This window comes from Pyrgilauda ruficollis, unplaced genomic scaffold (genome assembly GCF_017590135.1).
Source record: "Pyrgilauda ruficollis isolate IOZ18807 unplaced genomic scaffold, ASM1759013v1 scaffold40, whole genome shotgun sequence".
Taxonomy (NCBI): Eukaryota; Metazoa; Chordata; class Aves; order Passeriformes; family Passeridae; genus Pyrgilauda; species Pyrgilauda ruficollis.
In genome coordinates, this window is record NW_024525490.1 from 9502021 (window position 1) to 9646199 (window position 144179).

A 144179-nucleotide genomic window follows, 5' to 3' on the forward strand; every position below is an offset into this window, starting at 1 on the left:
AGCAGCTGTGATGTGTCACAGCCTCACGTGATCATAGATGCTTAAAGAGAGATAGATGTCTCTCAATCCACATTTAACTTTACATTCTTTTCTCCATCTCTTCTATGCAGTCTTACTGCACCACCTCACTGCCTTGTCCTCATGATTGCCAACTTCCTCTGTCATGGATTCTGGCCTTCCTGAAGCCTCAATATTGGACTTCACCTGAAGGTATGGGAACAGCTGGGTGCAGGCAGGAGCAGGCAGTCCTACCCAGCTGGCACACCCAGCTTTGGGAGAGGGGGTATGTGCTACATGGCCATGGGCTTCTATTGCAAAAAAGCCAGTGTGCACAGACAAGAGAAATTCAGCCATGTGTGAGTAAATACAAAGAGCAGCCTCCTTCACAACAGACACTGGGAATGGCATTCAATATCTTTGATTTTTTACTGTTTCCATTTTAATTTATGCTGACTGTTAACTATAAAGCTTTCCAGACACTTCCTTCACATTTTATTTAAACCACCTCAACTCAGTTGTCCTCAGTATTGTTATTTCTTTGTTACTTTCCTCTCCTCTGGCCTACTTCCTCATCTTTTTTTCCCTATATTTATCTCTCTGTCCATTTCAAAAGGTCACCCTCAGGAACTGAAACATCCTTCCATTTACTTCATGGAAAAGAAATTGAAAATTGTGGAAATAGCAGGGTATTTTCACAGCTTTCCTTTGCTTGTAGGATGACCTCAAATGATGTCTCTCTCTCTCTCTCTTGACTATTTTGTTTGTAAAGACTTAAGAAAATAGGAGTTTTTCCTAAGGTGTTTTGCATGGTGATGACATTTGGTGACCAAAGACCATCCAGAGTGGCCTATCATGCTCTTCCTGTTGTTGTTTTTCAACAATGCAATGCTTAGAATACAAAGATTATCCTAGAGATAACTAAAGGCCTGTCATAGACACTACTCCACTTAAAAGGTGACGAAGGTGTGAATAGAGTCCAGCTCATTGCTTACCAGGGTGGGATAGAAACTTTTAGCCACCTGATGATCACGGAATGCATTACTCATAAATACATGGTATGTGATAAGGTAATTGTTTAATGCATGTTGATGCCTTTCATAACGTGTGATCAAGTAATTTAGAGGATGCAAGTAGATGTTGAAAAGGGCAAAGAAAATGTGGATACTGACACTGAACACCTGTACATTTTCTGTTAATTGGTGAAGGTAGAATTTCCAACAGCTTTCATTAGCAGTGTTCCTCCAAGCTTCATTGTTGCTTTCCTTATTTCAGTTTCCATGCGGCTCAGAAAGAAAGAATTATCCATCAATAGCAATAAATTAAATAAAACAATAAGAATGGATAAGATCTTTCCTTATTGAACAAATGACCATCAAATGATTTAGTGAAAGGACATCTGATATAAGAATTCTGTCCACTTCCTCCAGGGCTGAGCAAAACAGTCACTTTTTCTCTTCCATCTCCACACACTGTTTCACAGATAACATAACAGCCACACTCCTGGTGGGCTTCAAATTGCTTATTGGGTGCAGATTTACAAGGGAAAAAGCAAGAAAAAAAGCACAGTTACCACAGGCTGCAGAATACACAGCGCAGCTGTAGATGAACATTTTAAGGGAAGCCATGGAGTAAAAGCCAGCTGCTGCAGGGTGCAGATGGCAAAGCCCAAGCCAGAGTCCAGGTTGCCTTTGTGGCAGCTGTCACACAACACTCTGCAGCTGCTTCCTACTTCTCAGATTACCACTGAATGCATAGCCCAGCTGATAAATATCTTTAGTATTATGGAGGAAAAGTAATAATTTTTTTACAAGATAAGACATGCTTGCCAAGTTTGTATTCGGTAAATTATGAAGTCTGTTTTGTCATACTCTGGTTTTGTGGTTGCAAGTAAGTTTTGGTAGCTAAAGTGTTGCAAAACAGTGTCATTAAGCAATCCTGAATTCAGAATGTACAAATACAGACCAATTCCTGTTTAGTTTTAGGTAAGTACATGCAGTGAAAGAATAGCAGTGGCTGAAATTTTCATGCTGTTGCATATGTCATAAGTTCATGGGAAAAATGGGTCACTACTTCTGCCGTGCAAGAAAACGTGGCAAATAGTTCATACAGTGCTCACTTGTTTTATGAAATAATTTCATGCTCAGATCTGCTGTAGAGCCAGAAATCCTAGCCTGTACTAATTGCCTGGCTGGTAGAGCGTACTCTGACCTGGGATACTCTAACATACTGATATTCCCTTTCAGTACAGAAGCAGCGTGGTTTGCCCTCCTCTCTTCTTCCGTGCCTGCAGCTTTTGGCGAGGTCATTTTAGGGATAAGGGAGGTAGGAGGTGCACCTCAAGGTGCTAGTTTTTAGGTTGTTCACAACAGGGACCTTATTTGGGAATTCCATTGCTCTCTTCTGGATCTTGGAGCTCAGTTTCCTCAGGAAAAATGAGGTTTTCCATGAGTGTGTAAAGAATGGGTGAGATAAGGGAAGGTGTGGTGAATAACGAGATCTCATGCTGACATGGAGGTGACCCTTGAGGATCAGATGTGGGTGGAGTTCACAAGGCTGAAAATATCCCCAAGCTCCTCAGGACGGACAGAACCCTGACTTGCTCTTAGAGTTTCAGTGTATCCTAGGCATGGCACCACTCTGTTTTCAGTGCTGTATCAGTCCTATGGATAAAATCCTGGTTTTACTGAAACCTGTTAACTCCTGCAGTCCTCAGCAGGACTAGAGTTTTAGCCATTATTGTTTTTTCTCTTAAATGCATATACGTGTGTATACAAGAGAAAAAATGAGAGATATTGCTATTCTATGTCTATCAAGTCACTGAACATATATAATGAGTTTGCTTCCCTCTACTCAAACCAAGAAGTGAGGCCAAGTGTTCCTTTTTATATAAACTGAATACTGTGACTTTCATGAAAAATTAAAATGTGGGATTTTTTCATAATAAATTGGTATTAGGTTTTTGAAAAATACATTGTACAATCAAAACTCTATATTCAGAATTACTTACCATTACTTCTTTCTGAATATCAGTATTTGTGTCCCGGGTGGGGAAGAGAACCATCACAGAAGCAAATAGAAAATGTAATATGAACAGTACATTTGCTGTGCTTGAAATCTTTCAGAGTGAGTAGATGCATAAATGTGTTTGGAGAAGGACCTCACCATGGTATGTTGAGTATATTCACTAATTATAAATGTCTGTTACCAGATTCCTAAGAATCCATCTGAGTTTCAACCCCCCTCCTTTTTTCTACCTCTCCCAGTGTTCCTTGTACTTTACCTGAATGGGAAAGTGAATACATTACTGTTTTCACAGATGACAACAGTGAAATACATTTATTATTCCTCATCTTTATTCCCATAATCTGTCCCTTTAATTAACCAGATGAAGTTACACTTAGTTCAGAAATTCTAAAAAGCCCTGAATTTTAGCTTTATTTTTTAAAGTAGAAAGTCAAGTCTATTGTGAAAAATATATTATAGACCTCTGAAAGTAATTTCTTCCCATTTTAAAATAAATATTGAATTAATTTTTAAACCTTAAATAATAAATAATTTTAAAAATTAAGAAATATGTTGTATTTTAATAGTCCTGATTCTAACTTCTGATTTCCTTCCACTCATTTTAAATCTTATAAAATACAGAATTTTTTAAAAGTCAAGTGCTTAATTTACATAGTAAGGAAATAGTGTATCAATATTATAAAATCCATATACTGTATCCTTCTGAAGTCAATGCTTTTCCAGTGCTTGTTTCACTATGTTTCACTATGCACTAGTAATGCCATAAAACATTAACTTGATAATAGCTGCAAATATGCTATAAAATTTAGACTATAAAATATGACTGTGTATTACTAAAAAATTAACAAAAAGTCCTTTACACCTAACCTTGTAAGAAATTCAACAATGTGATGTAGACTCCATTTACCCTGCAGGTTATTGGAAGACTGCATTTAATGCCTTTGCTGTCTCAAATAGAGCTTGATACCTGTTCAATCCAGTCTGCCTTTCAGGCATTTCTAGAGATATTTAAAATCTCTGCACATATGTAATGCTTTCTGGCTGAAAATGAAACCATTAGCACGCTGAGTTTTCAAAACTACTGAAGTTTTAGGCATTCATGTGGCCTGCAGTTCTTTGAGGAATAGTCATACTAGTTGTGAACAGCTCAAGAGGCTTTTTGTGAGCACTGAGACACACAAAATGTACACATCTGTATACTCAAAGCATGGAAGTACATGGAAGATAGACTACAGTCCATATGCTAGTTCCTCTTTGTTTATATTGCATATAATTGTATTTAGGATTTTTTGTTAGTAGCACTGCACTCAACTTATAAAATCTTAAAATCAGTGTGATGAGACAGCACAGCCTTATCCTGTGTGGAAACCACACACACATAGACAAACTCAGGGCCTCCTAATCTCTTAGTTTATTGGAAGCATAAAGGAGCTGACCTTTTAAATTCACAAAGTAAAAAGATCTTCAGAGTATGTCAGAAATTCTGATTTTTATGTTTTTCTGAAAACCACCCATCAAACCTTAAAATGTGAGGTACTGGTATTGCTGTTATATTGTATTCTTTCTAAATTACCATAATCACTCATAGTTTTGCTATTAAAACAATTTTTTTCCTTTAAGTACAATATTATTTTTTTAAAAACATAACTGAGGGAGTTTTAGGTTCAAATCTCCTTTTTATTACTGTTTTTGCACAGTGTAATATTCATACATACAGGATCTGTCCTGAAGATTGCCAACCAGTCAACTCTTGCTGGATCCTCTTTTAGCTTCCCAATTCAGTTACACTTTATAGCTTTCTTTATTATACCAATATTTTACATGCACAACTCATGGCACTGATATTTTCCTCCTTTCCTTTAAGGTGGGATATCTCATGATGCTGTTGTTATACCATAGTGGTCATCCATTGGAGCTGTACTCCTCTTACCTTTGGTAGAATATTTCTCCCTGGTTTTGGAATTGAGATTTGGCTGGCACTCCAGATGCCACATAATATCTTTCAGGAATGTTTAGGACATTATGTGACTGGTCAGGGAAAATTCATGCCAAGCACTGCCATGCATACTAATTTCCGACAAACACAACCTGGTATCTGTCAGCTCATTGCAAGCCTTGAGAATTCACTAGAAAGAAGGAGCCCCTGTTGACTGCAGACTTGAACTTTGGAGCCCGCGCAAAGTGTGGAGGAAAATATTTGTTTTCATACTGAGATGGATGTTCATGTAAATCACAAGGTAAACAGGGAAAAACTGAAAAATGGCTGGTTTATTGGAAGAGACTTGGAGTCATTTCCCGCTATTACCAAACTTGTTCTCTGTGAAGCTGGTATTTATAGTCTTGGTGCTGGCAATCATAGCAGCTTGTTAGGAGGTTTGAAAGATCTGTTGCCTTGTTTGCTCATATACCATAATATGTTTTGGACAGATGATTCCCACAGGTTTAATCCATTTTTCTCACTCAAAGGAAGGGTGGGATTACCTGCTTGAACCAAAAAGGATACTCAGCCCAGAGATGTTAGAAAACAAATTATTATTGTGCTGATGATCCTGTTACTGCTGTAATGAAGTTGGCATTATAGTTTTTACCTAAGCCAAGAAGTTGAGATCATTTTCCATAAACTGAGATGAGAAAATTCACAGCACATTTATGTTCCAAAAAAGAAATTTTTTCCCCCAAGTTTTCTTGTTAAGGGTCTAATTTCTAAGTTTATCCACAATAATGAGAGATTGATTAATCTCTGTAATAAATTCTGAGACAGTGGGTCTGGGAGCTAGATTTCTTGAAATTGCTGATCAAATTTTTACAGAATTTGTAGCTGAAATTTTGAGCATGCCTTATGCAGAGGTAAATTACCATTTTATTTGGCAGTGTATTGAAATAAAACTGCTACATAGAGAAACCTGTCTTCTCATTTAAATAATTATAGACCTACTTTTTTTTTTTTTTTAGTGAACCTGATGCCAACAACTGCACACTGTCAGTAACACAAGGCTATCTTTCTGCATAAATTGACTGGCTGCATTTTAATCAAGAAATTAAAAGAGTTCAGAGGAAAGTGACAAAAGTAATTAGACTCAACAAAAGACTTCCATGTGAATAAGAATTGAAAAGTTTGAGGTTTAATGGACATGAATAAGAAGAGACATGAAGAAGTAGACTTTTAAGGATAGGATATTTGCCAACTGCAAGCTGTGGGGGTTCTCCCACCTTCCTTACTCTTAAAGATCTTTGTAGGACCCCAGAAACTTCAAAAAATATTCACTCACTTGCCTAACTCTGCTTCGTCAGTCCGAAATTTGCCTAAGTCTCTTTAACTTAAAATGCATACACAGTCTGCACCTTTTACCCCACATGAACTGGAAGCACCTTTTTACCCCCTTCATAAACATTTTCTGTGTTTTGGAAGTTCATCATTATAGTTAGGGAGAACCACTGAGACCCCTCAGAAGTGTCTGGCAGAGCCCACAGCCTACATCTAACCTGCCTGAGAAGTGACCACAGCCTTGTAAAAGCTGCTCTCCCCTCCTTCTCCTTCAACTGCACCTGAAGGTGATGCCATTGAGAAAACAGAAGCAGAGAAAGGGAGAAGTGAATCCCAGCTTACCCAATGTGGAAGGAGCCCAAGGACCTCTCTTCCTGACACGTTGGCATGGCCACTGCTCCCTCTGCCAGGGAAAATCCCCCATTGTTAGGCTCCAGTTGCTGCAGAGTTAAGTGGCACGTGGCTTGTAGGCATGAGAGAAAGCATATTGACCTTACTTATAGGATTTCATGGTGGATATGGCTAGGGATGACTGATGATGGATGCCCCTTAGCTAAGGGTTTCTGCACCACATTTCAAGTCTCTTGTTCTCCTTAAGAGACTATTTTCTATTTTTTACTGTTAATATAATACTTGCATGCAGTCAGTTGTTATTTTCTGAACTTGCACAAGTCCTCTTTCACTTGGAATATATGAGTGACCTTTAAGGATATATTCTACGCAAAAAACTGAGGCAATAACATTAGAACACTCTTTTAATGTACTATAAAAGTCAAAAAAAATGAGCTTTGTTACTCCAAGAAAAAAGACCTTTCTGGCCTGAAGTGTTATTTTAGAAATGCTTCAATGTGGGTGTTCCAGTTCAATCATTATATTGGTGCAAACAAAGTACAGAAACCTTTTTATATCACCATTTTTCTTATCTCTTTAAAATACTATGTTCTGTGCAAGACACTGTTTGAGAAAATACAACACAGAAAAGCAGGTGTACAAAGATACGTGTATGAAGGAGGTGAGCACAACTTCTCATCCCTACACCACCAGCATTTTTAGTTCTTCCACAATGTCCACACTTCCTCTGTCTCTATCAGGCTACCAGGCCACACCACATCATGCACAAATGCATGCACAAGAATAGGTGTGGCTGCATGGGTGTGCAGGAAGCAGCCAGTGTGAAGTAGGACAGTTGTGTCGATAGCAGTGGCAGGTTTGTGTGGGTGAAAGCAGACACATTTAGAAATTTAGGACAACAGGAAACAATGGCTCACTAAAGCCATAGGTAAGAACAGGCAGCTCATCTATCAAGTCATGATTCATTCATGTGACAGAGCCCCATATCAAAACTCAGAATAATTACTGTTGAGTCATGCAGACAAGGAGACCAGCTCGGAGCTGGCACAGGAATTGTCAAGAAATGACACAGCAGCAATCACCTGGGGTGGGGAGAAGGGAGGTGCCACTTCAAAATCTTGGGCAAGGCCAAAGGCCACAAAATCAGATCAAACTACCAGTGTTTATTTTAAAAGAAAACATATTAATTTCTGTCTGGATGTGAAGAAAACATAAAAAATATTACAGGCTACCTGCTTTTTGCTGTGCAGCCTGATGTGTTAGCTTCATTAGGAATAAGCTGACCTGCTATGTCTCTCTCTGATACTTGCTTCCAGCTAAAGAGGGAACATGTACTGTGGGAATAAGCAGAAGCAGAAGTGAGAAGGTCAGACACAGTTTCATGTAAAGCTTGGCCTTTCTCTGGCTCTGGAGAGTCCCTGTCCATTCTGGGTGTGGCAATCTTCCTGCAAAAACCTATCTGCTCACATTTTCTTTCTCTCCTTTGCATGGTGACTTTGCAACACTATGAAAAGATGATTTATGCATGACATACAAGAGGGCTATGAGTCACACTGAAAATGCACAAGTTCATTCAATGGAATGTTCCACACTACACTAGTTATTATTTGGATTCACTGCCTTGGTTGAAAATTCCTCCCCTGCTTTGCACAACAAACAAATAAAGCACAGAGTTAACTAAGCTACCTCAGTTAGCTGGGAACACAGCCACGTGTCTTTGGGAGACTTGTCCTGACACAGTGAGGGATGAAATGAACTGTGCTTTGGGGAGCTGGTAGCCCTCGGGAGAGTGCAGGAAGTCAAAATGTTCTGTCAGCACTGCCTGATGAATGAAGTGTTCCCAGGCGTGCCCTGTGCAGCAGAGGCTCAAAGCTGATGCTGTTGCGAGGGAGGGAAGTCTCATTCCCAGGCTGGAGGGTGCTGCGCTTCCTCCTTGGCCTGGTGCTGCTCTTGTAAAGCTCCTGTGTGCCAGGATGGAGTCTGTCACTGCAGACCAGATTTTTGTGGATCTTTGGCATCTGTTACTTTCTCTCAGGAGTGAGACATTCCTGCTGGCTATTTAAACCAAGACTGACAGGCAGCCAGGTTCCTCCTACGTACATTTGTCGTGAGGGCTCCCCATTTTCCTCTTTAAAATGCATGGAATTCATAGAAATGCATACACCTTGACACAATCATTTAAGTAAAAAAATGTAATACTCACCAAATATATAACATATTGGAAATAGAAAAGGTTTAGTAAGATTTTTTTTGTCTTGTTAGTATCTAAGTGATTAAATATGTTTTTGGGGTAATAGACTTCCATTATTATGCTGAAAGATAAATGAAATTTTTCAGTCATTAGCTAAAATAATACTGGTATTTGCAATCTTTGCTTAGGGAGTACTGATTCGAGATTTTGAGAATGTGGAAATGAAAAAAATGCAAAATAAAACAATTCATTAAGAAGTCCTTATGATTAGCATTCCTTACCCTTCCGTAGAAAGTTTATGCTGCTGATGATGGCTTAGCAAATGAGTCTGTTCTTAGAGGAGCATAAAAAATCTTGATCTCACATGGAGACAGGGAGCTAAAAGCTGTAAATCTGAGGGTAGGACAGAAATCCTTTTATTGGCCACTCTAGACTTCTAATCTCTTTTTCCCTTAATAAATAGAAAAGTCTAATTTGAACATATCAGAAATACCTGAAAATATGTGTAGAAGGACTGTGGAAAGATAGATCATCTTTGCTATATTACAGACAGTTGATGCAATTTATTAACTGTATATTGTTTTTCATCTGTGTATATTATTTTTCATCTGTCTATATTATCTATGAAAGTGGTAGCTAAGAGCAGTTTTGAGGATAAATTTTTCAATAAACCCTCTCCATTTAAACTGTATTCAAAACAGTAACTTTTTTATATTTTCAGTGTTTGAAATGTGTTTCAAATAAATCTAAATAGCATTGGTCATGAAAATTTTTCATCTCAGTGAAGAGTTTCTGACTTTTAAGTAGCTATTCAAGAATGCATTCTCTTGTTTCCATAATCTTTTTTTCTGTTGGAAAAGTGGGAGTCATGTGAGTCATTTCTTTTTGAGTTGCATAAGCCAAAGACTTGTGTATGACAGCCAGCCAAATTTACTTCCCAATTAATATAAATAACACATATAGCTACTTTCCTTAGTTTAAAAAACCACCTTGCTATACAGTACATAATATGCATTCAGATAATAAGGGTACAAAAAAATTGGTACCTAGATTGTGGTAAAATACACAGGATTTCACATGTAATCTGAAAAGAGATATACTATCTCAAACATCTGAATAAATAAGGTTTTCATCCAAGAAAGAGAAGACAAATTATACAAACAACCTTGGCAGAAAATTTGGAATGGTCAATGCTTGTTTCGAGATGAAAGCATTCAAAATGTTACCAGCAGGAAGAAAGTTTCCAGTAAGAAGAAACTTCAATGACCTTTAAAAAATGCAAAATTGGTGCAATGAAATGGAAAATTGGTGCATGGTCCTGAGAGCAGTAATGGGCTTGGCTGTCCCTGCCCATCCCTGCCCACCTCCCTGGCTGTCCCTACCCAGCACCCCATGCCACCCTCCTGGGGTCACCGTTCCCTGCTCCGGTGCTGCAGTGGCAGGGCTGCTCTGCAGCCCCCAGCCCTGCCTGGCCATGGGCCCTGCTGAGCCGGGCCCCACGTCCCGGCCTGGCCAAGCCCATCCCCACGGAGCTGCCCGGGGCTGGGGCTGCCTCAGCTCCCTACTGCTCCTGGCAGGGACAGGGGGGTGGTCCTGGCTGCCAGACCCTCCCTGCCAGCCCCCTGGGGACTCCCTGCCCTCCATCCCCAGAGTACTGCCCCAGGTGCCGGAATAGGATGGCTGCATCACAGGGCTGCTTTCAGTTCTGCAAAAACATACACCTACATTCCTTAGACAGATTTCTTCACAGTGCTTTTTTTATTTTTTTTTTTCCAATCAACAAAACTCTGTTTAAAACACAAACACATTAGAAAGCCTGTCTTTCTGAGGTAAAGAGTACATACATTCCAGTGCTGGAAAGGCAGAGATTTTCCATCCTTCCTCTCAATCAGAGAGCAGCTGTCAGATTTTTGAGCAGTATCTCAACAGCAGCTGTCAGATTTTGTGGACAATTTCCTGACTATTTCCAATATCAGGCACCTTCATAATCTGTGGTTATTAATGTGTTTCTAACTTCCAACAGAAACGTCTAGTAGGTACGTCAAATGAATCACAATGTTCAAGGCTTGCCTAGTGCTTTTAACACAGATTAGAAAGAACTACAGGGAAAAGCTGAAGCAAGTAAAAACTGCAAAACACAGCAACACCCAGTGCCCAGAAGCAGCCTCAGGAGTGGAAGAATGCCCTCCCACAGTTGCTCTCCATGCTCTGGCCAGTGCCACACAGCAGATCTTCATCCCATAGGTTAACTTCTGACTCCACCTCAACCTCCTCTCAGTGAAGTTCCCTTCTGCAAACCTATTTTCCACTCAGTCAGTGTCCCAGTTGCAAGACTGCACAATATTTTCACATCCCGGGTGCAAGACACTGCATTTATTTTTGGTGAGCTTCATGAGGTTTCTCTTTATGAGAAACATTCCTTTTCAAGGCAGCCCTGTCCTTCAGCACACAGACTGTTCCTCCCACTTTGGTCCTGTCTGCCAACTTGTTGAGGGTGTGTTCCACCCTATCATCCCGGTCATCAATAGACATCAAAGTAGAACAGTTTTGACTCCAGTATCAGTCCCTGGGAAACACCATTAATTACTAGACACCAGTGTTACTACAAACACCATGAGCTCATTTCTGCACCCATGTTACAGTCTGCCTGTCTGGAAGAAACCTCCTCAGTTTGTCTGTTAAGATGCTATCAGAGAATGTGGCAAAAATCTTGCAAAAGTCAAGGTCAATGACATCTATTGCTCTCCCGTTGTTCACAAGGCCAGTCATTTCATCACAGAAGATGCTCATGCTAATCAGGCATGGTTTGCTGTTCCTGAATACATTATGGCCATTCACAGTCCCTTTCTGGGCCTTGACGCACTTGGAAATGGCTTCCAAGTTAATTTGCTTCATAAACTTTCCCAGGAACTGACTTGGGGCCAAGTATCCTGTAGTTGTCCTGTAGATAGAGCTTCCTTTGTGCAGTTATGAAAGTGACTTTTTCTTGTCACTGGGAAACTCCCCAACCATCACTGTTTCCAAAGTTGATGGAGCCTGGTTCTGCAATACAGTCTGCCAGTTCCCTCAGCATGCAGTTTGCACCTATGGGTATCTTTACATCCAAAGTGCCTAAGTATGGTAGTGAGCTCTCCCTCAAACTCAGTTAGTCAGCAGAGACCCAGAGATGTCTGAGGAAATAACTGCTTAGTAAAGACTGAGGTGAAGAAGATTCTTATTTGTGGTTTTCATGTTCTTTTTCAGCCACCCTGTTCAGCAGTTAGTCTTGCTGACAAGGTACCTACAGAAAATGGTTTTTTACATTTCTCACCAAGTTTAAATCCAGCTGAGCTTTGACTTTTCCCTGCATGCCTGCGCAATGCCTCTGCACTCCTCCCATGTAACCTAGCCCCACTACCGCCTCATGTACACTTTAGCCTCAGTGATGTGTTCTGCTTTCAACCAAGCTGGCTCGCAGTTGTGCTGGCTAGATTCCCTGCTTAAACATATGCAGGAGTTTTGGACAAAAACAAACTATAAACTTATTATATACAAGCTTTTTTTTTTTTTTTTTTTTTTTTTAATAAAACATATATATATGAGCAAAAGCTATTTGGAATAGCTTTGACGTGCACAAGCCAAGAATACATCTTCTCTGTCTTCCAGATTCATCAATAACAATAATTCTAAAAAAAAAAATGAAAATACCTGTCTACAATTTTTCTTCTTCCTAAAGTTCTCATATTTATTTCTCACAACTGAGTATCTAAGACTCTTTCCTGCTTCCTTTGTGTACAGATGTATAGATAAAGTAACATCCCATCAGCCTGTGTAAATAAAAGATGGTAAATCATCCAACAAGTAACACACCTCTACAATAGTCATCTTAACTACTTTATTGACTATTAGAAATTCAAATTACTTAACTGTTTTATCTCCATTAGCCATCTATTTAATTTTATTCTTGTAAGTCTTTTATTCTAATACATCTTGTATTATAATACACCTAATGTGTTCTTATATAGCTAATATGTTCTAATTCACCATAGTACAGATACAAGAGTTGTGCTCATAAAAGCTATTGAGTCACTGATTGGCAGAATCATGCACATTTTTATGATTCATTACAACATCATAAGTCAAACACAAATGACATCCTTTCATTTACTGCTTTTGACTGCTGTGTAAAACGAAAAAATAATGAAGAAACTTACACCCCCCCAAAAAAAAAAATTCACAAGTATTTTCTTACAAGGATTGGAAAAATCTATAGAAACCAAATCAAATGAATCATGAGATAACACATAATTATCTTTCAGCTCTCTTATTGTCTGTGTTTATGGCATGAAGGTTTTTCACCCTATGAGCTGTAAATCTCTTTAACCATGCGTTCTGCCTTCCATCGCCTCCCCACATCTCACAGACTGAGCAGCAGGAGGATGTGCCACTGTGAAAGCTACACAGGTAGCATTAAAGTAAGGACAGCAATTGAGAGGATTAATTTTTCATAAGTGATGTGTGGTGACTCAGTGCTTCTGTTTGGAACTACTCCACCTTTGAGATGAGAGCATGACATGAAACTGTCTCTCCCATCCAAGTGCCCATGGCCAGACTTGCATTTTGGCTCTGCTGTGTCAAATTGACCCTAACCCCAGCAATCCTGCAGGTGTAAAGGAAGCATTTCAGCCTGACTACCCCGCTCCCAAGACTGACAGCAATTTATGAATGTGTCAGATGTAATTTCTTTGAAAGATACATAGCATAAGTGGGTTGCAAAATGTTACAAAATCCAGATACTTTCACAATGTAAGCTTGTAGCTGCGAGTCAAGTCTGTACCTGAGCTAAAAGACACACGGATGCAGCAGTCAGTCTTCTGAATCCCCTATGCTCAAGTCAAGGCAGGGTCACTGCCAGTCAGCCTAGAGATGCCTCATTGCAGGTCTTAAGGCATAAATGTAAACTGTTTAGTTAATTGGTAAGTCCAGTCTTTCACCCCTGGATGTGCTTTGGTAAAGGTCAAGACGTATAAAACACAGAAGTAGAAACTGATTATCATCAGATGCATTAACATCTGAGTCTTTGAAATTAAAATCTCAAAAAAGAAAATGTATATGTTTGTCAGATGCAGTGGGTATCTGAGACTGACCAACAAGGACAAGATTTTTCCTATATGCTCTTAAGAAATGTATGGAGTGATTATTTATTATATGGAGTGTTAGGTACATATTTTATTTATGATTACTGAGGCTACTGAAACTATAAGGTATGTTCCCTCACATCTTTTTCTACTTTCTCATACTGATGCATCCCAGATGTCATCACTCACTATGCACAGAACTGGGGGACACCAGCCCAAGCTGCAGATTCTCCTGGAGGAGCCAAAGACATGGAGGCTCAATGCAATGCTACAACTATTTTCCAGAAATTATGATCCTAAATAATGTCAAAGTGCACATACACTTTTGGGAGCAGAGGGTGGATCTGCAGTCATGTTATGAAACTCAGGACAAATATTCATGTATATATGGTCCAGCAGGAATCTGGATTCCCTGAAGATGCGTGAGGTAAAAGTAAGGTGGATTTCTAGTCTCTTTGTCCTCTTTGCAGGATTAATATTCCACTTCTTCTTCCAGGTATTAAAGTGAGAGTCCTATATCCATAACTTCCCAGGACAGAGCTTATGCTAGTTGCTCACTGGAGGTTGACAATGGGACATTGTCACCATGTGCACGTCACCTGGGCAGGAGGTGGTGCAGATGAGAAGCAGACACCAGGATGTCACATGAAGCCCAGGTGCCTGAACCCTCAGAACCCTCAGCCTGCACCAGCATACATTGGGTATTTGGTTCTCTGCTGCTACTCTGAAGTGGGACAATCCTTGCTTCCTAAAACCCTCATCTGTTTTTCACCTTGGACTCCGTGTGCTTCACTTTGCTCAGAAAGCCAGACATTTCCAGGGAAGGCTGATCCTGCTGTGTCTGTGCAGGACCAAGAACATGCACAAACAGTAAAGCTGCTGATTCCAGGAAGTGCCAGAATGATGATATGCTCAGTTAGCTCATCCAGCTCAAAGAGTGAGGATGGTGTGGAGCATCTTGGCTGGGATGGTGCTGTGCCCTATGGCAGTAGAGCCAAGGGCCAAGTTTACCTTGCAGACTGACTTGCACACTGACTGAGACATAATCTTGATACTCATCAATTATTCATCAGGAAATAAATTTATAAATTATTTCATAAAATTACATTCTTCACTATACAAATCAATTATTGAACAAAATAAGAATGTAAGAATAACCCCAGATCTCTGGCTATTGTTGTTAGGGTGCTGCATAGAGCACTTAAAAGTCTGCTGTAGTTTTCACACTGGCCATTCACTAGCACTGTCAAGGTATAGAGGAGGTCACAGCCAGTCTGAACCCAATGATGACAGTGACCAGCAGTATTTTCTGTAATTCAGACTGTTTAAGCAAGTTATGAACCCAAAACCTGCCCAAAAATTTTGAAAGGTTTTGCTAGGATTTAAATTCTCTTGTTTGGAGAATTAAAATCAAGGTATAGCTAATCCCCACCAATGCTTTTATTTGTCCTAAAGTCTTTAGGCATGTCTGTTTTTACCAGAACAATTCTTGGGGCACCTAGAGTTGTTATATTTTGTGGACTAAAGTGGGCTTCTCATTACCTAAAACCGTTTGCATCCACCTGCTAGCAGTCTTTCCATCCAAGTCTCAGTCCAGAGTGCAGGTACAGAAGATGTTTACTAGGATCATGTCTTTACCTTACATCAAATATTATTAAAAGTTGCATTATTAAAAGTTCTGTGGCTCTGAGCTCTGATTCTCAGACCTCAGTGGTTTTCTTGTCCAGACTATGCTTTTTTTAAATATTAGAAAAATGTGGTTTTGTCATGTTCTTAGTCATTATTTTCTTGCATAATTTGGCTTCCAGAGAGCAACTGGCAACTAGAAAGCATGTTTCGAGTATAAATATTTATTATAAAATTATGTTCTTTCTTCATTGTTTCTTTCCCTTTTACACCCTTCAGATTCATTATTTTCCCCCTCTTCTTGATTTTCCTTTAAATGCATTTTCCTGAAAACATGGCAGTACTGCCAAGGGAATCTTTGCTTTTCTTGACATTGCACTGTACCTCTGATTTGAGCTATTCTCATAAAACAGAGAGAATATTTGTGCTGAAGGCAGAGACCAACATGAATATCAGAACTGGGAATAGAAATATCACCAGAAATCAAATCTTCCTTTAAATGCTGTCGGTATGAGGAACAACACACTGAATGAGGAGAAAAATTCCTATTGTCTAACCATGCTGCAGACTTCCACAAAGGCTTTATTAAGTTTATTTTTGCCCCCACATCCAAGCTGTTTCAGTTTAGCTTTAAAAACTGAACGTGCTTTCTTTCATATCTACATGACTGCAGTGCTTAGTTTAGGTCTCAGCTGCAGGCAGATGAGCAATTCCAATGCTACAAGGACAACAAACATGTATGCAGGCAGAGAAGGTTAAAATTAGATGGGCTGTTTGCTACTTGTCACATGCTGGTTTAGATTGCATCGGCAGCTCCATGCATGCTATACTATAAAAAGATTAGTCAAAGCCAATGAAAGGAAAACATTGAAATTGTAACACACTGGAAAGGAAAAAGAAAAACAACTGTGTACCATTAACAGTCCAAATATTTACCTTCAAGAAATTTTTAAATCTTTTTATTGGTGTTTTGCCCACTTTATAAAAATTACGAAGTTACAGTATTTAATTGTAGGCAAAAAAAAATATTACAGTACAATATATTGTACTGTAATTGTATCGATTAATTACAGTACAGTGCTTCCATAGAAAGGATAAATAGTTAAAATTAGCATGTGTAATCATCCATGTGATCATTCAAACCTATGTTTGAATCACTGATTCTAATAAAAGAGCAAGAAAAACCACGGTGACACATGGCTACATGGACACATTGAACAGACACAGTAAATCTCTCACAGCACCAGTAGTTTGTAACTCAGAGAATTGAAAGGGATTGGGGCAGAATCTTGACCTGAGAGAATTCTAGCTGCTTGATGAGGTTGATTCAGTTATAAAATAATTCCAAACATTAGGGAAAATATTTCACATTCCCATCCTGTATGTAAAAAATAAAGCAAACAAAAAAGTGTTTTGAGATGATAGTTTTATCTAATTTTCTATCTTTCCTGAATTAGAAAGTTTAGTATTATATTGTGACTCTTGCAATATGTGGATTTTATCAACATTGATAAACACATGAAAAAATAAAGAGTAACTTCTTTGATTATAGGATGATATTTCAGAAATCAAATCTTAAATTATCTGTGATAATTACTTATAAGATTTTTTTAATTATTAATTTTCCCTACTGCAGGAAAAAATGATCAAATATTTTCATGAAAAGTTTTTGCCAAAAGGAAAGTGTTTTTTTGATGTAAAAAAACCCAAGTAGTTAATTCAGAAATACAGAATCACTTTGCATTAGCTTTTTAAAATTACTTAATATCTTGCTAACTCTTAATTTTCAAAACCATTCTTTCTTTAAGAAAGAATTTTCTGTATTTTTCTTTCAACCAGGATTAATCGGTTATTTTAAAAAACTATATTTTAGTACATTTAATAATGAGTTACATGTAAACTTTATTTATGCATTTAATTCTGGCTTTTTGTAGTAGGTGGAAATAGCCAAATATTTTTGTAATGTTCACATTTAATCAGAATGTATAGTCAAAAGAAAGGTCCACTGTACTCAGTGTAGTGAAAATTCAATTTCAAAATTGAATCAGTTCATATTTGAGTAAGTGAACAGATAAATAAATTAGTTGCTTGTCAAAACAAAACAAAACTAATAAAGCAGGCTAGGAATTCATTATTGGCTGCACCAAATCCCTGGTAAAGAGTTTTCCATGAATAAAAGTTGTAGGTCTTGCCTGAACAGTTAGAGTCTTTAAGGACAAGACAGAAAAGGAGTCACAGTGAGAAGAAGAAATTGTAAAAGGTCAGATCAGAATTGTTTTGAAGAAAAAGAGTTTACTGAATTTGCATCATTTGACAGAAGAGACATGTTTTTTTCTACGATGTTCAGACAGTGCAGGAAAATGGTAGAGGATATTACAGGTTGTTCCCACTACCCTTTTTATATGCTATGAAGCCAGATCCTTACTCATGGGGACTCTTTGGAGGCTCAGAGGGAAGGTGGGGTCTAAAGGTGAATAAGGATATCTAACACAGACTTCAAAGTGAGCTCCTTACATGCTTACTGGTTACTACTACCTAAATGGGCAATGAAAATAGTCTGAAAACATACTCTAAGCCATAAATACATACAGCATTTTTAAAATTGAAAGTAATAAACTGTTAAAGGGATTAGAATAATAAACAGAGGAATTGTTACTCTGTTTACCAGGGTACAGTGTACTCTTTCTAAAACATCCTGTCTTGAATAGCAAACAGAAGTTTCAAAACTACCTAAATAAGAAATGGGGAATCTCCAAGATTTAGAAAGGGAAAATGGTAAGAAATTACTTAAGTAGTTATTGACCAACAAACTGATAACACAGTCTTCAACTGCATATATCAGATTCCCTATTTACAATTCCATTGTATAATCTAATCAACATATCTTAAAATATGTGCATGGTCAAGATTAGCAGATGGCCATCTTTCTGTGCTCAAAACTGTCTTCAAAAGCTGGTCTCTGAATAGCAGTTGGCAGGAAAAATATGCAGATGGCTGAAGTAACTTTAATATACATCCATTACTGATACTGAATTAAATGGAATCTGTAATTACACATCATAATCACTGATGATTAATTACAAACAACAGACATAAAATATATATGTTCTTCAAGTGGACTGTGAAGAAAGCTGGGCATTGAATAAAAGGATTAAAACCCAAAATAGATATGCTGTTGGCAAAAACAAAACCAAGGGAAAAATCCATAACTAGTCAATAAAACAGATATGTCTTGCACTGTAGCCTGAAGGTCAGTCATCTGTGACTCTGATGGTATGTCAAGAAGAGTGATTTGCTTCAGCTGAAAAGAAGTCTGACCATAACTGAAATATAGCCAGTCTGCATTAAATTTCGATCTCTTTTTTTCCCTCAGAAAACCAGGAGACAATCTGTATTGTTTACCCACAGGCTTAATAAAGAACACAACAATTGAGCATGCATTAGAGAGCTTTAGGCAATAATTAGCAATAGCTTTAGGCTACCTATGGTTGGATTACAAAGATACAGCAGTGGTTCCTAAAACCATTCAAAACAGTCATGGCCATCATTAAATTACAAGTTGCATTCTGGACTGGTGTATCATCTATAGCACTGTGTCAGCACTGCAGATCAAATAGATGTCTATCCTTTACCTTGGCCTACTGGCCTCCACACCAACACTACCTAAAGCCAACATCACACGTGGCCTTTCAGGTCCTCTGAATACTCCTTCAGGATGTCATTAGTGGTGCCAGAATTTGTGTGTCCCTTTAATGTAATGGAATTCTTCCCCAAAATTGCTGAATCTACACATTGATCAAACACAGCATCAGCATTGAGGTGACGTCTCAACTAAAATAATTTCCTGTTTTGATGAGAGGCTCATACTGTATTACCTACATCCTTACTGAAATACACGTTAATAGAGAACAAGGGAAAACATGGGGATTAAAACAACCAATGTCTTTCACTAAACTTTTACTACAGAAAGTTTCAAAAGAATATGCCACATTTCCTTTTTCGGTAAGGATGTTCCCCTTTCCCTTTAACAAGCAAACATCAATTATACTCATCAAAAAGGGATCTAATGTGTCTGCACTACCTTGTTTATTGTTCCGTTTTTCTGTGGCATAGTAATTACTGTAGCATCTGAGCACAGCATCAGCAATGACAGCTTTACCCCAGTGTGATGAACAGCATATTGATCACCCACATGAACCTCAGCCTAAGTCTATTTCAAATGTTTACTCACATCTTCCTGGTCACCAGCCTCAATTATTAATTCCACTTTTGTCACAACAAAAGTGATGTCCTGTAGGCACTGAATATTTTCAACAAATAACCCTATCCTGGTCCCATAGGATTCCCGAGTCTGAGTTTGTGATTATTTTTTCAGTTAAAACTCTGAAAAGGTAGAGGAGTGGATTAAGATAGTACACACAGGACCTGCCAGAAGGAAAAGATGGCTGGGTACAAAGAGCCATGGTACTTACCTGTCTACTGACAACATATTTTTCCTATGGGAAAATCAAGTTTCAGTAATTGTAACCAAACTGTAATTGTATCAAACTGTTCTAAAGAGTATTAAAGGTGAAGACTACGCCCTGCGTCAGGTTTAATCATGTTTTGGTTTTGTTTAACTGTAGTTTCTAGGCATACCTATTTTGAAATTATGTGTTTTTAAAGTATTTGGAAAACAGTGAAATATCTTCACTTTCTCAATTTAGCGTGTTTCACAGCCTTTTTTTTTTCTATTGTTGTTTTCCATTCCCCATCAGTCCACTCAGACTTAGAATAAAATTTCCTTGGGAAACTTCCCTTGTGAAACATCAGGAAGATTGAACGTACCCAGCTACTCAAGAGAGTAAGATTAAACCATCTCCACTAAACTGGTGCAGCTGTAGTTGAGAAGTTCATAATTTCACAACCAGGTGTCTTATTGAACAATTTTTCTCTAAAATGCTGAATTAATGAGTTTGATATATGATTTCAGTGACTAACTGGACCCATGGCTTATAGCAATATTGCATAAGAGTAATTGGACATGGATGGCACATTTTTCTGATGTACTTTTGTAGTATTCCAATTTATTAAACTGCCAGATGATAGAAAAATAAAACTGGGGATATGGAGAGGAGAAACTGAAAAGGATAGCTAAATCCCTTGGACTGTATTATCATTCTGACATTTTAAGACAATGTATAATTGTGAAATCTGAATTTCATGATTCAAGAGTTTTGCAACTTAATTTAATCTTTATAATAGGTGAAGGCAAGGCATGCTACCAAATATTTTTAGTTGCCAATAATTTATATTTTGTGACTTCTCTACATGAAGGAGAGATAAAAATTGTGTTTATGGACCTGAAACAAATATTGCTGTATTTGTCGTGAAAATAAAATATACTTGAGGCTATTTAACATCTAGACTTGTTTAAAATGGCTCTGCATATTATCCCTTTTGTATTACACCATTATGTAAATTTACCTCTGAAATTCATAATACATACAAATTTCTGTTAAAAGTTTTATTTAAAAAGTAGGATAATCTTTGTGATGGATAGCCAGTTTCACTGGCTATTCACTTTTACGTTAAAAGTATTAATGATTTTCTTCAGAAACAGATAGCAGCGATCAAGTGTAATTTTTAAAAAATGTAATTAAATCATTAGGAGTTAACCTTAGCCATGCAGAATTTTGAAGCAAGAACTCCATTAGGGAAGTGCATTGATTTAATTGAACTTTTTATACTCTTAGTCAAAATGTCAAAGGTATGCTCTGAATTGTATATTATCTGATGGCTTGATTACTTGCTTGTTAATAATTGTATCACTCATCTGGAAACACTCTTCTGACATTTAGCTTTACTCTGTTTACTTTTTAAAATGAGATGTGATTTAGCTGAGGCAAAGAAAAGAACATGAAGTAGGAAGCATATGGAATTAATTACTTACTGTGTAAATCTACATTTACATTTAACTGTGTTAGACAGATCAGCAGGGGTTTTTAAACTCCTACCAGCTATGGATGTGGATGATGCCCTTTTAGGATTCATCTGCCCTCTGCACTTGCTCCCACTGCTGCTGATCCACCAAGGGGCCTCCTCTCATTTAGAAGTTCCAGCTCAGCAGTGATGATTTGGATAGCCAGGCTAACAGTTCAGTCACCGCATTGTCCGGACCAATAAAAAGATGCAGTGCTAATAACATATTACTGAAGCTAAGACTGCAGTGCATGCAGAGCTGAGAGCACATGCAGACTGCAGTGCAGTACAGAAGCTAAGACTGCAGTACAAGACATGCCATTGCAGATGAGAAGTCCTCACAGGAGCTATTGCTGCAGAGCATGGCAATGCCTTACACAGAGGCTTTGGAAAGGATACATACCCACAGCTAAACTTTTATGCAGTCTTCAGGATTTAGTGTGGGCAGGTCATAATCTGGCTAAATTACACCTTTCAGTGATGATGTTCCCATCAGACATAAAATGCTTTGGTCACACAAACCCTGACAGTGTTGTGCAAGATCTAGGTGGGAGCTAGCTCTCAATAGAGCAGAGCACAAATCCTAACATGCTCCAAGTTCTGCACTGAATGGCTAACCATGCTGGATCTAAGTTAGTATCTGCTTTGAGCTGTCTAAGCTTGTTCAGCAAACAGAGAAACTGGCCTGCAGGCCTGCTGACAGCACAAAGGAAATTTCAAAGCTGGATTTGGTTGCAACGAGCCCTTTGTTTGGGGTAATATCTTCAACACAATAACCAGTCTGGAGAAGACAAGGGTCTAGGAGATCTTATAGAAGCCTTCCAGTACTTAAAGAGGGTCTAAAAGAGAACTAAAGAGGGACTTTGCACAAGGACATGTAATGTAATCACTTTAAATTGAAAGACAGTAGGTTTAAATTAGATATTAGGGGGAAATTCTTTACTGCGAGGGTGGTGAGGCACTGGGACAGGTTGCCCAGAGAAGTTGTGGATGCCCCATCCCTGGAAGTGTTCAAGGCCAGGTTGAATAGGGCTTTAAGCAGCCTGGTCCAGTGGAAGGTGTCCCTGACCACAGCAAGGGGCTTGGAAGTTGGTGATCTTTAAGGTCCTTTCCAACCCCCAAAATGCTGTGCTTCTATAATAATGCAGCTCCATTTTGTACTACAAAGTGGACTTTCAGCAGTTATTATTGGGCACGGATAGACAATTTTCCAAAACAATTTCCTATCAGGTTACAAACAGACTGCATTTTATTAATTTCACTGTTTAGTGGTTAATATTAGCAAATAGTATCTATTTCCTAGGCAATTAGGGGGGAAAAAGTGATTGAAACATCATGTTTCCTGTCACTGCTATTTGTTCCTCCATGGATGGACGAGATAGAGGAGAAACATTACACTCATGTCCTTAAAAATATTACGCCTAATATATTATGTAGAAAATCATAAAAATTAATAAATTGTACCAAATAAGTAAATTGAGAGTCTTCCAGCTGTTTAAGTCTTACCTCACTTCCCATAAGATCTTAGTAGATCAGGGGTTCAAGTTTCACTGTGCTGCATGCCAAGTCCAAGCAGAGAGCTTGGAATTGCCACTGCAGAGCTCCTCACCACAGCACTGTTGCCCCATGATCTGAGAGGTGCAGAACTAATGAGCTGTTTTCCAGTAATATTTAGACACATCACAGTAAATTATTGCAATTTAAATATTTGTTACTGTTATACTGAACAGTATGTCAAGCAGACAACAGATGTGCTGATTCTTCTTCTCCAGCAAGCTGAATTAACATTCATCCCTCTCCCATTGCAAGAGACTGGTGCTGCATTACCACAGCCTATTTGAACACTGTAGATAATTTAAATGCAGTCAGAGCCAAGATAAGATAAGAAAATGGGCAGAGTCATGTTTCCAGTTGCTGCTTTGCAAATCATGAAGCAGAATCTCTCATTCAAAAGGAAAAAAAAAAAAAAAAAAAAAAAAAAAAAAAAAAAAAAAAAAGGAAAAAAAACCCCGAAGTAAAAAACAACAAAGCAATTAAAATGAAAAGGGAAAGTAGAACAGGAACTGCCACATCCCAGAATTAGTTAGTGTGTCTGTCTGAGTTCAAATGTCAAATTTGCTACTTGAATGGTGTCTCAAAGGTGCTGTATATCACCTAGTAATTTCTGCACTGCTTTCTCCTGCCACCTTCTACCAAGAGCACGTGTCAGAAAATTAAGCCCAAGGTTTTATTTTGATAAATACAGGAGGATGTGTATTAGACTGATGACAGACATAATTCAATATATTGCTCCGTCTTTTCATCTATACTTAATGCACCAAAGTTATTGTTAAAGAACTTGAATTAAACTTATCCAACATGGGTAAAATTTGTTGCCAGTACAGTGATGCTTGAGGATTTTAAAATATATTTTAGTTGCTGAAAATTCATGTACTTTTTAATGCATAAAATAAACTTTTCCTGTTAATGGACACTAACCTCCATAGCAGAAGCAATTAAAAATACACTGTGATCATGATCCATGAGAAAACAAATACAACAACTGAAATAACCCATGAAAAGTGAGAAATTAAGTGGAGATGTTAATTTCTATATGTTTTATATAGAGTTTAACATACCCCCCTCCAAGTAATAATACAAAATGTTCGGAAGACCTTTATACATATTAAAAGAAAACTATATTATTGGAAATTATATCCTATAAAATACAGAGCCATAGAGTCACAGAATGACTTTAGGTTGGAAGAACCTTAAACATTGTCTAGTTCCAACTCTTACTGAACTGGTAACAGAGGTAGGAGAGAGGGAACACCTTGCAGAAGAATTAAATCTCTGGAAATTATTGCAGGCCATATATATTCAGGTGACTGCTCTCCTTTATTTCGCAAACCTTGTGTTCTTGGTCACCTCACTCCAAAGTGAAGAGGACCTTACACAGTAGGACACAGAGGGGGCATCAGCTCTGAAGAGAAAGTAACTGATAATGTTCTCCCACTCCCTTCCCCTCCTTCCCTCCTTTCTCCCTTTCTTCCTCAGAAGACATTTTTGTGCTGTATCTGAGTGAGGCTCTGATAACTGGCCTCTCCCTCAGAACTCCATCGATAATGCATGCTAAAAGTTATTTAGTACTAATTGCAGATTATTTAGGGCATAGAGGCCTGATCCACTGCAGAAGCATCACATCATTAATGTAAGTGCAGCGATTGAAATCTGCACTCTGTATCTGCATTTGGCTGTAACAAGCAATTCAGCTAAGACAATGCATGTTCTCTAACCCTTGGTATCATCGCTCACTGCTCTGTGGAACGCTCTCAGCCAATGTATAGCAAACATTAAAATATGAAACAGTCTAACACTTGGAAACATTTCCCAGCACAACTCAAGCTGACATGGCAGGGAAGGCACACTTAAGGTCTGTATTCTTTCCTATTTCACTCCTTTCTTTCAGAAATACCACAGTGAAAATGGGATACAAGCAGCAGTAGGGTCATGAAATTTCTGCCGTGAAAGCTTTGGGGGGTTTAACCATTGTGTCATGACTGCTCAGAACTGTGCTGTTTTTGCTCTGGAGCTTGGCAAAACAGAATGAAAAGAATTGGCCAAGAGTGTTGGCAATTCAACCGTTGGCCCAGCAGTCACAGATGTTTTCAAGGCAGCTCATGTTGTGCTGTTCACCAGCGTAGTCAAAACTAGAAATATTCCCCAAACAGTTGTCTTTAATTGGGTTTAAATGGATGGGTTATGGACTGAATGCGTATGTATCACCAGATATGAAACTAGCAAGCATAAAAATAGAAAAACCTTTCAGAAACTTGGGGGTTACTGTTCTGTATGAAGGGATTAATGGAATACAGGATGCCTTCAACAGCCAGAGATCTGTTATTAGGTTCATGCCAATGCTTTGTTCTCTGCAGCATCATAAATGATGTGTCATGCCAACCCTGATTTTAGGAAACCCAAAGAACCATCTGCTGCCTTGATTGCAGATGCCTTGTCCTGACATGTGCCAGCAGGACAAGTGGCAGCATAACAGTGCTCAGAGTACCGTGCGGGAATGTGATCCTGGACGACTGACAACAAACTGGGTCTGTTTGCTTTCTTATTTGGACACTGGGCATGATTTCCCCTTCACAATATCTTTGTGAACAAAGAAAGAGCTTTGCAGCCACCAATACTTAAAGCTGTCAAAGGTGCATCGTCTGTCTCAGCAAAGATGATAAGGAACACCTGTATTTTAATTCCCCACCTTATCAGTAACATGTTGAAACACATTCAATGATCTTAAAATTCACTGATGCGCTTGCCTTGTATTTAAATACAAAATTTTTGCAGGCATCCAATGTGAGTGAATTAGCAGTCTGACTGTGGGGAAAAATGAAAATGTTGCATATAACTTTGTCACATCCTGATTGTGCATTATTTTGACCGTATTCTTAGAAGAATATCACTAGCATTGAAGGAATAAATCCTGTTGCACATGAACCTGATAGGGGAAAATAGGGTTTTGTAAAGTATAATGTAATTCCCTGCAAGCAGTGCACAGCCATAACTGAGAAGTAATGACTTTTATCTAAAAAAGGAATCCATTGTGCTAGCTGAATCTCTGAGACAGTCAGCTTCTGCATATAGTAAAATTCTGGAATAGAATTGTTTTCCACAGGAAAGAAACTGGAAAGTTGATTATTAATTATCTGTACATTACCTTTCAAAAATATATATGGATGTAAGGACAGGATCCCAGCAGGAAGAGCAGTGCTTTAAATCCTTTTCAATTGGCTAATTATAAATACTGTGATGTTCAGACATAAGCATTGAGAAAAGATCTTCCTGAAGAAAGGAAGCCAACCACCTGTGCAAGCAGAACATTCCCGTCTCTTGTCATATATTACATTCAACCACTGCTGCTAGGCTGAAGGGTTTTCCCATCACTGCAGGCAGAATAATAGCATGAGCAAAGAATAAAGGCTGAGCAGAACCAGCCTGTAGCATGGGAAAAACATCCTCTGAGCACTGCTGCAGAAGCAAGGGATTGTACAACAAAACCCACTTATAAATGTCCCATTCTTTGTGCAAAAGAAATACAGGCAAACCAATCATACCCCATGCTAATGATCATTTTCCTCTTCTCCCTCAAACTCACTTTCATCCTTCCTTGTCCAAAGTGAGGAAAAGGTAATTTGAACTAAGAATGATCTGATCAGCCAGTATGAGGGGTTGCATGAAAGGGACTGGCATGTGATGTACCCCTGCACACATGCCATTTTGAACACGTACCCATCGTTACGTGAGGCTCGTTGCTCACAGCGCAGTAGAGCCTGTGGCCCGAGCCAGGTTGCCAAGGCTCTGTGGGGTTTCTAAAGGCAGATCTATTGGCAGCAGTCCTGAGGGTGACACCTTCATGTTGACTCAGAGCTCAGTGCATTAGTCCCATCAATACTAGCTCACAGCTCTCTGCATCACCACAGCAGCAAGTAGTAGCATCCTCTTTACCCAATACTTGCACTCATGTCTAGCTATCTCAACACCATGATAAGTCCCTCAGTGTGTAGGCTGAATACTGGACAATTCAGTGTTGCACTTTGAAGAATTAAACAGTTTTCTTTTTTGCTGTTGTCCAAAGTTGTATCTCAGCGTCATTTTGCATCTAAGTAGTTGCATGGTATCAGTCCTGGCTTCCTATACCAGCGCAGAGGATGGATGTGCAACAATTTGTGTAAAACACCATTTTCATCTGACTTTATCAACAGTTAATTTGATTTAGCAGTGATAGGATAAGCTCCTTTGGTGTTTGGTTTGTGTACACAATGGTAAAGTATCTTCACAGGCATTCAGGAAAAGCTCTGTTAATGCAGGCTATTCTCAGACGTGTTAATGGCAGCTTGCTTTGGATTTGTACCAGCAGTAAAGACAGACACCTGCTTCTGCCTCTGTTGCTCTGGATAAGGAGTGGGATGGGGAGAGCCAAGTTACTGCCCATTTCAGCTCAACCTGCTATGATGAAAATATAAAGATTAGACCCAATGTACAGGAAACCACAAACAGACAGAAAACCAATTACTCTTACTGTCTTGACCAGACAGTAGTAAAAGCCATTATCTTGACTGGAACTCTTTTGTTTACCTGAAAAAAGATACTTTATATTATATATAAATTTATTTTTATGTATATGGTTTTTTTCCATAGCAACACTTCAATAATCCAAATGATCTGGCAGTTAAAAAAACCTGAATAAATGGATAAGTTTCACTTGCTTTGTAGCTGCCTCAGCTTCTGTGTCCCCTGTTTTCCAGCCTACTTTTATAAGTCTAAGAGCAGCAATGCAGCATTTCAAATCCCAGACAAAGTAAGACTTATAATAAAATAATAAGAAAAAAAAATGATAGCAGACATGGTAGATGACGAGGACTTTTCTTTCATTTTATTAGTGAGTTGCAAAATTTATTTTGCGCCAGAACTGGCTGAAGTAATACAGTAGCATCAAATTGAACAATAACCTGAAAAACATTTTTTTTTTCTGTTAGTGGTAGTATTTGTATGATTTTTGGTTTTGAGTAGAATTTGTGATGCTTTCGCTCATCCTTCTTTATAAAAAGAGTATTACATCTTTCCACTTTGGCAGACACCTGAACCAGCTCATATGTGAGGTAGCTGAAGAGAAAAATAAATAGAAGTTCTTCTGTTGGAGATACAAAGCGGCCTACCCTAGACATATCATCTCACTTTTCTCCAGGGCAATAAAAACCTAAAACACTTTCAGATTCAGTGGAATTGAGATGGCTTCAATGGTTAGTGAAATTTGGAAGCAGACTGACCGTAGCAATAATGAAAGCATTTGCCTTCAGATGCAACTTTCTTTTCACCTTGGAATGACATTTAATGCTATACAAGGGCCAGAAACCTTCAGAATATTATTTCTCATGTATTAACTCAGAAAACCATAGTATTTTATTGCAAAAGCCCTTTATTTCCACTGAGTCTGTTCAAATGTTTGCCCAATATTAGAAAAACAAGATGTCTCTTCAGACTTTGCTGTTTCAGAATGGCATTTCACCTGTGCATTTCCATTTTCATACCTTTCAAATTATTATGATCATTAGGATCTTAAAATCTCAGCATTTCAGAAGTTCCTATCTAAGCAATTGTTTCTCTTTCAAGACAGCATTTTTTAATCCAAAATATAGGTACAGCTGTGGTCGATTTAAATAAATGATCTGACAGTACTGAAATTGTGCAATATGGTTTAAACTTTGCAAAGATGCATTTTTTTAACATTTGAGGTTGTAAACTTAACAGAAGCTTTGGGAAGAATCAATGAAAGACCATCAGGATATCTTCATGATTTTCAAGTTCTAACTTAATATAAAATACCACAGTTTTAATAAAAAATAACACACAGATGTTGGTATTACTACTAACCTCCTACTAATATAAGCAAAACCAAAATCATAGATTTGAGATTATTTACATTACATACTTTTTGTACTCCCATGCTTTAGAAGTCAATGTTGACTGACACCAGAGGTGTACACAAAGTGATGTACACAATGTTTTAAAACATTTCTGCTAACAGATGTGCATTTTTAGGAAATCGAGTAAATAAATGAGACTTATGCTTTAATTCACCTTCAAATCTCAACAAAGCCTTTTTTTTCCTCTATTCTTCTTGGGTTTTCTTTGGGTTTTTTTAGGTTGGTATTTTTGGGTTTTTTGGGTTGTTTTTTTGGTTTTTTGTTTGTTTTTAAATGTGATTGCAATCACAATGGTGGGTATCTCTTGTGCCAGTCCTATAACAAGCCAGTACAGGACTCATGCTCTTTAAGCTTTGGCCTCAGGGCATACATGACTGTTTATGTCCTTGACAAACATAAAAGAGCAAAGGAGTGAGCAAAACAAGGTTGAATCCCAAAAGGTTTTTTTTTCTCTTTCCTTCCATCTTGTCACACCACACTTCTCTGTCTCTAGCCTCTTTTCAAGCTTATTATGAGAGCTGAGTGCTCATTTGAACCATCAGTCACATGCTGTAGAATAAATCCATATGGATTTATTGTATTGCTGTGCTTCCCAGCTTTCAGAAGGATATACTCATTTTAAAAAGTACGGTATATTTTATACTACATAATCAAACAGAAGATTGGGAAAGACACTTTAGATGAAAGACAGCGGTAAGCAGCAACATAGAAAGTGGAGGAAAATCAATTAGTTGAATATTTTAACTATTGTTTTTAGGTTTGGTCTCAAAAAATTTAATTTGTATTTCAGAAGCAAAATCAAACAATACATAAATTAATCTTAGAAATTATATCCAAATTGTGCAAAAAAAATCAGCAGAAAGAAAGCATAGCTCCAGAGAAACTAGATAAAATAAACAGCCCCTGACCTCAGAAAAATGCAGCCAAATTACACAAGAGAAAATACTCCAAAAGATCATGGACTTGGCATTGGATATAAAATTGTTTGTCGAAATCTCACTTCAGATTCCCAAAACACAAATTAAAAAGTTGTGAAGCATTTGACTTGACATGCAGTGGTCTTGCTCCATCTGGCACCAGCCAGGTTTTACTTCCAGAACTGTGTTTTCCTCCATATAAATTCTACAGAATATTAGACTTAATTCATAAACCAGTTACCAAGTGAAATTACCTTATGGGAGAGCTGGTAATCCTAAACTTGTGAAGCTCAACACAATAAACAGAGATTTCTGGTGGAAACATCAGTGTACAGTGCTATTGAGGGAAGCAGGCTGCCCTGAGAAGTTGTGGAACATATTTAGTAGTGAATATAGCAATCCTTGGTTAACAGTTGGACTCGATTTTAGAGGCTTTTTCCAACCTTGACAATTCTATGGTTCTATGATCTATGGTACTCAATGCACAGCATAAGAGAACTGTTAATGTTAAGTGCAACCTAGGATAAAGTAAAATGTGATTTCAGTACAAGAAAATACTTACCATTAAGGTCTGGTTTGCTGGGCTATGGAATATCCTTCCAACAGCCAGGGCAGAAGGCCCCAAGGCAGAAATCACTTAACACAAGGCCTGACCACTGCTGGGTGTTAGCAGGAGCAAGCCCTGGGCATCACTGAAAGGAGGGTGAAATTTCAAAGTGGGTGCAGCTGTGACCAGAGACACAAGGTCCCAGCCCTCCCATGACAGGGCAAGGGAAGAACTTGGAGAAAACAGTTTGCAGCAGCTCCACAGAAGAGTCCACCCAATACCCTGCAAACAGGGCACTTTCAATCTCATCGCTGCCTAGGAGAACTTGCTCAAACAGTACTGCTGCTGCACGGGGGAAAGTGTAATTAGTTTCTATTGCTACCTTCCCAAAAAGGGTGAGAATTGAAATTGTTAGATGTTGACACGATTATTAAGTATTACTGCATTGAGATATTTAGATTTGATACATGGGAACTTGCTAAAGAGCAATGACAGTAAATGCAAATTTATTTCCTGTAACTTCTCTTGGCATTAGAGTTTTTAAACAAATCTTCAATAGAATACTTTCTTAAATCCTAGCCATAGGACTCAGAATTCTTTTTTTTACATATCCTTCCCTTCTGCCTTTCATTTGATGAACACTAATATCAAATGAAAGCACATATTCTGTGCCCTTGACACTTGCAGTTCTTTCTTATGTAAAGAAAAGCAAAACCAAATGCAGTTTTCTCTGCAGGATCTTTCTCAGCATTTCTAACTGACAATTGGTGATTTGTTCCAACATCCTATGGACTACATTTCTTCCATATCCTTGTTTCTTCTTTTTTTTTTTTCAGAAGGGTAATTAATGTGATGTATTTTAAATCCTGGGGACTACATTTCTTCCATATCCTTGTTTCTTCTTTTTTTTTTCAGAAGGGTAATTAACGTGATGTATTTTAAATCCTGTTTTTTTCTGCAAGCCTGCATTGCAGTCTTCTAGTGGGTTCTCTGCTTCCTTTTTTCCTTTTGAATGTGCTTCCACCTTTGGATCATCACCTCTACAACTTCTCAACTGATCAATTGGTCTCCTTGCATTAATTCTGTTCCCATTTTTACCTGCACAGTTCCAACACCTAACCTGTGTCCATTCATTTTATCCCATCTCCAGCTACTTCAGAAGTCCCTCATTTAAAGTCAGGGCATCTAAACCAAAACTCCTGCAGCTGTGCCTGAAACCACTGACAACAGCAATGGTATGAAGGTTTCCCTATATCACTGTTAGCATGCTGTGTGTCAAAAAAGCCAGTTCCTTATTTTTGCACCAACCTAATACCATGCAAACTGAAGGTAGCTATGGCAATGAGTTCCCAATCTTGAGCAGCCTTTAGAGAGCCTCTGCTGACAAGAGGAAGCTGACCTTTGAAATTCTCTTGCTGTATTTTTATAGCTCTCATTTATTCTCCATATACAATTTGTTAATTTTCCCCATTTGCTTTGCAATTCCCAAACAAACACAAAATTATCACTATTTGTCATGTAAGGAAAAGTAGCTTTTAACCAATCTTCTGTGAATCCTATAAGTATTGCATTCATTTATTAAGTAATAACATTTAAAAGCTAAATACTTTCGATTGTTTTGAGCACATTATTTAAATTTAAAAAAATTTGTAAGTGAAATGCTTTCTATTTTAGTAACATACTAGCTTAATTATGATTTTGTAATTATATATTCTAATTAGAACTTTGCAATCCCTTGCAGTACACAGAAGCATCTTTTCGTTCACTGTTTTCAACACACAGTTATCAAAATAGTCTCTAAATGTAATTAGTTTCTATGTTTTCTTATGATTAAAGCCATTGCATAGGATGTTTCACACAAATCTGTTACCCGAAAATGAACGTGCTTAGTGCTGTGTATCCTATATCTGGATATTTATTTAGGGCACACAGCCAAATCTGGCACTTGTCTAGAATTGTGTTTTTATTGAGCAATCAGTTGAACTTTCATTCAGCATTTTTCCATATTTTGACAGCTAACAAGCACAATCAACAGCTGCTTCTCTGACAGGAATCATTCCTCCACTCATATTGACCCAGTTTTAAATCCTAGACACAGTAATACATGAACCATCCCTGTGATACAATGTTCACTCCAAATGTGGCAATCTTTATCATCCTACTCTGTACCCTGTGTCTTCTCCTCTGGCAATTTTTCTGAGATTCCTTTCTCTTTGTCCACCTATATAAACTTCTCAGAAAAACTGTTTATTTACTCCACACTCTCCTGGTACACACTTGTGCACAGTTACCAAGCTTCCTTGCCAGAGTATCTATTGTGGGTTTTTTTTCCAGGAATCAGGATTGATCCTCACAGAATATTCCCAAACTGGCGGTTCCATTCGGTTTCACTAGCCCTTTACCACATTATTTCTACAGTGTGCCTGTCTGTACCATACACAGGAGCAGTGCAGGAAGAGCCCCAGGTTATCACTGGAGAGGCTGGCTCTGAAACTGGAAGCTGTGCAGTTGACTGCATGTGGCTTTGCATCTGGGTTCCCAGTCCTGCTTCTCAGTTCAGCTGCTAGTGGCTCCACAGCTTTTGTTTCTGAGTCTGCACGAATTTGATGCTAGCTAGAGGGTACAGACCAGTATTAGTGCTGTATTGAACATGACAGACATATCCATAAATCAATAACCTATTTTTTAACAAAATCCTGGACTAGAAAAAATGCTCAGCGCAGCCATGTGAACTAAGGATTTGAATTCATTTCACATGGAAAAGGCAGCTTCAACAGAACTCAAATTGCAAAGTGCTTTCTAGAGTTTCTTACATCATACCTAAGCAATCAATTACTTCCAGGCTTCCCTGTGTTAGTTATTAGTGAGAATAATCCATAAATTCATGATAGGTATCTCTAATAAACAATGCTTATCAGTGCATCCAGGTTTGACAGAATACCCTTTTTGTGGCAGTTCTTATGTACAGCACCCAAATTTTAAAAATCTCCTGAAAACAAGGACAGCTTTAGATGGAGGGAGCTGCTGTTCCTCAAGGTTGTCTTCATTCGGAAGGGCTGTCAGATCATCCCTCTTTACACAGACAAACAGGGAGGCAGCACAAAGCACATGGGATATGTGTGGCATGTCGGTGGACCCCATCCCCAGTACTCACTACCACATGCAAAAGGGGGACAAGGTTGGCAGCTGAGCTTGATTGATGATACATTTTTACAAGTGGATTTTTGTGAGGGACAAAATTAGATTCCTCTAATGGCAGTTCTGCCATTTATAGGAACAAGCTGCCAGTTTTCTGCTCATATCAGTGGACAATACAGTCACCAAGAAATGCTTCCTCCATCTAACGGGAAAGAAGCCTGCAAGATATATTCTCCTAACAGCAGAAGTCCAGCCAAGATTAAGAGATAAAATAACCAAAAAAATTACATGCCAGACAAGAATTTATCTGTGCAGATATATAAAAGCCCATCCAAACTGCCAGGCCAGCTTCTGGACTATTCAGCAATCAGAACACCTTCAATAAAATCTGGCTTCTTAGATCCACAGGCATTATTTGGTGCTGAGCATCTTTTAGTACAAAGCTGCTGAATTTCTGAGGCAGGTCTGAGATGTGTTTAGGCCTGGTGAGACCTTGTGTCAGCCACACACAACTACTCCAGTATTTTTTTGGTTGTTGGAACTGACTCTGTGGGACCACAAAGCAGTTAGTAAAGCCTATCGCAAAATAACCAAGGACAAAAAATGGCAGAGCCACTGATAATTTCAAAACTGCCTTTTTAAAAAACCTTGAGACATTCACATGCTCCTGATAAAACAGATGCAAGTTTCATTTAAATCATTAATCTCCCACGAACTGAAATCTCTTTCACAAAAATTAAATTTCCAAATAGCCATGGGTTCAGCCTGCAGTAAATTTCTGCCAGCAGTACAATCTCAGTCAGATTTAACAGAAACAAAAGGTGCTGAGAACTCACAAGGATATCTCACAAAGCTAGTTTTGGTACCTCATGGCAATCAGCTTCTTGTCCCTCTGTCATTTGTCCCAACCCAGCATCAATCTGGCTCCTTGCCTTCACAGTCAATTTTCTGTTTGCATGTCTGGATGCTAAATCAATTGGTGACAAAATTATTGAAAGAATTCTATGCAAACACTAACATAAAATTTAACATTGCTGCCACCTGATTGGCCTGAAATACCCCTTTAATTAAAAGCAAATTGCCTGCATTCCAATTCCTCTCTCTGCAAAATAGCTACAGGTTAGGCATTGAGAAAGAAGTACACATTGGGAGTCTGAAAAACTATTTTTATACAAATTTTCTTTACATCCAAGATTTTTTTTTTTTTTCAGAAAAAGGCAGGCAGATAGAAGGGGAAGAAGAATAGGACTTTTCTTCAGACAATCATTCTGTTTGCAATAGTTCTCTGAACAAACTCATTTTCAAGCTACACGTCACACTTGTTAATGAGACAGTAGTACCCAGCATCCCTCCTCCTCAATGCTAAAGACTACCAGTTTTATTAGTGCCGTTTACAGCCGATTTACTTCTATTTTGGTATCACGTACTGATAAAAAGTCTTCCTACAGAAACGAGAACTTGTTCTCGATAAAGGCTCATTACCTCCAGTCCTGCACCCGCTGGCAGGTGCCACACAGCCCGGCCCGCCCCGCCGCGGTTCCCCAGCAGCCCGAGGAGCCTTTTCCTGCGGGCTGCTCTCTGCTCCGTGCCCAGGCCGGGACAGCGGGCACCGGGAAGCAGCGCTGGCGGCCGCGGCAGCAGGCAGGCCTCCCCGCCTCACAGCGTGCGCCGCCAAGGGGTCTCTGGGGAGCGGAACGCGGGGGGAAAGCAGCGAGGGCTAAGCCCTGGGTGGCTCGCGTCCCGCTCGCCCCGGGGGTCTCCCGGCCCTTCGGGGCCGCCCCAAGCGGCCCCGCGGAGCCGCGGGAGGGGCCCGAGCCGCGGCCCGGCCCGGCGGGGCGGCAGGGGGAGCACGAGCGCGAGCCGGGCGCATCGCGGGGACAGCGGGGCTCCCGCTGCCAGCAGCGGCCGCCGCGGGAGCCGCACGGGAGACTCCTCGGAGCCGGAGCGAGGCGGCGCGGAAATCCCGGCGCGGGAGCCGAGGATGCGGCCGCTACCACCGGCCTCTGCTTAGCCGCCGGCGGAGCCCTCCCTGCGGCAGCTCCAGCACCCGCCGCCCCTCGGCGCCGGGCAGCAGGAAGCGGCGCTCGGCCGGCTCCCAGCGCCCCCCCTCCCTCCCCGCCCAGCGCAGAGCGGGCGCCGGCGGCACGGGCCGTCGCGGGAGCAGCAAGCGCTGGCGTCGGATGCCTGCGCTACGCCATCGCGGTGCTGCCGCGGCCTGGACTCCGCGGGGAGCACGGGCGATCGGCGGGCAGCGGCGGCCGCTCCTTTGTGTCCCAGGTCGGTGCTGGGGAGCGGGAAGGGGCTGCAGGGTGGTCGGGCAGAGCGGCGGGACCGTGTCCGTCCCCTCCCGGAGGGCTGGGGCAGGCGGGCACCCCTCCTGTTCGGCCTGTCTCCGGGGCTGCGGGCATGGCGGGCGGGGGACTTGTTTGTGTCGGTCTGACCTCCGCACCCCGGCTGGAAAACTCGGGGAGCCTTTCTGCAGCCCGACCGGGTGGGCGGCGAGGTGGGGCGGGGGCTCGGCCGCCTCCGCCGCGGGGCAGGGACTCTTCCCGAGCCCCCGGTCGGGGGCGGCTCGTGGCTCCCGGGAGCGGCTCGTGGCCGGAGAAGTTTCTGCCCAGGCAGCGTTTCGCCGCCGCTGTTGATTGTTTATCGCTCCGAGGCGGCGCCGAAAATAGGTCAGAAATAATGTCTCGCTCGTCCCCGCCGCGAAGTGTCCGAGGCCCGGCCGTGGTACTAGGAACTGCTGGAGGCGATGGTGCCTTTCCTCTCCTTCCTTTCCTGAGAAATACGGGACCCTCACAGGGTTTGAAACAGAGTTGAGGGGGCGAGGAGGGGGCGTTTATTATTTATTTATTTATTTTAAATGTCGGTTTCTGCGTGCAGTGTGGAAAGTTGCTGGCCGAGCGTTAGGAATAACTCCCAGCTATTTCCTGGTGCGCGGAGGGCGGCACTGGCGGCTCCCGCCCTCCCGGTCCGAGCGGGAACAGCGCGTTCCCCTCGGAGCGCTTGCAGAGCGGGGCAGGGCGCTGCGGGCGGCGGTGCCTTCAGCAGATGCTCGTCACCCCCGTTACCGTCCCTAGGACCTCGTCAGGGCTCAGTTAACCTCGGATGCAGGATTTGCATGATCAGTAAGCGCTCTGGTGGAAATAATGTTCGTTTCTTGTATTATTTTAAGCAAAAATTCGAACAGAACCAATTTGAAAGCTCTGATAATTATGCGTTGCAAACGCAGTATTGCTTGGAAGAGAAGTTGCATAGCATGACAGATTTTTTAAAATTGTAATTGGGGGATTTACAATCATGTTGATACTATAACCAAGGAGATATTTGTGCTGATGTGTTTAAGCCCACTTCCCCTTTCTCCTGGTTGCAGAGAATTTTGCTGACTGAAACATACTGTTTGAAATCTTACATTTTATCAAGTAGAGCGGATATAAATGCCTATTTTGTTTTACTGGGTTTTACTTTTTTTTTTTTAAGTGGTTCTTTCAGCTTGCTTAATGTCTTATAAATAGGCAAAGCCTGAGGTAAAATCCACACGCACCACCTTTTGGTTTGCTTGGCTGATAGCAAGTGGAAATGCTGCAGAATCTGTATTACTCTGGAAGGGAAGGCATTACATTTTCATCCATTAAATAACTCCAACTTAGCAGTTTGATTGTGAAGATAAAATTGCTTGGCCCTTGCTAAGCCCAAAACCGCTTCAATAAATCTCCGGTTTGCTGGAACATTATGGCTTTTTTACAATGAAAGAATTCTGGATTTGTGGAGGAACAAATTAGGCACTCCCGCATAGTTTTTATTATTCTCTTCAACAGTTCATTGCCCATTAAAACTGAATTGTTTTGTAGGAAGTGGACAACAATCTGGGCTCTGGCTGTATCTTTGCAAGTACTTTAGATGAATGAAGCACAGAGTTGTAATCTTGTTCTGTTTCTTCCATATGACTGTACCAGTAGTCACAGGCTGAGTACCTGCATTTGGTATGTCAGAGCACAGCTATAAATCTTAGTCTGCATTTTCCTTGGGTGGACCAATTGTTTTCTTCCCCCCCCCACCTTCCCCCATTAGTGGCATAAGTCAATTCTTAAACTTTCCCTTGGCAATTGATAGAAGTCAGAGAATACAGATTTGAACTCATTCTTTGGAGTGGTTTAAATATCCCTTGTGTGATATACAGTCCTACACTACTGGTGAGAGTTGACTGATATGTGAAAGTACTGGTTTTGGACTTAAATTAGCTCTTTATTAATAAAACTGATTTGTTACCTTCAATTCAAATTATGGTCAATTTGACTGGCCTGCATAAGGTGTGGCATGAATAGTAATCAGTAATAGTAAAGTGCACACAGCAAACCAAAATCTGTCTTCAAAACTGTGATTTTGAAAATGTGCCAAACAAACCAACACAGTTGTTGATTCATCTTGATTCCATTGCGATAGAATTTACTTTTGTTTTAAGTAAAACCTCAAAAGTAACACATTGGGCTCTGTTCAGATTTCAGAAGAGCTGAGCCCTTGCATCTCTTCTGAAGCCCCAATGATGGATGTGACGCAACTACTTGACACTGCAGTATTGTGGTTTTGACATTTCCCTTGGCAGCACATGGGTTTCAAAGCTCAGTTCCAGGACTGTCTCTGGTGCTTTTTTCTCACAAATATAGAATTAGTGAATTCAGTTCCCAAGCAGGGAGAGATGTGAAAAGTGAGATCCATTGCTCACTCAGACATTCCTTGTTGACTTTGCTAGTCAGTTATCTGCTGAGAAAGATACTGACAAGTTCTAGTGGACGTGGTTGTGGTTTTCAGATATGATAAGCACTCTTTGACAGGATGTTTCTATCAGTATCTCATTCTCACCAGGTTACAATCTGGTGTTTTGGTGCGAGCTTCTCTTGCTGGAAGTGATTAGAATGGGATATGAATGCTACAGCCATCTGTCTGCCTGGGGAGGTGCATAGGAAAGCAAATCCTGGCAAAGGAATGAGGCAGATTACTTTGAGTGGCAAGGTTTTGAACTACTGCAGGTAAAGGTATGGAAGCCCTTTATGAGCTCTGACTCCTGTACTGTTTTTTCTTGATGAGACCCTGGTTGCCTACACCAGCCTAGGAGGCAGGTACCCAAATGTTTAGTAATATAATCGATGCCTGTGTCTCTCTCTTGTCTTGGTTGCTGTCCCAAATAAATTTGAAAGTTAAATCAGTACCAAAGATGGGCCTGAGTCTGAGAATCAACAATCAAGGGTTGTGAATTCTTGTTACTGTTGACCTTGTTTCAATGTTTGAAGTTGTTATTGTGATAGAGTAATGTTACTCATCCTTGCTTGGTAACTGTTTCATCTTGTGCTTCACGTTTTCTGTCTTGAAGTCTTTTTTGTTCTTTTTCATCTCTCAATCCCTACACACTATAGGACAGTCTTGGCAGAATATACTCTCTTGTTAGCCAAGGTTGCAGTTTTTTGTGTGGGTTTTGCTCTTCCCTTTTTTTCTCTGTATGGAAAAATACAGTCTCACTAGTGCTTTGTTTTCATGACAGGAAAGATGAGTAGCACCTGTGTGTTGACCAGCCATTGTCCCTGATGGATATTTGTTTTGACAGCCTGTTGTTGTATGTCAGTTACCTCTGACAGGCTGTTGCTCAGAGAACCCGTAGCCTAAATAAGTACTACTGTGTCAAGAATTTCTTTTGGTTAACTAAGAGCATAGCTCAGAGTTTCTTGAATTACTAATTATTTAATCTTGCATTCAGTATTCATCCTAATGAACAAGCATAGAAGATGTGATTTTTATTTTTTTTTTTTGTTAATGAAAAGTTTTTTTATCTTACAATCTTCAAAACTTTTATAAGTCCCTATATCCTAGTGATACAGTTCAGTGGTTACAGTGGTAGTGCTGAGTTGACATTTGAACTTGATGATCTTTAAAGGTCTCTTCCAACTTTGATGATTCTGTTCTATGGTACTATAAGTCACAATCCTGCTGCTTTAAAACGAGAATGGGAGATTGGTGAAGCCCACTCAAAGTCACATTTTTGATGCCTGTGAGCTTGTTACAATCATACAATGCTTCTGAAAAAATGCTAGTTCTATGTTTTTGTGCCACAGCTAGGCAAAGCAGTAATGTATGTCCTTACATTCTGTTAATATTAATGCACCATATGTTTTCTCCTTGGCAAGACACGTGGTTTTGTTTGCTACACATCTGCTGATTTTGGCCTTCTCTAGCATTTTGCTAAGCACCTTTTGAACACGTTAATTTGTTGGATACATGTCATTAAGTATTGTGTGTGAAAAAATAAGTTACTATTGAAGTAGGAACATAAATATTTATGCTTTCGTTTATAGCAAAAGCAGTTGGTATTTAGTAATGTGGTGTTGCTGATATTTGTAGAAGTCTGTTGTAGAAACCGTCTTCCTCGAAGAACAATGCGTGGAACCTTTGTGGTGACAAGAATATACAACAAAGAGTATACAAGAAAAAAATCTGAAAGGGAGGAAATAAGTTTGCCATAGTTTTGGGTCAGGAAGAAGTCAGGTGAGCAAATTGTGTTTACTTCAAGCGGGAAATTGGTGACAGCATTGTTCTTGGAAAGAACAGACAGAGAAATAAGGAACAGAATCAAATCTCACAGAACTCAACTTACAAGTGGAACAAAAGTTGAAAATGCTAAAGCAAATTGAAATGACATCAATTCTATTTTTTGTTAAATGGTTTCAGTGCTTTGTTTTATAATGGATTTTCTGTAGAGGTTTTGAAATTGGGAACATTTTTGTTGTGAAAAATTTTGAACTTTATATTGTGCAAGCAGTTTTGTTGGAAACAGATAAAAACTTTCACTTACCAATATTTCTTAATAGAACTAAATAAAACATGTCCACATTTTTGAATTACAAGTCTTGTATCAGAAAGAAAGGAAAGCATACAGATTTTGCTTTATTTATCTTTCTAGTGAAAAGTTATAAAATTGTTAGCTCTAATACTGTAGAATTATACATATATATATGTACATATGTGTGCATATGGTTTGCTGAATCTTGTTTGTGAAATAAATCACAAACCTGTACACACTATACCCCCAAATTAAGAAGAAATCTATAGTATTCAACAGTTAATTTTGCAGGAGGCTTTACACTTGACCTCTGACATTTTGAAATTACAAACTGACTTGTTTTCCAGATACAAGTCTGCTTACTATAATCACAACCTTGTTCACGTGCTGTGACCTCATGAATTTATCCCTGTTACTGACAATGTCACTCATTAGCTGTTGCATAAAGGATGTTGAGAGATAATGCTTTATCATGCTTTTTAGCTGTAAAATAAACGGAATTCTTTTTATGCTATAGATGATTTTTCTAAAGTTAATAAGAAAGGTTTCCCTTTCAATTTTCATATTAGAATGGCCTGCAGTACATTTTCTGTCTTCTTTCTGTTGAAATTTATAAGGGAAATGTTGTAGTATTTGTGCTTCTGTAGAAGAAGCTGTACTTTCTCTACAGGCTGTCAATTCCATTATTGCTTGATGATTTTTCTGCATGATTGTGTATTTCCATGTAAAAAAATCAGTCTAATGTAATTGATGCTCCTGAGTTTTAGTAGTAGAGGTAGTCATAGTTGCATATGTAGTGCTTCTAAACTTAATTATAATTGCTTGTCTGTCTATTTATATGTGGCCCATCTAGATTTCTATAAATGCATATATATGTTTTTAAAGGATTTTCTGGGTAAATTCTGAGATTATACCAGCTCTCAGATAATTCTAGAGCTGATGTTTTCTGGCGCCTCTGACCTTCAGTCCCTTACTGTGGTGAAAAAATCCAGATTGAAACATACCAAGTTTTTGAGGATATTTGAAGTACTGAAACAAGAAACCATAGATAGTAGAAATCATGTTTTACCGCTTTACATGTAAAACAGCTTAGAGGAAAAAAACCTTGTAAAAGGTGAGGTCAATACTAGACCTGAACGTGGAAGTCAGGACCTAGATCTCCACATATGTGGCCATTCTTTCATGCTGGGCTTCTTTTTCTGATGAAGGCCCTTGTTGCTGGGGCAGAAGCTCTGAGCCATAGGGTTTTACCTGCCTTTAATTTTATTTTGCATGTCCTTAAGAGACAACCTGTGGAAGGTGCATTGTGTGTCTATGAAATTGGTTTGAGTGCCAGCTAATGCTACTAATGTTTGAGCTGAATTTAAGTCTGTGACTTGAAGCTCTAACAGATGTTACCTGCCTTTTGATGGAAATGTGTAAAAGCTGATGGAGTTTAGCTAGAATGATGAATTTTCATGGCCAGTCACTTTGCTCTTCTCAGGTGAGAGAAGAAGGAACAATAACCTTTTGAAAACCAACCAGCCATGCTATCAGCAGGCTAGGGAAAGCCTGTGATGACTTTGGTTCCCAGTTCTTGGGCCTTTTTTTCCTTGAATGTTTATGCTGTATTTAAGGGGTGGTACTTGTTCTAGTTGTAGCAAATTTCAAAGCAGCATGTAAGGGATTTAATGATTACAAAACGTTAGTACAAGAATTTCTAACTAAACATGACAAGTAAATGGTAGGAGAAAAGAAGTGAACAAAAACTGTTTCATACAAAACACTGTCAAAAATTGTTTAAGTAGCATTGGTGATGGTTCAGGCTAATTCAGAAAACAGTTTTCTGACTTGTTTTGATGTAACCCTGCAAGTCTACCCATTGAAGTTACTAAAGGTGATAATTAGATTTGTTTTGTTTCCAATGTGCTATTTTGGAAACAGAGTCTTGCCATTTTAGGTTTGTGTCAGTGTTTTTAGCAGCTTCTAACACGTCAGCATTGTTCTGTTAGTGAAATGCCATGTGGGGAGCGGGAGGTAAGAGGAGCGTGAAGCCTTCAAGCTGCAACATAAACAAAAGTAGATCTTGAAACTGAATTTGTTAATGCTGCTCTACTTGCCTGTTTCATAGGGAGTCTTTACTACGATATTCTCGCTGTGCAGTGGGGCAGGAGCAATGCCAGTGCTCTAAGGGACGGTTGCAGCCTGTGGAGCTCAGATGGAGCAGGCTGTGCTGACTAGGGCAGCCCTGTCGCTCTCTTCCTCCATGACAGGGAGCAGAAGAGCCCTTCTTCAGCACAAGTGGTGCCTGTCTCCTGACACCAGATGTGTTGGTTGGTTTCTCTGCAGGCAGAGCATGTTTTTGGGCCTTTTGGGACAAAGCTGCTGGAAGCTGCTCAGCTTTCCATCCTTCCGTGCCGCCATGTGGAAGGAAATGGCCTGGGGTGCCAAGGAGGGTTCCTAGGTCAGATGTTGCCTCCCTGGGAAACCAGGCTGTGAGTAGAGAGCAGAACTTGTCCTGTGGAGCAGGGGGAGGTTAGACTGAGCTGCTGCTTGGGCTCTGGGGTTGTGTGCGTCCATGGAAGAAGTGGGGCAGGGGTAGGGCGTTACTATCCAGCTGTTGAGGTGAATCAAAGAAAGGAGTGGAGGGTAAAAATACTGCCTCAAGAATGGCTGCGAGAAGGGACAGTTTCTTTCACCCTGCTACTGAGACCTCTTTGCTTTGTTGTGCCAAGGCTGTGGCTAATGCAGGCTGAGGGGACAACTGGCCAGGGAGCCGCTGTGTTGTGCTGCTGCGCGCTTCCCTTCCCCATGCGCGATGGCACTGCTATTTGTGGAGCTGTGCTTTGAAACCGGATAAGGAAATGATCTGATCAAGTCCTGCAAAAATAGATTATTCTAAAATGGTAACTAATTAATTTTAAAATGCTGTCCCATGAGCACTGTGTTGGCAGTGTTGAGGGGGCGATTGTATTGATGCTATGAAGATGTGAATGAGCACCTGAGGCAGAATCTTCTGAAGCTGTTTCTAGTGTGGAAGACTTAGTGTAGTTTCACAAAGTTGGCTTAATTCTTGCTATGCCCTCACTTACCTCTTCAGGGTTAGATGTTAATATAGGCATACTCTGAGATAGATCAGTGCAGCTGTTTGTGGAATCATGCTGTATTTAAACCAGCTAAATGTTGCTGTTTAAATTTAAAAGCAACTGCCCCCCCCACCCCCGCCATAACCACCAATATAACCTTCAAAATATCTGTAAAGGTTTGGTTTGGTGCTGTTGGGCTTTTTGCCTCCCACAACTGCCAGCACAATTGCAGAGATGGCTGTTTGTGGCGTGGGTGCAAGCAAGTCTGCAAGGGTAGCAAAAGGATATAATTTAAAGACTTTGCTACTGATATATAATGTGCTGTTTTCTCAGGGTGCTTACTGACATCCAATCTTCTTATAGTGTGCATGCTAAGATCTGCTCAGTTTGTTCAAGCTACCATCACAGCTGTCCACCAGTGCTGATCGGTGTTATCTTTACTTGACACTTGTTTCTTCAAAGGCTTTTTTGCCTGAGCATTTCTTCATGAAAAAAGCACACACAGTACTCTTCATATTGTGTTTAGTGCCTTCTCTTCTAAACAGCTAAAAAAAGTAGGGAGTGATTAAATTTTATTGCATTTTTTTTCTTGGGAGTGGGGAGTGTGGGTTGGTTGGTTTTATTTGTTTGTGGGGGTTTTGTTTGGTTTTTGTTGTTGGGGTTTTTTTTGTTTGGTTGGGTGGTGGTTTTGTTTGTTTTCTGTTAGGTCAAATCTGTTTTGCTTCAGGCTTCAGTGGCAGGAAAAAAGAATGTGGAACATTAAGGACAGAGCATTAAAATCTCATGCTTGGGTGGTTTGGGTAATAACTAAGTGAACTTAGAAGTTTAGATATGTTTCAGCTTAGTGCTCTTAGATTTGGAGGTGCGCAAGACAAGATTCTGGAGGCGCCACCTGAGGTTGCAGAGAAAAGTATCTCTTCCTCATCTGGTCAGTATGAAGATAAGTGAGCATCAAGAGAGCTTAAAGCCTTAGGCCAGATTGACATGTAGGTGTTTATTTGCTACAATGTGTTTTTGAAAAGCTTTAATACACATTCTGAAATACTTTTTATGACCTCATTAGGTTACAACTTGCAGTGGCAGTCTGCTGAATTGTCCTTCAACTTTGGACTTGTATTATTCAACCAGAACTAAATTGCACTTTGTACTAGAATAATATGGATTAGACTGTAAAATTAATGCATGTTTTGTGTAGCAGAAAGGTTACAGACAGGGTCTTAGAAGAGGGGTCAATTGAAGAGAGGGTCTAACACTCTTCAGTGTCAGAAAATCATTAGCAAAGGAAGAACAAAATAAGAATATATTACTTTTTTCAGGTAGGTATTGAATAAAAGCTGTGGGCAGATGTTATGAGACATTAAAAATGGTGTTTTATATTTCCACTTTTTAGGTTTGTTTTTGCACTGAAGATCAAAGAGTTAAACTTCTAGCCTAAATTTATGTGTTATAATGCTTACCTCACTTGGTTTTGTTAAAATGGTAAGAAACTGGAAACCAAACCACAAGGAAATCAGCAATAGTGTGGCCAGCAGGACCAGGGCAATGATTGGCCCTCTGTACTCAGCACTGGTGAGGCTGCATCTTGAATCCTGTGTCCAGTTCTGGGCCCCTCACTACAAGAAGGACATTGAGGTGCTGGAGTGAGTCCAGAGGAGGGCAGCAGAGCTGGTGAAGGGTCTGGAGCACAAGTCCTGTGGGGAGCTGGGGGTGTTTATCCTGGACAAAAGGAGGCTCAGGGAAGACCTTATCACTCTCTTCAACTACCTGGAAGGAGGGTATAGCAAGATGGGAGTTGGTCTCTTTTCTCAAGTAATAAGTGATTGAATGAGAGAAAATGGCTTTAAATTGTGTCAGGGAAAGTTTAGATAGGAAAATTTCTTCACTGAAACGGTTGTTAAACACTGAAAAGGGGTGCCTTAAGGCAGTGGTGAGATCACCAAACGTGTTTAAAGAAGTGTGGAGTTGGCACTTGAGGACATGTTCTTGTGGTGGAGATAACAGTGTTAGGTTAAAGGTTGAACTTTATGATTTTAGAGGTCTTCTCCAACTTTAATGATTCTATGATCCTGTGAAAAAAGTGAAGTCAAGGATTATGTCTTTAAAGATGTAGTAGCCATCCCCAAGTCAGCTGCCTTTGTATTGGATTATTAACATTAGGTGTTGAAAAATAAAATAGTTTTTGATACAGTAGTCCTGTGTATTTCTGAAAGAACTTGTATTTGTAAGAATGTCCTGTCGGAGTCACTGTTTTTCTTTGTTGGCTGATCCAGCCTATCACCACCAATGCTATTACTGTAGGAACTACCAAGGAAGTGGTTTTGTGACCACTGATCCTGGATCAGATTTACTATCAGATTATCCCCTAATGTAGCTTCGATCAGGCAGCCAAGCTATCACATTTCTTAAGTTAATAAGAGTATGCAATATATCATTTGTGCTAACTTAATGCCTACTGTGGGAGGAAATACAGTAACTATTTGGCATAAAGCCTTCCAATACAAAATCAACCTGTCAAATCTAAACTGTATTTACTGTCTTGTCAAAGAATGACCTCAGAACAGGTATTGGAACAATGACTCAACTCTGTAAATTGTGCTGTTTTATTTACAGAGGACAATAATACAGAATTATTACCTATTAAAAATAATTTACTGATCATATAGCGTTTGATTTATTTTTCATTTCTCTTGAAACCAGAGCTTTATTTTTTAAAACAAGCTTGCTTATGGTGGAATAGAAGTTGCAGCTTTCTTTTGGAGACTTTTGATTCATAAAATATGGCAGAGTAATGACATTAACAGTCATTGGAGACATTTTAATGCCAAATTCATCCATCCATATGAAAGCTATTTTTCATCTAATGACATTGTTGGGACATGGAATTCAAAGAGAGAACGCTTTCTTCCTTTGTGTAAGTAGGAAAATGAAGTATGTTTTAAGTACACTTAGATGGACCCTTAATGTTTTATGAAGAACCTATTCCATTGGACGGAATCAAATTATTTTAGCAAGCTTCCCTCTCCTACTTTATTAATTCTTATCTGATACATCCTTCAGAAATTCAGTACTTTATAAGATCGTGAATGTATTAGGCTATGCAATTTGGGTTTTTTTAAGCCAAAATACTACAACCTGCAATTTATTGGGTTTTTTTCCCATTTACTGTAAAATCTTTATATGCTTTTTATGTAACGTTCAAAAATACTTTGATTGTTTACTATAAGCACTTCATTTTGTTTTTTCCCATATAATGCTCTTCTGAATAGGTTAGGAAAAGATAGATGGTGAGTTAATTAATGGAAAATGATAAGCAAAACAAGTAATTAATTTACAGGCTTATTTCTACATTTGCAGATGTATTTCTACATAACTACAATACTGCTGCTGTAGTTAAAGGTATTCATTTTCATCACTGTTGTTGAGGTAGCTCAGCTTTACTGCTGATTTCCATGGTCCACTCTCCATGGTTCTTGGCATGAGTATGTGGAAGTTCATTTTTCTCACTCAGCCAATGTGTGGGATCAAAGTGGGACAAGGTGGCTGGCATAATGTAGTAGCGCATATCCCAAACTGCTACTGGTTATCATCAAAATGCTCCATTTTATTTGTTTCTGACTCAAAAGCAGTCACACTTGTGCCAGTTATTTCATACCCCTTTAATAATTTTTAAAATGTGGGGTTTATTTTTATGGGAGGTCTTTGTAAAAGGCAAATAAAACATTTTGGTTTGTTCATGTTCTCTTTCCATTTTTCTGTGCAAATTACTGTTGAAACCATTGCTCAATTCATTTTAATGAGAAAGAGGAGAAGAGATCTCAGAGATTATGCAGTTTTTGTTTAGCGTAAATTTTTGGCTGAAGAGAGAAGTTAGTGTCCATAATGGGAGGAAAAATACAGAAATGTGGAAGCATGGGGTCTGTTTTGCAGCAGGGGTTTTTGTGGTGGAGGGAGAGCACATCAATAAGAAGGAGAGCTTTTAACTGTGCTCTCACAGAACTTTTCCTGTTAAAGTTTTTAATGAGGATGCTTAGAAATAACATGTCATTTGTCAAACAGACAAAGACCAATGCTAGGATAGAAGGGAATAAGCCTAATAAGTGTTCAAGATGAATTATTGTATCACATGTATGATCTATTAATAGGGGAGAAGAAAAGAAATAAATGCAACATCTTAATGACTTCTGTGCTCAGTGGGAATAATCAAGTTGTCAGCTCAAAGTAGTGAGTATGTTGTTTTTATCAGTGTGCTGCTTAAGGGATGAGATATTGGTGCTAAATTTAAAGCAAAAAGTATGAAAACTTGAATTTTAATGCCTGATTAAGTTGATTGTTTATCTAACCCATTTAAATGTCTTATGTATCTTGCATTAGCTTTGTTAGAATCAAACCTTATGGTTGGCTGGGAAGTAGTCTAGACTTAGAGAGCCAGGCATGAAGATTATAATAGTTGAGTTTTGCCCTGAGCCCATGAACATTAGGTCATTGTTTAACTACATGTGTAGTTATTTACTTCACATAATTATTATAGGTGTGAAGCTTAAAAAAAAAAAATAGGAAATCCTGATGTAAAGCACTGTGTTCTGAAGTATTTTTCTAGTGGTAGTGATGTTGTCTTTTTAAAATTGTGTTAATGAATTGAATAAGGTATTCTAGATATTTCCACATAAGGGTTTTGTTTGTTTGTTTGTTTGCTTGTTTTACAACATCCAAAATTCGACTACCATTTCTTTTCTACACCCTCACCTTTTTAATATGGAGACGCAGGGTTTATTTCTAAGCTCTAGTCTCAACCAGAACACTGTGATATTGAGTGCTGCACAGCTCTGAAAGGATTTCAAAGGACAGGGGAGTTATGCTTGCAGTAGTCCAGGCTCTCTCTGCAGGGAATGCAGAGAGAAAGGTGAAATAATCAAAATAACAGACTGGTTCTTTGCAGCACCATGCTGAAGTAATACATGCAGTGAATTATGCTTTTTCAGCCTCACAGTAATTAAAATAAAAGGATATTAGCTTGGAACAGTTTTAGCTATATGGATAGATGGGACATATTTCTAATCGCATGCAGAAAAATTTGGCACATCTTCTGTATAGTCTTGCCAAAGTCTATGAGAACCTAGAGAAATTTAAATGAAAAACAATGTCTAGGTTTCCAGTCAGATTGTGCTAGTATGCACACTCAGAAAGTCGGCATTAGGAACAGCCTTGTTGGTCAGGTCAAGAACTTTGTTTTCACCACATTAAGTTTCAGCTGAAGGCAGTGTCCAAGAAACAGCTAAAATTGGAATTGAAGGCAGTTCTCAGGTGGGGGGGACAAACCTGTGAGTCATCAGCACAGAGATAGATGGTGGCTGAGTTTGTGTTGGCAGGTGCTGGATCTCTGAGCATACAGGAGAAGAGGACTGGTAAAAAAGCTCAGGGATGGTGGTGTACAAGGCTCCTACAGCAACTTTGAAGAAAAATGCTACTTTAATGTTAAATGAACAGCTAGAAACAGACTGCAGCAAAATGAATGCTTTGTTCTATTTTCATTTGTAAGTTCTTTAGCTTTACTTTTGATTTCCACTGAATATAAAATACAAAATGTAAGGCTAGAAAAATTCAGTTCCTCAGAATTTTGCATTTTTTTTCTCTCTGTCTCTCTCTTTCAAATAAAAGAACTCAGTCCTCTTTAAAAGAGAACTGGTATGACACAGGTTGTAATGCATTGTTAAACAAATGTAATAAATATTGGTGCCATATTCTGTGGCATTATGGCTTCAGGATTTTACTGGGTTATTACTGAAAATTTGTGGTATCAAAGATGCAATAACAACATGACATGCACAAGTGAAATCTGTTTTAAAAAAATCCAGATAATGTTTTTTTTATATTCTCCTTTTTCTGTTTTCTTCCCTCTGAAGCTAATGCAAAACCAGTTTAGTTTCACAGCTTGCCTGCACAAGCTGTGATAGATTTTGTCTTTGTATTTCTCTGAAATATACATACAGAAAGATGCAAAGTTCCTTTAAGAGGGTAGAACTAAGTGTTCTCTTTGCTGTGTCTTTGAAATCTAAAGGTCATCAGATAAAAAAGAGATTTTGCAATTTTTATTGTATTTTTTAGGTACTCTAATGGTTTCAGAGTGCAGGAGAGATGAACTGCTTCTTAATAAACAGTTTTAATGTAGTGGTTTATCAGGAGCTCCAGGGAGAGTTTCAGAATATTAGGTGTTGTTGACCTACCTGCAATGTTTGCTCTAAGAAACTGGGTTTGTGGTCTCCTTGTCCTCTGAATTTTGGCTCCTGTGGAGAAGGGGCATAAGATTTACCAGGAGAATCTCATCAGACCTGTTCTTACAAGTTGTCTCCTCCCTGGTGGCTGTGAAAGGCTGTGTGGGGGCTTGAGCTGTGTTTGATGACTCAGGCCAGAATATCCTCCTACCTCTTTGGGGCTGTGTTGCTCCTGGGGAGCTGAGAGTCTCTCTGAAGACTGGGGAGGCTGTGGGGTGGCTGGGGGTGTACCAGAGTCCTCTGGAGCTTAGAATTCCTTGGTAAAGACAGGGATAGTTTGGCTGGACATAGTAATGTCAGCTTTGCCAGAGTATTGGCATAATGAGAAGTTGTATTTTTTACTTATTTTGTAAAAACACATATCAGACTGCTACACTTTAGGAGAGCTGAAAACTGCAGTGGAGGACCCAAGGTCAGATTGGAGAATGCTGGTAGGCAGTTCTTGTGTGATTGTTGGAGATCAGATTGTTGTTGATGATAAAGATTGTTATTAGAATGCAGGAAAGGAGAACGAAGTACATAAGTACTGAAACATTCTAGAGATGTTGCTCTTAGTAAAATGTTTGTTTGTTTGTTTTTCAGTTCGAGCAGCATGTTTTTGACAGCAGATAACTGGAAGACTGGTTGATTGCCATACTAAAATGGAGTATTTACCAGTGCAGGTAAGGCAGTCTTTGAACAGCTTTTTGCAATTTTGTTTCTCAGTGTTGTTTTGCAGTTCCCAGTGCAAGTAGCTAGATTAATGGCAGTGTTACAAAATCATTTTTCTGAAAACAAACCTGGTTTAGGAGGTTTCTGTATTTCCGGTTCACTCTCAGGTGCTCTGATGCAGCTGCTGTAAATTAGCACTAAAATGATCGATTTAGAAAAAAAAGCAGAAACAAGAAACAAAAGAAACATCTTTTTTTTCCTTTAGACAAACATTAAAAATATGTTATTCTGTGATCTGCTTTGTATTGTGGCCTCAGAAAAGATTAGTTTGGGTAACTAAAGAAAGTGGTGAGGTGATGTGGGGACAGCATGGACCAGCCAGGATATATAGGAGATTTTCCAACTTAGGAAAGTAAGAAAACCCTCAGAAGTATGAAGGAAAGGAAAGGTTTGGCCCTCAGTGTAGGATCAAGTGCTCTGAATACTTTTGATTATAGAAATACTGTTTGGATTATAAAAGTTAAGTAGCTGCCAGAACTTTAGAACCCCCCATTCTAATTTGTGTATTAAGTTATTGTCATTTATTATCAGACCTTCTGGTATGGGTTTCTGTGCTGCATTAAACTACATTTCTCATGTAGAGAGCTCCTACTGAAGGATTCTTTTGTTTCTTAATGCAGTTTAATATCTTGGTTTCCAAATGCTAATGATGTGCTTTAAAATACAACAGTAAACTCGTTAAATATTAAATTGAGTTGTGGACTTTTGTTGTAGATGAAGCTTGTGGAGTGCAGCTGTAAATTTGACAGGAATCTATACAACACATACCTCTACATGAGTTCAGTTTTTTTGTTGGCTTTTGTATACTTAGTGTACAAGCTTAAGACATTGTCCAAGTTGAGTTTCTCCTTTAAAATATTTATTCACTGCATAACGCTTTCTATTACATAGTTCACAGGACTGTAAGTGTTCTGTACCGTTTTCCTTTGCACTGGTATGAAGGACTTTGGCAGAAAAGTGGTGATGCGATTTATGTCAGTCCAGGGCAGTGAATGTTCCCCTTCTTTCAGTTTTAAGGTGCACGTAGAACAGGCTGATGCGCAACAAAGCAGAAGCTATTCTCGGTGTTCAGCTGGGTGCCTGTGGTACACAGCACTGCTTGCTGGATGTGCTGTTCTGTGAACTGTGCCACAGTATTTCTTACTGGTTTTGCAGTTGGTACTGGAGCAAGGCATAGACACTGTTTTTTCCAAATGCTGTTTGTAGTTGAGCAAGAGCTGTGTTACTGGATTAAAATGCGTGGTCTTGTGTCATGCAGGCCTGTGGTTACTGGACCCTGTGCTTGGTCTGCAGGGAAAAATTGCCTGCCAGGCAATTTTTAGTGAACTGGCTGGGAGTGCTAAGTAAGCTCAATAGAGAAAGAAGGGAGGGAGTGGCCCCAGCTAGAGCCATATTATACACAGGAGGAATACCACAAGTTCACTGGACAGACCTTTTGGCAGTCATGCAAGATGTGGCTCTCTTAAGTTTTGGAGGTTTTTTTGTTGAATTAAATCATTCATAAAATGGACCTTTGAGCTTACCTAATTGGACTGGTTCTGGGTTGTTCTGAGTTTTCCTGCAGGGGACTTGAGGGACCCTGATCGTGGCCCAACAGCAACCACAGGAGCAGTCTTCCCTTCACTTAATGGAGGCAAACTGTTCAGGGAGTCAGCACTGCTCATTGTGCCGGGACACCAGAGCCTTGTCATGTCTTCCTCTCATGAGAATGTAGTTTCATCAAAATGCAAGTTGGGTGAGACTGCCCCATGGCATCCTTAAAAAGATAAAAGATCCTTTTGCTTTTCCTTCAGTGCTTTAAAGTGGCTTCCTTCTGAGGTACCGGACAGTTTCATCCATAGTGCACAAGGTTTGTTGCCCAGCAGCCGAGGGTCACAGTTCTAGGATCTCTGGATCTCTGCTCTGCGGCAGGTCAGGTTTCATTTGCAGAATATACACTTGCATTTTGGTAGGTGATGCCCATCTGATAATGCAGTATTGCAGCCCCAGAGAATTACAGTGCAGAACGTTTTGTATCTAGCTTTAAAGACTACAGAGGACCTCCCTATACAGTACTATAGACAAAGCAGTGGAAGAGGGAATTGCTGCAAAGCCCTGTAGGCTGTCACTGCCAATCCTAACACTACAAAACTGTAGCAAAACTTGTGGCACCATTCAGTTAGTCTCTTGAAGTCCTTTGATTGAAATTCAAATGATGACAAGTTTTTTTAGACAAGCTGGGTTAATAGCATCATCTAGATGCTGTAATTTTGATCTTGTGGTAAGGGCCCTTGATCCAAGTTCTTCATGTTGTCCTAATGCAGCAAAATTCCTCTTCCCCCATCCCCTATTACATTAATAATGTACTGTTCCCTTGTTTTTGTAAAATGCATTCAGAGTCCCTGTATTGGCTGTTAAACCAAGGTCAGAATTAATGTTTTGTTTAGGGTTTAAAATCTACACCTGTGTTACAATGCTTGAAGTCTTTCAGCTCCTCTAGAGTGAGTACAGAAAGGGAAGTCTTATCTTGAGTCATATCCTAAGACAATTTAGTTGGTAGGCTAGAGGTTGTGCCCCTAAAGGTAACTTTGCTTTCAGCTGACTAATACCTGCTGCAGTCATGACTTTTTTTGCCACCTACTCTGTTGCAGTCTCAGTAGTGCCTGCTACTTCACACACACCCAAATGCATGTTCAAAATTTTAGAAACAAAACCACCATAATCCATTCAAGCTCCAAACAATGTCTACTGCTTCTACATCAGAGCCAGAAAATCTGACTAATGTGCATGAAGTACACCCTGCTCAATTTTTTTTTTGTTTGCTTAGTCCTCAAACCAGACAGTGCTTGCAGAAACTGGGAAGTTTGAAGACAAGTGTTTGCAGAAGGTGTAGTGTGTTTCATCAATCTAGTGTTGAAGGAAAACCAGCAGAACTTAGTAAAATCTGTAGGATTTTAATGTAGGTATCAGCAGGCAGTTGTAAAGTAGCAGGAACTTACTAGTCTGTGGCTGAGGATGACAGTGAAAATTATCACTTTACTACCAAAAAAAAAAATTGACTAAAAACAGGCATGTTGCCTTCCTTAACTTCTGCCTTCCCCTGGAATCTTTCAGTCTAAAGCTTTACATGACCTGGTCAGACACTTTCTCTTTGCTGTTTGGCTACACTGTTAATTCAGCTGTTGCTGTCCTCATGCCAGAGTTGAGGCTCTGCTGCCTGCACAGACATTCTGCACCAACAAGGGCTGGAAGCAGCCCATGCTCTCTTTCTCCTTGTCAGAGAGTATTCTTCCCTCTCCAGCCAAGAACCCGAGCAGAGCTGCAGTATGTAGGTACCAGTAAGTGCCAGGATTGTATTATGCTGACGATGTGTTGTGGTGCTTCTCTGAGAACACTTGATTCCTTCACAAGAAAGGTAGAAGTTACTGTGAGCTGGATTTGGTACATCCTGTATTCTTGTTTACCTCAGGGCCTGCATATTTAAGGAAGCTGTGCAAAACTGTGTGTAAGCATTGTTCTTTTTAGGACCAGATGAGCATTATCCTCAGCTTGTGTTCTAAATAGTTTGTTTTCTCTTTTTTTATTAGTAACTAAGGTGCTGACAAGTTTTGACTTCTTCATCCTCATAAACATGAGTGAAGTTCAGGCTATGGTAGAATTCTCCGTGGAGCTCCACAAATTCTTCAATGTGGATTTGTTTCAAAGAGGGTAGGTAGCAAGTTCTTTCAAACTTTACTCTGTTGGATGGCTGTTGTTGGAAAAACCTTAATGGGTACTCTGTCATGAAGTGTTGCTTCATGTTACTGACTATTTTTATAGGGATTTGAATTTTTTATTAGTCTGTATTGGAAAGTCATACTCTTTCTAGGATTTAAAATTAAATATTAAAATTTTTTTCTTAAAGCATAATTTGTAATACAATATTTTTGTCTAATTGGAGATGAGGGAAAACATGTAGATATGAAGAGTACATTATATTCTTACCCAGGCCTTTACCCTTGCATGTCTTAATTTCTGTAATCCCTTTTGTTTGAAATATGATAGGTGTTTCTCTTCAATATTTTAAAAATGGTTTTGCCCCAATTAACCTACTTGTTTATCAGTTTGGCAGTGGAGAATTTCACCAGCCTCTCTCCTCTCACTGTGCTGTGCCTCCAGTTACACAGGACTCCATGCTGCCTCTTTAGACTCTCCTGACCTCCTCTTACTCCACCTTATCTCTGTAGAAGTCTTTTCCACATTCCTTTCATTTGATATTATGTGATTGTCCTAGATTACTTTCTAAGGTCCTTGTTTCCTATGGCTATGCAGGAAATAGTCCTTGGTAGCTTATTTTTGGAGCTATTAAAGATTATTGGTCCTTTAGTGTTGTGGTACATTAGCCGTCTGTCAATCCTCAAGTAGACCACAGTAAAAATGCATGTTGGAGTTTAGGCCACGTTAGTGTTTGCAGAGACAGAACAAGGTGTATCAGTGTTGATTTCTGATAGCTGCTTTTTCCAAAACATTGTAGAGTAACTTTCCTCAGAAACAGTGATAAGAAAATACATGCGTGTTTTTAGCCTTGTCTTAGTTCAAGACTGGGGTGGGTGTGGGTGTGTGTGTGTGCATGTTAGTATTGTTTTCAGTACAGTTAAGGGGTTTTTTTTGACAGGACTGATGACCCATTGTGTTTGCTACTATATGCAATCAAAGTATATACAACAAACTGACCCTCTTTAGGGAAAATTGTAATTTCACTCTTCGGTGGAAGAGAAGGATTAAGGTCCTTAAGGCTTAAGAGGTCTGTGAAAACACTGAGAATATTCTAATTACTTTAACAAAAAGGCACAGTCTTTTGAACTGTAGCCTTTTTTAATCTTTGAAATGAGTGGGCAAGGAGAGGGTAGAACATGGCAGTACATTTACTTTAATGGAGAACCTGAAGAGAAGAAAGTGTTGGTTGTCTTAACCTTACAGTTCAAATGGTTCCACAGAAAGGTAGTTGAGAAGCAAAGCACAGCAATATAGTTACCAGTGCTTTACCTGATGTATTTCTTTTTACCTTACTCTTGCAGTAAGCTAAAAAAGCAGTAAATTCACAGGGCAAGTTCAGAGAGGTGGAATGCTGACATAATGAGAAAAATGATGTGAGGAGATAATAACTTCTCTGGTTTCAAGCTGAACCTTAAACTCTGGACACATTCCTGTAGAAGTTAATGTCAGGAAGAAGAGAGAACTTCCAGAATAATTTGACAGACCGAGAAATGTGCCTATTGCAATTAATTCAATTTGGGCAGGCTCCAGTATTTTTCTAGGAAACTGTCTTTGTGTTTATATGAGACCATATGTAATACTTCTGTTGCTGCAGGAGCTCTTGGATAATGGATTGAATGAGCAGAAAAGGAAATCTTTAGTTTCATTGTCAGCCTCCTATTTTTTATTGTTTAGCATGGTTTGTCTCGCCAAAATCAAGTACAGAATTGATTGTATTGTGTGCGTGCAAGCCTTCCCAGCATGGCGTGCTTGTCTCATGGAGTTAGAAACATCATGACCTTCTGAACTGTGTAGAATAAAATGTCAGCTTTTGCAAGTAATCACATCAAGTTCCTTATTAGAACTTAGCAGATTTTAATCCAAAGTATTTGTTTGCAGAGTCAGTCCAGATTCTCGCTCATTTGATTACTGGAGATGTCATCATTCCCAGCCTAAATTTCTTTCTGATCAGTTTTAGTTGTTTTTCTTTACAGCTTTGTCTTGTGAATCACTCTATCAGTCTGAAAGTTCACCCTTACGTATTTTAGATGTCTTTTGTTCCTTTTACTAAATATGAACTAACATGAGTTTGGTCATTGGAATTTGTGGCATATTCCCCGCCCTCCCTTCCTTTTTTGTAGAGTCCAGGCAAACCCATTTTACTCTCTTCCTGCTTTTATAACTATTTGAAGAAATCTGCCAACTCTTGCATCCAAAGTGTCTCACGATTTCTCAGATTTGTATCTGTAGTGGCACTACAGTTGCCAGAAGCACTTATGACAGTGTTTACACTAACAATTAAATTGGGTGTTTAAGGGATGAATTACTGAAAGCAGTGCTGATGTCCATACATCTGTGTGGTTCCATGGCTACTTCAGAGTAGATTTTAACCTCATCTTCTGATGAGGACCAGATGTTTTGTATCATGAATGTAATTTGAAGTTGTTTGTATCAGTAGTTGGTTCAGAGTGTTCTGTGCCCGCAGGGGCTGAAGTGCATTTTGTGACAGGTAGAGATCAGAGTAGTTTGGCTTCCTTAGGAGACATCCAGGTTCTATGACTGGAAAGCTCTCAGTTCAGTGAACTGAACCAGCATGCAGCAAACTGGGATCATTGAGGAAAGTGCCTCAAATCCACTCTTTTAGTCTAAACTGTAAATAGTGCAGACTGAGCCAAAATTTCTCATAGTATTTTACTCAAGATCATATTTATATGAAGGGTTATAACTATATTATCCTCCAAAGCGACCCTCTAAAGCAGACTATTTTCTTTACTTTAAGATAGCTTACTATTCCAAGAAGGGGTAACAGACAGTGCATTGTAATAAAATATTTTTCTTACATATCCAATACAGCTATTTTGTTATGTTTTCTTATAACTGTGCCATTTGCTTTAAACCCAGCTTCTGGCTCCATTGGTTTATTTTTACCCAATGGCTCCATTGGTTTATTTTTATCTGTTATTACATTCAAATAAGGCTTCACACAATTTGTTTTGAGCTAGTGAGATGGGATGGTAGGAATTTTTGCCCAAACAGTGCAATCACTGTTGATATGCGAGTATTGTGTGACAAAATGAATTAAAGAATTGTATTTGTTTGGGGCCTGTGAGAATGATAGTCTGAGATAGTAAAGTTTCAGGCTGTTTTGTCATGTTAGCTCATAAAAGTTCACACCAGTAAGGTGTGGGCTCTATAATACTGATCTTCTATAAAGACAAAGGAAATATAACATAGCATGACTGCAGAAGTGGAGTATGAATTGAGTGGAAAATTGGTTGGATGATTCGGCTCAAAGAGTTGTGATCCGTGGTGCTAAGTCCAGCTTAAGGCTGGTGATCAGTGGCACCTCCCATGGACTGACACTGGGTCAGTAGTCTCAGCAGTCTTTGCATAGAATCATAGAATGACTTGGGTTGGAAGGGGCATTAAAGGTCATCCAGTGCCAGCCCTCCTGCTGTGGGGGAGGCACCTCACATTAGAACAGGTTAGAGCCCTATCCAACGTGGCCTTGAACACTTCCAGGGATGGGGTGATCACAGCTTCCCTGGGCAGCCTGTTGCAGTGCCTCACCACCCTCTGACTAAAAGAATTTCTTTCTAATACCTCATCTAACCCTACCCTCCTTCAGCTTAAAGCTGTTCAATTTCAAAGACTTTGCTGTAAGAACAGGTTGCTTACCCCCTCATTTACATATGTTTTGTATGTGTCAGCATACATATATATCCTGAACTGAGATATAAATGTGTTCAGAATGTCTGATTCCAAGCAACTGGTTACTGAAAGTGCCTCAGTACTTTGTAGTGCTCAGTTGAAGTTCCCATGTTCCACCATGGGATGATGGGTCCTGATGTCTAACTTGAGACAGTTACGCCTTTTCTGTGGGTAAGAAGAGTTTCCTGGTAACCCTCACCTGTGACAAGATGAGGATTTCATTTCCTTGGAGCTGTGTATTGCTTTTTTACCTGTAAATGGCAAATCTAATGAGCTAAAGAGACTTAGCTAGTAGTTTGTATTTTAGCATAGTGCACACATTGCTGCAAGATCTGCTTTGAAAACAGCTTTTATCTACATTTTCCCCATCTCTGTGCCTTTTTATAATCCCAGTGTTAAGTTCTTGCTTTCTCACTAATCTTTTGTTACTTTGTCAGTAGTATGCATGCACAACAACTGGCCAAAGCTGGGTTTGGAATACTTCTAATACTTATGTCTCTGTTTTGTTTTTTTTTTTTTTTTTTTTTTTTTTGGGTACCGTTTTAATTTGTAAGGTACAATACCTGCAGTTTCATTGTGGGTTTCAGAAAAAGAACTTCCTAATGGTTTTTTTTGGCAGCGTAAATTTGTTGTTACATAAACTATGAAGAGAGGAAGTAAAATAAAGTAGTAACAGTAGCTCTTTATTACATATTTACTGCTCAATGTGTCTTAGTTTTCTTTTATTTGACTTTGTTTTGGGTTAAAAGATTCTTATAAAACCACATGAACTTACATTAGTAATGTAAGTCTACCACACTTCTTTGAAGTCTTTTTGCTTTTATCGGTTGGGTAACAGATGGAAGAATAATGCTAAATACCTTCCACAGGAGAGACTTTGGCAGATTCTAACCTAAAAGGTATTTTGGAGATGTATCATATCTGAAAGGTTATTGGTAAGATTGCAGTATAAGTTGCTTGTGAACTTAAATCCTATTAAAAGTCAAAAGAATTTAAGTTTTGGAGATTACTGAAAATTTAGCCTTATGATACTCTTCTGTTCCATAGATTAATGTTTTTCCATGTGTAGATACTCACTGACATGTCTGAGCAGCATTGACATTTTATGCTTCCATGCATGTGGTTGTGTAATGTAGCTTAAAAGAAAATAACACTGAATCAGAGTATGAAATTTAATAAATCTTATTATGATTACTCAGTAATGTCATGAGAAATAATGCAATGTATAAAGAGCTGCATTGTTTTCTGGATCCAGTGAGTTGCCTACATTAATTTTAAAATTTTTAACAGGAAATCAAAATGCAAAATGTATGCTTCTGGCAGGACCCACTTCTTCCTCCTGTTTATATCAGAAATGAAAATGTTTTGTCCTTAAATGAAGAAGTAGCCCTTGCTAATGGTTTGTGTTGCTAGCATATGATCAAATAACAAACTCTTGATGGACAAGGAACACTCAGGTTCACCTGTTTGGTTTTCTTTTTAATTCATACAGCTCAGATGTACTTTAACTTTCAAACTACGTTCCTGTATGACATATTTTTCTGGAAATAAGTGTTGTGAATTGCCTTCTGACAGGATAGCTTCTCTTTTGAAGTATTGTACTGTGATCTTTACTTAATGTAATGCATTTTTACAAAGAGAGAAGAAAGCTGTCAAATTTGTCTAACAGTTGTAAGATGAGCTCTGTTTTTCAGTTTATGGTTTTACAGTAATACAAATGGCAGTTATACAGGTTCAAGATTTGGAAGGCTAGGGTGTAAACTCAAGGTAATAATCTGTCTAGGAAAAATTATGCAAATATTTTTGGTCTTGGGTTTTTTGTTGTTGTTTTGTTAGGTTTTTTTTTAAGTGGATCAGTTTCTGATTCTGGTTTGTCAGTGGATCCCCACACACAGGTCCTGCTTGCTTTGAGGCAGGAAAGGGTAAGACTGGGAATAAGCAGTGGGGAAGTCTTATTTTATGATGTCATTGCTACAGAAGTTGAAACTTAGTATCATCAATTATCCTATTAGCCCGTGTGATGCCACCTGTCTGAGACACCAATGACGTGGTCTGGTCCCAACGAGCAGCTACAATTTAAAAGACAGAATCTTGTCTTCTAAAATACGACGTCTTATATTTGTTGAAAATAGGGGTTAGAAAAGTAAGTGGAAAACTGAGCACTGTTTCCTTTGAGTTAGCTGAGAAATTAAGGTTTTTTGAAGCGCACTGAGTGGAACTGAAGACGTGGGTAGGTTGTTCGGCTTGTCTTCCTCAGTTATCTGAAGTGCCATGCCTGTATTAGGAGACTTCCAGCCACACAGTGAATCTTGTCTGGGGGTCACCTAGAGCCACTGTAAACTGGACTCCTCTTTTGAATCCTCCTTCTCGCTCTTCTCCATGGCAATTGCTAGAAGACTATGCTCCAGCTTAAGGAACTAAATGAGATCTAGATGCTGCAGGTTTTAGCTACATATTCTGACCCATAAAGATGATTGTACAGATGCTTGTTTCTTCAGTCATTATACATAGAGGTATAGCTAAGAGTTGGTAGTTGTAGTTGTCCTGAGGGTGTACTTTTTTTTCTGCATCCCCCCATATTCCAGAAATATTACTTCAATGTTTTGTGGTGTTCATGGGTACTCATTGCATCTTCTAGACCTCTCAGATATGAGGTACAAATTTCAAATCACCTGAATTTTATTCAGATTTTAGCTCTTACATTAAAGTAGTACTTTTGGACATTTTAAAAATAACAACTTTTACAACTGAAATTATGATTTTGCAATGGAAAACATTTTCTCAACTCAGAATAAAAGTTGTATAATGGCATCCCATCTCCTCCAGGCATTCAATTTGGCAAAATTCCATTTTCTAAGAACAAAAAGATGATGAGCTCAGATGCCTAGTTATGCCATCTTGCTGCCTTTCTGGCTCAGGCAGTGCTGTGGTAGGCACAGCTCTTTGGTGTGACAGTGATATGGTGTAATTTGCTGTCCTTTGAGACTGCTTTTGGGAGGGTCTTTGTAATTCCTTCTTTCTTTATGCAATTGAAGAAATAGGGGTCTTGTGTATGTAACACCAGGTGTCATTTCAAACTGCAAAGTAACAATTGTACCTCAGCATGCCTTGCCATGAAGCCTGTCAGGAGAAACATAATCAATGAGTTTAGTTTAGTGAGAGAGTAAATGGCAGTGTAAGACAGGAATGAGTATAAAAGGATTTTATTTGGAGAAGACCCATTCTTTTATTCTGTAGAACATACAGCACTCGGCCGTATATAATATGAAGGTAGAATGGGCATAGGTGTTAGTTAAAGGCATCAAAATAATGATTTATTGAGTATGCACCTTCTTTTTTTAAATTGAGTTTTACTGAGTTCATTATTATGGAGTGGCATGTGACAGCAGTAACAGTTTTAACCTTGCATTGAATACACATTTAGTTACTAAAATTGCTACTTTTGAGATTCTTTCAAGTGTTAGCACTCTTACGTGCAGAAGCTTGTAGCTTGTGCATAGTCTTACAGTTCAGGCCTGACGCTGTGAGATGGTAGCAAAACCCAGAAGAATCTGTCATTCATAGGTGTTTTGCCTTATTTATATGTGCTTGGTTAATACACATAGTAGTCACAGCAGAAATATGATTCTTTAAGTTAGTTTACCATCCATAGCTATCTGAGGGAAGAGAGAGAGAAAGATGCTTATACTGTGTTTCAAAGTCTTGACTGCGTCACAATACAGCAGAAGTTTCTGGTATGGTGTCTTTTTTTGCCTCCTTTGCTGCTCATACAAGTTAATAATACCTTGATGTATACCTGTATCTGTAATCACAAACAGCACTTTACTGGATCATCACAAACTGCAGAGAGTGTATAGCTTTGTTGAAATAGAGAACCAGGCTCAGTCCCACCACCAAATGCAGACTCGGACTCACTGCCTCCACTTCAGTCGAGTGCTTGCTTCAAAATCTCTTCCTCTTTTACTTTTTATGCCTCCTGCCAATTACTGCACTCCACATAAAGTAACTCATCAGATTTTTGAATACCTTTTTAACCTTGTTTCACCCCATTCCACTTGTTCACCCTTTCCCAGATTCTGACTTGCATTGGCTATGGAGGAAAAAGCTTAAAATACCTCCAAATACTTAGAGGCCCTCTAGACTGGACCACAGTATTCATGCTTATGCATACATAACTTCCTTTGTTGATGTGCAAAGTTTTGAAATTGCTTTAAAAATTTGTCTCATATTTTCTCAAAAAATATTATGAATACCTCAGATTAAGTGATCAAGACCTGCTGCTAATCATTTTCTATATTTGTGTATTTTTACTGCAAGAAGTAGCATCAAAGTTATTGGAGGTGATCAGGCTGGGGAGGAAAAAAAAAAAAAAGTGTATTTTTCACTTGTGCATGTTTTTTTGATGTGGATGGTTGTGCCTGAGCCCCAGGAGTTTTTTTGGTGGGGGAGAGGCTAAGAGTGTACACCCAGCATGGCCCACTGTTGGTGCCATGAGCCCAAATTTGGTGTGAAATAGCATTCTTATCTATGCATTTATAGTTGGCCTGAGCATGTATCTGCCAAAAGGTCTTCTCTCTATGCATGCCCTTCTCCTGTTTCATTTGCTCCTGCAGTCAGGTCAGTCAGATGGGCTTGCTTTTGACAGCAGTGTAGTCAGAGAGTGGGTTAAGCTGGCAGGAACACTGGGTTAATGGTATAGATCTTACAGGTGTGGAGATTCATTGAATGGCAGCTGCCTGACTGGGGTGATCCTGCTTATGGTGCTTCCTGTGTGCCTGCAGTCATGCTCTGTTACCTTATGGTTGGTCAGCTCAAAGTGCTAAACCAACAGGAAGAAAACCTGGCAAAACCAGAATCATTCTGGGTTATATTTTCTTAAATCTCTCTGGTCCTCATCAGCATCAGATATTCTGTCAGTGGTGGTGCAGAAGGAGTGTAAAGTATACAGGAGGAATGGGATGCCTACTTCTGTCACCAACTAGCTTTTGAGTTGGTTTAAGTGTAATCCTGGACTATGTCCTGAGAGAAATGTCCATAAAAGTTCCAGCCCCTGTGTTAGGAAGACATCTCTGGCACAGGAGAGGCCATTATGTCAGTATGATCTGCTCAGTGACAGCAGCCCAGAGATCAGTATGTTTTGAAACAAAACCTCTGTTTGAACTTTTGTATTCATCTCAGCTGGCATCCCTGCCCCTAGGATACAAAGTTATGACAGATGTCAGGTATGTCAGTTCTAATTTCCCTAAGCCCTCGTGTGGAGATACAGAGCTCTCCTGGCAATGCCAGTTTGCAGTTTCCGCCTCCCTTGCTGCTGGCAGCTTCCTGCCGCTGCAGTGCCCTGCCCCATGGGTTGTGCTGGCTGAGCTGCTGGATCTGACCAGTTTCCAGAGCTGCTCTGCAAGTGGTGCATTGGTGTAATTGAGAAAGGTGTCAAATGTCTTGCAGGGGGAAGAGTTGAGTGCCTGGGAGGACAGCACAGAGGAAAAGGGATAAATAGAATTCCTTAAACTTCATTTCTTGCAGAAGTCCTTATGTTGTAAAAGTAATCTAAATTTCAAGACATTATTCTTGACATTTCCTTACTATAAGAAAGGATAGGGCTTCCCAGATGCCAACTTGCTTGACTAGCACAGAGAAGGAATCAGATTATTGCAGAAGTCAGAGAGATCCAGCTCTGTTACTTGGCAGAGAAAGGGCTCCTAGTCATCCAGAATGCCAAGTCCCTTTCTGTATGTCAGCTCTGAAAGGGGGGAGGAGGGGATGATACAAAGGCATCCAGAGCAGCTGAAACCCTCAACTTCCAACTCTGCAAGGAGAACTTGGACTCTTCTTCAGTGGATTTTGCAGATCTCAGCTTACAGGGAGCAGTGGTGGGAGGTCAGCCTCATAAGGGGAACAAAATGAGTTACATAACCAAATGCATAGGAAGTTTGAGGCTCCTCAGTGTATGTAGAAAGTAAACCATATGATCACCTTGATGATCATCTCTACACTTCAGTCATACTACTATGGTTAGTGCTTCTTCTTTGGAGTTTTTTCTCTTTTCCTGATCATGTTCTTCTCAGTTTTCATCTCACAGAACTTTTGCATGCCTTCCTTTCAGCAATTTGTTTCCTACCTTTCCTGAATACATTCCTAATTAAAATTGATTTCAAAATATTTTGGATACCATTTGAAATGGTTTTCTGTGGTGCTTGTTGAAGTTTTCTCAAAATAGAAGCCTTTGAAAAATGCAGACTTTAGAAAAACAGGTGTTTTTTTGCTTGCTTGTATAATGTTTTTTTTTAACTTGTTGAACAGGTTCAGCAGGTACTGTGTGTCTTCAGGGTATCCAGCTTGTGGAACCTGGCAAGAGAAAAAGGGATTTGGCTACTTAGTGTGTTTGTTCTCCTGTAATTTGCTTCACTTACTTAAACTGGCATCAGAAGTTTAATTCTTGTGGGTGTACTAGATAGGGTAGGTCTTGGGAGATGGAAGATACTATTGCTGTAGGAGGTGGCTCTCTCATGTCGAAAAGTGCTCAAGAACAGAAACTCTTCTTTTTCATGAAGGGGAAAGAAGTGGAGTGTTTGCTTTCCAATCTTGAATGTTCACTTTACTCTTTGACATTCATAAGCTTTTAGGATCATAATAATTTAGAGAAACAGGTCTTAACTTATGCTGCTAACTTCGTATTACTTGCTTGAGACATTTTTCTGGTAATATTCTCTGAGGTTATGTCTTAAGATTTATGTAAATAATAAATGTATAAATACAGTCTGCAGCCAGCAGTACTGCTTCTCAGTGATTTTGGAGTTGAAACTCTTGAAGTTGAGGAAAAAATAATTTACCAGAAGTGGCAGTGCAATTTCATGTTATTTCTGAGCGTGGAGCCCCACCACTAGCTTAGCCTTTCTTAAACCCTAAGTGTCATGTCACTGAAGGGAACATTTTCTCCTCTAGCTCTGTGAACATGCCTTCTGTTAATAGCCCCTACTGGGTTCTTCTTTTCCCTTTTCAGGTGGATGAGCAGCATGTTGTTTTGTTTTACCATAGAGTTGATGGAACATCAAAACTTATTTGAAGCAGGACAAAATATGTAAAAGAGGTTTTGGTCTGCAAAATGCTTCTACCTGGGGCATGACTGGCTTAAGGTGATTTAAATGACTCATGGAAATGTGCCTTGCTTAAAGGAAAAAAGACACTTCTAAATCTGAGAGATTACTTTTCTTTCTTAGTGTGCTAATAACATCTCAGAGCAGTGTGTTATATTTGAAACTACAGTGTTTCAATTTAAAAATTTAAATGACAGGAGCTAATGTGACTTTCATGAATGACACAGCTTACTACAGGGGAAAAGATGAAGATGTTGGTAAGGGATGAAACTGATGACCTACCTTTCTTTGACGCATCTTACATAAGATAGGGTAGTTCACATGGGCTCTTTTGTCATGATTTTTTGCAAGTTTTCTGTATGGTACCTGATTTTCCCTTAGGTTAAATGTTTGCTATTTGCTATTAAAACAGACATGGCCTTTCATTAAAATAAGGTGCAAAATAAATTGTAAGGCTTGTATACTTGTTTACTGACAGATGAGAGGAACAGAATTGCACAGCCGCAAAACTTACAACATTTGAAAGACTAGTGAATGCCAGAACATGAGTTGTCTTCTGGTCTCCCATCTGCTGTGTTTGCTAAACTTTGATTTCAAAATTAACATGTTATGATATGTCTTAGTAAAAACTGATGTCTGTTTGCAAGGGCTGAAGTTATGAAATTGTGACCCTATATACTAGGAAAACCTAACATCCCATACTTTTCTCCCCAGCCACAAAGTGGTTAAACAATGGTGATATAACACTTGCAAGGCTAGTATGCTGAATCAAAAAGTCAAACAAAAATACTTTCAAGCTAAATAAATATAGTTTAAAAGTTGTTATAAGAGAATATGAGAAATCATTATTCTTGAAGATAAGGTTTATGGGACTGTTGTACTTTAAAGATGTAAGGAAATTCAGTATGATTTCTTTCTTTTTCTCTTCAGTAAGAAGAGGAAATAAAAGAGGAACTAAAATTATAAACATAGACTAATATAAGTTAACATATCTTTGATTAAATAAGTACTCATCTAGTACTGCATGTTTATGTGTCTCTTTAAAAAAACAATACTTATTTGAGACTGTACTCTTTCAAGTTTTTTAATAGATGTTCATAACTACTGCAGGAATTCTGCCTGAGTGTGTCTTGTGGAAAGAACATGGTGAAAAGGCTTTTGTAATAACAAGGCAAAATCTCCAGTTGCATTTACTTTCCTCTCTCCTGTTTTACGTATTTAATCCTGTTTCACATATTTAATCCTGTTTCATAACAAGCTGCTGTGACTTAGTTGAGGTATTAGTCTCTCAAATAACTCTGATCAAACTTTTGGTCTAATTTCTATTTTGTTTATATATTAGACTGATTTTCAGAAATGTGTGCTCTAGGCATGTGAGGTACTTCAAAAAAGTAATTAACTTTCAAGGAAACTTTCTTTCAAATGAATGAGAACCTCTTATCTATTTCCTGTAAGTTTGCCCATTGTGTTATCATCTTAATAAAAGTCAGCTGAGAAATACATGGATTTTTCATTGAAGGGATTGCTAAAAGATTTTAAACATGGAGCATGAGAGCTTTCCTGTTGCTCAAGTATCTGAATTAGTTTCTCAGGTAAATCCCACAATTATAGCAGAGTGTAAATCTCATATTGGTCCTTACTAGAAGTACTTACTACAAAGTGATTGCAAGATACAAATCTTTCTGTGCATTCTATACTTGTATTAAATAATTCCCTGTCCAGATAAGCCCTGTAACTAGTTCGGTGTCCATTCTGCGGGCCCCAACTGGGTTCAGTGGGATTAAATTTTTATAGATGACTGCGCAAGTCTCCTGGTGAGGAACAAGTCTAACCAATTCTGGTTTTAATTTTGCACTTCAATAATCAACATTTTACTGCCTGTGCTTTATTCTGTCTTTCTCTGTTCTCTTATTTCTGTCCCATTGCACCAAATTTTACTTCCATTCTGATTTTCCTCTTGGCCTAGATTGCCTTTATACAGAATGCTTAGGAGGTTGCAAAAAAAAAAATCTGGCAAATTTGTGGTAATGTTCAAGATAGAGTATTTGTGTTTCACAGTCATATGGAATGCTTTAAACGTTACAGGTGTACTCAGATTGCCTAGAAAAGTATGTTGGCATTTGTCACTAATGGCTTGTTACTGTGTGAAGTACTAAATATCTTTACTGCTTTTAAGGGTTTTTTTTATAAATCCATTAAAGAATTAGGGATGTAGGGTCTCTCCAGTAGCAAGGGGCTTACCATGTAGAACAGAGGGGTGTTGAACAGAAATAAACTAATATTTTTTTTCTCATTGTTGCATCCTTTCAGTATTTTGCTGACTCAACCTCTCGCTGCAGCGGGAGTTTATGTTAGTGCCCATTTGGTTGCATGGAAAGAGGTGTGATCTGTAGGACACAGCTCTGCCAGGGTCAGCCTGACGCTGCCTCCATGGAACCGCTGCCCCCAGAGCTGCCTGTTCCTATGGAGGAACGCTCTTCTGTCCATTTTCCTTGCAGTTCCTCATTTCACTGCCACATTCCATATTTGCAAAGCAGAGCATCATCTCCAGCTCTGTTTTCTCCTGCATCAAACAAGTCCTGCTTGCCTGAGCCACAGCTCACCTTGGAAAAAAGAGAAGTCTTAGTGGTTGTCTGCAGTGGAGGGTGTGTTTTTAATAGGGCCCTACACTCAGTAGATCCCAAGAGCTCTCCTGAGGTTTTGCATATACAGAGTCACAGCTGTTCTTCCATTTGGTTAACTGATAAATTTAGAATCTGCCCTGCAGGTGACCCAGTGTGCATGTGAGTTTTACAGTCCACGACATTCAGTGCTTGCTCTTGTTAATGTGACTGAGCACGTTTAAGTGTGCAGTGGGATTTAGGGAAGAGGAAAGCTCAGACTCTGCTGTACACACTTCTGTCTTTCCTCTTCCTGGTGAGAGGAACAGCAAAAAAGTTTTATCTCAATGAAAAAGTGTGTTATGAAGATTTTTCAGAATGTACACTTGCCTTGGAATGTTCTTTAGCTGACCAACTAAGTGGTTTTTCAAGTAAAGTCTTGTGCAGCTATTGCCATAAATACTCATATGCTTTTTTAATGCATGAGTTTAGGTTTTTTTTTAATTTTAATAATGGTTGTACTTTATGACTGCTTTTTCATGCATTACTCCGTATAGTTCCATATAGGACCATTAAAAAGTCAAATCACTATTACTTCATACATTTCTGTTTTTGTCAGTAGCAAGATACATTCCAGTTATTCATAAACCTATTTCCTGCTCAGATTATAAATTGCCATTTTCCACAAATGTGGTAAAAACTCCCTTACTTATGCCTATCTAAATGAAGTTTCCCCATAGTGGGGATAAAAAAAAGGAAACCTATCAATTTTCCTGTGTGGGAAAGCATTTTCTGGTACATGCCAGATTTTTGAATGTTCAAGATTTTAATACAACTTGATGAACAAAATTGAATCCTTTATACAGGACGGACAGTAGAGGTGTCCTCTGCCTGCAGGAGAGCAGTAATTCTAGCTGTTTATTTCAGAACACCTTTTCTTACAAGGACACTAAGCTCCAGATATCCTTGAACCTTTTAAAATCATGGTTATATATTTGCATGTAATGACATTGAGGATTAAATTACATAAACAGATACGAGCAGGCATGTGCATATATTTACTGAAGAATGACTGCATAGACTGGGTTTGACAGAAATCACCTGGGTATTTATAAGCTGTCCACTTCAGCTTTGCTTGTATGCTGTCTCAGTAGACATCTCAAATTTTTAGACTACCTCCTACATTGAAGCAAAAGCAAAGGTACCTTTCAGGGGATGGATATCAAACTGTTTCAGGATAAAGGTTTTAAGTAGTACAACTAGAGCAAGAGATCTGGTGTTCATCCTCATGTCTGTTGCCAAGTAGAGTAAATGCTGTAAGCATTTAGAGAAAGAGGGGTTGGCAGATTTTCAGAGGTGGTGTTGCAGGTCAGCTTTTTTTTTCCTAAGTCAATGACATTTGAAATTCTATAGGAAGTAAAAAAATGCTGCCTTTCAGAGGAGCAAGTAAATCAGCTGTTGAGAGGGATTTTGCCAGTGTAGACTTAGGAAAACCAGGAGCTGAAATATGTTCTATTCATAGGTGTGTCTGCAACTTGTTCGGTGTGCCAATTCCCAACCATATGTGCTTTTTACTGTGTTGCCTTTCAGTCATCAATTTGGAAATTGCTGAACCCTGTTTTTCGGGTTTCCGTTAACTTCTGGGATCATAACTGATTCAGGCTGAAAGGGATAGTAGCATATCATACAGTTCTGACCCTCTTCCTGCTGAAAGGAGGGTCAGAACTTGATACAAACCATATTGCTTGGAGCACTGTCCCCTCATGTCTTGAAAGCTTCCATAAGGGAAGATTCCATAGCTTCTCTGTTTCAATGCTAAAGTAGCCTTAAGACTGTTTCAAGTTCCATTTACTCAGCCTCCCTCTGGAGCCTGCCTTAAATCACATCAATACCATGAACATCAAGCTGTAGCAAGCTGCTTGTTGTCTTGAAAAAATGGTTCTCAAGACTAATTCAAAATCTCTTCTTGGTGTAGTCAGACCTTCATCCAGCTGTGTTCCCTGCACTGCTTGTACTGCAGTGACTCATGTTAAGACTCAGCTTCCTTAGCTGCCATTGTAGCCCAGCCTTTTAAAGTGACAAACACTAGCTGTATCATCTAAGATCACCCAAATGTATCTTGCTGAATTATCAGGTGCTGATTCTTAACATCATGGCATAATCTGTCTGGGTAATTTAACAGTTAATGCATATCAGGCTCTTGCTCCTGAATACTTTTTTACTGTATTTTCTGTCATACTGTAAATTAAAGTTCTTGGTGGTATTTCTGTTGGTTTATTCTCTGTTTAGTGAAATGCATGGTAATCTTGCTTGAGCTAATGGCACAAATGGTAGTCTGGATATTGCTGGTTTTTACAGGTGATTGTTACAGTATACCACCTTTCTGAATGCTATTATTTTCTTCAAAACAGAGTAGCTTTAAAGTGTTTTTGTCAAAATACTTCTGACTTCTTTGTTATCTTAAAAAATCAATGATGATGTGGCAGTTTCAGTTAATAATCCAAAAATGGCATGTTTTTTCATGTAATACAGTCAAAACGGAGGTTAAGGGAGAGATTGTAACTTTTTTTTCAAATTATTCTTTAAAAATGTTCCCATAAAAAACATAGCTAGTCCATGCTTTCAGAACCCTAGCACTTTTCTGGAATCTGAATGCTGACTGCAAAGCTTGAGTTATTTTCTTTTTCTAGTATTTCTGCTCTGGAAAACACTTTTACATAAAGTTTTATATGAACTCTGTCTCTGTTACCACTAGCGCATTTGTCTAGGTTGCTCTCAGAATCAGGACTTGAAAAAGAACCAGACTGGTGCAGGATCAGTTTGATAATTCCCCTGTCGTATTCCTGGGACTTAGAGATGCGTGTTAGGGAAAATGTGCTGTACCGAGGTTGGGCATGTGAGTCTCACTGGCTTTGCTTCAGCACGGGCCATGCTCTGAGATGGTTGTGATGGGTCTCCCTTCCAGTGGGCTTCAGGAAAGCAGTGTAGTGTAGACACACTGATGGACTTGAGCTGTTATGTCTGAAAAGTTCTAGTAACCTTACAGCTGTGTGATTAAGTCTGCCATGTTCCACCATTTGGAAGAAGCTGGACTGAGGTTTGAAAGCATTGGTAGACTGAAGTTTACTTCATGGATTTGGGCACGTTTGCTGCACCATCAGTTGTGTGATCTGTAGCATTGTTATCATATGGAATTTTCCACTACTCAGGATACCTTCATTCTCTCATTACAATAGATAATGGAGAGTTGATACATGAGACAGTGGAGAGCTGATTGTATTCAGATCTTATTTATGGAGTGTTTTAAGGATATTTGGGACAATTGAATGTGATAGGTGAGTAACAAGTCCTTGATACTGAATTATTATGTGTAGGCCCGAGCAAATACCATAGATCAGGTTTATGAGTCAGTTGTCCCAATGAGAACTAAACAATGTTTGTAGTACAGCCAGGAAATAATTGAAAGTGACTTGGTTTTGTTTTGGTTTTTAATAGAAATGGAAGTATTGCAACACAAATTGATTAGTGTGTTGAACAAAAGGACGGCAAGATGAGGAAGGCAGGGCTTGGGGAAAAGAGTGGTGAAGCTTGGTGCATGTTTTTACATTACTTTTAAAATTTGCTGTCAACTGAGAAATGTATATCATAACTTTAAAAAAGTATTTCCGTATTTACAAATTGCAAATGTAATACCTTTGTGAATCAAGTATCCTGTTTCAGTATAATAGCTCTTCATTTGCAGATACATCCTTAATGTATACAGCATTTAAAGATGAATGACAGTGAATAATTCAGGTAAATACTGTGTAGGGGGCTGTCTTTCTTATTTAAATACCTTGGTGCAGTTAAATAATTTTGTCATCTATCTAGGCAAAAGATTTTGAATTAGTGTTTACATATTTGCCCTTAGCTGAACTCCTACAAGATTTTATTCAGAGTAACAGGTGAATGTTTTATGTTCTAAACTGCTTAAAGTATAAATCTGCTGAAAATCTAAGCCACCTCTCTCAAACAAGCAAACAAGACACCATCTCCCCATGGAACCAAATAAAAATATCAGGCAGGTAAAGGGTTTATTGAAGAAGAAGGATAGAATGGTCTGCTCTTGATTAATTGCAAGCAAACAATAATAAGAAAGAAAGGATATCCTAACAGCCTTTTGGTTTCACAAATTACATTTTAAGCATGAACAATTCTATTGATTGTTTTCTTTGAGGCACAAACTGCAAACAATCACTTAATAGTATCTCGAGGGTGAATGAGCCTTATTGGATTAAGTAACAGGAATATCCCATTGCACCTTTTTTTCTGTTCAGTGCTCAAGTGTTTATTTTGCCTTGCCTTTCATTTTACCTTGTAACAGTCCTTATTCAGTAATCTATCCACATTTGATAAAGTTGTTAATGTAGTCAAATTTATGCTCTGCAGAGCTGTCACATGCTTCTAAACATCAGTTGAGAATGATGCAGATTTTGGATTTTTTAAATTCTAATAGAATGGGAGTTTGGTGTGAATAGTTTGGTAGGCTAAAACCAAGGTGAATTAAAATATGTGGCATATATCTGAACTTACTGAGATGTGATGTTTTAATAGAAAACTGCAACAAAATATTTCATGTAAACCATATAAATAATTTTACATTATTTTAATACGTGAAATAACAAGCAGTGTGCTTTACCATGACAGGCTGGTCATTAGGATCATGGGAAGATGCAGCCAGTAGTGATAAGGAATCAGGCTCTTGATGAATGTTTACTGTGGATCCAAAAATGACACTGTCAAGCTGGGGCTGGTGGAAAGTATCTTCTTGCTGAGGCTATTGTACATTATCATGTATCATGTTTCTTCAGCATAGGTGAAATGAGTCACTAATTGAATGATGGAAGTCTCATCTGACCCAGAAAAAAAGGAGTGCATCACTGTACTATGCTGCATCCTCCTGGGTTACTGTTGAGAGGGCACTCTTAATCTTCTCAATTCTGTATACTCTTGGAGAAGATAATATTGAAATCTTAATGTTAATTCATATTTCTTTAACCCAATACAAAATTAATAAATTTACTATTTATTAATCACTTAGGGAGTGTATTTGGAATCATGTTTGACCTGTGGGTTTCGAAAAATGAAATATGTGACTAGTAACTTGCAGTAGGTTAAGTTTTGCTCTAGTTTTTAAAGGTAGGATTCACTTAATCTCTTATCTCTAACAATGTTACTGGTTCATTATAAAGCATTCCTTGATATATATGTTTTGACGAGACTAAAGTTGACTTTTAATTTTGTGAAAGAATTAAAGTAAGGGCTTTTTCACTGGCTGATTATTAGGCTAATACATAGTCACATCAGTCCCAGATGGGGAGCTTCAGTTGAAGTGCTAGAAGCCAAAATCAGAAAACCACAAATACATTGGTTTGAATTTGGATTTTTGGGGATGATGAAAACTATGACTTTGATTAGGTGTACACTGAGAGTGAAATTTGAAGGTCCTAAGGGCATTTAGGACCATGCTCCTGCCAAAGAAGGCGGGGTTTTCTTCCTCCCTGTACCTGTGTTTGTGCTGCCTCCCTTTCACTGGTCCTAGTGTTTGTGGAGTTGTGTTGTAGGTCACATCAGCTCACTGAGGAGCTGAAGCTAACTCCTCAAACAAAAATAAATTATCTGAAATGGGATGAGATGGTTAGAATGTGTCATCTAAGGTATTTGTGGGTGCTTATGTTGTGTAGAGGCTTCCATAAAACCAGTCTGGTGTCAGTTAAGGATTTCTTAGATGAAAATCAAAGTTGGAAGTGGTATGGAGCTGAATAAGATGAAAAATGGTTTAGAGATAGGGTAGAGACTCCAAAGACTTGTATTGGGGTTTTTCTCAATTTTAGGCTCGAAGCCTGCAGTTCCTGGCTTTGATAGCATAAAGGTACTGTCATGTTTTGCCTAGTGTGACCCTTTATTTGCACTTTTGCATAGCTGGTGGCTACAAACCATACAGGGAGTGTCTGGTAAGCGGTGTGTTTTTAGGGGATCCTGGAGGAGGGAGTTTTACAAAATGCAGTTTCACCTCCTTCAGTGTCAGAGCTGATTATTGCAGTCCTGTAGATGTGCAGATCCTTCTGAGACTCCTGTAGTGTAGGTGATTGTCCTGATTTTTCATTCATACCAGTTTCCCAGTGTAATTTATTGCAGATCTTTACAAGATATGCCCCAACTCTGTGGGGTATGGAAAAGGTAGTGTTGGGACTTCTTTTTATTCATGTTTGACTACTACTTTGGTTAATAATTTTAAAAAATAAAATATAATAAGATAAAAGTCAAGTAAGATAGTATTAGGCTTTGTAGACTTCCTTGATCTGTTCCTCTTTCCCATTATCCATTCTTGCCTTTGTCAATATATCTGTATATGGTAAATGAGATGTACTATAGCACATCTGTTGCAAATCACTGTTTTTTGCTTTAGCTTTTACCAGATTCGTGCATCTATGAAAATTCCTCCAAGAATTCCACACATATTGGAAGCTAGTTTGTTACATGGAACTGGTAAGTGTAAAAACTTTTCAGTAAATTAGGTCATTATCTTGCCTTGCTAATTGAGGAATTGCACTTTTTGTTGTATATTTTTATAACTAATACATATGTGTTTCTATTTTTGTTACTAACACAATGCAAATATATCTTGTTCTTAACAATAGGACTTAAAAGTTGATTACAGAATTTGTGTTACTGTTTTTCATCTCCTGATTGTCTCTGCTGGTAGCAAAACCTGGTGATTCCTTTATATGAGTGTCTTCTGGATTTTTCCATTGATCAGCTCAGTCTTCTCCATATTTCAGGCTAAGATGACCAAAGGCAGATCTAAGTAGATATCTGAAAGCAATGGAGAATTTCAGATGCAGACTCTTACAGAGATTGATAAGCCCATTCTTTTTCTGAAAAGAACACTTTGAAAGGATGCAGTTTTCAAAATTACTCTGTTGTTCTCTAGTGGTACACTTGAAAATTGATTTAACCTCCTGAACAGATTTCCCTTATCTTTTTTGCTTTTTAAACCTGTCATTCACTTTTGATTTCTATGTCCATGCAAACTAAATCCAGAGAAAGCTGTTGGTGCTCACCTAATTCTGTGTAGGCCATACCTCATCATGGTGTAAAAATGTGAAAAACAAAAAATTAATTAAGTTTTCAAATGTTACATAGAATTATGTGAATTTCAAGGAAGAAAAACCTAATACAATCTGAGAAAATGTAACTGAATACAGTCTGATAGGATGTAACCGAAACTGAATGTTCGAGGCTATTTTGAAAGTAGCTCTGAGTACAGCAACAATGTAGATACTGGGTTTTGGTCAAGCTTCCTAAATATTTCTTGGATTTGTGTGAGATAAATGAATAGTTCTAATGAGCCAATATTACTCCACTTCAAAGGTGAAGTTTAATGTAGTTTAGAATTTAGGTCTGGTAAACATCCTTTAGTAAAATACAATCTTTAAGAAGTGACACTGAATAATATGATTGATATTGTGGGGAAAAAATTTTTTTCCATTTCATGATATATTTTTGAATGGTCTTAGGTTATTTTTTCAGAAAGCTGCAGTCTTTTTAGTAAATTGTGACATATGTGTTAGCTCTTGTTTCTTGTTACTGGACATAAAGGGTATAAGGATTAAGACTGCAGTTTGATGGAAGTTTAGATCAGCAGTTCTGACAAAAAAAAAAAAACAAAACAGCGCTTGATTCCCTCTGGCCACTGTGTCTTACCTTCATATTGCTCTGCATGGTTGGCACAAGTGTCTGATTTGGTCTGGGAACTCAGCTGGGGAACTCATTTAGCTGACAAGCAGCCGTTTTACAAAAAACCCAAACCCCTTCAAACCCAAAAACTGGGGCCCTTTTTCAATCAGTTTCTGAGTTCTGTTTTTCAGGTAGTTACTGATAATGTTTGTCCCACAACAAAGGAGAAGGAAGGGTACAGGCTGGTCAGTGAAAGGAGGTTAGTTTGTCCTTCTTGTGAGCAGTGCTTGCCAAGAACATCTGCTTTCCATTTCCATTTAGCCACTTGCTTGATTTAGCAGAGCTGGATGCTGTAGGCTCAGATGCAGCCCTCCTGCTCTAGGAGGAGGAATAGCTGATAGCAATTCCTGGGACTGCTGCTGTCTGTAGAAAATAGCTGCTATTGGTCTCAGCATAGAGTAGCACAGTGCTGATTCACTGTGTGAAAATGTTGCTTGCTGACCACAGAGGAGGCTGGTCAGGATCCCCACTCTTGAGAGTGGTGTTCTGTATTGATCAGGTGCTTCTTTCTGTACATTCCTCTCCTTTCAGTCTTTCTCACACTTGCTTATTCTAAATCCTGTTCACTTTGTCATGTCATGATTTCCCCACTCCTCTCCAAGTAATTTTGCCTACTTCTAGCTCTCCCTGGACTCTGCACAAGTTATCTGCAGTTTCCTTACTTTGGCTGTGTTATCCCCTCTCCTACAGACCATTTGTTTCATCTCTCTCCTCCTTTTATTTTCCCAAGTCATATACACAGTCATAAGTTTTTCCTCTTTTTCCAGTTCATTTTTATCTCCTTTCACCCCTTGTCCAGCTCTTCATGCAGTCCTTCATTAATTTAAATAAGTATTTTTTTCTGTTTCTATTTCCCACATCTTTTAGTAGCTCATGAGAACTGCTTGGGATTCAGCATGAGTGTCATTACAGATAGAATAAGGCAATTCACTTGCTTTAGCTCCAGTCTTGTGAAGGTCTTTTATTATTCTTGTAATTTGAAGGAAGATGTAGTTTTGCTGTATAAAATGAAAAGAAAAACATCTGTATTTTTAGCCTTTATGAGGTTGTTTCAGATTTGAGGATGTTCTGAATTCCTCCTTCTCTCAAAAATTCATGGCTGGTTTTCAGATAAAAAAAAAGGGGGAGGAAAAAGCAGCAAAGGCAGAGTAGGAAGGAAAGAGGTTTTATGATGCAAGAGTAAATTAACTTGTGAAATATAAATCAATAAATATATATATATATAAATCTAGTAAATTTATATGCAAGAGTAATAAATATGTAAGGGTAAATATGTCATTTATATGCAAGAGTAAAAAAAATCCCACCTTTTTTTCTCCGCTGCTGTGGAAACAGCCTTTTGTGTGGATAGAAGCTTAGGAATAGTCCTGGCCAGTCAGTGCATCATTGATTTAAAAGACAGCAGTTCTGCCTTGATGACCCCACACTTGTGAGACCTTGCTCCCAATGTGGAAGAGGCTCAGCCTGTTCCTGACTCAGCTTTTGCTCTGCAGCTCCTCTCTCTCTTCTGGGGGTGCCGGTTTGTGTTCCGCTGAGGTCAGCAGAGCTGGGGGCTGTAACTCAGGGCTGGACACTGCAGAGGAAGAGAGGCCTCAGCCATTTGTCTCCATTACTTCTTTTGCTTCAGACGGGAATGGGAGATCCCTTTTGCTGATGCTGTGCAGTTATATCAGATTATGTGCCAAGTGAAACCATACCTGCTCTGCCCTTCAGCTGTAACAGATGACACAGATGGATGTAAGCTGAAAGTGGCATTATTCATAGGGGAATTACACTGTAATGATTCAGCCTTTGTAAGCACTTTGTCCAGGACACCTAAACTGATGATATGTATGAAAACACTTCAGCAAAACCCAGTATTTGTACATTTCTGAAGAGAAGTTGAATTAAGATGTTACTAAGAGTGGGAATGTTTGCCAAGGGCAGTAATATTCTACCAGAGGCCCCAAAGCTATAGACTGCAAACTGCAGATTTTTTTTTTCCTCTTATGGATTCCTTTGAAGTAATTTATTAAGAAGAATCAAAAGAATTTTTAAAAATCTTTTGCACCCTCATTTACATGATTTCCAATACATTTTGTCATGGAAGACATTGATGTTATTGAGCCATTTTTAAGAGGAGGTATAAGTGTCAGTATTTCTGTTACTTCTGTTCTTCCAAGTTCCAACTTCTTTTAGGTTTCTTCATAGTACCCATCATGATAATTCCTGTGATAATCCTTTGCTTTTATGATAATCATTTCCTCAATGACTGTTTTAAATCATTCCCTTTATCATTTCTTCTGCAAGTCTTTTAACTCTTTTTTTTCAGCAAAAGATTACCCAACCATTTATCACATTTTTCTGAACTCTTTGTGATGAGTAGCCTTTGAAGTGTCATATTCCATGTGCAGTGCCAGGTTCAAGTGACAGGCTTGGAATTAGTTTGGCGTGAGTAAGATGCAAAGATCTTGAAAAGAAAGAACAAACAATCTCTGTTCTTGATTGATTCAGTCGAGTGGTATATGCCATTTAACCTCTTTGCCTCATCTGTAGGTAATTTTGTTTTCAGTGTGGTTAAAACCTGCAAATTAACATGAATGCCAGATGAAACAAGACAGAATTCAGGATTTTTATTGCAATTTTTGATGCCTAGAATGTCTTTAGTTTGTAGCAAAGCAAAAATTCTTCAGAATTTATATTAAAAGCAAATTATATTAAAAATATTGACAGTGTTTCTTTGAAACAAAATGTACCCCTTCAAACTTCATCAGTTGCTGGCTGAAAAGAAAACCACTTATGTTACTGATTTTGTTACAGTTTTAATAGTAATCGTGAAACTGATGGAAATGATAGTTCCTCTTACTAGCTGCTCTGAGTTTTCCAGTTATATTAATACTTGTTTCTTTCTTCAGGTGCAACAGATCTTGCCTTTCCTGCTTCAGTCCATGACAATATAGTTTGCAGTAAAACATTTCAGATTCTTTACAAAAATGAGGAAGTTGCTGTGAATGATGTGATGATTTTCAAAATAAAAATGCTGTTAGATGAGAGGAAGGTAATCTGCTGTTCACATTTACTATATTCAGATAATTTAGGTTTTGTTATATACAATTTGAATTAGTAAAAATAAGGGACCTGAAAGATTTCATGCTTCTACAATTTCTTTGTAGATTGAGGAGTCGCTTAATGAAATGAATTTTCTGCTAACATTAGATTTACACTTCACGGATACAGACTACTCGTAAGTTTAAATATAGAAGATTTTATTAAAGCAAGAATATACGTTAACTCCTTAATCTGTTTAAATCTGTATTATTTATAGGTGTAGTGTGTTCACATTAGACATAAATGATAGTAAAAAAGAAATCTAATTCTGAAGTCTCTTAAGATTTCATAATTGGTTTGTCTCATTCTAATATTTTTTCTCTGGGGGTGATGCCATTGTGTTCCAAAGTATGGACTTATGATAAATTGCTGTTTGAGTCAGTTATTAATAACTTGCACTCTAAATATGATTGTTCTAATTGTATGTTGTTCTGTTGATTTCTTTTTTAGACCTGATGACCTGAGCACACTACAGCCAATTAGTAGCCGAACTTTAAAGTTGCACTTTAACCTACACCAGGGCCTTCATCATTACGTCAATGTTATGTTTGACTACTTCCACCTCTCTGTCATATCGGTTATAGTCCACGCTTCTTTGGTTGCTCTGCATCAGCCATTGATAAGGTAATCTCTCGCTAATAAAATACAAATAAATTCTTGAATGTCCAAATGGAAATGTTACAAAACCAGAATAATTAGGAAGAAGTTAAATATATGAACAGTATTGTTTTCTATGATGATTTTGGAATTCAGGGCACAGACGGATGGTAAACTTTTTGTTTTTAAAATTATCTGAAACGATTTCTGAGGGTTTTTTTAATTAGAAGTAAGAATGTGTAGTATAGAAGAGAGAGCATGCCCAAGGCCAGAGAAGTGGAGGAATGTATAAATATCTATATTTGTATATACATATATTTATATGTATAAATATTTATTAATTTTTTTAATCAGGAAGATCTGCTGCACACTGTACTCAGTGACTGAAATAGCTGCTGTTAATACAAACAGGGTGCCTTCTGTCAACTATCTTCACGGTTTTCAGTTACTGCTGGAATGGCAGTGATGTCTGCAAATGATAAATTTACCTTTTTTTTAGTAAATGGAACTGGAGAATTAACTTTTCTCTTTAAAAAAGATTTTGGCTGTTTTTTGCTGAAGCCTTTTAATTTCATCTACTTGTGTCAACCTTTGCAATCTCTATTTACTTTGCATCTCTCTCTGTGTGAAAAAGGGCTGTACAGTCAGTTACACCTATTAAGTGTTTTTTGCACACCTTTTTTTAGCATATCTATCATTTCCTTCTTTCATGGTCTCCAAATACTCCATGCTACTGCCCTCAAGTTTCTTTATATTCAAGTCCAGTCTGTGCCTTAAATGCTCAGACCTCTAGCTTCAGGTATTCCCATTCCTTGTGCCTGTTTTCACATCATGGAAAGCACTATCTCTGTGTATGTTAAACAGCTGTTCTGTGCTGTAGGGCTGTGCTGCTCTGGAGGATTCAGCTGACTTTCATGAGTTTTTTGTCCTTTTTTTCCCCCTGCAAGTTGGTTTGAATTACTTTGGTGACGTGTTTTAGGCATAGTTATACAGTAAATGAACTAACACATCTGAAGAGATGGCGCAGCCTTATTTGAGAGAGAAACAAGTACTGAGAAGGTGGGAATTGTTGTTGAAGACATAATCTGATAAATGCACTTTTTCGTGCACTTAAAGTAGCATCATGTATGTAAAATGTACATGATCACACTGTCCCACAAGTGGCATTCAGACATTTAACCTGTATTGATCATTTGTTGTCAGAAAATGAGAAACAGGTTTTGATACTAATTTTTATTCAGAAATGCATTTGTCCCTACTGACCTTTTTAAAAAGTTGCAGTAAATTTGAGGGGTTTTCTATGCATTTTCCCTCAGTTTCTGGCTTTAACAGCATCTTCTATGCTGCTTTTGTTATCTTGAGAGCAGGGTGTTGCTGTGTCCACAAAATTGTTTATAGTATTCAAGTTGTGCTTTATGATGGGGAGAGGAAAAAACTTTAAAACTTACAGTGTCTTATTTCAGCTGAGCTCCCCCATGTAGCAAATACTTGATGTATCCATATCTGGCTTGCTTTTCTGGAACACTTCTTTCTGAAAAATCTGAGAATTGCAGATGTCACTCCTTTGGGCTTTCATGGGTGACAGTTTCCTCATCTGTTTGGATCATGCTCACATTATTGGCGCCTCTTCCTTTCCTAGGGGTGGTCACTTTTTGACGGTTTTCTTCTTCTGACTAGCATTCAGATTCACCTTCTGTTGGAACAACCAGTGTTAACACTTCCCTTGAAAGAGAAGATAATTCTACTTGGGTACAGCCCTGTACTCCTGTATAATCTGTACTTTTCTTTAACCTGTAATTGCTTGTTTCTGCCTGTTATCTAATAGTCCTCACTTTCTGCATTCATTCATTTTTCATTCGTCTTTCCTAGTTTTTATCACAAGGCTACTGTTGCAGGATGCTCTGTTCTTCCAGGAGTTCAGGATAGGATCTCCTCCTCAGCAGGCAGAGGTCAGACATCCTTTAGGAAAACAGCAATATCAGTTTGTGTAACAGCTTTGAACTTCCTGCTACTGCTTCACATTTTAAGAGGTTAAGTCCTCACAGCAAAATCCACAGAAAATGAATACTTTATATCAGTTGTAGTTCAAAATTTATCTTTCTGGCTTAAACTTTCAGGAATGTTGTTTAAATTAATTGAAGTTTGCATTGGAAGTAATGAACATACTGTTCAGATTATCAGTTCATTTTGTGCTTTTTGCAGTTTTCCTCGCCCAGTGAAGAATACGTGGTTGAACAGGAATGCACCAGCACAAAACAGGGACTCTGCGATTCCTTCTCTTGAAAGTGTGGTCTTTGGCAATAACTACACAAAACAATTATCAGCAGATGTAAGATTAAATATCAGTTTAAAATTTTATTTGTATTCTGTGGGGAGGTGTGAATTCTATCTTTTCTTCAGGAATATTATTTGATAAAGAGTGAATTTTGTTACAGTTGTTTTGGGGTGGCATGTGAAAAGGGAAATGAGAAAAAATTGTTCCAAAAGACTGTGTTACCTGCTTCAGGAATGTACTTATGGGAAGCTTGCAATATTAAGTGTTTGACCTCCTTTTTTAATGTCTTGCAATCCATTGAAAATCACAAAAATCAAGTTTGTCAAAAGAGGCAATTGCTTATCTTTTTAGTCATTCTGCTAAGAATTCATTTCTTGTACAAAATTAATATGTGCCTTTTTTATTCTAGGGTTGCAGTTTTGTTGTTTCAGAATCTTTCCTCAGCCATGCTTATAATTTCCACTATACACTTTGTGCCACTTTGCTGCTTGCTTTCAAAGGGTTACATAGATATTTCATTACAATAACTAAGGATCTCCCCTCTTCTCACCGAATAGAACTGGGTATGTTCAATTTCATAAAATTTATCACTTTCTTGTGAATGCTTATAAGACCTCTTCTAGATTAAACTGTCATTGATGGCATATCTCATGAATCTAAAATGTTTTTTGCTTAAACTGATCTGAAATTTAATAACTGAAGAAAAACAAAGGAACAAGTACTATCTCATCTCTAATAAAATAAGGATATAACAGCCTTAATCTGTGGAAATACATTTTTTCCTTCTTGGTCTTGATTTTCTCTTGTTTCAAATTACTGTGTTTAGTGGTGAGAAAGTTAGAGAAGCTCCTAATCCAAGTAGCACACTGCACTTCGTTTGTTGTAAGGAAACATTGCATATTTGTACAAAAATCTAAATTCTGTAAGCTTTGAGGAGCATATTTCACTGAAAACTTACATGAAAAAGAACCTACAAGAAAAAATTGCTGCTGACTTAGTTTGTAGTTTAACATTTTAAAAAGACTTAGTTGCCATGAAGACTTCTAGCTAACTGCAAATGTATTCCATGTAATGTATGGAAATGTACATGTACATTCCTTTTCTGTAGAATGAAGATATATTAGAGAGCCTAACCTTGATTTGTGAACTAGAAGAGCAGTGGAAGTAAGAAAGGAAAATACACTGGCATCGTAAACAACGATTTAGACTTTTTCCTCAGAAACCATATACTTTTTTTTAGTCATGTTCTGCTAAAGAAAAAAAAAGATCATTTGGCATTTATATGGATTGTAGACAGTACTTACTGATTTTTGTATTGTTAAATTTTATCAGTGTCAGAACTAAGCACAGTGAAAGAGTAAGGTTGGTGCTTGAGATATGAAAAATATTTTTAAAATGTGATGTGGTCAGTTAGTGATTCAAAGAAAGAATGTTTCACTTCTCTATTACAAAATACAAAGCTATTTGTGGTGGAAAAAAAATTCAGGAAGCGTATTACAAATCTGTCCATAGAAAAATACTAGAAACTGAGGCATTTTCTTTATAGAAGCAAAAATACTGCTACATTTTTTTGCCAGTTATCTTAATTTTTGTATGGAGGGAAACACCTTATTAAAGGAGTGACTCAACTCTTAGTTTTCCTTGTAAGGTGAAAATATACTTTTTCCCAAACCATAGAATCAGAGGGTCATTTAGGTTGGAAAAGACTTCTAAAGATCATGAAGTCCAACAATTAAGCCAGCAACACCATGTTCACCACTAAACCACATCTCCCAAGTGTCATATCCACATGCCTTTAGAATGCTTCCAGGGATGGTGACTCCACCACTTCCCTGGGCAGGCTGTTCCAATGCCTCACCACTCTTCAGTGAAGAAATTGTTCCTAATATCCAATATGAGCCCCCTCTAGTACAACTTGAGACCATTTCCTCTTATGTCACTTGTTACCTGGGAGAAGAGGCTGACCCCCACCTGGCTACACCTCCTTTCAGGCAGTTATAGAAGAGCAGTAAGAGCTCCCCTGAGCCTCCTCCTTTTCTCCAGGTTGAGGAACCCCAGCTCGCTTTGCTGCTCCTCACAGGACTTGTGCTCCAGACCCTTCACCAGCCTTGTTGCCCTTGTCTGGATTTGCTTTACCAGCTCAATATATTGAGTTTGATGGCACTGTTGTTCTAAGGATAGGCTTAGACTAAATCTTGATACGTAAATGTTTCAGATATCATCTTCAGTTCCCCTAAAACATTCCTTCAAAATATATATGTAATAGAAAAAAGCTGTCATTGAGTTGCATCCTGGCAATACAATATTGGGTTGTATCTTTCAACCACATTGAAGTCACCTAAACCACTCACAAGCTTCAGAGGAACTTGAATCAGACCTTTTCTAATCTATATGGGTAATTTAGCTTACCTTTAGGAATGTAGTTTTGAACAGAAATGTTCACAATAAATATCTGAAGAGAAAATTACAACTTAGATTTAGCATTCATTGTACAGACTACTGACAGATTGTTTCCTGTGGGTTTAATTTATTTTTATTTTTTAAGTCTCTGATAGAATTATTTGGTTTTTAATATTTATAAATATATTTTTCATTTATTTTTGTTATTTTGTTTGTACATTGATTGGGACAATTAATATAATAAAACCTACTAATAATGTAAGCTTTAATTATTACTCACATTTTGCTTATGAAAAATAATACCTACCATTAACACTAATGTTCCTAAAATCCATCAGCAGTTAAGAAAAAAAAAAAGCTATGTTTCTGCTAAGTTTCTATAAAGAAATTGAGGCTCACCGGACTTCACAAAGTACACAATTGTAATTTGCGTTTTGGTTTTTTTTTTTTAATTTTTAAAGTAAATGAACTTTTTTATAGTGGATATTTTATCTTTGAAGTTTAAATGGGCATTGCAGAAAAGAATATCTGGCCCTGTTTAAACTTCAGAATCATCACTTTTTTGTTTAAGATAAAATTATTCTCTCTTTAATTTTGCTTCTTCTGTTTGCTTTGCTATTTCTCTGTCATAAAATTTTAACAAGGCACTGATTTTGCAGAAGCATGTGAAGACAGTTGTTGGACTCGATAACTGTAATTGAGCATTTAAATATTACTGGTTTCAGGAAATAAAAAAAAAGCTATCTTAATGTGTATCACAAGTGATACTTAATCTAGAAACTCCACTAAAATGATATGTTTTCATGTACTGATCTAACTGCACTAATTGCTAGGCTAGCAATAAGCTCTTTTACTAACTTTAAGGCAAATAATAAATCACAGGTGAAAAAGGAGTGTAGTAACTAGTCATGTGTGTACAATCCCTGTAACTAGCCAAGGCCAGCATGCAGGTCCTTTATGAACGCCTTCTCAGAAGAAAATATCCACGAACCCAGAGATTCGCCTACCTAGGTATGTTTCCAAAGCAGGTGATATAATCCCTCAGATTTTATTGATATTATAGAATACTATATTCTTATTAATGATATAAAATGTTACTCCTTTTGTAGAAAGAAAAAAATTCAATATTCAGCCATAGCAAACATACGTTGAACTCTGAAGTCTGCAGAATTGAGCTACTAAATTTTAGGCTGAGTGTAGATGATAAAATGAGACATCACTGCTGATTTTTTGTTTAGTGTTGTTCTACTTGACTAAACAAAAATGAGTGAAAGTTCAGTCAGTCATCAACATTTTAAAAATAGCTTAAAATTATAACTTCATTTAATGCAACACAGACTCATTTTTTTAGCTATTTAAAGATAATTAATACCTCTGCTTTCTGAGAAATCTTTCAGATTCCTTCTGGTATCTCAAGTCTTAATTCTTCCGAACACTGCACAAGGCACTGTCAGTGTTTAGGGTGCATTTGTCCATACCTACATGGGCCAGTCCTCCTTCTGGACAGTCAGTGTGGGCTTGATGCTGGACAAAAGATTACAGTGCTATATAAGCACAAGGAGGTTTCTCTTGGGAAAAGGATAGAATACCTTACTCATCTATAAGTGTGTTTTGGTTTTAATATAAAAAGGAAACCAAACTGGTTTTTAGCAGAGCCAGCAAAATTGCGTCAGATGTTTGCTGGTAACATTACTGCTATAGAATTTAAGTGCTTTATTTCCTTTTGTGTTGTGTTAGCTCTATTCGGTCTTCTCTTTTTTAATATAGCATTGGGATATTAATATAGTTTGGGGTTTTCCATAATGGTTTTAGATTTCAGAGTTTTAAACCTTGTTCAACAAGCCTATTCTCAATTGAAGTGTGACAAACAAATAATCAGTATGGTGTCATAAGCAAACCATATAATTTTTTCTGTGGCCATTCCAAAATTAGTATTATAGCTTAAATTATTTTCACATATTTTCAGAAAAATTATCATGAGGTACTTTTTAGCAAAAGGTACATGTAGTTTCTTTAAACAACTTTTTTCAACTTGTTTCTGAGAACATCATACATTTCTGCAATTTGGTTTTTTTCTCAGAACTCTGTGTTGTGTGAGTTAATTCGTGTGGCATTAAGTTCAAACCTAAGATGATGAATGCTGTTAGTTCAAAATCAATATATACTTACCAAGTATAGGTAGCATAATTAAAAGAAGTTGAGTAGACACCCTGTTGCTGTTCTGTAAACCTTTGTTCATTAGCCACACTTTGAAGTCACTTTTGGGGCTTTCAAGGCGTATTTTGTTGCTGTGTGTTTTCAAGAAATACTGAACATTTTTGTCCTTAATACTGTGTTTCAAAAATGAAATATGAATTCTTGTTACAGGCAATTTTAGGGTTTATTAATTGTTCCCTTATTACTCATACTTCAGATGCAGAAGGAAATTAAATATAATACCAAATTATTATTTGATTTATCAAATCCCCCAAAGTAAACAGGGCTGTTTAACAAGGAAAAACATCTTCATGAAGGAATATATCTGTTTTCTTCAAAAATGAGTCATTCAAGGTTCAGATCCAGTTTAAGCTGCCATGCTGTGTTAGATTGATTTGCTCTTAAAACTGAGCTACTGAGAGAGATTGAACTACTGAGAGATTGCTTAAAGAACAGTTTTATTAACTAAAAAAATTAATTCAACTAAAGATTTGTATTTATATTCATGTGTCTTGTAAATTATGTACCTTTAGAAAAATGATATGGTAATAAGACTTCTGTAGAAAATCTGGTAGAAGAGGAATTGTATTACCCTGGTTTTAAATTATGACATTGCTGCTGAATAGCAGTGGATAATCTGAAAACTATCATCTGAATTGCAATATTTTCAAATTTAATTTTGAATGGAAAATTGCTGTCCTTGACAAGGTGTCATGATAAGCAATCATGATAATTGCAAATTTTTTCTTAATTATGTTCTGTCCTCAATCTCAGAAATTGCTATAAGAATTTTAATGAAAGTTTATAGTTTATTTAATAACTGTGGCATTTAATATGGCTTCAAGTTTTATTTGATGAATTCTTTTTCATGTCTTAAAATTGTTTTGTGAGATAATTTGTTTCACTCTGCAACTTGGAAAGTACATTACTCATGAGTGTGTCCTCTCATCTTTCCAGAAAACATAGATGTAGAAATCCGTCTTACAGAATTGTGTGAAGAAGTCAAGGTACAGGGCTTTTTTTCATGTATTAAATAAGTGAAATAACTATAAAAGTAGAATGTGCTGATTTTATATGCTACTTGGGAATAAACTGTTTGTTTTAGGGATGACAGCACCTATGATTTTTCCTGGCACTTATTTAAACTCTTCCTCCAAAGAGAAATTGCACAACTGATGCCAAAACTGAACTGTTGATCTGGTGGATTGGTGTGTCAGTGGTATCTGTGTAACTATTTATATCATGAAAGTGAAAGTTTAGAAAGGTGGACTACTTGTATGAAAATCACACTTTGAATTTTCTGCAGTTATAATTTGATGTTTTGGGATTTGATGGTATCAAATAACAATGATGCAAGATCAAGCAGTAGTAAGTTTTACAAAAGGAGATTCTGCAAGTCATCCCCTCATGTAAAAGTACTTGTTCTAGTGCTGTCTCCTTTTCCTGTTTTCTCTACATTCTTAAGGAAACACTGTCTACTTTAAATGGCTTAGATTTGTCTCCCCATCTCTCTCCTTAGTCAGAACTAACCCCAACTGAATAACTGATTTCTTGGTCATGGCGAAGTCTGAAGGTCATGTTTTAAAATTTCTTGTAAGTTTATCCACCCTTTGCTGGCAAGTGGGCCCAACTTGGAAGCTCACCTTTAGTTACTGCAGTAGTAGTATAATTGCAAGAAAGTTGCCTTTAAAAGGACATCATTTGTATAACTGAAGACAAATTCAGCCTTGCTAGCTCTCTATGGGCAACTAATAATCTTACTTTATGTAATAAAATAGTTTTTATATTTAAATAGCTTCTCTGAATTCGTTAGTTTCTCCCTTAGTTAGGTAAGCATTTTCTGTTTTCTTCATTCTGTTTTGTACAATTCTTATAAAAATTTATCTTATTTCACTTATTATTGGTTAAGTTGGTGTTTCTATATTCCCAATCCTTTTTTCTACTAGCTCTGTAATATTGCTAGAGTTGGTTCTTTACTATCTTTTCATTTTAAGACCTTTGCCTCAGTGCCTTATGGGCCCACAATGAGTTTCTGAAAAACTGTTATTTTCTAAAATGGCAGGGAACATAAGCCTAGCTATCTACAATTGCTGTGGGAATGTATCAGAGGATTACCTTACACTGTAAAAAAAGCAAAACCTGTATCACACCGAATTTGTCCTGGTGTGATCTGGTTCTAGGAAGCCTGTGCTATAACACTGCTTCCTGACTATGCATAAAATGTATGTAGATACTTAGCATCTTATAAAGGTTATTGTGAGTAATAACTATTCTGAAATGGAGATATCTTTATTAAATTCTTACCATTTTATCAAAGTTGGACTAACATAGCGAGTGTCAATTTTTGGTTTCCTGATTCCTCTTCCTTTCAGGCACACAGTATTTTTAGATTTTAGAAAATAAAATAGTTGAACTCGGTTATCTTTGCCATAAGTGGAATTATTGCTTTAATTTTTGGACAGGAGTCCTAATTCTAAAAAGCAATGGGATAATATTTAATACAACATAAAATAATCTATTACTGTTGTAACACAGATTGATTCAGTGTCTTGGTTTGAGGAAACTCCAGGACATCCAGTTTTGATACTTAGTTGAAACAGTTCTCATTTGGAAGTTGCTTTTTAAATTAAAATTCTCACTAAGATAAAGTATACTTTTTTATTATTATTCCTGTATGTACTTTATGGTTTCATCAATGAATCACATAAATATTTTTTTCCTGACTTCAGAAAATGGAAAATCCTGATGAACTGGCAGAACTTATAAATATGAATCTTGCTCAGCTTTGCTCACTTCTGATGGCTCTCTGGGGGCAGTTTCTGGAGGTCATTACCTTACAAGAGGAGGTCACAGCTTTGCTAGCACAAGAGCATCACACGTTAAGAGTAAGTATTGACCCAGGGGCATTCATATGCTTTCTGGGACACATTGTTATGGCAATGTTTATCACAATGAGCCTCCAGATTACCATTTTTCTATTTATATTTCAGAAAGCTGGTTGGAATTGTAAAGGGAGCTGTTGCATTTAATTTGTTACCTTGTTTATAATGTATAATGTTGTTGGAATATAATGCATAAAACATACTATTTATGTTTATGAACCAAGTAATTCACTGTTCTTTTGAATAAGAAATGCAGTTCAGAAGACAGATTGCAGGCTGTGGAATGAAATATATTTGTGCAGACTAATGTACTTCTCAGTGGGAGCCATGTCTAGTGCCCGCCCTACATTTTGCTTCTCTGCATTTAGGCTGCCTGCTTACATCATAAACAAAGTGTATTTCTTTCTGAATTAAGAATTTATGATGTTACTAAGTTTGGAAAAGTCTTTTACATGGGAATTTGTAAAAGATGTGTATGTGAAATGATCTGGTACGTGAGTGTGTGTGTGTACTAACACATCTATAGTGCTGTTGGTCTGTCTATGGGTGTGTGCAATTGCTGTGGGCTCTCTGCAACCAGAACCACAGCAGTGCTCTTTCCATAGTGAAATACAGTCAAGTATGGACTAAAGCTTTACTCTTACTTGATAAATCACATTGTTTAGTGAGGAAATTGTGGTCATGGAAATAGCCTGTTATGGAGAATAAATGGAATCTTTCAGAAAGAATGGAAAGGGTTATTTGTTTGATGTGCTAGCTATAAGAAAGGTGTCATTTTATTGTCTCTCTATGAATCTTACTTACCTTTCTGTGGGTTTTGTATAAATACTGGAATCCCTCAAGTTAACTGGTGGAAGGTATGAAAGAAGAATACTGTTTCATTTAACCTGCATTTGCCTTCAGCTGCTCATATGTTTGTGTTTGTACAAATCTATATTTAATAAAAGCAAAGGAAGAAGTAATATATAAATTTTTACTGCTCCAGAAAAGACACTGCTAATGATTATGTATTTATCTTCTTAAATGTGGTTCTTTTAAAATGTGTGTCCTGGTTCAGGGCAAATTTGGGAGAGAACTTCTAAAGGGGCTCTTCTAGAAAAGCAGATTCAATTGGCTTCCTTTTTTAACTGGTTCAGGAGAAAATATTTCTTTGGAGAAAAGTGGAAAAAACTTCTTTTTATTAAACAATAAACCTTAAACAATATTAAACAATAAAACTTCTTGCTGGTGAATCAAGCCAATCTTGCTCCAACCTAGACCTCCCCTGGCACAACTTAAGGCCATTTCCTCTTGTCTTTTCCCTTGGGACATGGAAGAAGAGACCAATTCCCACCTGGCTACAAACTCCTTTCAGGTAGTTTTAGAGAGAATGAAGTCTCTGCTGAGCTCCTTTTCTCCAGGCTAAAGATGACCCACTAATTCTCCTCTTAAGAGGCTTAACCTGTCCTTTCTGGAATAAGAAACCTTTTTATTTTGGAAATGAATACTTTGATGTGTTCACTACTGGATGCTAAATCTCATTTTATTTTTTCTTCTTGCAATATTTCCAGACTATACCTTCCACAGGAAATTTCTCTCTGGGAATGTTTATTAATTAACCCTTTTAGGGAGTGATTGATCTGAGTGGTTAGGATACTTGTGTTAAAATACCCCCTAGAAAGGCCTGCCACCTGTATTTGGTCAAATGACTTTCACCTCTTTGCACACATGCTTATAAAACAGATATTTCTGCTGAAGAGTTGTTCAAGTATTGAAATTATTATTTTAATGGTTTTATTTATATTTACTCAAGTGTTTCAATATTTAACTACTTTCAAATACTTGGAAAAGCACTACATTAAAAAGTGAGGAACACTTTAAAATTCACTTTAAAATTGAACATCCATCTACTACATGGATCATACTGATCAACCTGTTAAGGTTTGCAAATGTATTTTATTGAAAAAACTGAAAAAACATTTGAACACTAAACTAGTTCATCTCTTTATTCTGTAGTGACATCTTCTGGTAGGTCTGAATGCATTCTTCCAAAATTATTTCTTTCAGTTTGATTAGTCCTAAAATAGGAGAGCTGAAAACTAAGATCTCTGACTGCTATTCATAAATATGCAGACACACAATATGTATTGCACAGCAGTTTTTATACACAGTTCTTCTGTTTCCATTGGGAGGACTATAAAAATCGTGCCTCTGGGAAGTCTAGAGATTAGGAGTAGCAGCTGCAATTTCCTCCTGCAAAGTCCTGTGGAGTCAGCCCAAGTCAGTGATTCCTGCATCGTTAGCAGAGCTGGCAGTCACTCTGGTTCTGCAGAGCCTGGTTAACAGTGTCCTAGCAAGTGCCTCAGTCCTTCAGTAAGTTAAGCACCTATTAAACATAACAAACTACTGTTGATTTGGGTTATTTCCTCTCATTAATAAGGACTTATGTGCTTTAGGAGCTTGGTTTCAACTAGTTTTATGCTGTTGCTATTCTACGTGGAGCTGTCTGGAACTGGTATTCAGATTTTCTTCAGAAGCACTGGAATTACTTAATTACAAATGGGATTTATTGCAAATGAAAAAATGCCTTAGTCTTCTGTGGGAGAGAGTGCAGTATTCTAAAGATCTACTCTCCATATAACTCCAGTTAGTTTATGTGGTGAAGTGCTCACATGTAAACTCAAAACTACCTTGCTTGCCTCCTGGGAAACATCTGTGTGCCCTTTTCTTGACATATACCACAGACATCTACTAATTTGGCAGTGTTCCTGTAACTGTTACCTGATTGATGAGGATCTTTAATTAATTTTTAAATTGCTTAATTTAAAATTATAATGTCCACTTTTCATGATCAATTGTTCTAAAATCTAGATTTTAAGCAGTAAAATTATCTGTTAAGTCTATTGTATAACAATCCCCCCTTCCTGGGAGAAGGGGTGGGGATTATCTCTGAAAAAATAATGTATTTGCAAGATAGATGTCTGTTTAGAAAAGACAGCAGGGAAAATGCAGCAAATTACTTGGGAACATCAATTCTAATCCCGCATGTGTATGTATAAACTCCTAACAAAAAATTCTGAAAGAAAGCAAATTGAGTTCTGACAAGAGTGGAAGTTGCATTTACAAGTAACTGTTGAATTGTGTGCTTTCTTTTTACTTCAAAGCATTTTCCATGACTATTCAGAGATGATGTTATGACTAAGATTTATTTCAGGTAATACAGTACAATAAATTCTGGGAGGTCGGGACAGGACTTTTGGTTTCTATTGCAAGTTAGAGATTGAGGGTAAAATGTTTGTAATTTGGGATTGGGTTTTTTCTTAAACACCTTGGAAAATTTTTTTCCTCAGTTCTTCTTGTATGAAGAAAACAAAAAAGTGCAGAAGCTATAGAACTTAATCCAAGTGGTGCTCTCCAAAAGTATAGTGGAGAGGGAGGATATGTATCAGGAGGGAAAATGAACTCCCATGCCAGTGCTTATCTCTGAACAAAATTAATGTGGTCCTGAAAGTCTGATATTTGCCAGTTCATGGACAAGATTTTCAGAGAGCCATGTTTGTGCTCAGGGTGGGGGCAGATGCTGGGTGAAAGAGCTGAGGGAACTGAACTAGGTAGGTCTTCACACTTTCTGCCAGTTTCACGCTGAAAACTCCCAGTCTATTCAGGAAGTTCCATCATTTAAGGGGAAGATCCAGAATATATTGAAGAAATCAAGGTGTAGGAGGTCATGAAGTGCTTGGTAAATAAATTATTGATTTGGTAGACTAGCATGGAATTCTCTAAGTGGGATAGAAATTTTATTTCAATTGATACAACCAAATTAATGTTAGCAAACAAGCTCTTGCCAACAACCATTGCACAGCACATTCTCTTTGGTTTGATTTTTTTAGATGCAGGTAACTTGGCAGTTGCAAAAATAAAATGCATATTGATTGAATTAATATTTATGTGGAATATTGGAAATGTGAGAAATCTTGTACAAAACCTTTGGGGTTTCTAGATACTACATTTTCAGTATGTCGATTATGTTTTCAATTGCAGCGAATTGCTGTATAAGTCACATTCTCTATTTAAGCAGGTATTTGATGGTAAAATATTAATGGTTTAACATGTTTGATGGTAAAAAAATATGCTCCCCATGTGTTATTAAATACCACTTCAGTATTGTATTGTTTATTGACCTCAAACATGCAATTAAGTCTTTAATACAGTGCTTGTAATTAATGTACATTCTGTTACTGTCTTCATCATTTCCAGCTGAAATTTTTGCAAACTAAAAATTCTTTTGCACAGTAGTTTACTGTGGGTACTTACGGAAAGTTTGAAACTCTTCTATATTTTGAGACTGCAGAATATCTAATGGGTTTCTGCTTCTGAAGGTAATACTCAGGCTCATTCAGAAGTGTGAATTGAACCATCATTTCCTTTCTTTCAATCGAAAATTCCAATGACATTTTTCTGTGTTATTGTTTGAGCCTTATTTGGATGATTGATTGATTGCAAATAAAATTATCAGCAAACAGTTGAATCTAATATAATTCCCAGTTATCCAGAGCACAAATTAAAATTTTTTCAGTGACTAGTTTTGTCTATGTCACCTATCCAGAATGAACATCTAAAAAAAATGTAACTGTCTGTATTATACATACAAATGATACATTGATGCATAGGAATGCTGGTGCATTTTTAAAAATTACTTGTAAGGTAAAATAAACTCTACCTTCATTTGAATCTTGCAGGTGCGCAGATTTGCTGAAGCATTCTTTTGCTTTGAGCATCCTAGGCAAGCTGCTCTTGCCTTTCAAGAACTACAGTGAGTAGCCTTTGAAATTCCACAGTATATAGCATGTAGTACTTTTACTGTATAGTTTATGTTGTGTAGAAGTAGCATTGCAAAAATATGTAAGAAATTCAAGAGAAACTTTTGTTCTCAATATAGATTTTAGAGTACTGGTAGTTATATAAGAAGTTATTAAATAATCAAGCTATTAATAGTTAATTAGTAGAAAAGCTTCTACTAAAATGAATTAAACTGTTGGTAATTTCTGTTAATGTAAAAATAAATAGTTTCTTTTTTTTCATGGAGGACTGCTTCCTTTTTCAGTGCTCAAAGTCATCTACAGGTGTGTGCAGCTATCAAAAACATTTCCTTCTGCAGTTCTCTTCCACCCCTCCCTATTGAATGCAGTGAACTAGATGGAGATATGAACTCCTTGCCTATTATCTTTGAAGATCGGTATTTAGATTCAATTACTGAAGGTAAACACAGCTCACAGTACCATTTCCTTTTTGAAGAAATGAGCAAAATTATGTAAAACTTGGGTATTTGTAAAAAATTTCTTGCTGGGTTTAAAGGACTACATTTATTTGATAGAATATGGGTTTTTACCTTGAGTTTTGAGGATGTGTAAAATTCTATAATTGCTAGTGTGTTATAACATCACTTATCTGCATAATCTCATTGTAAACATACTTTCTCTTTTCCCCCCTTTTCTGTGAAAGATTTGGATGTACCCTGGTTGGTAGCTCAGAGTGTTCCAAGGGCAGAGTCCAATAAACTGGATAAATTAGAAGCTGAAGAAGGCTTTGTTGCTGGTTTTAGTAGCCCAGAACTGAAAATGAGACCTGCTGGTGCCTCCGTCTTTTGGCATTCAGAAGCTGAAAAGATGCTAACAAAAACCTTCAAAGGGAAAAATGAAGATACAAATAAATCCAAAGCTAAGGTTGCTAAGCTCATAAAAACAATGAAAGCTGAAAACACAAAAAAAGTCGTAAAACAGAACTCAAAGGACTCAGTGGTGTTAGTAGGATACAAATGTTTGATAAGTGCAGCACTGGAAAATGCCTGTAGAAGGTTAGATGGCGAACCTTCCTACGGTGCTAACGAAGGGCTGGACCCTGGAGTAAGTGGAATTCCTTGTGATACAAAGGCCTGTATCAGGCAAGTAACTCGAAGAGACCTTCCATTGTTGCCATATGACGAAATGGCTGTCAAGATTGAAGGTGACCAACCAGGTCCAAGTAGTCCTGTGCACTGTGAAAATGAGGCTATTTTTGATAGACTGACTATCTCCCAGACAGGTTCTGGAGCTGTTCAAGCAGACAGTGCTTTACCACACAGAGGTACACTTGAAGGTTGTCATGGAGGTCAGCCATCTTCCTCAGGAGTCAGGACAACTGAGGTCAAAGCAAGTAATAAGAATCTTTATGAAGAGGAGAAAGGAGTGGCTCACACTGGATCATGGGCTAAGTTTCCACAAGATGAAGTGCACGAAGAGAATTTGTTGACACACAGTATTCAGTCTCCAGAATCTGGAAATAAATTGAATTTGGGAGAGCAGGACCCCATGCTTGAAAAGGAAGAGGTCCGTGAGAGAAACTTTCAGCATACCAGTGACATCTTGACAAAAACGAAAAGCAATCCACCTACCCTTTCAACAAAAGAAAGTCAAATCTCTGCAAGTGGAGACATAACTAAATTACCAGATGTTAGTGTGATGTGTGCCTCTTCTAGATTTTCAGATTCAGGTGTAGAAAGTGAACCAAGTTCTTTTGCAACTCACCCCAACCCTGATCATATTTTTGAAAATGTTCATGGACAAAGTGCACACAATGGTGAGAGAGCATTTCCTCAGCCTTTACTAAAACCAGACTGTGCAATAAAAAACACAATCGAAAGCCATTGCACTGAGAGTACAAGTGCTGTAAGTGAAATACAGTCATCCCTGACATCCATAAATTCACTTCCTTCAGATGATGATGAGCTGTCACCTGATGAGAATTCAAAGATATCTGTTGCACCTCAATGCCAGCTAAGTGACAGCAAAACAGTAGTGGATCTAGGAGCAATTGACTTGCCAAAATGTGATGACAGTAAAACATCAAACACCAATTTGCAGCAACAGCTTGTTGTATGTTCAGAGCACTTGGATAACAAAACGCTGTCTATACATTCCTCACTCTCAGGAAAAAAAGATCTGTTACACTTGGTTGTTTCAGATGAGGACACACCTACTGATGTGGAAAGTTACAGCCCACAAACAGGCCTTGGCACAACCTGCAAGGACCCTCAGGACCTTGAAAGGCCTCCTGGAGCTACAGAAGAAACAATTAAGTTGTGTTTGGAAACAACTTGTATGGGTGACCCATCTGCTGTTTCAGGTTTTTCATCTGTAAATGCAGTGGTTAAAAAAACAAACAAAGGAAAACATAATGAGCCTTTAGAACTAAAGGGCACAACTGAAGAACTGTCAGAAGCTAAAAGTGAAATTGGTACAGATAATCCTTCTCCAGCTGGTAGTGCTGACATGGTAAAACAAGGGCTTGTTGAAAACTATTTTGGCTCTCGAAGCAGCAGAGATATTTCAGATATTTGGCCTATGAACAACAGCAATCCTGTTAGCCCTCAAAAGGAAGCACATGAAAAACAAATTATTTGTTCTTCCCAACAAGATGAGGAGGAAGAAGAGGAGGATCAAGAAATGATTGAAAATGGGTATTATGAGGAAACCGATTATAGTATATTAGATGGAGCATGCAGTGCTGACCAGGATCATGGCTTAGCAGGAGAGAGAGTCCTGAGATCTGAAATGATTGACAGTGGACACCTGCAAGACATAATGACTGTGCCCCCTGTCTGTACTCCTGGTTGTTTGTCTTTCCCTTCTTCTCTGAGAGACTCTCCCTGCAATGTTACCTCTTCTTCAAAGAATAAATCTGATGCAATTACACAACAGCCAGGCAGCACATCCTACAGCTCAGCTTCAGCTGTTTCCTGGTATGAAAGCTCCCCAAAACCTCAAATGTTAGCGTAAGTAATTGATTTAAAACAAGCTTTTTACTTTTAGAAATTATGTTAATATAATAGAGAAGGGGAAAAGAAGCGTGGGGTTTTCTGGGTAGAATGCCCCAGAACTGTGGCTTGTAGATTCAGCATGCCCAAGTAACAGCATGTTCTAGATGTTCAGATAAAAAGTGTCTTAGCACTACACTTCTATGAGTTATCTTATAATTTCATGTGGTTTGAAAAACAAGCAAAACAGGATTTTTCTTTGTTACATTTAAAAAATAATCATCCAGCTGAAGAATTATGTTGTAAAGGCTACTGAGCATAAAAATGGTGTTTTATGAAATTGAAATTGTTAAAATAGCTAGCTTAGGAAAATATGCTTTGGCTTTAAAAGCATAAATCCAAAAACACTGTGTAACTGGTTATCCATCAGATTAGCTAAGTGAAGCAAATGTGTAATGCAAGCCATGGTAATGGCCTTATTTTTAAATCTTAACTTCAAATATCAAAAATGTAACACCTCAGAGACCATAGTGCTCTAAATGACACTGCAGTTTGGAGACAGGAAAGCCAAATTTAGAGGAATGTCAGGGATCCCAGATTGTACCTCTTCTTGCTGTAAACATAGGAGTTTCCCTGATAAACTCCTGCTGCTAAATAAACATGTGAAGCAGCAGTTGATGTGTTATATTGGAAGTAAAATGTTGCTATGAGAGAAAAGAAAATTTAAAAGAGAGGTAGAAACAAATGCTGAGCAGGTGGAAGAGATAGAAGACCAGGTAGTTTGTGAAAAGCAGCTTGAGAACAGAAAGAAGGAATAAGCAGTCAGGTGGAGGAAAACAGGTTAGAAGTGGCCAGAAAAATAGCTTCTGAAATACTGTGTGGTGGTACTGGTGTGGAATGGGAAAGACAAAGAGCAGAGACTGCTCAGGCTGTTCTGTAACAATAAAAGGGAACTTGCAATAAAATCAAGGACTTGGCCATGAGAAAAGCTGAGTCCCCTGGAATATGAGATAACTGTGAATCCAGAGGGTATGATCTGCTCCATAAAGAACCACCCTTGGTGTGTTCAGGAAACATGCCTTGAGTACAAACTTAAGTAGCTTCTGTTGCAGAGTGATAAGAGCAGCTGTCAGCAGTGGTTTCTGTTCAGGCTGACTTCATTGAGGCCTGCTCCTGCCAGTTAGTGAGGAAGGAGCTAAAGATAAAGCTGGGAAAACAGAGAACAAAAGGTAGAATGGGAGGGAAACAGTGAGCAGGCAAAAGAGGATGGGGTACAGCATGACACCCTGAGGGATCATGCAGAACAGATGGATTAAGGAAGCATAAGAAAGCATAAAGCTTTATGTGCTGCAGGGAAACTGATACGCAATTAGGAAGGCCATCCACAAAAACTAAGTGAAGTGGAAGAAAGGGAGGAAGGAACACAAGGAGCTCCTAGCATGTGAGGATCTCACCTGTTAAAAACCTTATAGTGTATGCCTTCGTAGAATAGGTGAAAGATCAGAAGTCTGGATCTGGCTGTTTCAGAAGCACATGTCAGTTTTTCAGCCTACCACAGGAACCTTATGGTGAGACATTACAGCACTAACTCCAGCTCTCTTTTGACCTAAGAAATAGGCTTGGCAAGAATTATCAAAAGGCAGTGAAAATCTTAACCTTGACTTCCAATTGGTTATAATTTCTTCCTTTTTTTTTATTGTGTGGAAACAAAGCTGTTGCTTGGTCAAAACCACAATGAACCCATCATCTTTAGTGGTTTCAGAAATACTTGAGAGTTTGCAAAGATGGTCAAAGGAGAGAAGAGAGTAGAACTTGAGACACGGTTTTTGTTACAGAGGAAAAGGGGCTGTAGGAATCTGCAGTAAAAATTTTCTGAGGAAATGGCTTCTTTTGTGAAAATAGTAATTTGATAAATATATTTTCCTTCATATTAATTACATAGAATACAAAGCAAAATGACAGTAGAAGACTGTATCCTGGAAGACCCCACATTTATCTAGCAGTAGTAAATGTATAATAAATTTTTTTTTTGTTCCAGTTTCCTACAGGCTAAAGAAGAATTGAGGCAACTTAAACTTCCTGGATTTATGTATAGTGATGTTTTCAAACTGGCTTCTTCAATACCTTATTTCAGTATGGAAGATGATGAGTGTTCAGAAGAAGGAGTACATCTTATAGTTTGTGTCCATGGCCTAGATGGTATGCTGAGAAATGTGATACTGTACAAGAAAGCAGTTCAGATTACCAGTGAGATTTAGCTTTGGTCATTCAAACTCTGAACACCTGAAGTAGGTTCAGTGGAGGAAAATGGGAATCTGACATTGTACTGATACATTTGACAATGTGTTCCATAAAATCTTTTAAATTAAGAATTGTCTCTCTTTAATAAAACTTCCCTGCACATAAATATTTAAAATATTTAATAAATGTTTAATGCCATAGTTCACATCAGCTGCATCCTTCAGTTTTTTATGTCATAATGGAATTTGCCCATGTTGTGGTAATAGAATGGAGTTACTGACAAAACTGTTTTCTTTATAATTGCTGTGTTGTCAAGAAAAATGAAATATGTGTATCTTGTTAGGAAAAAGAAATAGTACATGTAAAACACAGTCAGGTGTTTATAAGGTTTTAAAAGGTTAAGTCACTGAATCACAGTGTGGTTGAGGGTGAAAGGGATCACTGAAGATTGTCTCATTCAACTTCCTTGCTCAGAGCACAATCTATAGCAGATTGCCCAGGATGCAACCCAGTTGGGTTCTTGAATATTTCCAAGGACAAAGATTCTACTGTGGTAGAAGTGAGAAAAACCTCTTTTTGATTGAAAGGGTTATAAAGTTTAAGTAGCTTGAATATATTCATCTGCTTTTGGTTCAAAGAATATGTGTATATTAAGAAACGCTATCCCCTCTAGCTTTTGTGGATTTTTGAGACACTTCTTAAATTAACAATGGAAGGAAACACAAGAGGGCAGTAGAATAGAATATTGGACTGCATCAACACTGCACAGGCACCTTCTTCATTTTTCAAATTCCTAAGTTAAAAAAATAAAATAACAGCATAGTTTTTCTTTCCTCATTTGGGCAGAAAGCAGCCTTTGTTAAGTACTTTTAAAAATAGGACTCGGAGGTATTCCCTCTTACTAGTGTATTCTTGTACTATTGCATGTAGAAGCAGCACAAAAGTTAATTCGACCAAGAAGCTTGTTGTTAAAAAAACATGTGTTTGAAACCTTAGGAAAGTCCACATAGTTAGAATTTTCTCATGAAACAGCGAGCTTATACAAGCTATTTCCTATAAATGACAGATGTAAATAAAAATCCTGAAGGCAAAATCCTGAAAAGCTACCCTTTCTTCAAAAGCATCCATGACTACTGATGTGGAAAAATCTTCAGGATGCTAGTTAAACTAGCATTTGTTGTTTTGGGTACCACAGTATCTAAAAGTATCTTTATCTGCTGATAGTTCACTCTGCCTTTTCATTTTTTGAAGTACTCCTTCACTGAATTCTTTAAGCTCACTTTGAGTTCTTTAATTTGCTTTTCAAAATTAATTAGGTTTCCAAGAATGTAATGTTCACAGTGCTATGTATCAGTTGGAGGCTAAGACAGAATCAAGCAAGACTTCCTACATCCTTGCTTTTCTAAAAGTGTTTGCATCGAATGTCATTTTCATAAACTATTTTGTCCCTTAATTTGACATTGTAGTTTATCTTTCAAAGTCTTACTGAATTTTAATTAGGGCTCAGACTATAATTAGCTGTGTTTAAATATAAAGCTCTGCCAGAGATTAATTTCACTATTCTGAGGCTTTTATTGCGAGTTAACTTTGCGGACTCTAACTCCTGGTTGTTTTTCTTTTGAAGGTAACAGCGCAGATCTAAGACTAGTGAAGACTTACATTGAGCTAGGGCTGCCTGGAGGAAGAATTGAATTTCTTATGTCTGAAAGGAATCAGGTATTTGCCAACTAAAAAGAATTTTTGTAAAACTATGAACAGTGTAAACCTTCAGAGACGTTTATTAATTGCACTATTGTGTTTACCACATTTTGTATCTTTCTGTTGTATTCTCATGGAATACATTATTTGATCTGTGGCGGGTATCAAAGTAATTACAAAATCTTGTATGGTATTGAAGGTGAATATTTTAAGGGGTAACATTTGTTGCTACCAATTTGCTGTGTGTACTGTGTCTCGTAAGTTCTCAGCATAAGCAGTTTGGATTGTGGATAAAATATGCTTAATACTAGTGGTAAAAATGGTAATAGTGAAAACTGGTGTGGCAAGAAGGGAGATGTGTTATTTCAGATAATAATAATAATAATATTATCTGAGAAATACAAAATTGCTATAACTTGTTCTTTTGTCAGCATTCTGCAAGATCAACATCATAACACTGAACAAATATCAAATTACCTCCTATGTTAAACAGGAATATGTGTGAATTTTATTATTTTCTGATAAGTTAAACTTGCCAAAGCACAAAAGACCAATTTTTACTTTTTGTCTGTGTGTATGTGTGTATTACATATTGTATTAGACATACTTCAGAGATGAACTAGAACAAGGTCTTGTCAGTGGCTCAAACAAAAGCTTCCTTTAGTGCAATAGCATTTTTCTGGCAGTAGCTGCTGGGATGCTTTGTGAAACAGGCTGGACAGGCACCAAGCCAGGCTTTCTCTTCTCTAGCCCTATAGTTTGTGTCAGTCAGCAGCTGTGAGACTTTCTGATTTGTGGATTCCATTGAGACCACTGAGCCTAATAGCTGCTGACAGACTTTTCTCCTTAATGTTGGCTGATTCTTTTTGAATCTTTTTACTTCTGTATCCATAGCATACAGTTGAGTTCCATTCTGTGGTTTGTATACATTAGTAATTCAGTTGCAAACAAGGAAATTGAAGTAGTTTACCTTACAGTTTGTTTTGGAAAAAATACTCGATAATCATTTCTCATTCCTCATTCACTGCTTCAGTTTTAATATTTTTTTTTATCACATATTTTATAAACAAGTACAATTTCTCCCTCAGGAGGCAACTGAAGAGACCTAGTCTATTTATTATTTCTAACAATTAGATATGAAAAGTTTCTGTTCATCCATGGTACCCTTCCCAGCCCGCTTGAAACTTCCTGTCATTTAAAATTGAATGATCAGAACTAGACAGGGCATTTAAGATGCTTTTGCACTATGGACTGACAAAATGCTATGTTGCTATTTTCTTTCCTTGCTTTCCTAACATTGCTGATTATATGCAACACACACATGTAGATTATTGTTTGCATATACAGTTAGGGCTGGTTTTCTCTGTGTAACATTTGTTTGCATTTCTTGCCATTTTATCACCCAGGCATGCAGTGGTATAAGATTCTTGTGAAATTCTGGTTGGTTCTAGATTTGAATACTCTGGATATTTAGTTTTGTCTACAAACTGGTTTTTCATCTGCTCTTTTGATTTTTCATCTTCTCCTTTCCTTTCACAGATCATTTACCAATATATGTTGAACACTACAGATTTCAGCACAGATCCTTTGGAACTTGTGTTGAAAAGTTCTAGGCAGGCTTTTCCTATCTCTTTTAATTTCTTACTGCTGATCATTGGAGAGAATCAGCTGTGAACTGAGGATAAGGTCTTGAGGATTTTATGTGATTGTTTCATTTTGAATAACCAGAATTCCTGTAGACTGCTGTTGCAGTAATTGACTCATCTCTATTTCATGGGCAGTGTGATATAATTCTGAATATGCAGTTTGGTCTTCTGTTTCACTACAGATAATCTTAAGTGTAGAGAACAGCTTAGAAGTAAGGCTGGGTGTGTAATGTTAAGATTTGTTTTGGTGTTTTAGAAGAAAGTAGTCTTACAGTAAAATGTGTATCACTTTATTCTGTGTTACAAGAAAATGACATGAAAAAATCATAATAACTAGCTGTAGTGTTTGTATTCAGAGTTAATATTGATGCTTTTATTTGTGTGCTATTGGTCGAAACACTGGGGAGTAAGAATTCAGACTGAATGCAGAATGTATATTGCTGCATTAGAAAATACAGTTATTATTTTTTATTTCTTTTATTTTACAGAATGATACCTTTGCTGATTTTGATTCCATGACAGATCGCCTTTTAGATGAAATTATACAGTATATACAAATTTATAATCTACCCCTTTCAAAAATCAGGTAATATCTGTTCTATACTATTTACAGAAATAAACTTAAAACTAGAGCCCTGGGTTGTTTTAAACTGTGATGCTCAGGAGCAGGCCAAAAGAGAGATGACAAAAAGCAATTTGGGATGTGGGAGGAGTAGGGGAAAGGAGGACAATGGAGAGAGAGGGAATTGCCAGATGAAGACTGAACAGTGTTGTAAGTTCATCTGTTGGTGGTTTTAGGGTAGAGGTTAAGCATTACATTTAAGGAATTGCTGTCTTGTGCTTCTACAAATTCTGCATAATAGAGTTCTGCAGAAAAACAGATAGTATTTTAAGAAAGTCAAAGGAACCTGTAATAGCACTATGCCAGGATGAAGTTAGCTTCCTTCTGATTTTATGGTCCCTTTACCAAGTATGACATGGCAGACTGTATGTCTTGTCACTCCTGCAGGGCACTTTCATCTCACATGTGATGTTGAAGGGCAGCTGCATGAAAATATATTTCATTATTTTTTATGTGTTCTGATTGTTTCATCTGCTAAACAGCATGTTTTACATCTTATTAGAGAGCTTACCACAGTCTATGCATTTCTGTTTTCTTTTACATTTACTTCCAGGGAATGCCCATTGCATTTATTTTCTCAAGGTAGAGAACAATTTGGGCAGACTACCTTACTAACCCAGCAGTGTGGCTGGAGTTAGCTCATCAAGAGATGAAAAGAGCTAATCCAAGCCTGACTTTATCAATTTGTTTAGGCACCCTCAAATTATACATCCAGAAGGTTTTTTGACTTGCTAGTTACATGTGTTTCTGACAATTTTGTGCATTCACATGTGTTTGGTAGGCCTTGTTCAGCTGGAGGAAACATCTAAAACATTTAAACATAATCTCACTATTTAAACAAATGTTTCTGTTTTGAGATGCTTAATTTTGTCTAAACTGTTGATTTAAAAATGTAAAAAGAACTATATGATCATATTTTTGTTTCACAGGCTACATGGTAGCACCCTTGGTATGGGAGAGAAGAGTTCTGTAACCCCCCAGCGTATACCAGGATCTTCTCTCCCATGCTGTTGTCTGAAGGCTGTAATGAACAAACCCACCCACTTACCTTCTCATTGTTTATACCTGAGAACTGAACTCTTGTTTGGTCTTGCTTTTGGTTTGCTTCTCTCATAAGACTTTCGATTTGTAAATATTTTTCACTTTTATTTATTACTCATCACTTGAAAGAAAAAAACAAACCTATGAATTTTTATTTTAGTTTCCTTTTTAAGGTGTATACTTGTTTTGGGCCCTACTGAAATCGAAGTTTTCATTTCTCAACTTAAGCTTTTCTTATGAGAAAGTTTACACGAGAGAGCTGTTAGAAAGACACGTGCCTCTATGCAAGGCCTTGAAGGGACAACCCAGAAAGCCTGGAAAAGTATGCTGAGAAATCCTCTGCTCAAGAAGCCAATGCTTTCCTGCCTCATTTTGGTTATAACACTGTAGAAAACAGCCCTTGTGGTAGTTACCTGTGGTGTTCTGAATGATGCTGGTTTCTCCTCATAAAATCTCCCTGTCTCCGAAAGGAACTGTTCTCTCTACAAGTGCTGCTCCATAACCAGTCAAAACAGGCATCTCCAGATTTGTGATTTTGTATAGCAAAAAAATCCAACATGGTAAGATGCTTGCATTCTGTCTTGCTTAAGCAGTTGGACATCAGCATCCCAGGGCTTCAGTATAAGGACAGTGATGTTCACGGTGGGAGTTCCAGCTTCCTTGGCCTTGGGTCTGGATAGATTAATTTCATATTTGTATATCTCCAGTTGGCACATATGCTCTTTCGTTTGTTTTCCATTTATTCTTTTTTCCCATCCTATTCTCTGTTATCCCTAATGCTGACTTTCTCTCCTAAGTTATACAACTGTGCTCCTGCAGTGATCATTAATAGACCACTGGGGACCTCTGCCATGTGATACCTGCACCTACAGTCGTGCACACCGCACTTCATTCTGGTGATACACTGTTCAGGCCACAAGGAATAACTACTTGTTATTAATAGAAACTGTAGAGGAACTAAAACAACTTTAGACCTGACTTGGTAGTTCACTGGCAGATGATTGTTGTCACAGCTTAAACAAATCAAAATCTGCTCAGGTCAAGATAAGTCCAGAGATGTTCTGAGATTCTGCCCTTTATTCAGATAAATGCAGTCTCATGCTCTCAGGTAGCGGTGAAATCCTACTTACTGTGCTACATGCTACATTCCATGTGTACATTTTCTCATTGTACTGAGAAAAGACACTCCCTGTACCACTGGAATAGTGTCAGCTTCAGTAAACATTTTTGGTACCTGCAGGGCTAATACCAGCTGTTATGGCACTTCACTATAACACGTTCCTTCATCTCTGAACAAAATCTTTATGCTCACAACAAGCATGGAGCAAGCATGAGCTGGAAGCTTGATTAAAAACAAATGCAATTTGCCTTACAAAAGAACTGTTTAGTAAAGAATCACAGAAGGTTTTAGGGTGACGGGACATCTGGAGGTCATTTGGACCAGTCATACCAGTGCCACCATCAAAGTTAATGCAACTTTGAAGCGTGTCAAATTGTTCAGTCATACCCATTCAAATTTTAAGTGTCTATGAGGATGGAAGCCCTCAAGGTAACCAGGCAGCTGGGGAATAAACCACCTGCTCTTATAGTGTAGTTTCAGAAACCATTTTGCACATGTCAGGTCTTATGTAAATTTATGATGACTTGTATTGGACTTTGACCTCAGGTAGATTAATCAGCATGTCATCCTCTTCCCTAAGTAACATTGGCTCATTAAAAAAATAAAAGCTATGCATGTATTAAAACATCTGTTTGTTGTTTCAGCACCTCATTGATTATGAATCTTGATTGATTTTTCTTCCTTCCATGAATTTTTATAGTTGGACAGGATTTTTGTTTATTGGCACAGAGTAATGAGGTTTTGCTGTGTGTGATTTTTCTAGTATGATCAGAATTGGTAGACTTGTATCGTAAAGCATGTAATGTAATTCTGTTAATTTCAGTGTGTTAATTATATATTCAGAAGATTGTAATATTGCCACCTAGTGTTCATTGCTTTTGCAGAGCATCCCATGAGTAGAATGGATTACATTCCCATCTCACACTTTCAAGACCTTATTTGAAGAATTTTCCTTTTCCTCCCCTTTTTGATTTAAGCAATTTTTAAAACCTTTCTCCATTAAAAACCAAATTTGAGCCTTATTATATGTTCACCTAAGCATCTGAATTGAATCACAATGTATTACTGTAACCTTTATTATATTTCTAAGGCTTTTCAAATTAACTACAAGTGTTTAGTCTTTGAGGTACATTCACATAGCTGATTGTGAGCTTCCAGTTTTCCTCAAAATGGATCTTCCATGTTTCTGAAGTTTTGGTTAGGTATGCCCATACTCTTAGGGATAGAATTGATAGATGGGTTGCTGCTTTTTTCACAGAAAATGCCCTTTATTATGGTACAATGTAAGAGTTTCTCATCCCATTATGACTTTTCTTAAATACTGCCTGAGAGAACTGTCAAGAGAGTATCTCTGCTAATGTTCGGATGTTCTTTAGAAAACAATCTGTTTTACTCAAAAGCAGTTACATCACACAGATCATCTTCAGGATCAACTCAATTTCTGTGTGCATTTACATGTTCTTAAAGAAATCTGTGATTTTGTTCTTCTTGTGTGGATTTTTCTGTCCTCCAATGGAATAATTTTAAATTTTAGTATTCAAGAGAGCAGCTAAGTGTTTTGTTTTGCAAATGCACTGCTGTTGTGCTGACACCACAGAGGATAAATAGTCTTTCATTTCGAAATTAGTTAGGCAAATACAGCAAGCTCAAGCAAAGAATTTCACATACAAATAATACTGGAAATCTAGTAGTAAAAGCAACTGAGAAGAACATATGTGCATACTTAAACTATGTATTAATAATGTACAAAAATCCTTTTTCTGTTATAGAAATGCATAATTATTTCCAAGTTTAGTTTTCTGCCATTCTATAATCAATTGTTTGAATTTTTTATTTACTTTTAAATTGGTATTTTCCGAGGCAGTGATTCTTGCTTGGGAAGCATTTAAACAGTCAAGTAATCTTTTAGCACTGTCTTTTACACAGATGTTACAGGAAGCTTTGTTTTAGCTACTTCTGTTGATGAATGTAGTGATACACAGCAAACAGGAAGGGTGATCCAGCAGTGATGTTTCTACTGTACATAATTTGGATGGTTTTCTGTTTTCACCATATCCTGGGCTTGCATCTGTAATGCAGGAAGGCACTTTTTCCTTCTAACTTTGTGAGTCTGGTCTTCTTTAAGTCAGTGCCTAGTCTGGTGTGGTCCTGATCTCAGCAGGGATCTGTAAGCATAACTAGAATTGCTTAATTTCATAGTGTCCGTTTTAAAGAAATGCTTTATATAGGTTTGCGTATGTGACAGTAAGCACCTCACCTATGAAGTAATATTTATCCTTAGATACAAGAAGCTAAAGAGTTCCTTAAATTGCTTAATCAGGGAAACACCGAAAAGTACTATTGTCCTGACAGAGACATATTCTTCAATTGCTTGCTCAAGCTGATAATCACTTCTTTTGGTCTCTGCTAAGCAGATCTGAGATGTTGCTTCTGTTTTTAAATAATCAGATTCAGTTAAGTGTGGTGTTCCCCCCTATTAGGACTACCTTTGGAATCTATCTCCACTAGATTGTTTCAGGAATGCTCATATGTCTATCATATTGAGTGCCATCACATGCCAAAGTAATGATGATTTCAGTCATGCATGGCCCATAAAATATTTTCTTAATAGTTGGTGCTAAGGGAAATGAACCCAGGAATAATCTTGGGTTTAGGTGCTAGATGCTGGTAGAAGGATAGTTTGGTTTTGTTAGCTTTTCAAAAATGCTGTATTAAATATTTCTGGAGGAGTTCAAAACACGTTTGTGATGAGTTTGTGCAGCTTGGGAGACATGGAAAAGCTATGCCTCCTAAATGACATAAAATACAGGTCTGAATGGAAACTTTTCATTAATTATTTCCTATGCTTTTTTAGCATTTCATGACACTGGTTTTCTTTTTCTCTGTGAAAAGGAAAAAAAATCCTGCTATAAAATTCCATGTTATATTGCTTTTTCTCTTCAACAGCTTTATTGGACACTCACTGGGTAATTTAATAATCCGTTCAGTGCTCACAAGACATCGATTTAAGTATTACCTCAACAAACTTCATACCTTCCTGTCTCTGTCTGGACCACATCTTGGTACCCTCTACAACAGCAGTGCTCTTGTTAATACAGGTGACGTATTTTCAATAGTATTAGTTTAGGGGAAATCTTGTCTTTGAAATGAACTTTGAAATGAAACTTACATTTCATGTGGGATGCACATTTCTGCATTACTGTGATTGTGAGAAACTGCATGTTTCACTGTCATAAGCAGAGAGAAGGGTTATAAAAATAAAGTATTAATAAAAGGATGTGCAAGAGGTGATTGGCATAAGTATTTTCCAGTATGTTTGGTTCAGATTTTCTGTTACAGCATAAATAAACTCCTGTTTTAATCTGTTGAGCTCATTTTTTAATAAACTGAACTTGAATATGCTTAATCTGCCAAACAATTATATAAGACACATTAAAATAATTCTAAACTATTGTGTCTTTTCTCTCTCAAAAATGCCATATAACCTGCAGTGTGTTTCTGCAGATGTGCATGGTGAGGGAAGCAAGATTTCCTGAAAAGTCAGTTAGCCACCTATTATTACTATTATTGACTAATAAAGAGAAATAGTACCAAACAAAACTTTCTACCATGGTATTCTTCTGTGAGAAGATTCTGCTTCCTTTTTTCAAGTTATGTTTATTGAGTTCAGTTTAGAAATTGGAGAAGTAGTGCCTCTTGTTTTTTGAACATCAAAGTGTTCTAATATTATACAAATTATTGAAATAGAATGTGTATATTCTGGCAAACATTACTGTATTTACACTTTCTGGAAGTTATTTTTTCTGGACAGGCATGTACATTAGTGGAAATAAAGGCCTTCAGGCTTCATTGTGTAGACAGACAGGAAAGAAAATTAAATTTTCAACTGTTTCTGAGCTTGACAATGCTTACATGAAAAGTAAAATTAGCACCTGAGAGACTGTTATGAACTTTACATACTATACTTACGTTTAATTCATTTTCATATTTTATTGTGGATCTATACTCACTGTACCTCACAATGCAGGACTGTGGTTTATGCAGAAATGGAAGAAGTCTGGTTCTTTATTGCAACTGACATGTCGAGACCATTCAGATCCACGACAGACATTCTTATATAAACTGAGTAAAAAAGCAGGTAAGCTTTGTTAATTCTTCCTATCTCTTAAAGGCAACTGTGTATAAATGTAAATAGGAAATATAAAAAGAAAATAACTTATTTTCAAAAAGCTCCTGTTTCAGTTTTAATATTTAAGAGTTACTTTAGTCCTGTATTCTTCAAGTAAAGTAAACAGTTTCTGTTTCAGAGGTAGGATATTACTTTGAGACTTCCCTTCCTAAGTAATGAGCAGTGCTCACAAGACATGCAAAGATGCATTCCTAAGAAACAAGACGAAGGTTTGAACCATACCCAGTTTAATGGGAAACTCTACAACTGAGCCATGGCCATGTCTGTTAAATATGTACAGAGGAAAGGCTGGTACCAAACATCTCATTATTTTGTAGCTCTACCTATCACAATTGTTTTTTCTCCCTTGTTGTGCAATATCCTGTAATAAATTAGTGCCAAATATCAGTTGTAAAATGTTTAATTATTCAGTAGTAATAGCAGAGGATTTGCTATAAGTGATACCTTTTTTCTTGTAGGTCTTCATTACTTCAAAAACATTGTGTTAGTAGGATCTCTGCAGGATCGTTATGTTCCTTATCACTCTGCCCGCATTGAGATGTGTAAAACAGCTTTAAAGGATAAACAATCAGGTAATAAATATCCTGCAAAATAAACAAACTGCTCAGGTTAAAACCTCACACATATCAATCTCCTCCCATTTAATTTTGGCTGCGTAACTGAGGCACCTCTATTATGTGTTTAGAATCTTTGGGCTTACTTTGTAGTAGTAGTAGAGGGAGAAAATCCATGTGGAGGCTGACTTGCTTTCTGTATCTGTCCTGTTCTATTACATGCAGATGGAGATGAGACTGAACAGGTTTCTAGCTCACTGACTTCGCTGAAAGTTAGGCGAGATAGACACAGCCCTTGATGTACTATTTCATGAACAGGGAGGACAAATAATTTTAATTTTTGAGGATATCAAACTGTAGCATCAAACCCTGGGCTGTATTTAGCTGTGGCTTAATAATAGCACTGAAAAAAAGGTAATTTTTCCATTATCAGTTAGGGTCAGTTGTTGTACTTACCGTTGAAATATTCTAGCACAATTGCATTCTAGTATTATATATTGACAAATAACTTTTATGTAATGTAATAAATTAATACTGATAAATACATTCTCATTATAAATGTACAAATTCTAAAATGCATAGCTTCAAATTATTTTTCAAACATTTCTAGAGGGAATTAAACTTTCTTTATATTCTATCTTAACAGAACCACAGCATAACACATTTCATTACTTCTCTTACTCTGGAATGTGTTCATTCTGAGTTCAAGGTCAAAGAATTGTGTTTGTTTCTGGCAATTCACACAGTACAACTTTTCTTTTCCTCTACAGGACCAATTTATGCTGAAATGATCCAGAACCTGCTTCTGCCAGTTCTTCAAAACAAGGAATGTAATTTGGTTCGTTATAATGTAATTAATGCATTACCCAATACAGCAGATTCTCTCATAGGGAGAGCTGCACACATTGCTGTTCTTGATTCAGAAATATTTTTAGAAAAATTCTTTCTTGTTGCTGCCCTAAAATATTTTCAGTAGAGAAAAGCATTGTCAGAAACTTGGTTATTACCTCATTAACAGATGAATTCAGATAATGTGTGGTGTTAAAGTATAGCTGCAGCTGTATTTTAAGAGATATTTATACTTTTTATATGGAAGATAATTTATATCATCCACACTTAGGGCTTTTTAACATCAACTTTACTTTCTAGGTAATGTGACTGTGCAATATTTTTTTATTTTGTTCTTTTTACTTTTCTATTACTTTTTCTTAATTTTGGGTACCTAATTATTTGGAGATTAAAGCACAGTGTGTACTTTTGTTTGGTTGGTTATTGGCTTTCAGACAACAGAAGTCAATGTCACTTGGCTACATTTTACAAGAGGCTTTAAATGCCAAAAATAAATTGGATTTTAAAATTCTAACAATGTCTTACGTGTTCACTTGTCGTATTTTAGCACTGTAGAAGTTTAACTGGAAACACAATGAGCTGCTAAAATACTGGATATTTGAAAATTACTATATCTGCTACAGCTTAACAGTTTTCTACAAAATCATTACTGTCATTGTTAAATATGTTATGCCTGTGGGAATATTTTTTCTGCTGATCTCAAAAACATGTTAGTTTACATACTCAAATTTTATGACTGGAACTTTGATTTTCAGAAGCAAATGGCAACTAAAGATTTTTGAATGTTCAGTGATAGCTGCCTTCAAATAATTGGGGTTTTGCAAACTGTATTAAGATGGTTCCTTACTCTGTCAGTTCTTCGGATGAACATGGACAATTTTATGAGGACTTCCTTGTATATACTTAAAATAAGTAAATGTTATAAATTTCTGCAATACTTTTATGAATTTAAACAATTTTTAAATATTGTTAAAATGTTTTATTGACTATAAAGTATTGTAAATATAAACCAATACATCTTCAAATGAGACTGTTGTAAACTTTACCTGTTTAGTGACACAGATAAAATGTTTTTGATATACAGGAATGTTAAAGATCTGACTTTCTACTGGTGCTGAATAGCATTGTTTGGTTTTTTCTTTCTTCCCTTTTCTCTGGTTCAAACAATAGTTCGCTAAAGGTGGGGAAAAAGAGTTATATGTGCATTCACTAATTGTACACTAATTGTAATGAACATTTTTTGAAAAATATAAATTTGTTGTATAATGCATGTTTATTTCTAGCATTGTGTTATTGCATCTGGTGTTAATAAAATGAACAAATTACTCTAATGAAAGCAATTAAAGAAACTGAAATGTTCTGCTAATTACCAAAATTCTGGGGAGGCTTTTTGTATATAATTAATAATTTTGTACTTTGGAAATTAATAGAGCAATAATACTTGAAGTAATTATATCTGCAGATGAAATGTCTATAATAATACATGAAGTGATTTTGCATTTGATGTTGAATGTTGTATAATAGTCTTTGTAATATATGGGGGGAGTTCCCTGTAACTTACAAGATGCTGAAATGAGTATCTGAGCATCTACAGTTCAGCAACGTATACACTGCAGTGTATTTTGTTAGAGTTGTGTTAGGCAAGTCCTCATGACACAAAGGTATCTTTAATATGTTCTTACTATTACAATGCCTATTTTTATTTTTAATTTTGTATTATGATGTTGCTATTAAGCTCTAAATGTTTAAATTATGTTCTGTTATCTCAACTGTCTTTTATGTAACAGTATTATTGGATTTGGCTACTGGCTAAACTTTTAATAGCTGTTGAAGGGAGCTGAAGTTACAAAATATTCCTTGATTCACAATTAAGACTTTAAACTGTTCTTAGGAAACAAGCATTTAGATGGTTCTGTCACTATTGAAAAATGTCTGTCTTGCTTTCTGTCTCTGGACAGAAATATAATAATAATAATACATGTAAACATGTACATTATTTACATGTCAGAACATGTAAAGCACGCTTTTGTGATCAGGAAAGCAAAAGTATCATGACAGAAATTGCCACTTTTTTTTTTCTTTTTTTTTTTTTTTTTTTTTTTTTTTTTTTTTTTTTTTTTTTTTTTTGTGGGGGGAGGTGGTAACAGTAGGTCCCACCTATTTAAAGCAGTTTGAATTAGGTTTGTTCTTTGAGGAAAATGGATGGTGCAGGACATCATGTTATATTCACATGTAAGTATCTCAAGGAACAGGGCAAATTAAAAGAACAGTAATTTCATTCTCTTTTCCTTAATTTTTATTGCCTAGTCCATATGTGGTCTGGTAGCCCTCTCAGTACTGTAGCTTTTGTGAGGGCTGTTCAACATCCCAAAGGAATGTGCCATCTGACCGTAGTGAGAGGCGTGATGACCCCAGCGTGTCCCTGAAGCATCGGCGGCTCACATTTACTTACAGACTGTATGGTCACTTGCAGTTGCTCTCTGAGCAACACATGCAGGTTGGGATATTTTGGACAACTGTGCATGTGTTGCCTGGCATGTTCTCCCTACTCCTGCAGTTTTCTGCCTTCTCTTTCCTGGACCTAAATACAGACCTGTGTACACATAAGTCAGTGTCATCTGATGCAGTAGAAGCTCTAAAGTGCTGCTACTCACCATCTCACCACTCTTCTATTTGAATGAGGGCTTCGTCTTCCTTTAGAGATAGTGACCTCTCCTTCATGCAGGTATCCTGCAGCTGCTTCAAAGAGAATTATGTTGCTTACAGAATGACATTCTTTTAACTGTTAGTATCTTGTTCCCTGAAGGCAGTAAGCTGGTACTGTTACTTCAGAAAGCTCTCAGTGATATAATTAGGAGATCACTGCATAAAATGACAGTGTCTGAACCTTTGTTTCCATGTTATGTATATAAATTAATTCCTTGGGTTGTGTTTGAATTCTTGATACAAACTAAACTTTCTGTTACTGTAAATCTAGGCATTGCTACTACTTTGGAAAAAGAGTTCATGTTATACTGGGAATCACCAGGATTTGCAGCAGAGCCAAGAGATTTGACATTGATGGAAAACTTACTCTGTAACCACAAAACAACTTTGTTTCCAAGCCAGTTGTATTTGCTTAGCCCTGAGCAGGTGTGGTGTTCAGATAACCAAGGTTCTTGATGTGGTCTCAGAGGCAGAGGGGGCATTCAGGCAATATCAGTGCACTCGCTGCCCAGGGCTGTGCTGCTTGTGGTGCTTTCCAGGCAGTCTCCGAGACCAGTACATCTGGCTCATCTGAACTGACCTGCTGCAAGCTTTGTGCTAGCTGTAAGTCTTTTATTCCCCACTTTTTAGAACAGCAAAGCTATGTACAATATTGTTTGTGTCATCTTGCAAAGGAAGCTGCAGTGCTAGAGATAAATGATCAGTAAACAGAAGAAGGAAAACAATAGTCCATTTAATCACAAAGTAGAAAATTCCTGTGGTGTATGCTACAGTTGTTTTTACCAATGTTAAGGTTTATTACCTCCTTAGCCAAAAGATCTAGAAATTAATAATTCAGGAGTTACAAGTGAATTTTTACAGCAATACAATAAAGACAAGAAATATGTTTTGAAGACAGTTAATTTTTAGGTGGATAAACAGTACCCCAATAGCCTTGCACTGCTGTTTCATTCTTACCATTTGAAATTTGACGTGTGCTTGTACATATGATGTATGCATAAATGTATAATTTTTCATGGATTAAGCATGTGTTAAGCAGTTTAGGAGCAGAGTTTACTATTACTTGGTGTCTGCTGGCAGCTTGGTAAGTTTTTTTTAAGGGAAAGATTTCATGTTTTTATTGTACTGAAGACATAAATAATAAGTTCTTGAACTTTGACAAGATCTGTTTAGGTTTTCTCCTTGCTGCTTTCAGGCAGAGCATTTTTTTCTGCATTCATCTTTATTCTCTCTGATCTAGATGCCCAGCATCTTGCTGTTAGAATAAAGGAAAAGGTTTCCATTATTTTAGGTTTCTAATGTCTAATTAACCATGTTATAAAAGGCTGATTGAGAAAATGTCACTTGTGAGGCAGTCAGTTAAATTTAATTACTTTCAGTGTGTAGGTATTGCCAGATGTAGCTCCAATAAACTCCAGGAAGTGCTGCTGCTCTTTAATTTACCAAGATTTACTTTCTTAAAGCTTTCAGATGTGAACAAAAAATGCTATTTAGATTCAGATCTCAAAGTTATCTTCTTCAGGTTAGTATCTGTGTACACTGAATTCTGTTTTATCTAAGAACAAGGTTAGCTGGAGAAGTTTAAAGAGTGATAAAAAGCAAAAGTTGCCATATTCAAAACATTAACTGTATGTAATTAACTGGAATGCCACTCCATGAACATGTTGTAAGTAACAGGGTTAGGTTTATACTGAGCATTAAAAGCAACTTCACTGCTTAAAGTCACAAACTGGAAAGATGCTGTCTTGAAAGCACAAATGCTGTCTGTACATCACTATGGTGTTAGCCGAAGTTCCTTCATGTCCTTAGCAGCCTTTGTGTATTATTTAACAATGTACTATTTTTAATTATTAAAAACAACAAAAAAAAAAAAAAAAAAAAAACCACAAACCCAGCTGGACTACACTAGACATTGAGGGGAAAACGGGTTCCTGCAGCGCTAAACTCTTCACGGCATCGAAGAAAGAAGACGTCTTTGCTCGACGTCTTTGCTCCACGTTTGCCTAGGGGTTGAGAGAAGAGTTACAGCGTATGTCTCATCTCTGTGAGCCCGTAGCTGCCTTCATCGGCACCGTGGCTCCCAGGCGCCGTTCGCCTCTGCTTGCGGGAGCCGGGGAGCAGCGCAGGGCCACGGGGGGATCGAGAGGCGCTGAAGCCGCCCTGCTCGGGGGATCGAGAGGCCGCTGAAGCCGCCCTGCTCGGGACCGCGTTCGCCGCCTGCCCCCGGCTGTACTCGCCGCCGCCTTGGGCGCCTGCGCGGCGGCGCTGCCCGCCCCGCACGGCTCCGTCCTGGCCATGGCTCTGCGGTTGCTGCGCGGCGCGCCCGGGGCAGCGAGTAAGAGGCGGGCGGAGGGCGGGAGGGCCCGGGTTGTGCCGCGGGGGGCTCCCCGGCTCCCCTGCCCTTCCTCCCGCAGCGACTGACGAGCGAGGGGCCGGGGCGGGCGCCGCCCGGGGCTGCTGGCGCTGGGGGGGCTGGAGAGCGCCCAAGATGGCGGCGGGTGAGGAGCGTGGCACGCCCCGCCTTCTCAGCCCGCGGGGCCCGGGGGCTTTCACTGCTCTCCCCACAGCTTCCGTGGCCCTGCGGTTTCCTTGCTCTTAACCCCTTCCCTCTCGCCCTTTCGATATTAGTAGTCCCGCCTGTACTGTAAACCTGCTGCTGTCGGGCAACTCTGTTATTACGGAGGTTTTCTTGCCTTGTCATTGCTTCGTACTTCTTAAGGGCAGTGAAATGTTAAACAGTGATGTAACATTTGGAGAACAGCTGGAGGAAGCATGCTGTGGACCTGGAAGTTGCTGGTCCGTTCCCTTCACCTGAGGAAATTCAGCTGGTTTGTTTATAGAGAAGTGAGGTAGATTGGATAACAGCCTGTCCCACAGGCCTCAGCTTGGGCTGTTTGTTGGGTGCTTCCCTCTCCTCAAAAGCTGAGGTTCTGTGCTGCTATTGATGCAATACACTTAAACAAACCTGTATGTTAATGGAGGAGCTGTTAAAATTTTTTCTTAGATGTTTGTGCTCTATTTGGCTGTCAGATTCATGGCAAGATGTGGCTAATGCTCTAATCCTCTGAGCATTCCGATGTGTGCCCAAATCCCACTGCATGGATGGCTTTGTTAGAATAAATCACATGCTGTGGTCCACTTCAAAAGATAGAATATTGCAGCACAGCAACTTTAAAGAATTGGGATTTTCAACTGCAAGTTCAGTTATATCATTAATAAACTGTAGGGTATTGTGACACTGTGTAAAAGAGGAGGGAATCAGTTTGTACAACGTGGTTTACTAATGTTGATAGTTCATCTCATCTTTTTCAGAGATGTTTAATGTTGAACTTTTGTCACCTCTCTGTCGAGTGTATTTTGGTCAAGAATATCAAGTAAATCTACCAAGGAAAATGGGGTTTGCCTCTTTTCTAGTGACTGAGATAATAAATTTTATACTGGCACCTTGATCTGATTTTTATTTTAATTTGGACTAGAATACCTGCTATAATTTAATTTTCTTGCTAGCTTTTCGATTCTATCTTACTGAAGAATGACAAGAAGCTTGGCAGGAGTAGAAAGACCCAATATTTGCAGCAGATTGGATCCTTTACTGCTGTTAGTTTGTTATGCCATGCTTTACTCCTTCGGGGCATTGGCAGCAGTTGGCAGACATAATACAGTTTATGTGACTGCAGGGTTTGATATTAAAGATGTGGTATTTTGAAATGAATGAATATGCTGATTCTGGGAATACAAGTGGTTTACTAGTTGGTGTATATTAAAGTGAGTCAAATTGACAGTACTTGACAAGGCTTCCCGATTCAATCTCCTTAGGAAAGCAGAATAATATTTCTTTCAGGTACTTTGCACCCAGCTGATACAGGGAGGATTTCTGTTTGAATCTTGCTTCTTAAGAAATGTCAGAACTGCTTTAGGTATCTGTCCACAGTCAAAATATTTTTAGTGGATAGTTTATGCTTATTCTGAACATTTACATTTGGCTTTTTTAACCAAAATGTTAGTAGGAGTTTAAAGGAAAAAAAAGTTAATGCTTTTAATGATAGCATTTGTATGCAGTTACATAATTGAACTTAAACATGCTCAAAGTTTTTCCTGCTTTTGACTACCAGCTGAATTATTTTACCATCCTAAGGGAAACCCAGCTATCTTCTGCCGACATTCTGGAAAACCTGTTACTAAGGGAACATTTTGTTTTTTTAAACTATCCTTTGGGAAAGCAGAAGCTTTTTCTGACTAAAAAGCTGCTGGAAATGAGCCAAGATATGGAAATCAGCAGGTTTCTTGGGGGAGGTTAGGATTTCTCCTGGAAAACAGACCGTACTGGTCTATGCTAGCATAATTACTGTTTAAGAGTCTAAAATACAAGAAAGTAACAGCAAAGATAAGTTCAAGCAGTTTAAAATACACTGTTAGTGTGAACTGAGTTATACAACTAACACAATTTTGCCTACTTCTGTTTCCAGAGCCAAAAATAATTATCTGTGCTGATTTCTTAGGTGTTCATGAGTTGCATGTTAAGTAATTTTTAAGAGTTTGTTTTCCTGCCTTCCTCTCCCTCATCCCTCAAGTAGTTTTTTTTCAGAGGTGCTCTGGACAGTCGCAGCATTACTCAGTGTTAAACTCCCACATTTATGCTACACATGTCCATTTGCTTGATAGAGTCATCACTTCTTTGCCACTCACGAAGCAGCTCCAGCTCTAAGCAAGGAGGAAGATCTGAAACTGCTAAGCAGCCACTAAAGAAACCAAAGTTACCAGTGGGGAGGTTTGATGAACCAGAAGAGTCCAGTATGGAGAGGGAACCCCTGGAAAGTAAGTAGTGTTTTACAAAATTGGAAGCTGTGTTTTAAAGGCAAGACTGCAATGTGCTGACGTCAGTTTAAGACAGTGACAGACATTCAGCACTCTTTAGAATCATTTTCTAAGCTTACTGGTTCTGAAAAACAAACCAGAGGCAGGGCGGTGGAGCAAATGGTGCACCAGAGGGGAAGAACCTTCAGAACAACTGTGCTCAAACCTTGTAACAAGTCTCACAGAAAACCTGGGCTTCCTCTGCTCTTGAAGATAAGCAAATTTGCCTAGGTGTCCTGACTTAGTACCAGCCCTGCCTTTAGCAGGGGTACCTTCCTCTAAAACAGGCTGCTCAAAGCCCAGTCCAGCCTGGCCTTGAACATTTCCAGGGATGGGGCATCCACAGCTTCTCTGAACAACTTGTTGCAGTGCCTCACCATCCTCACAGTAAAGAATTTCTTCCTAATAGCTAACCTATAACCTACCCTCTTTTATTTTAAAGCCAGTCTCCCTTGTCCTGTCACTACCTGCCCTTGTTAAAAGTCCCTCTCCAACTTTTTTACAGGCCCTCTTCAGGTACTGGAAGGCTTCTAAAAGGTCTTCCCAGAGTCTTCTCTTCTGCAGGCTGAAGAACCCCAATTGTCTCAGTCTTCTCTCAGTCTGTCTTAATAGGAGAGGTACACCAGTCCTGTGATTGTCTTAGTGGCCTTCTCTGGACTTGTTCCAACAGGTCCACCTCTTTTTTTGTGTTGGGAACTTCACAGCTGAACACAGTACTCTGGGTGGGGTTTGGGTTTTTTTGTGGTTTTTTTTTTAAAAAACAAGTATTTATGATAAAAGAACTTTCAAAGAGGCAATGCAAAGAATAACTTTTAACTATTTGCGGCAAATTAAACACAAGCTGCTTCTACCCAACATTTTTATGAATTAAGCATTAACCAGTTGTTGATGGAATATTTTCTTCTCATACTTCTATATACAGAATATATTCTGCCTTACCATGTATATAGGAAGTCAAGTCTGAAAGCACTAACATCCTGAGGAGAAGAAATGCAGACTGATCTATAGTCTCCAAAAGGAAGGCAGCAGAGTGCCATTGGAAGCAGAATTTCCTTCATCTGTAGACAGTACTTCATGAAATCCTACAAACACATTAATGTGCCCTTCTGTACAGTGGTAATTGCTTCAATTCTTGGGATGTAGCCTTGGATAAACTTGGATAAAGTAATTTTCCAGAACTGGATGTGATACTGTCTCACAAGAGCAGTGCCACTCACTTCCAAAAAACTGAAAGGTGGCGTGGCTGTCACATCTGTCAGGGGCTCCATATTCAACATCCAGGCAAGCCAGTGCCATGCATAGTTCAGTCCATGGGGATGTGCCCCTGGGGTTGTGCCCCTTCTTTAATTCCATAAGGCCTGCAGAGTTGAATGATAGCAGCATAAAGATTAATTATTCCTTACATTCATTTAAGAAACTAATCATGTTCTTCCACCTTAGAATCCTAATTTCATATCCAAAATCCTCAGATACTCTTTCACAGAAGTCCCCTCTTTTCATACAGGCTAAAATGGCACTTTTTTGTGCAGCAGAACTGAAAAAAGGAGCAGAACTCTCCTACTTGAGAGTGTATTACCCAGAGGCCACCACAGCCATTGGGAAAGCTGCATCACGGTGAAGAGCTGCTTCTGCTTCTCCTTCTTTCACAAATTTCTCTGCAAGTTTGTCATTGTATTGTTGTATTATTCTTGTATTATAGAATCATCTCCATGCAATTTCAGATTGTGGCTCACTTGAGAAAAAACTCACAGTTGGAGTTGCTGTGTAAGCAGCTGTTTAATTCTCATCTTTTTATTCCCAGGAAAATCAATGCCATCACTGCTTAGTTTAAAACATGCATAATCAATATATTTTGTTATTTGCTTAGGTGTTCCAGGTTTGGAGCAAGACTCAAGGTCTCTTTAGTTGCACCTGTATTTTTTACGGGTAACACTAGCAATAGTTTGCATACTGCCTGTTGTATTACTAGGAAAAAGCTAAGAGTTGAAGCTGGATTTAGAATTTACACTGCTCTGTAGCTGTCATGGAGAAATCTTTTGAACATCTGCATCCACTGTCAGCATATGAGTAGTGCTTTGATGTTGACATGTACAAAATAATATCAGGTGCATTCACACCCCTTGTACTGCCAGAGGTGCTCAGATACTGATGCTTCTTTTCCTGGTTGGCATCAGTTATGAAACAGGTATCCCACTGTGTCATCCTGTATAGCCTGTAGCTGTATGAGTTTCCTCCCTCAAATTTCTTTTTGTCTGCTGTCCAGAATTTCTGTTGTTGTCTTTTCTCATTTTCAGCTTTACATCTCATTACCTGTGTTGCCCACCCAGGCTGAGTTAGGGATATGACTGGGGGACTCCCACATTAGGTGTATATGTGGGAAGCTCTGGAGAATCAGTGTGGCAAGGGGCATGTGGGGCACTGTGAGTTTCTGGGAGCCCTGCAGTCTAGCATAGGATGAGACTCAGCCAAGAATGGTGCTATGCCACAAGTACTTTGTGGCTTGATGGCCTGAGTTAACTATTCTTAGGAGATGGCCCTGAGTAAAGGTGCACTGAGTAGTGTAAGAATGTTGGCTGAGGTACAGAAGGCTCTGTGGTGTTTAAGAAAGTGGCATGAGCTGGCAGTGTGCTTCCCTTTTGTAGCAGAGTAGGGCGTTGGATGAAAAGCTGAACATGATCTGGCAGTGTCATTGCAGCCCAGAAAACCACGTCCTGGACTGCATCAAAAGCAGCGGGGCCAGCTGGTCAGGGGAGGCGATTCTCCCCCTCTGCCCTCATGAGACCCTACCTGGAGTGCTGCATCCAGCTGTGCAGTCCTCAGCACAAGAAAGGCATGGACCTGTTTGAATGGGTCCAGAGGAGGGACATAAAGATCATCAAAGGGCTAGAGCATCTCTCTTGCCAGGACAGGCTGAGAGCTGGGGTTGCTCAGCCTGAAGAAGAGAAGGCTTTGGGAAAATCTAATTGTGGCCTTCTGATGTCTAAAGGGCGTTCAGTACCTTAAGGGGTGTATAAAATGTAGGGAAGGAGTTTTTGTACAAGCAGATAGTGACAGGATGAGGGGCAGTGGTTCTAAACTGAAGGAAGGCAGGCTTGGATTAGATGTTAGGAAGAAACTCTTTACACTGAGGGTGGTGAACCATTAGAACAGGCTGCCCAGGGAACCTGTGGGTGCCCCATTCCTGGAAGTGTTCAAGGTTAGGTTGGATGGGTCAGCCATCCAACTTGGATGTTTTAAGTACAAGACTAACAAAATCTTGACTAAAATTCAAGCTAAAATTAAAACAGAGTACTTAAAATTAGAGAGGTAAACAGCAAGTAATACCTGGGGTTTTAGATTTCTTGAACATAAGTACAGTGTACCTGAATGACTGAAGTTCTGACTTGAGAAGCTGTGGTGCTTTAATGCCTCTGGACATTCAGTTGCTTCTTTATTTGCATAATAAATAGTATAATATTATATCTATATTTGTATCTAGACATAAATAATATATATGATAATATATATTGCAGTCAAAACCTGAAATTATTTTGTAGGGCTCTTGTAGGGCTCTGGGGAATATTTAGCTCAATGTTGCCTGTCAAAACAAAAAAGAATTTATTTTGTCTTTGAAAATGAAACTAAAAGGAAAACATCATAAATGATAACATCTTTATATTTGTCAACATTATAGAAATTTTAATGACCTTTACCTGTTATTTTAGAATTCCCGGATGGAATCAATCCTACTACAAAAGAGAGGGGTGGACCCAGAGGGCCTGAACCTACACGTTTTGGAGACTGGGAAAGAAAAGGACGTTGTATAGATTTCTAATATTTAAATGTCTGTATTGCTAATAAAATATTTGAGGTTGCTAAAAAATATAATGTACAGAAAAAAAGTCTCACCTGGATTTGTCGTGAAGCTTATTGTTTCTGTCATGCCACCACATTCTGTCATGTGATGAATTTTCTTAATAATGCAATGTAATTAAACACAGTGCTGCAGCTCAGATTATGGAGCTGTTAGTGGCTCAATGTCTGCCTGATCTTTAATACTATTTACACTGTGCAAGTATAAATGCAAGTGTAGTGGTGTGAAATTGGTAGTCAGGAGCTTATTGAGATATATAAGGACTTGTATTTCTTAATGTATGTAAAGATTTATGTGGTGGTGTAAAATTGTTGAAAGAACTTTGCATTTCATGAACCTGAACACCATTCATCAAAGGTAGAACCAACTCTGAGATTAGTGGGTTACTGATTTCATACAGTGGTTCCCTGGTAAAAGCCCCTTTACTCAAGAGCTTTCCCTCTGTCCCTATTGCAGTGGGTTGGGTGTTTTTTCCTGTTCCTGTAGGGAAGGGACAGTCTTATCTCTGAATGAGGACTGTAAGTAGCACAATGGAAATGGAGACTTAAATTTTGGAGAGGGTCAGCTCTTGATTGCAAGTAGTGTTGAGGTGCTCTATTTGCAATTCTAGAATGCTGGCCTTTATCACCTGTCTTCATGCTACTTGCATTATCTTTTCTTTTGTAAGTGGAGGTGCCCTTTTGCACATGGGCTAAATGCTGCTTGGGAAAAATACAGCATTACTGTCTGAAACCTTATGTTCAAAGGGGACACATTCCATTAGGTAATCTAATATTGCAGGTCTTAAAACTAAGTTATCTGGCATCAAACTAAATATCTTCCAGTCAGACTGAGCTCAGTTCTTGATTCAAGAATTTGCCTAGTCGTAAGTACTGTAGTGGAGTAATAGTAGAGTGTAAATATACCACTTGTGTGGTTACTTACTAATGAGAGTAAGTTGTCACTATTGAAATGTGAACATGTGCTCTCTTTCTGTGCAAGTTCTTTTTGGTAGCCTGAACAAATGGATTTTCTCTAGTCACAGAATTAGAAAAAGGTGTAGGCTTTGCCCAGCTTTGCCTTTGCATGGTTTAACTTAACTCGAACATTAAAGTGTGTTGGTCTTGTCACAAATCTGAGTAGCCTCCCCTAAGCTCACTTGACTGGCAGCCAGTGGGGGAGCTCCTTGTTGAAATGTGACAGTTTGTATATCCAGATGTGTACCTGTATGTGTATCTGTATGTTAGAGACATAGTCTTGCTCTAGTTGTGAGTTTGGATGTTTGTCTCACTGTGATGATGCCCTACAAAAGTACTGAACCTATTCAGTTACAGGTTTATCAACCAAATATCTCACAGACAAGAAAAATGAGATTAATGAAAGCCTGTTTCTCATGAAAGGTGTTAATTAGTGGTAATTTGGAACCTTTCAATTCTGCAGCATGGCTTGGATATTGGAAAATTGGTTTGTATTTATATGTGATTGATTCTGGTTTCCCTTCTGTATAGTGACAGATCTTTTAAAAATCTGTTGACATTTTCAGTTACCTAAAGATAGGCTGGGTCAGCTGTCTTTTATTCGTTAATTATTTCTAGTGATGTTTTGCCTTTTCAGTTGCTGGTATATTGGAAAATACTTTCTCACACAACACATCACCTTTTCAAATAGGAAGTGGAAATTTTAGTTGGAAGCTTGTGCCTTTTCTGCATCATTATTAATAGGCTTAATATCTTAATCTGCAAAGAAGCAGTAAAATACTGCAGTTATTTTATTTTTTAATTCTTAGTCTTTGTCATGGATTGTTGCATTACTTCATTATCTTCTCATACCAGGTTTTACCCTTCCCAGCACACACTCCATGAATGTTTACGTAGTTGCACTTCTTGGCATTCCTGATTTTCAAATCTAATTAGTTTCCTCAGTTCTGACTGCAGGTGCATTCCTCCCTGGGTGCAGACTTACACTTTGATACAGCATAAGAAGAACTGGTCTCACATTTCCATAATTTTCCTTACATCTCAGTTGCTTACCTTCATTCTCCCTCAGCTTTGTGATTACGGGCTGACCCAAGTGCTGCCCAGGTTGCTGCTGCTTTCATGCAGGTGATGACTGCTGCTGTCAGAGCTCAGGCAGCTCCTAGACACTCCATGCCCAGTATCCAAGATGTACCTGGATTTTGAAGATGATTTTGAGAGTGCTAGCATCTTACCAGTAGGACAGAGTATCTCATAAAGGCAGGGATTTTGCTTTCCTGCAAAAATCAGAATCACAGATAATTTAGGTTGAAAGAGATCTCTAAGATCACCAAGTCCAACCGCTGCCAAGTCTGCCACTAAATCATGTTCTGAGTGCCACATCTACACATCTTTTAAATACTCCAGGGATGGTGACTCAGCTGCTTCCCTGGGCAGTCTTTTTTAAGCTTGACAGCCCTTTTGTTGAAGACTTTTTTTTCCTAAAATAAAAAGGCTGTTTTTAACCCATGTTATAAATGGCTAAAAAGGAATTGGTGCATGGGAAATAGAGGATACCCCTTCAGTCTTGAGCAACTTCAAGCCTTTTTACCGCCTTCCAGGCTGGTGCTGGTAACCAAATATTTGCTTAACTTGTTTATGGAATGTGTCAATAAGACATAGGAAACTGAACATATAAGCAAAATAATATGTAAGAGTCAAAGTGTGAATGTCAAGGGGCCCTCTTACCTTGTCTGGCAATCTGGCATTTACCAAAATGAGGAGCCCTGGGCTGCAGTAACAGTTAAGCACAAAATTCTATGGTGCTGCAAAATCTCTCGTGGTACCTGTCAAAAGTCATCAGGGACTGAATGTAATAAATGACACAATGATATTATAGGGTACAAACAATAATTTCTCTTTGTTTTCTTGCAGTGCCAGCAGTTAGGAAAGCAGCACTTCAGCACTTTTTCGGAGCGGTCTTCCTGCTCTTCCCAGATAATTACTATTAGCAATTTACTGGAATTTAGCATTAGGGTAAGAAAATGGCTTGGGGCATTAGCTATTAGATCAGCCATAGATACGGTTTTATCATGAATACTGATTGATTTTTTTTAGCTCTTTTTGTTAGTATAAACAGTGAAGAGCAGCAGGGGCTGTATCCTAACATTTTCTGTTAACTTTCTTTGAAACAAAGGAAAATTGTTCCCTGTGTGTAAGCAAATTCTTGCAGTATTGCAGGATGCTTGCTGCTCTGTTTTGTTTAATAAAAATCTGTATGTTGTGTTTCTGCAGTAGGTTTTCTCTTTTAAACTTGTTTCTGCTACTTGGCATAGATGCATTTGGTACATTATTAAAATTATGAAGCCCTTATTATTTGAAGGAATTGTACCATAATTACTCTATTTCAAAATACATGAAGTTTCAATTTACAGTTAAATATTTGCTATATATTGCCTTGTTTAGAAAGTATGTATTTCAGTGTTGATTTTATTAAATTGAAACACAGGATGCATAATAGAATCACAGTAAAATTACCTGTGATGGTAGCGTATGTTTGTAAAGCACCACAGACTGTTGTTATAAATCTTTACTACATTTTCAGTTGACTGCAATAAATGATGACAAATTCCAGTGGTCTGTAGTGACAGATAAATTAAATGCCTTTTTATGACCCTTATTTTGGTATTCTTATTGAAAAAGCACCACACCATCTTGTTCTGAAATGTCAGGAAAAGGAGGAAAACAGCATTCATTTCTAAGAGAAGCAGTTTTGGTAGTTCTGTCTTTTTGTAATTGTTCATGAGTATCAAGGTATAACATGGTATCAGATATATCAGAACATAAGGAAATGGTTTGAAATGTGTTTCCATGTGCTGATGGAGATCAAAACCATGCACATTAGTGGTCACTTTCTTGCTTTTGTAAAATGCAATATAAAATACCTTTGCTTAGCTGGTGGTCAGTGTTTCATACCAGACCAGCTGAGATGTGCAGGCTACATTCTAATGTGAGTATAGCTGTGCTCCCTCTTCCAGCTCCAAAACTGCTGCTTGTTTAGGGGTAGTCATGTGTAATCTTCTAAAATACTTTTATTGCAGAAAGGGTGTCCCAGTAGAAGTTGAATCTTAGTTACAAGATGGCAAATCCTGAGAAAAGGGCGCTATTTAAAATGAGTGCTCCGAGGAGCGGAGCTAATGAAGTCCTGTTTCCTATGAATGTCTGACACCCCCTGCAGCTTGAGCATCTTTCCTCATGTTCCTGTGTTGATTGACATTATCTCCACTAGGCCAGGGGCATCTTTCTGCCCATCTTTTCTCCCTGAGAGGAGTTATTTGGACCTCTTTCCCAGCCTGATTCCACAGAGCTTTCAATAGCTTAATTCTCTTAATGTCTCTCCTTGACACCTTTTCAAAATAGGTTGGAGTTACTGACTTTTGAAGTGTGGGGGCAGTGCAGATATTGGCCTCCCATCCTTTGGAAAACAAGCTGCTGAATAACTCTGACCATATGTATTTTCTTCAGAAATACTCAGCATCTCTCTGCATTTTTTTGCTGTGAGAATGGAATTTTTTTCCCCTCAAATAGCATCAGAAGCGCCATTTAAAGCTTGCAGCAGGAAAGTCTTTGACATGCATTCTCCAGGCATTAAGTCTCCCAGTCAGCTACAGCCTTGTGCCTTTAAAAAAAAATCACATATCTTAATGTTGCCATTTTTAGGGTGAGAGTGTTCAAAGAAGCTTTTTAAGGTCCTTACTTAATACATTAATTTATATTAAAGCTGACGTACACAGCCCATCAAAACACAGCTGTAATTCTCAAATGTTAGCCTCTGACAAAAGTCAGGTGAGCTATGCAGTGGTGGTCAGGTTAATTCTAGAACAGATATTTAACTATAACTAACTTATTGTTTTAAACTTCAGTGACTTATGTAGCCATCTGTGCTTCCTTCCTAGTTGTAGTTCAGGGAGATACCTCTAAAAGGTAGTCTTGTCTCAGTGTGGGGAGAGTTTGTCTTTACAGGTGGTGAATGGGGGTGTTTTAAGGGCATCCTCCCTACTGACTTTAAAGGCTTCCTAAACAGCTGTCCTAAGTAAGATGCATTAGGTGTCAGTGCCCTGCTGGTGACAAGGGAAGCCAGGGTGTCCCTGAACATGAGTGTGAACTACTCACTTCCTCAGAGGGGGAGGGCTGCAGTGAGGCAACAGGACCTGCAGTGCTTTTGCTGCCTGCACCCTTCCCAAACACTAGTGGCAGGGAAGGGGATGTCCAGGACCAGTTCTTAGACACCTTGTAAAAGGGAGTTACATTGTCTTAAAATGAGAGGAAAAAGGCTGTAGCTAGTTATTTAAATTCCTTCTGCCTATCCACCTCCCAAGAAAATGCCTACAGCATGATAACACTCAAAACTTATACTCAGGTGACAAGTATCTCAAACCTACAAATTAGCTGGGATGTTTTCCCTAATGTGGGTCAACCTAACAACTAAGCAGTCTTAGCTGATGTGCTGCTGAGAGGGACTTACCATGAAAATAAAACTGGCAGACTAGGAAAAAGTAATATATTTGCTCAGCAAACCTTTAGTCTGTGTGACTTCCTTGTGAGAGGCTAAAGAACAAAGGATGGTGTGTTTCCAGCTACCATTTGAAAGCTGGGGAAAATTTCACCATGTCTTAAAAGACAGACAAGCAAGTGTTGCTTAGCTCAGGGAGTATCCTGCTTTTGGTTTACATTTTACCCCAGAGTTTTCACTTACAAGTTCTGCAGCGTGTATGTGTGATCTCAAGCCAGATTTTTTCCCAGATGATTTTGTGAGACAGGTCTGCAGTAGCTGTTTGGTCTAGCAGACATACTGTTTCATTCTCCCAGGTTTTTTTTTTTTTTTTCAGCCTGATAATGACAGCTACAGCTCTCTTATTATTAAATTACATATTATTTAATTTCACTTTTACTTTTTGCCATCCTTGAAGTGTTTTTTTATAGGTTGTATCCCTTGTTTCTCTGTAGTATTAACAGGGCACATCATAACATTAATCTCAAATCACAAATCTCAAATCACAAATCTCAAATCACAAATCTCAAATCACAAATCTCAAATCACAAATCTCAAATCACAAATCTCAAATCACAAATCTGCTTTCTTTCTTTGAAGGAAATTGCTAATACGGGGGATTTTTGTATGTGAAGATCTTAGCTACAGTCAAGAAAAATAACTGGAAGTTCTCCAGTGGCATTTAACTCAAGTTTCAAATTTAAGTTCATTATTCTGTCAAAATCTAGCTTTTGTGGGAAGTCAAAGATGCAGAGAGGGAGAAGAATGTCTCTAAGAAGTAGCATCAGCCTTCCTGAAAGTTTAAAACTTTCAGGAGTTTAAACCCAAACACATTTCAAGGTCTTCTCTCTGAAGGTCACTTAGCTGTCAGGTTACGTTATTCAGCTTTTTTCAGAGCACATGGCTGTGGTCCAGTCTGTCCAGTCAGGACATTCTGGTATGTCAGGACAAGCTTTTATGGTTTCAAGTCTTAGTTTGCACAGAGAAGCACCATGCTAAAGTAGTACACATCTGACTGGTAGGTACATTGTAAGCTCACCTGTGAATGACGGCAGGCATCACAACCATCTCTGAAGTGGCAGAGAGAGTTGAGTAAAAGGGCTCAGAGAGCCAGGTGGTTACCTTCTGGTCCTATTATCATCTCCATTTGGAAGATAAAATGGAATTTATTAAGAACAGAAATCTCAAAAAGGTGTCTGTACCTGCTGCTGTTTCAGGAGATGTGCTGCATCCTCTTATCCCCTCAGGAAAATCTGTAGTGGGAGAGCAACTGTCAGAGAGAGGCTGAATGACACTGAACAGGTGCAGGAGGCAGCAAATGTGCATTTGGGCAGCTGACCACCAGATGGTCCTTCCTATAAAACTGTAGAGAACTGTGGATTATACTGGGTGTATCACAGAGGCCTGCTGGGCCCCACAAACCCTGCGTGAGGCAAAAAACCAGAATGCTCAGTGCAGGATTTGTGCAGTTACTGTGGTGCTTTGAAGGAAGACAGAAAGCAAAACAGCACAGGTATGCAAGGAAAGAAGTATTTTCATTTTGCTATGTTATTGAAATAAGGATGACTGGAGAATGAGGTGACCAGTAGTGTGCTGTGTTGTGGAGGGAAGGGGACGTGAAGCAGGAGTAGGCTTCTCCACATGAACTGCACCAGGCCTGGGCTTAAGCTGGGTCCTGGTTTCTGTTTCTGGAATCTTTCCTTCCATCCTTGTATGTCAAGGTCACTGTAACATCTAACTGATCATTCATTATAGCCTTTTTCTTATTGCAGCAAGTCCTGCAGTGCTGGTCTGGCTGGGATTCCTGCATTTCAGAAAACCCCAGCTGACCAAGGAAGCCCCTCAGCATGTCCATCAGCAGGTCCCTCCTTATGTACCTCCTTTAGCCCACAATGCTTTGAACCCTTGAATTGGCAGCTTGTGGAGGTAGGTGAATAGTTGTCCCTCACTAAGTAGAATGCCCCTGACCTGCAGTGCTGCTGCATACCTTTCATGTCTGGTCATCCGCAAAAAAATGGAAAACTGACTCATTTATTTTATACCATAATAGAAATTTCAGTTCTTAGTTCTTTTTTTGTGTTCTTCCATCTCTGCTCTGACATGATTCCAAGATTTTTTTCCTGTGACAGAAGTGTGTTTTTTCTTTCAGTTTACAGCAACAAAAAATGGTTATGTCCTTGCAGATTGTGGTGAAACAGGACTGATGGTAGGGCAGGATTTATGATGGTGCTGACATTAGTTTAGACCATAGTGACACTGGGAAACATAATGTTGGTTTGTTATCTCTGAGCAAAGGAAAGAAAGAACAATTCCTTCTGGCCTTTAGGGGAAAACTAATGTATTATGGAGCTTGCTTCATCATCTTGTGATTGCTGGGAGATAAATTTTAAGGTGGGAATCAGAAATTTGGCAAGAAATCCCTCTAACATTTTGAGCTGCCTCATCTGTAGAAAATTGTCATCCAGCCTAATTTGGGAATAGCAGCCCAAATTTCACTTTGTAGTCTGCAGAACCCTTTCTATCTGCAGTACTTCAACAGCCAGACACATATTTATAAAACTTCAGGAGTGATCTGGATGTCATAGTGTTCTGGACACACAACAAACATTTCCTTAAGCTTGTGACTTGCCCATTTTTAGTTTTGTTTTTTATAAGTTAGGCTGTCTCCAAGGAAGTTGCCTCCTCAGAAGCAATTTTAGCATGAATATGCTGCTTTTCTAAACTCAAGGACAAGAGACCTGGATTTACTGTAGATTCTGGGAAGTGTTCAGTGTGCTGGAGACTGACCACTGATGCCTTGGTAATTTGTTGGCACGCAGGGCTTTTCCCTAGTCCATGAGCAGTAGAGCACACTGCAGTGCTTCCCTGGTGGCACACAGGAAGAGCAAGTTCTGTGGGAAGGCAGTCAGCTGAGTTCCCTGTGGACAGTAAGGCATGGACAGCATGACCCAACTGTAGCTGTCACAGACCCCTCTCACACACCCTCTACCCTGCATCCAAATTCATCCTTTCCCATCATCTCACTCCCAGTACTTCCTGCTCTTTTCCTTAATTCCCTTGGCTACAGGCTGGGCAAACCAAAGCAGCTGCAGGGTGTGTGGGTGACCCTGCTTTGCTGCTTCCCCATGCAGATGCAGGATAACCCACAGCCTTGCTTAACAGCATCCCAGCTTTGTCCTCTCAGGGCAAATGGGCTCTGCAGGCTGCTAAGCTCCCGTTGTCCTGTCAGACACCATAGAGGCAGCAGTCTGGACTCTCAGCATTTCCTGCTGAGTACTAATCATGGGGTTCTCCTCTCTGCTCAATAGATGTGTGTTGTTCCTCTCCATTGAAGGAAACTGCCTCCCACGCAGAGCTGAAAATGAAAATTGTAACTGTTTCTAGAACATTAATATCTACATACATTTACATATCCTTATTCACAGATATACATATCTATATGTACACACACACACCCTTAATACAGAATCATTTGCCAATTTCATCCCTGTGTGGGAGGGATGGCACTTCATGAAACTGTTTCACAACGCATCAAAACTTCATATAACAATTATAATACAGTGTTTTATGTAGTAAAAGCACAGCTAATGCAGCTCCAGTTTCTTCTGGAGTTTATAAATATTCTACAGAATTTTGAAAACTGAAAAAGTTACAGGCAGATCAAGACTGGTTTAAAAGGTAAATAGTAATGTCTCTTCTCCACTTCTGAAAAGTTATTTAGCAAATGCCTATTTTTTGTGGCTAATAAAGAGGAATACACCAAACTGTAAAATAACTGATTGTGTCTGCTACAACTATGGCCAAAATCCAGTTAGGCCAGCATTCTTCATCTGACAGAGGTATCACCAAGTGCTTTGGTAGAATCCTCTCATAAAAGACTTCGTGGAAAATCAGTGGGACAATTTTTTACTTCAATTTACTGTTACCTCTTACCATGGTCTGATAGTTAAGCTTTTAAGTCTATGTAGTTTTTCAATATAATTCTCTTTCAGACCCTGTGTTCTTGAGCAGTCCTACATCTTGTACACAAAATAAATTGTCTAGAGATAAGACTAGACAATAGGCATAAATTAACTTTGGAAATCATTTAAGGATTATTTGATCAGCTGCTCCTTTGAAACTTTTTCTAATGATTGTTTTAATGCTGTAGTTAGTCAAGAGGACCTGTAGAGTTTCTAAGTGGGAAAAGAGAACCAATAAAAAGATAAAAATAATTAAAGAAACTAATTTAGAGAGTAAATTTAAGATAGTGGAGACCTGAACAGCTGTACTTTTCTAGTGATTTTATTGTATAAGAGACTGAATCCAGTGTGAATAAAGATGTATTTTTCCTCATTGCAAATATTCAGTTGAAGCCACAAGAAGGCATGTTGGGTATTTCTCATTTGTAATAACAAGATCTTTATGCTCTTAGAGTGGTGGGAGAAGTAAACTTGAAATGCTGCCAGCTGCAGTTACATTTCTCAGTGGAGAAATCTCTCTGAGTATATCAGTCTTTTGCTTAGTTCTGTTTTCAAAATTTACAGTCGGAAGTGAATCCTCACCTTTGCCTGCTCAATTTTATGACTCTTATTTTCACCTGAAATTCTAATACGATCAGTATCTCATTTCTGTGATCTGTAGCCTACCTTCTAATTGCATGTGCCAAAACAAGAGGATGGAGGACTGTGTCATTCTTGGTTTCTCCTCAGGTATGCACAATTTGCTGTATCCCTGTCATTAAAAAACAATTCCTGGCCAACTATAGCCCATATTTCTTACTCTTCTTAACCAGTTGAGGCTTGTGCAGCTTCTGTACCTCACAGTATTTGCTCTACTACTTGTGTTGCTGTTCTGCAATGGTCACAGAACTGGCACAGAATACTTCCTTTGCATCACCAGTAAGCTATGGAAGAATTTGGAAAATGCATGGAGCCTAATACTAGGTGATCAACATTCTCTGTGGTCAACAGTGCTCAGAGGCTGTGTCATATGAACTAAACCACATCAGTCATGGCTGAAGTGTCTTTAAGAATTAGAAAAACAAGACTTCAATAAAGTTTGTTTATGTAAATGAATTTACTATAGTCGGCTGGTGGTGGGGAATGCCAGCTTCTGCACACGTAAGGAATTAGGGTCTGCAGAGGACAATAGTAATTTAAAAATTCTTTGGAAATATTCTTGTGTGTATACCTCTTTACTTCCTGAGTAAGAATCAACTCAAATATGATGCATTTGCATATGTTACCCCAAAGTATACAAATTGGATACACTTGGATGCTAATCTGAGATATTTTTAAAGGCCGAGAACTGCGGACGCTTATGTAGCCTGAGAAATTGCCAGAGCAAAGACAAAGAGGTGAAGTCCCGCTCTGCTCTCCAGGCTGCTGACACTCTCTGTGTGTATGCATTGTTACATCAACATGTCCCTCAAAGACAAAATAGGTGTCAGGAGAATTTTAGAGAAATTATTCACCTAAACCCTCACAGTAAGAAGAAAGGATTATTTTCATTGTGCATACAAGACAATTCAGGCTGAAATAGCTGAAGAGAATCATTGATGAACACAAGCATCCCAGCACACCTAACATCAACAACAATTTTCTGAACTAGACACATCTAAACAAAATTTGAGATAACACTCTTCAGCCAGGTGAAGGTCAGTCTGCTTGTGAAAGGAGTTTGCTTCTCAGACTCCCTGCCAATCAACATCTGCAGGCTATTTCATGCAGCATAGGGACTTGTGACAGAAAAAGGTACGTAACTGGGCTCCACTAAAGGCCACAGAGGATGAGAGAAACATGGGAGGAGACCAAGAAGCTGCATCTCATGGTTAGACTGAGGTGAACAACAAACACGTGCTATCCTTGGGCAAGCAACCTCCTGAAAAAAATCAGCCAACTCCCAGATTTGAATACACTAAACCATGTTTGTCACATTCAGACTGCCTACAGCATGTGTGCACTTTGTCAGTTCCTACACACCTTGCCCATAGCAAGAGCACCTGTGTGTGACCAGAACAAAACCCAGAAGGAGCAATGTTGTCGGTACTTGTGTATCACCTTAGGCTCTTTTGGCCACTTTTAAGTGTCTCTTTTCTGTAATACTGAATAGCTTTTACCCTTCCAGGAGATTTTTTTTTTTTTTTTGTCAAGGTTTACATTAACATTAAAATTAGGTTATTCAAAGGAGGAGAAATTCTATTTCTCCTTCATTTAAATTTACTATCAAATTATTTGCTTTTGTAATAACAAATTTTTTTTCATAGTGTCTATGCTACAAGTATAGTTTCAACAAATTTCATGTGTGGATATGGTTTATCTTTGAAAATTTAGAGGAAAAGAGTAGGACTCCTCACAGTAATAATTCAATAATAGCAAAGCTCCAAATTTTGCCAACCATGTAGATGTCATCCAATATATCTTTAAATGTTTTCCTTCACCCACATTTGTAATAACAAAATACTTTAAAAATATTTATGCTCTATTTTTAGTTTACTAGAAAGAAGCTTTTTCATAGCAGAAAATATTACTCTTTTATTTTGACCACAGATAAAAAATGGCAGCTAGGACTAAACCAGAAGGCTGTACCTCCACCATGTAAGCCACATGGCTAAAGCAAAGCATGCAGAGCACCCAGTGCATGTATTTTCAAGCCCAACTGGTACCTGTTGGCATAATATTGCAAAAGTTCTATACTGTTTATCCTTATCACAAAAGTTTCATACCTTCTTGGTGTTTCCTCATGGGCAGCTCTTCAGAGCACTGATTCTCACTTCCTTACCAAGTAGCCAACAGACTCCAGCTCCTTCTCAGCCAGCCAACCCACTCTTTTATAGCACTCTTTTTCACATTGGTCACAGCTGTGGCCTGTTAAAGTCAGGCCTGTCCTAATCTTTGATAATTGGCCCAGCTGCAGCTCCTTAGGGGTGAGATTACTTTCTGCACTATCTTTATTTTTCTTATATTCTATCCCCCCACAGTAGCCACCCACTGGGCACCTCCCAGCTGGAGACCAGGTCTGCAGGCTTTTCAGTGTTCACCCTGGTTTTCTCAGGCACAATAGCTCCTTAGAAAAGCCTTCAGCTTAAGAGATATGGAGCCTAAGACACATAGTGTATTCAACCTCAGCTAGAAATAGAGTCAGAAGTGGGAAAACCTGCTTACTTTCCAATCCTGCTCCACTGATGTATATTCCTGGGAGCTTCAATTCCAGGATGAGTCATGCCAGAAACTCTCCTGTAGCTGAGATATCTTAAGGCTGTAAAGGGTCAACAAAGTAAGGCAGCTGCTTTCAAGTGCAGGAAGTGTTTCCTTGAACCTCAAAATCCATGCCATCTTCTAAAAATAAATGCAAAGCAGATAGTTATTTCAGAAAGAACAAATGAATGCCAAGTAAGCACCTTCACCTTAATCCAAGCTCCAGGGATGCAGGACTTGATGATAAAATGTTAATTAGCAGCACTTTATAAATCTGGTATCACATTAAAAGGAGACAGTACATTAAGTTCATCATGTTAATGGGGAAACAAAGCCGTTGGAGGTGGAATGACTTGATCAAAACCAGATCTGGGTCTACCTGTATTGGATTAGACCCATTTTATCCAGAAAATATATTGTCTCTGACTACAGCCACCAGACACATCACAGGAAAGTATAAGAAAATATGTGTTTACAAATAGACCTGGTTACATTGTTGTGAGGTGCAGAAGGGAGACTGATGCAACTGGTGAGTTAAATCTTCAGTTTAAAAAAAAAAAGGCACAGGAAATTATTATTCTTTCCTTTCATATGATACATGTAGCTTGTGGAAAAGTGTGCTAGACAAAAAATTATGAAAAAGCTCAGAGCTGTAGTTTTAATTACACTGTCAATATCATGCAACTCACCCTGAAATTAGAGAACCGCCTAAAGAGCTTAGTTAATCTGTCATGTCTCTGAAGGCTGCAACTCAAGGACATGAAGTCATGTCTTTAACTGTTGAAATGCAAAGTGAGAAAGTCAACCAAAAATATAAGGAACTTGTAAAATACTGATGTGGATAAATTTCAGTACCGGAGTGACACACAGGGAAATTTGCCACTTGGTTATCTGAGGCTCAGGTAGTGAAATTCAGCTAAAACCAGAGGAAGCTGTAAATGGCTTGCAGTGTCAGGATTTCAGAATCATCAGGGACACAGAGAAACCATACTTACTGCTGGTCTTGGGAGGTTTCATGGAAAACAGCCCCAAACTAGAAATGAAATTAAACATTTATTAACATCAAAGTGTAATCAAACTAAAAACCACCTCCCATGGAAATAGCAGAGGAACACACCTGTCCAACAATACCTTTCTATCACATGCGATTTAAACAAATATTTGGTTTGCATTTTTCCATTGGTTAAAAGTCATACTATCATCATAGTCTCCCCTGAGTGAGTTGAAGGGGTTCAGCTGTGTATTTCAGCATTCTGATTAGGAATTCTGTGGAATAATGTGTCAAAAGGGTGATATTTTACATAGATGCATGATTACCAGAATTTAAGAACTTTTGTAGTTTAGAAAGATCTAAAGTTTGTTAGAACTATAAATTAATTGACATTACTTAAAATTTTGTTTTAATCTTAACTGTTGTTAGTTCACTTATTAAGGGCTTCCTGCTAAGGCTAACCACTTTTACTGCCTAGTAAAGACAATACCAAAAGTCTTATCTGGCATTAAAGAGCTGTCATGGACATGAATGCTCTATACATGAATATTAAAGACAAGTCCTATCAGATTATGATAGTAAGAATACATAGAGATAATGGCTGACCTTGGGTGTGCCACTTCACCTGAAGATTCAGAGATGATCTCAGTCATCAGAGTTGTAAGGACAACATTCCTTATTACAAATTGTGCTTTAGAGAGCAAGTAATTATGTTCTGCCTAGCCCTAGACTGTTATTAAGTGTGCAGTGTTACAACATTTAAACACAGCTCTGAGTCTAAATTACCCTGACACACAAAGTATTCATGTGTTATGTAGAATACCTTCTTTCAATACTCTGCATGTTCCAGGTCATTCCTGCAACTGATCTGATTAATAAAGACCCCTTGTGCATAACACCGAAGAAATGAGCCAGGTGTAGCAATGTACTAAAGCTATTGGTATGAAGCAGCAGTTGCTACCACACGGCATAGCTTTTTCTTGCCTTTCCTGCAATAGGAAGGGTACACCCCACTCTGTACCACAGGCTCTGTTCTGCACTTGCTGAGGAAAAGAAATGGTCAGCTCTGCTGCTCCATGCACTTTCACCTGCCTTCAGAGGCAGGTACTGAAATTTAAATTTAAAAAAAAAAGAGCAGTGCTTGCTTGTTAAATGTTCCTCTTTAGTAGTCTCAACATTACATATACGATACATTATTTAGTTTTAAGTCTTGAATATCTCTGCTGTCTATTTTATTCATTATTTTATAGTACTCTGTTACAAGCTCCATATTTTTAGGAGACAAATACCACCCCTAAAGACTTGCAGAGCATGCTGGAACTATGCATGGGAGTAAAGCCTGAAAATAGACCATCTTTCTGCACTTCAAAGGCCCTAGAATAATCTGGCAGACAAGTGACATTAAAGAACACAAAATGAAGATTCAGAAGCAAGAAATGAGTTGTGGAAAGTAGATCTTGATATTGCTTTAATACAAGTGTACATTTTGTAGATAATTTTTAGAAATGAGGCATAGGACTTGTATTGGAGTCTCTAACAGTCTTTTTTTATTACTACAAACTGTCTTTAAATCTGCCCTGTGATTCTGACAAGATCAATCTTTTCCCTTTTCTCTCTGTGACTTCTGCACCCATTACCTTACTAGAGTTTTTCAATATCCTTCTCCTTTGACTTCCTAAATAAAAAGATCATTTCACATTCAGTAAATGAAACACATGGCTTTCAATGTATGTCTCAGAACAGTACACTTCAAGAAAAAGAAATATGTTTTCCAGATAAAACATCAGAATGAAATAAACACAGAAACAATGTGCCTTTGGGGAGTAAGAAAACACTCCAGGGCTGATTATATTTGCCAGAACACTGAACAAGGACTCATCAGATTGATTAAGTCTGTCATAACAACGAATCACGAAGTTATAAAAGACAAAATTCAATATTCTTTCTAAAGATAGAAGCCTATTTTTAAACTATCAAAATAGTACTGCATTTCGAAAATCCCTGTTGCTTTTCTGTGCAAGTATTTTGAGCAGCACTTCGGTATCAAAGATGCTGTAGTAATAAAAGCACAGATACTGCCATGGTCATTTGTCTTTTTTACGTGATGTGTGTATTTGTGGGCCTGTGTCAGTAAAGACAGACTGGGAAGGGAAGGGAAGGGAAGGGAAGGGAAGGGAAGGGAAGGGAAGGGAAGGGAAGGGAAGGGGCAAAGGGCCAGATGAATTTTGTATGGAAAGAAAAAATGCTCCTGAAAAACAATGCAGTTATGAAGGACTTTCCACAAAATGTTTCCTATTCTGTGAAAACTTGATCTGATCTGTAGAGAATTCCAGAGTCAGCCTAAAGCCAGGAGTAAAAAATTGAAGCAAACTAGTCAGCTGGGGGAAGTCCCAGTGAGATGCCTGTCCAGAGCTTTCCTGTTCTGCACATGCTGTGCAGGGCCATGCAACTCTTTGAGAGCTGCAAATTCTTTGAGTCAGAGCTCATATTCTGCTGACATCACACTTCCTGTGCAGTATAACTGCAAGTTTTGTACAAAACCCAAGGAAAACATCACATCAACCATCACGGGCTTCATGCTTCTAGAGGCAGAAACACAGGAGATTTTTTTTTTCCTGCCAGATGTAGCCACTGCCCTGGGAACACATCCAAATATGTTTTTCCTCAAGTGATAGATCACAGAGGGACTGAAGGAAGAGCTTATTTTTTTTCTTTTGTACAGCAAATCACTTTTCTCATTTCTTGAGTATCCAGTAGCTGAGGAAAAATGTTTTCCTGCAGATATAAGCTCAGCTTGTGAGTGCCATGGACATTCTTTTCTTGATAAAAGACTCACTGATCACTAAAAATATCCAGCTTTTGAAGTAGAAATTATTCTCCTTCAGCATCTCTGGACTGCAGAGACACTCAGAAGCCAGTATGATTTGTTATAACCTTACCCCCTCAGTCTCCCCCAGTGTGAAATTATCTCAAAGGAGAAAAAGTACTTAAAATGTTTGTCCTCAACTTTTCCACTTTTCTGAGGATGATTCTAAGACAAAAATAGGTAGAATTTGCAGGGCTGCTGCAGACCTCCAAACAGGTAAGATATCGCACACAATTATTAATTACTCCTTATCATAAAGGGCAGTGACAAGATAAACACAAATTCATTCACACTAGTATTTAAAGAGTACTGCAGAAAAGAGAAGGAAAAGCATAATGTTATAGAGTAAAAAAATAATCTCAAATGCGATATATATCTAGATTCCATTTTGTCTGCAACAGTCTGAAGCTCGCAATTCATCAGTTAGTCCTTAACCCACACTCTCTGCAAGTTCCTGACTTCACTGGAGGGAAAAAATGGACTACATGAATCACAGTTCCTATTGTTGAAGAGCTAAAATTAAGATTTGTGAAGATCAAAAACTGTCCTAGCTTTAGTGTCTATCTAGTCATTTACCCATCAACAAAACATTTTTAAGCTTCAAAGACTGCCTTTTGCACAGTAGGACGTGGAAGAGTAATAACAATAGAAATCAGGCACCCCTCTTTGTATTTTCTTTTCATATTTTTCCCTAGTATTTCAAATTTATGATTTTGCAACTGATTTTACATCTGATCATTGCTCTTCATCCTGGCTAGATATTAATGATTGCTGATACCTAAGGCTGGTATTCTTATCCTCAAAGCCCAACTGAGCCAAATGCATGACTCACAAAGTTCCTTCTAACAGTCTCTCTGTTCAGAAAACCCAGTCTAAAAATGAGATGAATTGAAATGAGAAGACTCTGACCGAAACACACAAACAGCCTTAAAAAACTGAAAATACACCATGAGCTTGGAAAGTGCAAAGCATTTAATTTTAAAGATCACTTCCATGCTTCCACTGGAACCATATGGAGCTTATATTCCACACCTACACTATCCTGCATTATAATTCACATGAGAATATAGTGGCCTAATACATGCACTAGTTCAAAACATAATAGAGCATACTATCTCTACAGTATGGGTTTTCTTTCCCTGAGTTTTCACGATTATGACTGACAGCAAAGGTCATTGAAATGTATTTAGTCATCCTTTTATTTAATTTGCAGTTTCCCCTCAGGCACTAATTTATTTACAATTAAAATTCAGATTTAGTAATAACTCTCAAGAAAACTAGACTGTTGGTGAAGCATTAGAATTTCTGTCTCAATTTTCAGAATTGCAGTCACATTGCAATCTTTCTGTTTCATTGTATTTCAAATGCTCAGCAGCTGTAGAAATTAGACTGCCTTTTCTGGGATGTTATAATGTCAGTAATTCATCTAATACCAGGTCTCTGAATAGAAGTAGAGGAAGAACCAAGAAACTGGAGGAAAGATTTACTGCCTCTAATATCTAATCTCTCCAGTCAAGTTGCTGTACAGAAACCAGAATTCATTGAAAATGCAGCCTGACCTATAAATCTTGGTCCTTTAATAGTTTTTAACCATCTTAGGAGTGATACTATCACTGTTTGGTTCATTGGCCAGGCAGTAAGGGCTCAAACTGCAAGAACATGACTCAAGACACTCCTGGGGCAAGCCCACAATGCTTATCAACCAGAGTTCCCATTGCAGTGACCCTGCAAGGCTGCCAAACACATAATACTCTTTTTGGGAATGATGAGATATGACCTTGTTACTCCTGTGTACACAGTATATTCAACTACAGTTTCAAAAGTCATCTCCCCAACAACTTTTGCATTGTATAAGGATTTATTACGTCAATATATTCTGTCCTACATAGCTTAGGTTTTGTAAGGCATAAATTAATGTATTATGTTCAAATATACATGTAGTTTGTATATTAACATTAAAGAGGTTTATCAAGGCAGATTTAAAATTGGGCTTTGAAAACTAAACTTTCTGATTCTCCAAGGCTGGGGTTTGTTATGTTTTGTTGGGTCTTTTTGTTAAAAAATACTGAATCATTTAATACTATTGAATTTGTTTTCAGGCTATATTTTTCTTTTTAAACAAAGAATAAAAATATATGGAAACATACATACATACAGCTTGGTATAGCTGTAGAGTCTCTGATACAGATGTTATTTCATGTAATGTAATGTCACTATGGCTTTCTCCATTTTGTTTTTTTGTTTTTGGTTTTTTTTTTAATTGAAAATACCAGCACTGGAGCTGGGCAGGAATTGTCGTACACAAAGTAAATTGCTGAAAAAATCTCATTAATTAAAACAATGCTGAGAATTCTTTTTTCTTTTTAAATATCTTAATATCCACTTGGGTTGGAGACAGTCACCCTCTGTACCCTTTATTCTCAATTAGGAGACACAAACAATCAAGGAAGTCATTCCCCTCCTTCTGACACAGGCCCTTCCAGATGGTAATTCATCTCACCCCAGACAGACACCTGTCTGAGAACACGGCAAACCACCTTCACAAATGTGTTTCTCTCCACTGGCCATCAAGGGTAGACAGGGTGACAGGCTCTCAGCTCAAGGTTTTCTTAAGTTTGTGATAGAAATTGCATCTGAAACATTTGCTGAAACACAGTGGTTACTGTCAGCTCTTCAGGTTCTGCCATTCTCTGCCAGCCAAGGATCACAGGTACCACATTATCTGTGGGCTGCCCAGACACTGCAGCATGAGCAGCCAACTTGGAAGAGCCAGGTTTCAGAAACATTACTGAAACTTCCATTTTTCAGGAAATTATATACATACCTATATATATATATATGTGTGTGTGTGTGTGTGTATGTATGCATGTATGTATATATATATATGTATAACTTTTTTTTAAGAGCTTGAGAATATCTGAAGCACCAAGCTTTCTTATGAATCAGAAATTCTCAACTCAACAACTCTAACTGGAACGCCATTTATTTCTGGATTTGGATATTTGAGGATGAGGCATTAGAGAAACACAGCTATTTTAACACCTGCTTTCAATCCAGTTAATAACTTTGCACCTGATACATTCTTTCCCATTAAGTCAAATTTATTCTAATACTGTCCTGATTAGCAAATACTATTTAAAGCTGGTTTATGGGATGATTTCTGAATAAGGTAGGTGTCTGGATTTGGTGAATTTCAGCTCTCAGATTATGAAGTTCACAAACTACCTATAGGTATCTCTGCAAAACAGTGGAATAGCCTGACAAGTAGTGACAATTAGGGAGAGATTTTTCTCATGCTGGGTAAATTTGCTTTTACTAAACACAAGACAATCTCTAGTATTGAAAATTCCAATGTTAAAGTTACTTCATGGAAAATTCAGTTAGCCTCATGAAACTCAAGACACAGATCTGGAAACACAAGGCATGTACTTTAAACAATTCCAAAACTGGATTGCATAGGCTGTGCACTACAGGGCTTAATGAAAGGTGAAGCACAGGGCTCCAAATGACAACTGTGTATCTTCTTCTGAAGGAGCAACATCTCCGGCCTCTCTGCACTACATGGCATGGCATGGTGTGGGCAGACCTGATCTCATTCTATAAATCATACTGTGTCCTGAAAAACATCTTTTCTTCTTTTTTTCCCCCTCTGAAGAATGCTTTTGGCAATGACTTCACATCTACAACATGCTGCTACTCTTTAGGATCTAGAAAAAGCAGCAAAGACACAGAAGGGATGCATTTTTGTCCTCCTTCAATTCATTTGTGCTCTGAGGGAAACACCTAATGATGTATTTACAGCATGCTGTTTTCAAAGCACTATCTATTAAAATATTAATAACCTATTCATCTCACCCCATGGTGAAGCAGGTGATTTCATATTTCTACTACATTGCAGAAGCAGAAGTACTTAGAAGGATAATTTTCAGAGCTGAACACAAGAAGCACATCATCATGTTCAACAGCCAGAAGATGCTATCCCACATCAATCAATATATAACATCTAGTTTTAAGGCACTAAGGGCAAAAGCACATACTAAACAAGGCAGTCTGCACAGTTGTGTAGGTTTTTTCAAGCACAGCTCCTTGATCAATAGTCACTTCACATGGCAAGCATCACTGTATTTGTTTTAGAATCAGAGAAACTGATGCACATTAAACCAATTGCTTAAAGGTATTTGATACCTTCTGGCAATATGGCAGAGAGTTTCAGACTATGTGTAACCTACAGGTCAAGTCTGTCACACAGAAAAGCAACTACTATTTTCTTCTAAAATGGCAATGCTGCTGCTTATCTAGCACGAGAAGCAAGTTTTCATGTCCTTTTCTCTCTCTACCCACGGCTCTTGCCTTCCTGACAAGCATCCTGGTTCTCAGAGTCCTGGGATAACAGCAAGGAGCAGAATCTTCCTTTCTAACTGAAGCTGGTTTTCTCTGAAAAAAAAAAAAATTAAAAAAGCAGTAAAAAAATGGAGTAAGTAGCCACTTTGGGCTAGAAAACAGTTACATGCTTGTACATAAAGTATTCAGCTAGAAGAAGTCAGTCTTGCTTAATGTCATGTTTAATGTGCTTCAATAATCAAGTCTCTAGGCAAGGGCTGATGGCAAATATCAGGGTACAGTAACATTTGTGTTACACGCCTTCTGCTGCAGCAATCTTTTTGTATTTTGGCACTGTAAGGCAGCTGGACCTCAACTTTGCTGTGCCATTCTATACTTCTGGGTTTAACCCTTAATGCCTGCTCTGAGCAGGATGCTAAACACTCTATTAGAATTATGTATTTATACTATATTATACTATATTTATACTTTGCAACCTCATACCCAGTAACTCACTGGCCAGGAGACTCCCAGTGTACAGGCAAACCTTAACTCCCTATTTAAGGGAGAGCTAAACACATTTTCCCATGTTAGGTGCTAGTTTAACTACTAATTAACTTAATGTGTAGTATTTTCATTTTTTTTCTGTTGCAACTCTTCTACACATAGGGGATATTCAATTCACTGTTGTCTCTGAGAAAAAGAAAGATACAGAGAATGATTCAGTAATTTAGTGGCTGAGAGGGAAAAGACCTGAATTTCCATCTGCCTCACATAAGCATTTTATAGGCTATATATAGGCTTCAGCTCTTTCCAGAAGGGTTGGATTAGAGGCAAAAAAATGCAGCAAGCTAGAACTGATCTGACAAAAAGGATGTTACTGGTGAACAGACTCTGTAAGAGAGTACTCGGCAGCAGCAAAGGGACCTGATACAAAATGGAGGAAGGGGACAGCAGAGACATGGCATTTTGAGGGGCAAAGTGTAGAGGTGCAGTCTCGGTCCCACAAAATCAGCCCGGGCTGTGCTTTTCTGCAGGTACTTTGGATCCAACTCTGACTTCCCCAGAGCATCTCACCACCTACACAAGAGTGGAAAAGCAGCAGATTCCTCACTGTGAGGTCTCTGCCGCCTGTAAAGCTTTATTTCAGACAGAAACACGGACTCTTAGAGAAAGTTCCGAGGTGAGTTCCGGCTACGGCAGTGTCCATTCAATCAAAAGGCTATAAGAGCTTTTTTATTCCCGCCCAGCAGTGGCCTGGAGAGAGAGGCAACTGTCCCAAGGACACAGGCCCCCAGTCTCCTGGAGGCTGGCAGATCCCTTGGCTGGCTTTGGAGTACTTGCCAGCGGCGGGTCGGTGAATACAAGGGCAGGGGTGTCC

At 38.3% G+C, this 144179-nt stretch overlaps 2 protein-coding genes across 7 annotated transcripts; both read left to right on the forward strand.

Annotated features, from left to right (window-relative positions):
• Nucleotides 1-35201: 35201 nt before the first annotated feature.
• FAM135A (family with sequence similarity 135 member A) lies at nt 35202-111060 on the forward strand. Of its 5 annotated transcripts, none has more exons than XM_041477340.1 (22): nt 35204-35883; nt 50352-50431; nt 54047-54167; nt 74048-74127; nt 78273-78415; nt 78531-78601; nt 78916-79089; nt 81265-81391; nt 81747-81900; nt 84671-84748; nt 86891-86940; nt 88663-88818; nt 93534-93607; nt 93899-94053; nt 94297-96604; nt 98625-98785; nt 100452-100543; nt 102660-102757; nt 107901-108052; nt 108982-109092; nt 109602-109715; nt 110468-111060. In XM_041477340.1, exons 3-22 carry the CDS (start codon nt 54091-54093, stop codon nt 110671-110673), a joined length of 4581 nt encoding a protein of 1526 aa, XP_041333274.1. In that variant the 5' UTR covers nt 35204-35883; nt 50352-50431; nt 54047-54090; the 3' UTR covers nt 110674-111060. The 5 variants fall into 5 exon arrangements, with proteins under 5 accessions (XP_041333278.1, XP_041333274.1, XP_041333276.1 ...); XM_041477342.1 differs by lacking the exon at nt 35204-35883 and adding an exon at nt 36634-36734; XM_041477341.1 differs by lacking the exon at nt 35204-35883 and adding an exon at nt 47685-47721.
• Nucleotides 111061-115442: 4382 nt separating this feature from the next.
• SDHAF4 (succinate dehydrogenase complex assembly factor 4) lies at nt 115443-122123 on the forward strand. Of its 2 annotated transcripts, none has more exons than XM_041477461.1 (3): nt 115443-115587; nt 117915-118067; nt 121811-122123. In XM_041477461.1, exons 1-3 carry the CDS (start codon nt 115548-115550, stop codon nt 121918-121920), a joined length of 303 nt encoding a protein of 100 aa, XP_041333395.1. In that variant the 5' UTR covers nt 115443-115547; the 3' UTR covers nt 121921-122123. The 2 variants fall into 2 exon arrangements, with proteins under 2 accessions (XP_041333395.1, XP_041333396.1); XM_041477462.1 differs by lacking the exon at nt 115443-115587 and adding an exon at nt 115603-115750.
• The last annotated feature ends 22056 nt before the right edge of the window (nt 122124-144179 follow it).

Excerpts from the sequence above, each read along its gene's own strand:
- FAM135A (XM_041477340.1), top strand. The coding sequence starts at position 54,091 with ATGAGTGAAGTTCAGGCTATGGTAGAATTCTCCGTGGAGCTCCACAAA. Across the intron at positions 94,054-94,296 it reads TTTAGATTCAATTACTGAAG|ATTTGGATGTACCCTGGTTG; the intron begins GTAAACACAGCT and ends TTTCTGTGAAAG. Across the intron at positions 108,053-108,981 it reads CAGTGCTCTTGTTAATACAG|GACTGTGGTTTATGCAGAAA; the intron begins GTGACGTATTTT and ends CTCACAATGCAG.
- SDHAF4 (XM_041477461.1), top strand. The coding sequence starts at position 115,548 with ATGGCTCTGCGGTTGCTGCGCGGCGCGCCCGGGGCAGCGA. Across the intron at positions 115,588-117,914 it reads CGGCGCGCCCGGGGCAGCGA|AGTCATCACTTCTTTGCCAC; the intron begins GTAAGAGGCGGG and ends TTTGCTTGATAG. Across the intron at positions 118,068-121,810 it reads GGAGAGGGAACCCCTGGAAA|AATTCCCGGATGGAATCAAT; the intron begins GTAAGTAGTGTT and ends CTGTTATTTTAG.